This window comes from Dromaius novaehollandiae, chromosome 27 (genome assembly GCF_036370855.1).
Source record: "Dromaius novaehollandiae isolate bDroNov1 chromosome 27, bDroNov1.hap1, whole genome shotgun sequence".
Classification (NCBI taxonomy): Eukaryota; Metazoa; Chordata; class Aves; order Casuariiformes; family Dromaiidae; genus Dromaius; species Dromaius novaehollandiae.
This window is the reverse complement of record NC_088124.1, coordinates 2,248,590-2,373,832: the sequence shown is the minus strand read 5'-3', so window position 1 is coordinate 2,373,832 and position 125,243 is coordinate 2,248,590. Positions and strand designations below refer to the sequence as shown.

Genomic DNA, 125,243 nt, shown 5'->3' with positions numbered 1-125,243 from the left:
CCCCCCCGCAGCCCCGGGGGTCCCCCCCAAACTGGCGGCCCCCGGTGCCGGGAGGGGGGTTTCCCCCCCATCGGGGCCGGGGGAGCATCGCTCCGAGGCTGGGGGGGGCCGGGGACCCTGCCTCCCTCTCCCTCCCGGGCCGGTTTCCACCATGCCGCGGCATCCCCCCGGCCCCCCCCTCCCGCCCGGCAGGCCCGGGGCGGCGGTGAGGGGCGAGCGGCGGCCCCGGCGCCGCCTCCACCCCGGGGGGCGCCCCGTTCCCCACCGCGCCCCCCCTCCCCGGGTCCCGGCGGCGGAGGCGGGCACCTACCCTGGGGGGCTCCATGGGGGCGGCTCGGGGCCCCGGGGCCGGGCGGGGATGCTCGGGGCTGGGGCCGGCGCCGGTGCCCGGAGCCGCCGCAGCGAGGGATGAGCGGAGCCGGCAGCTCCCGCACCAGCCGCGCTGCTGGGTCCTAAACGCCTCCCGCCTCGCTGCCCGGCCCCGGGGCGAGCCGCCGGCCCGGGGGGGGGGTCCCGGGGGGGGGGGCGGCCACCCGGGGAGCCGCAGCCCGGGGGTGTCACCGCCACGCTGTGACCAGGCGGTGACCAGGCCCCCCGGGCCCCTGCTTCCCCGCTGGCAGGCCCTCGGTCGTGCCTCAGTTTCCCCATGCCAAGGATCATGGGGGGGGGCTGGGGAGGGGGTGGCGATGCCCCACGAGCGGGTCCCACTGGGGGAACCGGGGGGCGGGTGACAGGCGAGGGAAGCACCCAGGGGGTGGCGGGGACCCACACGCGTGGGGCGCGCAGCTGGGTGCAGGGGGTCGCACGCGGGGGGCACCCAGCTCTGCCCAGCCCGGCCCAGCACCCCTTCCCTCCGCTCGCAGGGCAGCACCTCCCCGCCGGCCCCGTGCCTCAGTTTCCCCAAACGCCCGACTGTTTCCTCGCGAGAGGTTTTGCATCATGTCCCCCAAAGCCCGCGGGGGGGGTGGCAGGCTGCAAACCCCCCCGGCAGCAGCACCAGGCCCAGCTCGGTGGGCGCCCGGGCTCGAGCGGCGGCCCAGCGGGTCCCGGCCCCACGGGCAGCGGGGCGGCGAGCGGGCGATGCCTACGCGTGCCGCAGGCCCCGGGCGTCACGTGCCCCATTGCTAGGTTACGAGGACCCAAAAATAAATCCTCACCGCCGAGATTAGAAACGCGGGGACCTCGGATGAACCGGGCCCGCCACGCTGGGGGGGAGCGGGCAGCGGATGCCGACGGCTCCCCGGCGTGTGCCGGCTCGGCTCCCCGGACCGCGGGAACGCCGGCAGCCTCCGGGCCTCCGCTGCCCCACGTTTCCCCCCCGCCTGCCCTGGTGCCGCAAAACCCGGGGATGGAGCCCTCTCCCGCTGCGGCATGAAGCAGCCAGGACCCCCCCGTCCCGCTAACCTGGGGCACCCCCTGAGCCGGGTGCACCCCACAGCCTGGGTGCATCCCCTAATCTGGATTTATAGCCTAACCCGGGTGCATCCCCTAACCCGGGTGCAAACCCTAATGCGGGTGCAAACCCTGACCCAGGTGCACCTGTAAACTGGGTGCAAGCTTTTATCTGAGTGCAAACCCTAACCCTGATGCACCCCCTAACCCGGGTGCAAACCCTAAGCCGGGTGCACCCCCTAAGCCGGGTGCACCCCCTAACCCGGGTACACCCCCTAATCAGGGTGCAAACCCTAATCCGGGTGCACAGCCTAACCTGGGTGCACCCCCTAATCCGGATACACCCCCTAACCCGGGTGCAAACCCTAATCCAGGTGCACCCTCTAACCAGGGTGCACGCCCTAACCTGGGTGGACCCCCTAACTAGGGTGCAAATCCTAACCCAGGTGCAAACCCTGACCCGGGTGCACCCCCCGACGTGGGTGCCCACCCCGACCCGGGTGCACGTCAGTCCCGCTGCCCCCTGCTTCCCCTCTCCATCAGGCCGGTGAAAAGCGGCGTGGGGCCGTGCCGAGCCGCCGCGTGCACCCCCTTTTTTCCGGGGGGTCCAGGGGGGTCTGCAGAGCCGGGACACGAGCAGCATCCGAGCCCTTTCCAGCGCTGGCATCGCTCCGAAACTGGGCCAGCACCGCTCACCCCCCCTCCTTTGCAACATCTCCGAGCAGGATCAGGCCCTGAAGGTTATTACCCCCCCCCGGGGAAACTGAGGCCCGAGCCGGGGCTGCCCGTGGGCCCCCGCGCGCTGGTCCTGCACCGTCACGGCGGCGACATCGCCAGCGCGACGGAGGCAGATTTATGGGCTCTGCTGCTTCCTGCCGCCGGAGCATCAATAATTGAGCGGGCGCTGGGCTGAGCCGCCGGAGCACAGCCTCGCCGCCGCCCCTCGCGACGCCCCGGTCTATATGTATATACTGGTCTATACTGGTGTATACTGGGCAGAGGGGGGGAGTAGCTGGCTGCTGGCTGGGCTGATGGGAGGGTGCCGGGGGCTGGAGGGTGGACGGGCAAGTGGGTGACAGACAGACGGCTGCATGGCCAGAGGGGCATCCCGGTGCCCCAGCACCCTGGCACCCCAGCACCCTAACACCCTGGCACCCTGGCACCCTAACAACCCAGCACCCTGACATGCTGGCACCTGGCACCCCAGTGCCCCAGCACCCGGGGACCCTGCACTCAGGCACCCTGGCAGCCCATCACCCTGCATCCAGCCACCCCAGCACCCCAGCACCCTGACACCCTGACACCCAGGCACCCCAGCACCCTGCACCCCAGTGCCCCAGCATCCTGACACCCGGGCACCCTGACACCCCAGCACCCCAACACCCAGCACCCCAGTACCCTGGCACCCAGCACCCCGGCACCCAGCAGGGTGGCAGGTGCCCTTTCGCGGGCCAGGGGAGGGGGGGACGCCCGTGTTCCCCCCCCGCCTTCAAAGAAAAAGCTGCTTCATCTCGGCGCTCGTCGGCTCCGGTTCCTTTTCCTCTAATTTTGGACCCAAAAAAACCGCACTAATGTTTGCGTCTAAAAATACGCGCGGGAGCCAGAGACACAACTCACTTACGTAAGCGGGGAGGGGGGAGCGGGGCCGGCCGGAGCTGCACGCCGGGGCGCAGCACCCCAGGGTGCCCCGGGGCGACCCGGCCTCGCCCCCCCTTCCCCCCCCCCCCCAGCCCGGGGCCTGGATGCGGCTGCCCCCCCCGCGTGCCGCCCCCGCTCACGGCGTGGAAAGCCGGACCGGTGCTGCCGGTGCAGCCGGTGCCATGGGATTTGGGCCGGTGCCATGGGATTTGGGCCGGTGATGCAGGATTTGGGCCGGTGCCATGGGATTTGGGCCGGTGCTGCCAGATGCAGCCGGTGCCGCGGGATTTGGGCTGGTGCTGCCGGATACAGCCGGTGCTGTGGGATTTGGGCTGGTGCCCTGGGATTTGGGCTGGTGCCATGGGATTTGGGCCGGTACTGCCGGATGCAGCTGGTGCTGTGGGATTTGGGCTGATGCTGCCAGATGCGGCCAGTGCTGCAGGATTTGGGCCAGTGCCATGGGATTTGGGCCGGTGCTGCGGGATGCAGCCGGTGCTGTGGGATTTGAGCTGGTGCCGTGAGATTTGGGCCGGTGCAGTGGGATTCGGACCGGTGCTGCCCGATTGGGGTTGCCGGCCCAGCCGGAGCCGTGTATTAGGCAGCTGGCTGGGGGGATTAGATGGGGGGGGATCTGGGGAAGGGGTAAAGCAGAGGGGGGGGCAATGGATTGGAAGGGGGGGGAGGATAAACCCAGAGACAGATAAAGCTGGAGAGGGAGGGGTGAAAGGAGCTGGGGGGGGGGATAGATGGATGGGGGGGGTGGACAGATGCAGGGAGGGGGATGGATGCAGCCAGGGGGGATGCACCGGGGGGGGGGCAGTTGCACCGGGGGGGGGGGTTGCATCTCGGGGGGTTGGTTGTATCGCGGGGGGGGGGGATGCAGCCGGCGAGGATGCAGCCGGGGGGGGGGGGGATGCAGCCGGCGGGGGGGGGGATGCAGCCGGGGGGGGGGGATGCAGCCGGGGGGGGGGGATGCAGCCGGGGGGGGCGGCGGCGGCGCGCGGCCCACGAGGGGTTAAGCGGACGCGGCCCCCATTGGTCGAGGCCGGCGCGGCCGCAGCCAATGAGAGGCCGCCGTGCGCGGGGGCCGCGGCGCGCCGGGGCCGCCCCGAGCCCGCTGCCCCGGGGCCGCGGGCGCGCGCTGCATCGCGCCGGGGCCGCACCGGAGCCGCACCGGAGCGGCGGGGACGCTTCGCCTCGCCTCGGCGCCTGCACCGCCTCCCCCCGCCGCACCGGCACCGTCCCTGGCCGCTCCGCCGGTAACAGGCCCCCGTAACGCCACCGGGAAGCGGAGCCGGGGGGAGGGCGAGCATCCTTCCTCCGCCCGCGCCGCTGCCGGCACCGGCCCCGCTTCCATCTTGCAGCAGCGCCGCGGTGGGGGGGAACCGGCGGAGGGGGGCGGCGGGAGCCCGGTGCGCCGGAGCCGCCGCCCCCGCAGCGGCGGGGGCTGGGCCGCGCTGCCCGGCGGACGAGCGGGGGGGCCTGGCCGCCGGCCCCGGTGCGGAGACGGGCCCGGAGCGGCGCGGCTGCGGCAGAGCCGGGAGCCGCGGGAGCGGCCCGGCAGGCCCGGCCCGGTGCCGGCCGTGACAGCGGCAGGATGGGGCCGCCCCGGCGGCAGCCGTGACAGCGCAGGAGCCTGGCGGCGCCGCTGCGGCACCGTGGGAGCGGGGCCGCGCCGCACCGTGACACCGCAGGAGCCTGGCTGGGACGCCGCGGGAACGGGAACCGGACCGCGCTGTGCCGTGACACCGCGGGAACCGAACCGGACCACGCCGTGACGCCGCGGGAACCGGGCTGTGCTGCACTGTGGCGCTGCGGGAACCGGACCACACCGTGCCGTGACATCGCGGGAACTGAACCGGACCACGCCGTGATGCCGCGGGAACCGGACCGCGTCGTGCTATGACATCGCGGGAACCGGGCCGTGCTGCACCGTGACACCGCGGGAACTGGATCCCGCTGTGCCGTGACACTGCAGGAGCCTGGCTGCGCCACCGTGACGCCGCGGGAACCGGACCGCGCCGTGCTGTGACACCGTGGGAACAGGATCACATCGCGCTGTGACACCTCAGGAGCCTGGCTGTGCCACCGTGATGCTGCTGGAACGGGACCACACCGCACCGTGACACTGCAGGAGCCTGGCTGCGCCACCGTGACGCCGCGGGAACTGGACCGCGTCGTGCCGTGACACCGCGGGAACTCGACCGCGTCGTGCCGTGACACTGTGGGAACCAAACTGCGTCGTGCTGTGACACCGTGGGAACTGGACCGTGGCATGTTGTGACACCGTGGGAGCAGGGCCGCACTGTGCCGTGCCACCGGGCAAGTGCCACCACGCCGTGACCCCCCCGGGGGTGCCGCATCGCCCCGCCAGCGCGGGGGCACCACCATGCCGGCGCCGCCCCGGTCACCCCCCGCGTGAGGCCGGCGGCCGGACCATGGCGGGGTCCCGGGGGCTGCCGGTGCCGGCGGCGTCCCTGCTGCTGCTGGTGGCCCTGGTGGCCCCGGGGAGCCGGGGGGCGGCGGGGTGCCCGCCGCGCTGCGTCTGCGCCTCCGACATCCTGAGCTGCTCGCAGGCGGTGCTGAGCGGCGTGCCGGCGCCGCTGCCCCGCTTCACCGCCGTCCTCGACCTGAGCCACAACAACGTGAGCCGTCTGCGGGCCGACTGGGCGCCGGGGCGCCTGGCCCACCTGCACTCGCTGCTGCTCAGCCACAACGGCCTCACCTTCGTCTCCAGCGAGGCCTTCGCCCACGTGCCCCACCTGCGTCACCTGGACCTCTCCTCCAACCGCCTGCGCGCCCTCGAGGAGAACCTCTTCAGCGACCTGGCCGAGCTGGAGGTGCTGCTGCTCTACAACAACGAGATCGCCGCCGTGGACCGCACGGCCTTCGAGAGCCTGGCGCGCCTGCGCAAGCTCTACCTGGGCCGCAACCACATCGCCCGCTTCCCGCTGGAGCTGCTGCGCGAGGGCAGCCGGCCGCCCCGCCTGGCGCTGCTCGACCTCTCCGCCAACCGCCTGCAGAGCCTGCCCGCGGGCGAGCTGCAGGCGCTGCCGGCCTGGCTGCGCGACGGCCTCTACCTGCACGGCAACCCGCTGGCCTGCGACTGCGCCCTCTTCGAGCTGTTCGCCCGCGGGCGCCGGCGGCGCCTGGCCGCCGTGCTGCGCTTCCAGGAGGAGCTGCGCTGCCTGCTGCCGCCGGCCAAGCGGCCCGTGGGCATCCTGGCGCTGGGCGGCGCGGAGCTGCTCAACTGCAGCGAGGCCCGGGAGGCCGTGCTGGAGGCCCACCTGGGCGACAGCGTCACGCTGGGCTGCGACAGCCGCCTGCGAGCCGCCGGCGCCCGCGAGTGGGTGACGCCGGCCGGCGAGCGGCTGCCGCCGGGGACGGGCAACGGCAGCGCGGCGCTGCTGGCCGACGGCAGCCTGCGGCTGCGGGCGCTGCGGCCCGAGGACGGCGGCACCTACGCCTGCTCGGTGCTCAACGAGACGCTCTACGTGGAGCTGCTGGTGCACAACTTCACGGCGCGCGGCGGCCCCGACACCCTCAACACCGCCTACACCACGCTGGTGGGCTGCGTGCTCAGCGTGGTGCTGGTGCTCATCTACCTGTACCTGACGCCCTGCCGCTGCTGCCGCTGCCGCGCCAAGGCCACCGCCGCCGCCGCCGCCGCCCCGCGCGACGCCAGCGCCGCCTCCTCCGTGCTCAGCGCCACCCCCGAGGCCGGGCCGCCCCGCGCCGCCCGCCGCCGCGACGCCGCCTCCGCAGCCGCCGGGGACCCGCCGCCGCCCGCCCGCCGGGGACCCCCGGGCCGCAGGAAGGTGTCCGATCCCGAGTCGGTGAGCTCGGTGTTTTCCGACACCCCCATCGTGGTGTAGGCGGCGGGGCGTTCCCGAGCGGCGCGTGCCGGCGGAGCGTTCCCGGCCGGAGCTGGCGGTGCCCATGGGTGCGTGTTGGCGGGGGCGGGCGGCTGCGTCCCGGCGTTCCCGGAGCGGCTCGGCGGAGGGCATCCGCGCCCGGGGCGGCGGGGAAGGAGGATGAGCCGGACTCTGGGACAGCCACCGGCACCATGGGGAAGGATGGGCTGGACTCTGGGAAAGCTGTCCAGGATGACGGGAAAGGAGGATGAGCCAGACTGCGGGAAAGCTGCTGGGACCATGGGGAAGGACGATGGGCCGGACCACGGGAAAGCCACCGGGATTGCGGGAAAGAACGATGGGCCGGACTCCAGGAAAGCCGCGGGGCCCACGGGGAAGGAGGATGAGCTGGGCTCCGGGAAAGCTGCAGGGACCACGGGGAAGGAGGATGAGCCGGACCACGGGAAAGCCACCGGGACCACAGGGAAGCTGCTGGGACCGTGGGGAAGGAGGACGGACCGGACTGCGGGAAAGCCGCTGGGACCACAGGGAAGGACGATGGGCCGGACTGCGGGAAAGCCACCGGGATTGCAGGAAAGGACGATGGGCCGGACTCCGGGAAAGTCGCGGGGACCACGGGGAAGGAGGATGAGCCGGACTGCGGGAAAGGAGGATGGGTCGGACCGCGGGAAAGCCACCGGGACCGTGGGGAAGCTGCTGGGACCGTGGGGAAGGAGGACGGGCCGGACTGCGGGAAAGCTGCCGGGCACCGGGAGGGGGGACACGGCGGCGGTGCGGAGGGACAGACCCAGCTGGCGGCTCTGCCCGTGTTTTCCCCGGCACGTTCATCCCCGAGCACGAATCCTCCCGGAGAAGCACGCGGCCCCGTCGCCTCCCGCGCAAGCCGTGAGCCCCATCCTGTCCCCTGCCCCGGGGGGGGCGGCAGGGCTCGGTGTGGGAGCTGGGCGCTGTCCCGCTGTCCCCGTGCCCCCGCTGTCCCCGTCCCCCCGTGTCGCCTCTCCGCTCCCGCGTCCTCGGTGCAAATAAACACAGTTTAAGGTCTGACGTGTGCAGCCTCGGTGCTGGATTTGGGGGCCTCACCCACCCCCGACCCCCCCCAGCCCCTCTCCCCAATCCCCATCCTCCCCCCAGCACCCACTGACCCCCCCCATGGTCCCCAGCACCCATCTCCCACCCCACTGCCCCCCCCCCATAGCCTCCCTCCTCCGGGGCGGGGCCAACTGAGCGGTGGGCGGGGCTTCAGCGGCTGGGGGCGGGGCTTCAGCGGCTGGGGGCGGGTAGGGGCGTGGCCAGGGAGGTGGGCGGGGCTTGGCTGCCCCCAGGATTGGGGGGGGGAGGCCACCCGGTCCCTTGCCCTGTCCCCGCGGGGAGCCGGGGCACCCTCCTCCCCTCCCTGTCACCGCAGGGCTCCCGGGGACCTGGGGCCACCCCTGTCCCCCCGGGGCTCCTGGGGACACCCCTGTCCCTGCCCCATCCCCTGCACCAGCAGGCAGCCAGGGCCCCCCCATCCCTGCGGGGCTCCTGGGGACACCCCCATTCCCCCCCCCCCCCCCGCGGGGCTCCTGGGGCCACCCCCATCCCCCTCCCCCGCGGGGCTCCTGGGGACCTGGTGGCCTTCTTGGGGACACCCACACCTGCGTCCTCTTCCCTGTGCCAGGGACAGGGGAGCCATCCCCCGTCCCCTCCCTACAGGGCTCCAGGGACACCCCTGTCCCCTGCTGTCCCTGCAGGGCACCTGGGGCGGTGGGGACATCCCCAGGCCCTGGGGAAACTCTTGGGGACACTGGGACCATCCTCAGCGTCACGGCACGGTCCCCAAACGCTGCAGGGAGCAAGGGGACGAGACTGCCATCCTGCCACCGCCCGGGGCCAGGGGACATCCCTCCTTGTCCCACCGGAGCCCGGTGCCACCCCGCACCGCCCCCTCGGCCCCCCCTTCTCACTCCTGGGGTGGGTTTTTTTCTTTTCTTTCTTTTTTCTTAAAAAAGAAACAAAAAACAGCAATAGTAATTCTTATAAATATCCCAGCCCGGCCCCGCGGCTGCCTCCTGCGGCCAGTCCTCCGCCCCCGGCCCGCGCTCGCGGGGTGCTGCCGGCTCCCGGGCCGGGCTCCCGCGCCGGCTGCGGCTCCTCTCCCGGGGGGGGGGCTCGTGTAGCAGCAACAGAACAGGAAAAATAAGAGTCTTGAGGTATTTTTACGGAGTTTTTTCCTTTTTTCCTCGTGTCGGCCTTTGCGTGGTGTCGGGTTTGTCTGGCGGCTTTTTGCGCTCGCTTTAGAAAAAATGATAGAAAGTTATAAAAAGGAAAGCGGCGGCTCCGAGGGCGCCGGGGGGGTCGCGGGCGCGGGCCGGCGGCGGGCTCCTCCGTTAATGTGCTTTCGACTGCAAGGAGAGAAGAGAGCGGAGGGTGAGGCGTGGGGGGCCACCAGCTTTGTCCCCACCGTGTCCCCCCCCCAACCAGGGAACCCCCCCCAACCAACGCCGGGGCAATGCCACCACCGTCCCCCCACGGGAATTCGGCCGCCCAGATTCCCACGGTGCCACCCCAGGGGGTCCCGTGGGAATTCGGCCACCCAGATTCCCATGGTGCCACCCCAGGGGGTCCCGTGGGAATTCGGCCACCCAGATTCCCATAGTGCCACCCCGGGGTGTCCCGTGGGAATTCGGCCACCCAGATTCCCATAGTGCCACCCCAGGGCGTCCCGTGGGAATTCAGCCACCCAGATTCCCATAGTGCCACCCCAGGGTGTCCCGTGGGAATTCGGCCACCCAGATTCCCACGGTGCCACCCCAGGGCGTCCCGTGGGAATTCGGCCACCCAGATTCCCACGGTGCCACCCCAGGGCATCCCGTGGGAATTCAGCCACCCAGATTCCCATACTGCCACCCCAGGGTGTCCCGTGGGAATTCAGCCACCCAGATTCCCACAGTGCCACCCCAGGGGGTCCCGTGGGAATTCGGCCACCCAGATTCCCACGATGCCACCCCAGGGCGTCCCGTGGGAATTCGGCCACCCAGATTCCCATAGTGCCACCCCAGGGGGTCCCGTGGGAATTCAGCCACCCAGATTCCCATAGTGCCACCCCAGGGTGTCCCGTGGGAATTCGGCCGCCCAGATTCCCATAGTGCCACCCCAGGGCGTCCCGTGGGAATTCGGCCACCCAGATTCCCATAGTGCCACCCCAGGGCGTCCCGTGGGAATTCAGCCACCCAGATTCCCACGGTGCCACCCCGGGGCGCCCCGGCCCGAGCGCAGCGGCGTCCCCCGCGTCCCCCCTCACCTTCAGGGCGCTGCGCTTCTCCTCGAAGCCCGGCGGGACCCCCGGCTTCTTCCTGCGCGCGGAGCAGCCCGAGTCGGCGGGGGCCGGCGGGGGGGCGGGGGGCTTGGGCTTGCCGGGCCGGCAGTACGTGGCGGCGTTCTTGCGCTTCTTGGCCTCGGCGAGGCAGCTCGCCGCCAGCGCCTTGGGCCCGTGGAGCGGCGAGGCGCGGTTTTCCAGCTGCGAGGCCTTCACCGGCGGCGCCGGCGGCGGAGGAAGAGGAGGAGGAGGGTGGCCAGCGGCCCTGCAGTCCAGCAAGCCGGCCCGTTTCACCCGGGAGCCCGGAGCCACCGAACCGTTGAGGGAGGACGACGACGACGACGACGGGCAGCCCGGCGAGGGTTTCGTCTTGCCGGGCGGGTGGGAGACCTGGCAGCCGGGGGCTTTGCCCTTGGCCGTGTCCGCCAGGCAGGTCCGTTTGTAGGGGGGGCCGGCGGCGGCCCCCGGGGGCTGCTTGCGCTTGCGGGCGACGGCGTCGGGCTCCTTGGCTTTGGAGGATTTGCTGGCCTTGGTGGAAGGCAACTTGCTGAAGGAGGGCGAGGGGATGTTGGCGGGCAGCGGCGACGTGATGGACTGGCTGCCGCCGCCGGGGCACTCGGGCTGGCTGCAGGCGGCCGCCGCGGGCGGTGACCCCCCCGCGTAGGCCAGGCTGGCGGGAGGCCGGGCGTCGCGGGCACCCGCCGCCGCCAGGCAGGGTGCCGAGGGGCGCGCGGGGCCGGCGGGCGCCGGGGCGCCGGGGCCGCAGCTCGGGCCGGCGGGCGCCGGGGCGGCGGGGAGCTGCGGGTCGGCGGCCGGCGGGATCTTCCTGCGGGACGGCGCGGGGTGAGCCGGGACCCCCCCAAATCCCCGCTCCCTCCCCACCGCGCGTTATTGCAAAGCCCCAAAGCCGAAGCTGCTCTCTAAACGCAGCGAGGCCGCGGGGACCCCCCCAAAACAGCCCTCCCCGCCGGTGCTTGGGGTTTTGGGGGGCTCCTCCAAGCTGGTGGAGCTCCCCACGGCGGATTCACGTCGCTCCCTGGGAGATTCGGGCGCATTTTGCCCGTGGGATGCTGGTGTTCAGCGCTCGTCCCCGGGACGGCGAACCCCAAGGTTCCCCAGCCCTCGCCGAGCACCCGCCGCCCCCCGCCCCGAGCCGGGCGCCCGGGGGGGCCGCGCCGGCAGCCGACTTACTTCCACATGTGCGAGCTGAGGTGCCTCTCCAGCATGGAGCCCAGCGCCGAGCAGAAGCGGTCGAGCCGCCGGTTGAAGACGTAGCAGCCCGGGCTGAGCAAGCGGCTCCCGAAGGTGCAGAACTGCACGGAGGCGGGGCGGGGGGGGGACGGAGAGGGACGGGGGGGTCCGGTCAGGGCGGCCGTGCCGAGCCCAGGCGGGTGATGGGGAAGGGGGGGAGCGATGCTGGTCCTACGGCCGCGGGACCGGGAGGGGCTGGCGGCGGGCGCCCGCGCCGCGGCCCCGCACTCACCGCTTGCGGCCGCGGCGGGCGCGAGGCGTACTGGCAGTCGGGGCGGCGAGCGTCCTCGGCCTCCTCCTCGCTCTCGTCGCTCGAGCCCCGGCTGCCGCCCTTGGGCAGGGCGAAGGGGTAGAGGCCGGCGTCTCCCTCGCCCGAGGCCGCCGCCGGCGGCTCCTCGGCGTCGCTCGCGGAGGAAAGCCGGGACCTAGGCGCAACGGGGGCCGACGGGTGAGAGCCGCGCCGGGGGCGGGGGGGCATCCCGCCAGGGCAAGGTCCCACGCGCCCCGCGGCATCTCCCACCTCGGTGCCCCACGGGTGCTCACCTGGGCGGCGGGTGGGTGGGGGGCGGCTTGGCGCGGCAGGGGGGGGCGCCGGGCAGGCCGGCGGGGGGCTGCGGCGGCGAGGCGGCGTCCTGGCAGAGGCGCTCGGGCGGGGGCTCCTTGCGCGGCGGGCTCTTCTCCTTGGGGCACTCGCCCCTGCGCGAGCTGGCTTTCAGCTCGGCCACCAAGACGTCGAAGTCCTTGGCGCGGCCTCGCACCTCGCGGCGCTGGTGCACCGAGTGGATCTGCGGCGGGGCGCAGCGGCCGAGGGGTCAGATCCCCGACCCCCCCGGCAGCGGCCGGCCCCCCCGCGCCCCCCTCCGCCCCGCGCTACCTTGCAGGTCAGCAAGCGGGTGCAGATCTTCTTGGTTTCGGGGTTGAGCACGCCGCACTGCCTGTTCAAGTCGCACTCCTTGCCTGCGGGGCAGAGCAAAGAAAGCCGAGCTGCACGGGGCGCCCGGGCCCCCGCGGTGCAAAGCCGGGCGGGAGCAGAGGGCCTGTCGGGGCGCCCGGGCTCTCCGCCACCTCCGTCCAGCCCCGGCGCACGTTTCCACGCCGCCGGTGCGCCCCTCGGGCCGAGACGGGCTCTCGCCGCGGCGTCGAGGGGACGCTGTCGCCGTGGGGCGGCCGCGCGCCGGCGGGCCCAGGCGTCCCCGGCGAGCCATGGGGCAGAGCTCGCTTCGGCTGCAGGAGGCACCGCCTCACCGAGGCCACCGCGGGCCGGGGGCCGCCCAGCGAGGCCACCGACGTCCCCTCGGCGGGAGCGGGCCGGCGGGACGACGGCGTTTAACCAGCCCCAACCCACCCCGGCCAGGGCGGGAGGCGGACGCGAAAGCGGAGCCCGCTCCGGGCGAGAGAGCCGCGCTTCCCCCGCGCGGGGCGAGGGGAAACGTCCCGGATAGCCGTACGCTCGGTGCCGAATTCAAGGTCCTGCGGTGACCCCGCTGCGCCTGTCCCTCCTCCTGGGGGGGGGCTGCAAGCTCCTGGCCCCCTTCGCCCCCTCCCCGGGCAACCGCTCCAGCCGGGCGAGCCCCCCCCGGTCCCAGCCTCTGCCTAAGTTCTGCTATGGCATCGCTCACTGTAGCCTGAGAGTGCCCGCAAACACCGCAGCGTCTGTCCGATTCCCATTTCTGGGTTTCAGCCCTGGCTCACGCTGCGTCTCATGGTGCAGGGCTCACAGCTCCTGAGCTGCATGCGCTTCTTCCGGGCTATACCGCCCCGCGGGCAGAGGCCCTAGACCTGCTGGGTGAACGGAGCTGCGGTCAGGGCGATGCCGGGCGGCGAGCGCGGCTCCTCTGCATGCAGGAGGAGAGGTGGGAGCTGCCCAGGTACCTACCCGACCGCGGCAGGCGGGAGCCGGGCCGCGCTGAACCGCAGCGCGGAGCGACGGGGCGGCCCGAGCCCGGCCGGGCCCCCCCACCCCGGCTACGCGGCGCCGCCGCCCCCCCCCCCGCCCCCTTTCCCCGCGGCGAGCACGGAAACGGGACTCACGCGCCGTCTTCTTGTGGGACTTGGGGGGCGGCTTGGAGGCGGCCGGCTCCTGCTCCCCGGGCGCGGGCGCGCTCTCCGGCCTCCTCGCCGGGCCGGCGGCGGGTGCCAGCGAGTCGCCTCCCGCCTTGGCCGCCGGCTCTTTGGGTGCCGCCGCCAGTGAGGGTTTCGCCGGCGGCTCTTTGGAGCCGCACGCCGGCTGCCCGGGCCCGGCGGGGGGTTTGGGGGGCACTTTGATCCCTTGCCCGTCCGCTTTGGGAAGGCTGGAAATCTTCTCCAGGTTCACCACGGGCACAAAGAGGCTGCGGGGAGAAGGGGTGAGGTGAGAGGCGCCCCGTGGCCCCCGTGCCGCCGCCGCTGCCGCCACCGTCCCTCGCCGGCTGCTCACCAGAGATTGTCCTTCTGGGCCTTGTCGGGCAGCGGCTGGGCTCGGCCGCGGGCGCCCGGGACCTTCTCCCGCGGGGCCTTGGTGGCGCCGGGGACGCCGCAGGCCGGCGGCTGCCCGTTGACGGCGGGGCACTTGGGGGGACCGGAGCCGGCCCGGGCGTACAGCTTGCTCAGCGGGCCGTGGCGCCGTTCTGCCGGGATAACGGAGGGAGGGGGGAAGCCCATGGTTATCCCGCTCCGCGGGGACCCCCCTGTCCTGCCGAGCCCCCCCCCCGGCCCCGCTCCGGAAGCCCCCCCGGCTCACCGCAGTGCTTCTGGAAGGCTTGGGGCTTCACCACCTGGCTGCAGTGGTTGCACACCACCAGGTAAAACTCGTCGTGCGCCGGGCAGTGGCCGAAGATCGACATGTCTGCGAGGGCAAAAAGGGCCGGTGAGAGACCCCGTCGCGTCCCGCCGTCCCTCGGCACCCGCCGGCGGGCAAACGCAGCCCCGAAACACCGCGTTTTCTCCCCAAAGCAGCCGGCGCGGAGCGGAGGGCGCTCACCTTCCTTAATCAGCGTCATCGCATCCAGCTTCTTGCTGCCGCTTTTACCGCTCTCCTCCTGCTCCGACCCTGCCGGGGACAAAACGTGGCGTCAGCAGCGCCAGGCACCGCGGGTGACGTCCCCATCCGAGCCAGGCCCCCTCGGTCGGCCCCGAAACGTCGTGCGGCACGGCTAAGCCCGCACGCTCTCGGGACAAGTCCCATCCGTGTCACGAAGTGCGCCGGCCTCGAGGAACCGCGCGCCGGCCCCACGGCAGCTCCGGCTTCTCCCGTCGGCAGCGCGACATGTCTCCGCGCTCCCGAAGCCGGGGACGAAGCCCCGAACGGCGTAGGGAGAAGCCGGAGCTGGGGGAGAGCGAAACCCGGTGCCGACCGGTGCCACCGGGCCGGAGCAAACCCGCCGCCGAGGAGATCCTGCACTGCAGCCCACCGGGAGCCTGGATTAGACCGAAGCGAGCAGCGCCCGCGCCAGCTATCAGCGCCGCCGCGTTTTCAATCCGGGAGGAGGAGAGGGAAAAACAACCCACCTTCGCCGACAGCGCCAAAGGGAATTTGCTTTGCAGCCCTGGCTACGAAACGCTGAAAATCCCGGCGCTTTTTGGGAGAGCACCCGAGGGACCCTGCCGCCGCGCGCCGGGGTCTCGGCAGTGACCTGGGCATCCGGGCTGCCAGTGCGGCCCCCCCGCGCGGGGACGCCCCCGTCCCCGTCCCCGTGTCCTGGCTGGCTGAGCCGGGGGGGTCCCGGCCCCGGGCGGCTGCACCCAGCCGTGCTGCGTGGGCACCCGTGGCCCAGCCGGCTGTGCCAGCAGGGCCCAGGCCCATCTGGCCGTGCCGTACTGGTGCCCAGTCCCATCTGGCCGTGCCGTACTGGTGCCCAGGCCCATCCGGCTATGCCATGCTGGTGCCCAGTCCTGTCCGGCATCATGCCCAGTCCCATCTGGCCGTGTCGGTGGTGCCCGTGCCCAGTCCGGCTGTGCCGTACTGGCTGCCCAGTCCCATCCAACCGTGCCGTACTGGCTGCCCAGTCCAGCTGTGCCATACTGGACACCCGGTCCCATCTGGCCAGGCCATACTGGATGCCAAGCTCAATCCAGCTGTGCCATACGGGATGCCCTGTTCCATATGGCCATGCCAGCGGTGCCTGCGCCCTGTCCGGCCACGCCATACTGGTTGCCCAGTCCCACCTATACGGGTTGTCCAGTCCCACCTGGCCGTGCCACACTGGTTGCCCAGTCCCATCCAGTCGTGCCATACTGGTTACCCAGTCCCGTCCGGCTGTGCCGTACTGGTTGCCCAGTCCCATCCAGTCGTGCCATACTGGTTGCCCAGTCCTGTCCATACTGGTTGCCCAGTCCCGTCTGGCCGTGCCGTACTGGTTGCCCAGTCCCGTCCATACTGGTTGCCCAGTCCCGTCCGGCCGTGCCAGGAGGCACCCGCGCCCCCTCCCTGCCCGTCCGGCCGTGGTGCCCGGTGCCGGTGCGGCAGCGCCCGGGGGGCCCCGGTGCCCCGCAGCTCCCGGGGCGGCAACCGGAGCGGGGCGCCCGCCGGGGCAGCGCCGGTGCCCACCGCCCGCTCCGGGCTGCCCGCTGCCCGCTGCCCGGCGCGGGGCTCCTAGTTCCCGGCACTCGGCGCCGGCTGCCCGCTGCCCGGCCGCCGCGGGGCGGCGCTAGGACCGGGGGGCGGCGGGCGCGGCTCCGTTTGGCGGCGGCCCCCCCGCCCGTCCCCCGCCGCCGCCGCCGCCGCCGCCGCCCCTCACCCGGCTCGGCCGGCGGCCCGGCCCGCTCCACCCAGGCGCTCCAGCTCTGCCCCGCGAAGTCGTCGAGGCTCGGCAGCCGCCGCTCCGCCGCCGCCGCCATCGCCGCCGCCGCCGCGCGCCCACGCACCGCCATCGCCGCCGCCGCCGCCGCCGCCGCCGCGGGAGCGCGCCCCCCCGGCCCGCGCCGCCGCCCCCGCCCCCCGCCGCCCGCGCATGCGCCGCGCGCCCCCGCCCGCCGCGCGGCACCATGGGGGATGTAGGCCGCCCGCCGCCTCGCCTCCCCCCGCCTCGCCTCCCCCCGCGGCCTGGGCCCGGCGCGGCCTCGGCCTCGGCCTCCTCCCGCCCCCCCGGCGCGAAGAAACCGGCCGCAGGCGACTGTCCTGCCGGCGAGCCCCGGCGCCCGCCTTTATTCAGCGCCCGGCCGCCGCGCAGCGCCCGGGCCCGCCGCCCCCCCCACCCCCCCCCTCCCCGGCAGCACCGGGGGCTGCACCGGGCCGGCGCCCCGGGGCCCGTATAGCTCCGGGACCGTGAGCACCCACCCCCCCCCGCAGCTCGGGGCACTCGGGGCTGTGCGTACGGCCCCTATGGAGAGCCGGGTGCCCAGGGGCTCTGCATACCCCTATATACCGGGTGTTTGGGGTTATATAGGGCCCCTATAGAGAGCTGGGTGCCCAGAGGCTGTGCCTACCCCTATACACTGGGCATTCAGGGGTTATATACAGCCCCTATGGAGAGCTGGGTGCCCAGGGGCTACACATACCCCTATACACTGGGTGTTTGGGGTTATATAGGGCCCCTATAGAGAGCTGGGTGCCCAGGAGCTATGCCTACCCCTATACTCTGGGCATTCAGGGGCTGTATACAGCCCCTATGGAGAGCTGGGTGCCCAGGGGCTACACATACCCCTATACACTGGGTGTTTGGGGTTATATAGGGACCCCTATAGAGAGCTGGGTGCCCAGAGGCTGTGCCTACCGCTATACACTGGGCATTCAGGGGTTATATACAGCCCCTATAGAGAGCTGGGTGCCCAGGGGCTCTGCATGCCCCTATACACGAGGCATTCAGGGGTTATATACATCCCCTAGGAGAGCTGGGTGCCCAAGGGCTATGCATACCCCTATATACTGGATGTTCGGAGTTACATATGGCCCCTATAGAGCTGGGTGCCCAGAGGCTACGCAGTCCCCTATACGCCAGGTGTTCAGGGGTTATATACAGCCCCTATAGAGAGCTGGACACCTGGGGTTACCCGTTACACAGAACCGCGCTCCCAGGGGTTATATATAACCCCTATATGGCGCCAGGCACCCAGGAGTTATATATATACCCCATCCACAGTGCTGGATACCCAGGGCTTATACATACTCCCTATGTATAGCACGTAGGGCTTACGTCTATCCCCATACAGAGCTGGGCACCCAGGGGTTAGAGCTATCCCTATATAGAGTTGGATGGTAGGGGTTGTATATACCCTTATATAGAGCTGGCACTCAGGTGTGATATACCCGTATACGGCGCTGGTGACCCAGGGGTTACATATAGCCCCTACACAGAGCCGGACACCCAGGAGTTTGACGTGCCTCCTATAGAGAAGCAGACACCCGGGGCTATACGTGCGCCCCGTACAGAGCCGCAGAGCAGCACCCCGTGCCCAGCGTCCCCTATAGCAGCCGTGCCCCGCCGCCGCGGCCGGCCCCGGGGGGCACGGGGGGGGGGGGGCGGGGGGGCTACTGCTTGTCGATGGCGCCCTGCTCGACAGCGCTGTCGCGGGGGGCGCCCGGCGTGTGCCACGTCGTCTCCTTGAAGACGAACCAGCTGTTCCCGGCCCACAGGAGGAAGTTGATGAAGCCGAAGAGCTGCAAGGGAGGGCGAAGAGCGGGGCTGGGGGGGGCTCTGCGCGGGGGGGGCGAGGCAGGCAGCGGGGCGCCCGGTGCCGGAGCTGGCAGTGCGGATGCAGCGCGAGCGGGTGGGTGCGTGCGCTGCCACTGCCCTCTCCCGGCTGCGGTCAGAAATAGCGGGGGCGGCTGTGCGCACGAGGGCAGCTGTGTATGCGTGTGTGTGCATGCGTGTGCATGCGTGTGTGCATGTCTGTATGTGTGTGCATATGTGTGTGCGCATGTATGTGTGCATGAGTGCACGTGCACGTCTGTGTGCATGTGCATGCATGTATGCGTTTCCATGCGTGCCTGCGTGTCTATATGCGTGTGCATGCTTGCATGTGCATGTCTGCGTGCACGTGTGTATTCATGCATGCACGTGCATGTCTGCATGTGTGTATATGTGTGTGCGTGCATGCACATGCATGTCTGCATGTGTGTGCAGGCATTTAGGCATTTGCATGCATGTCGGTATGCGTGTGCATGCATGTATGCGTAGGCATGCGTGCATGCATGTGTGCACGCGTGCATGCATGTCTATGCTTGTGCATACATGTATGTGTGCGTGCATGCGCGTGTATGTGTGCATGCACGCGCATGTCTGCATGCGTATGCCAGTGCATATGTGTGCATGCACGCCTGCATGTGTGCATGCATGTATATGCATGACTGCATGTGTGCGTGCATGCATATGCACGCATGTGTGCATGTGCACGCATGTGTGCATGTGTGCACCTGCACATACGTGTGTGTACATGCATGTGCATGCCTGTATGCATGTGTGCGCATGTCTGTTTGCATGCACGTGCATGGCTGCATGCGTGTGCACGTGCATTTGTGTGCGTGTGCATGCAGAAGCATGTCTGCATGTGTGTGCATGAAAGTTCCTATGTGTGTGCATGCGTGTGTGCATGCACATGCATGTCTGCATGTGTGTGCGCGTGCGTATGAGTATGCAGTATGCAGGCACGTCTGTAGGCATGCACGTGCATGGCTGCATCCGTGTGTGTGTGCCTGTGTGCATGCATGTCTGCATGCATGGGCATATATGTGCACGCACGCACACGCATGCATAGTGTGTGCACATGCATGTGCATACTCGCGTGCATGCGCGTGCATGCTTGCTTGTGCATTCACGTGCATCCATGCACCCGCGAATATGCACGTACGCATGCACGTCCATGCATGGGTTCGCCCCCCCGTGCAGCTCCCCAGCCCCCCCTTCAGCCCCCCCGGGGACACACACGCACGCACGCACCCCCCTCCCCGTGCCCCCCGCCGGGGGGGCGCCGGGGGGCGGCTCTCACCACGGAGATGTTGGCCAGCCCCATGGCCGGCGTGGCGCCCGCGTTGCACACCACGTCCTCGCCCTGGCACACGCTCATGGCGCCGATGAGGCTGGCGGGCCGCGTGGCCCCCTTCACGTCGCTGAGCCCCTTGCCCCACGCCGCCGCCGCCACCAGCCACAGGAAGGCGAAGGCCACCGTGGCGCAGAAATCCTGCCGGCGGACCCAGGCGCCCGGCTGAGCCCCCTGCCCGGGCCGGGGGACGGGGCCCGCCGGCGGCGCGCGGCCCTTACCGCGCACGGCAGCCGCTGCTTCTCGCCGTAGAGGACGTGGAAGCGCAGGTAGAGCACCAGGGCCGCCATGGCGTAGAGGAAGGAGAAGACCCCCAGGGTCACGAAGAACTCGGCGGGCGCCGAGAAGTCCCCGACGAGGTGCAGCGTGTGGCCCTCGGCGGCCTCCTCGCAGCTCGGCATCTCGAAGGGCACCTGGTACAACCTGGGCGCAGGGACGGGGCACGGCCGTGGCGGGCCAACGCGCCGGGGCTGCCGGCGCGGAGGCGAACGGCGCCGCCGCGTCCTGCCCGCGGTCCAACGTCGGCCGCCCGGCAAGGCGGGGAGGTGGGGGGAACCCGCGGCCACCCAAAATGCACCAAATCCCACATCCACCCAAAGTGCACCAGAGCCCGGAGGCACCCAAATTGCTCCAAACCCTGCAGCCACCCAAAATGCACCAAATCCCACATCCAGCCAAATTGTACCAAAGCGCAGAGGGACCCAACTTGCATCAAGCCCTGGAGGCACCCAACGTGCTCCAAACCCTGCGGCCACCCAACTGGCACCGAACCCTGGAGGCACCCAACTTGCTCCAAAGCCCGGAAGCACCCAAAATGCACCAGACCGCAGAGGCACCCAACGTGCACCAGACCCCGGGGGCACCCAAATTCCTCCAAAGTCTGGAGGCACCCAAATTGCACCAGACCCCAGAGGCACCCAACTTCCACCAGACCCCAGAGGCACCCAAAATGCTCCAAACCCCCATATCCACCCAAAATGCACCAAGTGCACCGGACCCCACAGCCACCCAAAGTGCTCCAAAGCCCGGAGGCACCCAACATGCACTAGACCCCGGAGACACCCAAAGTGCACCAGACCCCCATATCCACCCAAAAGGCACCAAACCCTGCAGCCACCCAACTTGCTCCAGACCCCAGGGGCACCCAAAGTGCATCAGACCCCGGAGGCACCCAAATTGCACTGAACCCCAGAGGCACCCAAATTGCTCCAAAGCCCGGAGGCACCCAAAATGCACCTGACCCTGGAGGCACCCAACATGCACCAGACCCCCATATCCACCCAACTTGCACCAGACCCCAGAGGCACCCAACTTGCACCAGACCCTGCAGCCACCCAACTTGCACCCGACCCCGGAGGCACCCAAAACGTGCCGCGTGCCCCCGAGGGGGGGTTTCGCCGCCCCCTCACCTGAAGGGGTACCCGAACTGCACCGAAATGACGCTCATCTCTTTGCTCTCGCCGTTGCACTTCACCGTGGCGCCCGTCTCGCCACTGAAGGAGCCGCAGGTGCCGAAGGCGAAGATGGCGAAGAGCTGGGAGAGAGCGACGGGGTGTCGGGGTCGCCGGCGGGCGGGTGGCACCCCGGGAGGGCGGGTGGCACCCGGGGTGGGTGCAGGATCCGGCCGCCGGCGCTGAGTCACGGCTGCGGCGAGCTGCCACCCCGCAGCTGTCGGCCGCGGCGCGCCAGCTCGCCGGGGGGGGACGGGACGGGACGGGACGGGGCACGGGGGGGGCATCTGCGCACCCTGCTCCCCGCCGGCGCCCCGGGACCCCCATGGCACCCGTTGCCCCCCCCCGGCACCCGCTGAGCCCCGTGGTGGTGCCCCGACGTCACCGTCGCCTCCGGGCAAAGCCACCTGCTCAAGGTCACCGCGTGGCCGGACCCAGGCGTCCGGGTGGCTCCGTGCTCGGGGGGGGGATCCCCCCCACCCATGGGTGCTGGCACCCGAGGGGGCCCCCTGGTCCCTGGGGGCTGCTTTGGGTCTTCGAAAAGGGACGGGGGGACCCCGAAAGCGCGCAAGCCCGGAGGCTGGGGGGGGGGGTGCCGGCACCCCGGGGTGCTGGGGAAGGAGGGGCTCCCGGTGCCCTGGGGTGGGGGGCACGGGGGGGGGACACTCACCCACTGCAGCACCTTGATGAAGCCCAGGGGCTCCTGGAGGCGGCCCCAGCGCATCCCGCCCAGGACGCGCTCCTGCGGGAGAGAGATGCCGTGAGCCCCCGGCCCCCCCCTGCCCCGGGGGGGGCTGCACCGGAGGGGGGGCTGCACTGGGGGGGTTGCACCGGGGGGGGGGGTCTGCCCCACGGGTTGCACAGGCAGGTTGCACCGGGGGGGCTGCCCCATGGGTTGCCCCACGAGTTGCACTGGGGGGGGGGGGTGGTGCACCGGGGGGGGGGTTGCATTGCTGGGTTGCACCAGGGGTTGCACCGGGGGGGGGTTGCATGGGGGCTGCCCCGGGGGGTTGCACTGGGGCACCGGGGGGCTGCACCGGGGGCTGCCCCGGGCACCGCACCGGGAGGTCGCGCGGAGGTGGCGGGGCGCAGCGGGACCTACCTGGAGCCGGGGCGTCTTGTCGCCGGCCGCGGGGGCGCCGGGCTCCGACATGGCCGGGCCGGGGCCGTGGGCGCTGCCTCCTCCGCCGCCCGCTGCGGCCGCGCCGCTGTCCGAGCCGCCGCCGGGAGCCCCCGCGGCCGCGGCCAGGGCCGCCCCGGCCCCCGCCCCGCCCCCCCCGCGGGGACCCCGGCCCCGCCCCCGCCCGCCCCGCGCCCGCCCATTGGTCGGCCCGGCTGTCCGTCAGCCCGCCCGGCTGCCCGCCCTGCCGCCCCCCCGCCCGTCCGTCCGTCCGTCCAGCCGTTTCTCGGTCCGTCGGTCCGGCCGCACACCCACCCGTCCGGCCATCACCCGTCCGTGCCTCAGCCCGCCGGGCCGTCCGTCTGTCCGCCCGCCCTGACCCCTGACCCCGCACCCTGACCTCTGACCTCTGACCCCACAGCCTGACCCCGACTCTAGCGCCCTGCCCCCACACTCTGACCCCTTACCGCACAGCCTGACCCTGGACCCCATACCCTGACCCCAACCCCACACCCTGACCCCGACCCCAGAGCCTGACCCCTGACCCCACTCTCTGACCCCACGCCCTGACCCCTGACCCGAGCCTGACCCCTGACCCCACGCCCTGACCCCACGCCCTGACCCCTGACCCCATACCTTGACCCCAACCCCACACCCTGACCCCTGACCCCACACCCTGACCCCACGCCCTGACCCCTGACCCCATACTCTGACCCCAACCCCACACCCTGACCCCTGACCCCATGCCCTGACCCCTGACCCCTAACCCTACAGCCTGACCCCTGACCCCACACCCTGACCCCTGTCCCCTGCCTGCGTCCCCTCCCCCGTGTCCCCAGGCTGCCCGTCTCCCCCGTGGGGACACAGTGGCTCCCCGGGACACACACGCACCTTGAGGTGGGTGACACTGAGGGGCGACACCGGCAGGGCTGGGTGGCCGCGTGCGCCAGCGCCCGGGGCAGGAAGCGCGGCGGGGGGGGGGGGGAAGCGGAAGAGCGGGGGGGGGGAGGAGGGCACCCTGCCCCTCCCCCACCGCGCCGTGCCACCCCTCCCCCACCGCGCCAGCCCCTCCCCCGCCGGCCCTGCCCCTCCCCCTTGCCGCACTGGCCCCGCCCCCATTCTGCCCCCGCCCCGCCCCCGCCGGCCTGTCCCGCTGGACGGGCCCCGCCCCCCGGGACTGGCCCCGCCCCCTCCCTCCGCGCGGCCCACGCCGAGCAGCGCCCCGCCCCTCCCCGCCCGCCCCTCGGGAGCGCCTCGGCCAATCGCCGCTGACGGCCGCTCTTGCCCCGCCCCTGCGCGAGGCGCGGGGCCCGCCCTCCCCGCCGGCCCATTGGCCGTGTTCCGCAGCGGGCGGCCCAATGGGAAGGCGGCGCGGGCGGAAGCGGGCCGGCTGGGCGGGGCGGCGCCTGCGCAGTGGCGGGCGCTGGCAGGAAGTGGTGGGCAGCCCGGCGAGGGGAGAGCGGCGCTCCGGCCTGCGCCCGCACCAGCCGCCCGCCGCGCCCGCGCCGCCGCCGCCCCGCTGTCGCCAGCATGTTCCTCACGCGCTCCGAGTACGACCGGTGAGTGCCCGCCGCCGCCCTGCGCCGCCCACCGCCTTCCCGGGCGGCCGCGGCCTGTGGCTGAGTCACCGGCCTGCTCCCGCCCGCCGTCTCCATGGCGACGGGCCGGGTCGGGCCCCCTCCCCGCCGCTGCCGCCTCGCTCCCCTGCGGCCTGGCGGGGGCCGGGGCCGCCCAGAGCCCGGCAGCGGCGGGACGAGCGCGGCGGCGGCCGTACGGGGCAGGCGGATGAGGCCCGGCCCTGCTGGGTCATGCCTGGGCCGCGCTGCCCCGGGGCCGGTCCCTCGGGGCCCTTCTCGTGTCCTTCCCCCCCGCTCCGTGCTCCCTCCACTCCCTTCTTCCCCTCGCACTTTCTTTCCTTTTTATGTTAACTTTTCTGCGTTTTCAGAGAGCCCTGTTCCACCGTGCTCCAGGGCGGCCCTTTGGTCATCGCACCCTGTGGGGGTCTCCCGGCTTCCCGCGGCTAAGGCGCGGGCAGAAGGGATTCTAGGCCACCAGTGTGGGAAGGGGCGGCCGTGCTCTGGCTGCACCAGGATCAGGGCCAACCAGCAGCAGTTCTGACTTGATCTGCGTTAACTAAAGACAGCAATTTCACAAGGCTGTACCTTGTCTTACCAAATTGCTTGTGAGGCGAGGAGGGGACTGAACATTAGGCAATCCTTGGAAATGTTCTGCATGCAGACAGCCTCGCTGGCCGCAGCAAAATCTCTCCGATGGAAGCCTGCTGGTGCTCACATGGCAGCATCATCTCCATCTTTATCCAGTGTAACAGGAGGAGCATTAAGAGTCAGGCTGGGTTAGCAGCTGGGGACGGTGTAGCAACGGGATGCATGAAGAAGGGATGGAGCTTTGTTTTGGCTAAGCAGGACCTTAGTGTCTCCAGGAGCCAAAAGAAGGCACGCTGCTCAGAGTCCAAACTCAGTTTACTTCCAGCTTCTGTGACATAAAGTATCACTAGAATGAACTTCCTTCTGACCTGTGATTAGATCTGCTAGAATTTCTCTTCTGTTTCTCTACAAGTATCCTGAATCCAGATCCTGCTAATCAGCCTCTGCCATCGGGGTGACGGGATGCTGGGTGAGGAGTACGGAGTGATAAAGTGTTCCAGCTGCTGGTTGGCCTGACTTGTACCCTTATCGCTCGTGAACAAGGAACTGCATTTTCTGGGGCAGTTTTCTGCCTCTTAACGCCCTCTCTGATGTTGTTCTTGCAGGGGTGTGAACACTTTTTCGCCAGAGGGGAGGCTCTTCCAAGTGGAGTATGCCATCGAGGCCATTAAGGTATTGTGCGCGCTCTCCTGCTCTATCAACTCTACCTGGGTGCCAGACTGTGCTCTTGAGGACTGCTCCAAACAAGAAGCCTAAATTTGGTCAGGAACACTGAAATGAGGAGCAAACCACCCCCCAAAAACCAGAAACCAAACAAAAATCCAGCAGAGGCAGAGTCTGTTAATCTGGGCTCTGGTCCTTCTCTGTAGCAGAGCAGGATTTGGCCAGCTTCCAAGGGTGATACGCAGCACTGAGCGTTGGGAGACGCTGCCTGTTCTGATGGGTGCTGTTCTCCTATGTGACTTTTGGCAGCTCTTTGCCAGCGTTTTCTATACAATCTTTAGCACAAGAGTTGAGTTTAATCTTTCATACAGCTGCACTTCCTGCAGCTCTATTTTATTTTACCATTCCTGAGGAATTAAAAAAAACACTGCAGCTCGGGAGGGGGAGGCAGGGGAATGTTGCCCCCACCAATCTGCTCCTAAAACAAACGCAATCCAAAAACACTAATCTCAAAATCGGAACTACTAAAAACTAGAGTTGAAGCTAGAGGTTCTTAGAGTTTGTGTGTCGTGAGTCTTTAACAACAAAAGTTGGCATCAGCAGGGTGACACTTAAATGCCCACAAATACGTCCCTGACAGCAGACAAGCGCTATGCTTTCTCTTAACTCCCCTGAGCTAGTGGAGTGCTGCTTTCTGGCCCACGTGCTTTATGAACATGGAGTCCCTTAAGAAAACAGAGCAACTTTTCCCTCATTATTAGCAATGTGACATTCCTTTTCTTAGCTTGCTGCTGTTGTAGCTTGGAGTTGGTCACATTTAGCTCAGGTGGATTTTAAACCCTGATGCTGAAGGTGGGAGGTAGTGCGCCTGTGAGCGAGCTAACCTACATCTGCAGAACCAACGGGCCCTTTTGGGGCATTAAGTGTTGTGGTGTTCTTGTCCCTGAGAACTTGAGAATAGACTGGGAACAAGTTTAAACTTGGGGGAAAGTGGTCTAGAGGCTTTTAATGCAAATGATGAAGCAAAGAAGCTTTAAGTGGGCTTGTTCGGACTGGGAGGAGGGTTGTTAGCTTTATCTTCCTTGTACTCATTAAGTTCATTGAAGCGCTGCCTAAATGAGGAGGCACAAAGTAATAATTCATGTTTATTCAGGAATTGTGACGTGAGAGCTCCTAAATGGATACCAGTCATGATGCCATTGTGTTATAAAACACATCTACTAGAGCAGAAATCTGGGCTCTTTCTGGCTTTGCTCTTTTCCCAGATCAGTAGATAAGCTTACAAAGGAAACTGCTGCAGCTCAAGTGGCTCCACTGACATCCTAGGTGCGGTGTCTGTGTGTTAGGGTCTTAGGAGGAGCTTTTATTCACATGTGATAGTTTTATTAATAAAGAGACATCTGGAGTGACAGCAAGCATCCCTGCTCCACCTGAGGCTTGTGCTCAGCTGCGTGCTTGAAGGGCGGCAGCCGTCGGGCGACGTCTAGAAACCGCGTGTACCTGCACTTGGGAGGTTCTTCTCTGCCTCTGACAGAGACAGGGTTGTGGTGTATCTACGCTGGGAAGCTTGCTGCTAAAATTATGCCCGGGTAACCTGATCTGGGTATTCCAGAGTGAGCATCTCCCTGCCGCCTCTGGTATAGTTACACCAGCAAATTCCCCAGCGTGGAAAAGCTGCTGGTGCTTGGTGCAAGGCATTGGCTGCCAAGAACCCTCACGATCTGATCCCCTCTCTGATGCACTCGCAGCATAGCTGGTTTGTGATGGTGTCTTAGTTTTTTCCACACCTGTAAGATGAGGATGAAACTTACTGCAGCCTCAGCTCCCTTCTGAAGTAGTTAACTGCTGCCTAGAAAGTGGTATGTGTGCAAAATACTTATTTCACCTGTGAATTTTGCAGATGGGAAGAGGCTTAGAAGAAAAGGAGCTAAGTGAAAGAAAGTGGCTAATCCAGAAGTTTAGATACAGTCAGAGTTATGGCCGTTGTGTGAAGTCCATGTCTCTGGCTTTAAAATTTAATTGCTGTCTTGCGAAGTAGATTCACGAGGTCTTTTAAATTCATAAGACTTTAAGCTGTAAAAATTGATGTTTCTTGGGGAAGAGATTAATTATTTGCAGCAGCATTGCTGGGTTTTGATGAACTAATCAGGAAAAGAGGCATGGTTTGACCTTTCCAGTTTCGTAGTTCAAGTTCTAACATTTTTTAGTTTGGTTTGCAAAGCTACATAGTTCTGTACTCAGTGGGTTTGAATGGATGATGCTCTAATGTCCAAGTCCAAAACAAAACACTTACAAATAAATGGTGTGATGCTGAACTTCTGTTTCTGCTAGGTGCCATGGGGAGGCCTGTACCAATGCTCTAGATCGGATGTGGTGGTAACTGTGTGGTTGTTCTTAGCTTGGTTCCACAGCCATCGGGATCCAGACCTCGGAGGGCGTTTGCCTGGCTGTGGAGAAGAGAATCACCTCCCCGCTTATGGAGCCCAGCAGCATTGAGAAAATTGTAGAAATCGATTCCCACATAGGTAAGAAGTGCGCTTCTCTTGCCCTTCTGGCAGTGCCCCGGGGGAGTCCCTCAGGTTTCGGATATAGGGAATAAAACTCTGTGCCCTAAAAGTTTCAGAAATTGTATTTCAGGACGAGTCTTTCCTGTAGGCAGCCCTGCCGAAATAAGTGGGAACACTCGACGCTCCTACTGAGCACCAGGTTCTGGTCGCTGGTTTTCCAGGCCCCAGGCCAGCAGGACATAGCTACAGAAGCAGGAAGAGGCAGCTGAAGCACAACTCCCCCCCCCGCCTTGTATGACCTCCCTCATGCAAGCTCATCCCAAATTTAGATCCAGGAGGGCAGGGAATTACTGCAATGTAAAGGCTTGACTCCAGGCCAGTTTCTGTCGGAGCAGTAATGTTAGCCCGTACCCCTGCACTGTGTGGGGGCCCGGGACGGGCCCCGTTACCAAATATGTCAGCTTGAAAAGCAGGAGACCTCCAAGATACTCATAGGTCATGGAAGCCTAGGAGCTCTTGAAGAGTCTAATTTCCTCCTCCTGTGTGCTTTTGATACAGCCCTTCTCTTCCTGCAGCAGGTGAACAGATCCATCCGTGTGTGTGTAGCAGGCTGAAATAACACTTCTGCTTGTGTTGGAGGTAGCATCTAGGTACAGCACTGCCTGCTTGCAGCCAATGGCCCTTAAGTATCGCTGCTCTCTAAACTTGGGTGTAGCCACAACTTAAATGTTGGGCAGCTGGTTCAACCCGGCTCTTGGCACCTCACTTTGTTAGGTCACCTCTGTTCTGGAGGCTTCTGCAAGGCCTTTCTCAAACCTCCTCCTGCATCGCCCCTAGCTAAGAGTTAGCTGGCCCTCTCCACGGGATGGGATGAGTCAGTTCCCCTTCCAGCAGGCTGTGAGTCTGTCCGTTAGCTTCTCCTGGAAGGCTTCAGATGTGTCTCCTTCAACTGACTCGGATTTGGAGCGGGTGGGAGGTGCGACTGGAAAAACTCGGTCTGTATCTGTCCTTCGGCTGTGTGTCCACCTCAGTGGGTTCAGCTCAAGCTAGTGAAGCCTCTTGCTCTTCAGTAAACCCATTTTGTTCCCATGCTCCTTGCTTTCTAGCAAGCTGTGTTACTGTGCACTCCCACATAGGGACCCACTTTGCTTTAGAGCCTTCTGTGTTTCACCGTGGATTTCGGGAAGTCTGGGGGAGGGCAGTGCAAGCAAAGTCAATTAGATGACTCGTGATTTCCCTCTTTGTGTTCCAGGGTGTGCCATGAGTGGCTTAATAGCTGATGCAAAGACTTTAATTGATAAAGCAAGAGTGGAGACTCAGGTAAGACTTGGCATTTCTGTTCTCAAAACGATAGCACTAGAGTTGCGGGGGCATCTCAGAAGTCCCTGACAGGGCAAGATCTTCAGGGCAAAGGAACCAGTGTGGAGTGGGAAGTGCACTGGGAGCCTGGCTTCCCTTACGGGGCTTTTACAGAACAAACAGGTGGATTCTCCCTATATTTTTCTCTCTTTGGTAGCAAACATTTGGTGGGAATCTTGCGTCAGGTTCTCCAGCGCTGGCGTAGTCTCTTAAGACTGGCAGATGTGTGCCAGCAAACGCGTGAGGCTGCGTGTGTCCAACTTCATTTTGACAAAAGATTGGCTTGGTAATATTTTCGTCCCCTTAAAATTACTCTGTGCCTCAGGCACTCAAAGGTCTCAGGTACAAATCACTGCCTTGTAGTAAAGGCTTTTCCTGTGGGGTTTTCCTGTATGTTGGCACCTTTTCCAGCTCTGGAGAATCAAATAATTCCATTCCTTTGGAAATGAATACTAGGGCATTGGGATAAAGTGCTCTGGCCTTGTGCTGTCCTTGTTGGTATCCCAAGGCTTAGAAGTCTCAGTTGTTTTTCTGGGCATCTCTGCCCAAGTTTCTTAGCTCGTTCTGCACTTCTCTCTTTCTAGTGCTTTCATCTTGTGGCTGAGCCCTGTCAGAGGAGGGGGCTGGAATGAAGTTGTCTTTGTGGCTACGTGGGGCGTCGTTCTAGACTGCCACGTGGATGTCTGATCCGCGACTGTCGGCTTCTGGGAAAGGAGCAATAATTCCAATCTTTATTTTTCTGCAGAATCACTGGTTCACCTACAATGAAACCATGACAGTGGAGAGCGTGACGCAGGCTGTGTCCAACCTTGCCCTGCAGTTCGGGGAGGAGGATGCAGACCCCGGCGCGATGGTGCGTAGCGGCGGAGCTGGGGATGCTCCAGGCATGTGCTGCTGTCTCTCCTCTTGACTTCGCCGTCGGTCTTGCCTAACCTCTTGGCTGGTTTCTGTTGCAGTCTCGTCCGTTTGGTGTCGCGCTGCTTTTTGGAGGAGTTGATGAGAAAGGACCCCAGCTGTAAGTTCAACTCTCTAACTCAGGCCAGCTCTGGAAAGGGGCAAGACCTCTGACTGAAACTTCCCAAGAGTTTTTAATAACTTGATTCAGGGATTTTTTTTAATTATTTTTATTTATTTTTTACATAAACCAAATACTTGGGGTTTATGCCATTATGTACCTGACATGGCTGTTAATGCTTTTAAACCCTTCCTGTCAAGCTGCAGATTGCTGTGCCGTGAGCACTGACTGCTTGTTCAGGATTGAACACAATGTCACATCCTCAGTGAATCCTTGCTTCTTTTTCTTATGTGGTTTCCTAGGCAGGAGAGAGGAGTCCAAGCTCTGGTTCTCCCTAGTTTATTCTTACCTTTCTCCAAAGGACTAGCAGAGCCCCGGGTAACATAATATCTGGAGTCTGCTGTGACATTCCTTGGGGAGGTGGTAGAGTGCTTGTAACCTGAACTCCTGTGCTTCAAACACTCAGCCTCTCCTGGAGATGGAAACAGCTCGGCAGAGCCAGCCCAATAAGGTCTCCCTCCCAAGAATAGTAGTGTCAACTTGCTGGGTTTTTTAAAAAGGAAAAAAAAGAAGAAAATGCTGCTGCTAGGAGTATGGAGGGCAGCGTCAGGAGCGTACAGCGCTCTAGCTTACAGGCTCAGTTTGGGCAGGTGCCTTTTAATGTCTTGGCTCTCTTCAAGTCTCGATCTCCTCCTCTAAATGCCAGGAGGCGAGACCTGCTGCCGCTGCGCTAGTCACAGCGGTCCCTTGAGGCCACTGCGTGTACTGAGGGAGGCTAAAGGCAGCGAGCAGCTGCTCCGAGCTCTGCTCTGCGTTGGCCGACAAGCTGTCGCTCCTCAGGAGTCCTTGTTCTTCCCCAGCTTCGAGCTGTGTAGCGAGCTCTGCGGGGACTGCTGTGGATCTTTCGGAAAAGCCCTTGTGCTATCCCAGCAGGAGATGGGGGTGCTATTCATTCTGTCGCCTGTGTTCCCGGCAGGTTTCACATGGACCCATCAGGGACGTTTGTTCAGTGTGATGCCAGAGCAATCGGGTCCGCCTCGGAAGGCGCACAGAGCTCCCTGCAAGAGGTTTACCATAAGGTAAAAGTTGGAATGGGCTCGACATCCCGCGAGTCGCAGAGCACTGACTACGGGCATCCGCTATTTCCTTACTGAAAAACGATTCATAAGATTTTTCTTGAGCTTGTTGGGATCGGATCCGGCCCTTGGCACTTGATCCAGTGATTAGATGTCAGTGTTTAGCTGTTTGGTCAAGGATCTTTACAATACGGAGTACTACTAGCAGCTTCCCACGAGGCTGCAACTGCTGAGATGGTCTCATGGAATATGAGACTGGTGCCTGAGATGCCAGTATCTGCCTCTGGCGGGTGATAATTAAGTCCATGTCAGGAAGTACTCTATAAATAAAAGAATCGCTATATGGACACTGCCATTTAGCATCAGCACTCGGTATGGATGAAGCCTGAAGCATATGGAGCTGAAGCAGGTGGCTTTGTTTCCCCATGCTTGCAGACCTGTGAAGTCAGTGAAGTTAATCACTTTTGTGCTGCAAGTAGCTGTCCTATTTGATGTTCAATGAAAGAACTTTCTTCCTGCCACAAGAGGGAGGAAACTGTCTGTTTTGTGTCATAGGAAGTCAAATACTGTAATGAAAAGCATAATTAATGGTGTTGATTCTCTTGAAGAGTTCCAGCCTAAGACTCAATAACCTAATTTATTAAGCAGCAGAATTGTCTAACCATCTTCCAAGTGCAAAGTTATTGCAAACACAGCAGTTGCCACTCTTTGAATGTTGCACAGCCTTCTGGCTTTAGTTCCCCCTCATGCAGGGATTTACATTATTAAAACATGAAGACTTTTGCCTGGAGGAGTCCAGCTTTCCAGAGCTTTTAGTGGACTTTGTTGGGGGACTGCTTGATAGACAGTAACTGGTGAAGGGAAATAGACCCTCATGTCCTGGTCCTGGCAGTAAGGTTTATGCGGTCAAGATTAACAGGTCTTAAGCTTTGTAGAAAGTTACACAGAAGCAGAAAGTCACCATCCTTGCAATTGTCACTGTCCGGCCTGAATAGCGTGCTTTGATCTCCTGTTGATACTGTAGAGAACTTGATAAGCTTTTAAATTTGCTGCCAATGACAGCTTAAAGGATTTGAGAAAAGCAGGAGGGAGAGCAGCACGCTTCTAGAGTCAAAGGAGTAACAACAAAACAAGTATTTGTGTGAGCATTAACAATAAAACTAATGAGTTATTTGTTTTACAGTCAATGACGCTGAAAGAAGCAATCAAATCTTCCCTTGTCATCCTAAAACAAGTTATGGAGGAGAAACTGAATGCAACCAACATTGAGGTAACTGACTTTGTTACAGCGTGCCTGATAGATAGCGGCTTGGGCATTTGGCTCGCAGATGTCTGCACCGCACGTATTCTTTGCTTCCTCAGCGCAAGTCTCGCTGGCTGCCCAGCAAGTGTCTCAGTGAGAACTTTGCGTTTTAAACAGCAGAAGTCGCCTGCATTCTTTTTGGAGAGAAGAGCTGCATGTGCTTCTACAACGAGGAATTAGTTGGTGGATTAGTTCAGGACTTCCCAAGCCGCGGTGACTGGCTGGCTGCAGACGTTCTTGCGGTTTTAAGCTGCCTGTTGGTAATATGTCGTGTGTGGCATACTGGAAAAATTGAAGTTCTTGCTTTTGCCTTGCCCTAGAGTTGCACACCTGGGCCCGTTTGCTTAGCTAATCCAGGAGCACTGGCGTGACCACCTCTCGCAGGGCTCCCTGGACAGAGATCGGTGGGAGTAGGGCCTCTGCTGGCCTCACTTGGGCCCAGTCAACCAGCGGGAACCTGTTGTGCCAGCAGGGTCGCCTTCACACCCCCCCCCCCCCCCCATGTTTAGCCATTCTTTTTTTCCCTGGTACTTGTAATATTAGAAGGAATGAAAATTATACAGCTTCAGGGCTTGCTATATTCAGTCTTGGATCAGTGCCAAAAATCTGCTGGGCAGAAGGACGGAAGAGGTAAAGCCTGCTGAAGCTTCCAGGAATGAATGTGTTTCGCTAACCTCCAGCTCTCGCCCGCAAGCGGCAAGGCTTGCCGAGCTCGCCTTGGCCCGAGCGTGCGGTGCTCTGAGAGATTCCCGTGAGCGCACAGCTGTACCTGTCCCCTTAAACCCTGATCCTGAGATTCTGACTCTTCTTTGTAGGTAGTAAAGGTAGAAACCCTTCCAGATTATTAGTGATAATGGACAGAAGAGGAGCAAGCTGGCATGTAGTGTTTGCTTCTATTTCTGGCAGGTTATGAGACACTAGACCTTTCAAATCATGTCATTCTGACTCCTGAGCCACTCTTCTCCCCCTGTTCTCTTCCCATTCCTTTCCTCTGAGACCTGGGAACCCTTTTCCTGAACAGTCTAAAAGTCCACACACACACACACACCCCCCTTTTTTAATTAAATACTGCTGCTGAAAATCCTCTTTGACATGACAAACTGGCTCCGTTTGCGGGGAAAGAAGCAACAAGCTAGGAACAGCACGCTGAAAACCCAAGACGCTCCCCCCAGAAACGATGCCAGTCTGCTGAAATCTGCTTCCACAGATCAGTTCTCTCTTGATCAGCTTAAGGTCTCTTCTGGAAGATTTGTAGTACAGTGTGAAGAAATTGAGGCAGAGTAACATGTACAGTATCCTTATGTCATGTCCCCATTTAACTGGGCTTAACTGTGCTTGGCAAAGGTCTGAACGTATTGAGGAATCGTATCAGGGTTAAGTATGAGAAGAATGTGCTGAGGATTAAAAGGTCTCTATTGACTCAAGTCACCCTACTAGTAGAAAATGTTCTACCTGAAGTAGTCACTTTTGCTTTTGAGCCTTTTAGAAGTACGTAGTGCTCCGGTTTATTTACTTGGTCACTTCTCTCTCTTGTATGGGTTTTTCCATTTAGCAGCAAAGAGAAGGGAGGAAATGCAGTCACGGAAGACTTAAATAATTTGGCAGCAAACTTCAGGAGCCTTAAACAACATTACGCTTTTAATTAACTGCTTCCCCATTAAGCCTGGCCTGTAAGGGAATAATTGAGTAAAGCTTAAGTATATGGGAGAAGGTAATGCACAGGATTGAGCAGACCTGGTTGCATAGGTAGGGTCTCCAATATTTGTTTTGGATGGCTTGATGCTGGTGTGTATACACGTGTTAAAGGCCATCAAGTCCATTTGGGCCTAGTATCTTAGGCCAAGACTCACACAAATGATGTGAGGTGTCTAAACTGGCATCTCAATGTGTCTGACTTTTCTGAAAGTGCCAGCTACTGCCAGCTAAAGCCTGGGCTTCTAAGGCGTTTCAGGCTGTGGGTGTTCAGGATGTCTCTCCTTGAAAAAGGCTTACTGTTGCCCTCTCCTCTGGCCCCAAACACGTTTCCTACCATCTCCTGCTATTTTGTGGATCACCCTGCAAGCTGAGGGCTAGGAAGAGCTCTAGCATCTGCCAGGACCACGTGCAGCTTTGTTCAGCTTATTGCAACAAAACACTTTGATCCTTGCCTTGTAAGAGATCTTCTTTATAGCCCCTGGCCCACTTGCATGGGACACCAGGTAGCTGCAAGGTACATCGTGGTGGCTGACTTGCTTATTGTCAGTATTTGGTGATCAAAATAGCCACATGCATTCTTTTTTTGCCCCTGCCTCAGTTTCCCAAAGCTAATCCACAGTCCCCTGCTGAGTATTATGCTTTGTCCTCTTAAAGCATGGAACAGGCCAGGACTCTTCTTCTCCAATAACGAAGGGCATGAGGTCCTTCTGGTCCTCAGCGTTGCCTCCTGAATCTGAGCACGGATATTTCCACCAAGGACCGCAGACGTGGGAGCTAGTATTAACAGGGTCTCTCCTCGCAGCAAGCAGAAGCGGCGCCTGAGCCCAGTAGATGTTCCCTGCTGCTGCTACTATGAGGAGATTGAGTCAATTAAAAGCTATTTGTGTGGCAGCCAGCTATTTTGGGGAATCAAAGAGCATGTTACAGGGTGGAATGATCTTGCTGGGCTGGCAGATCACGCAGCTGAGGAGGAACAGCTGCTCTGTCTGCTGTGGCTTCTCTCTGTTCCCTGCCCCATGCTGTCACTTCACACATGCAGGCACGCTTAACCCCTTGCTCTTTCCCTTTCAGCTTGCCACGGTGGAGCCGGGGATGAAGTTCCACATGTACACGAAAGAGGAGCTTGAAGAGGTCATCAAGGATATTTGAGAAAGAGAGAGACTCCCTCCAAGGCTCATTCCCCAATCAAAGTGAACTGACTCTCGGTTCCTTCCAGTACCTGTGATTTTATTTCCAGCAGCATCTGTACTTGCTCTTCTTAGAAGGCTCTTAAGGTTTTTTTACAGTTTCTGTACATAACTGATCTCTACAATAAGAGGAAATGAGAATAAATCATTTTGTTACTCTATCTTGGGTTCCTCATAATGGAGGTCTGAGGTGGGGAAGTGCTCACCCCTTTAGAGCAGAACCAAGCAGCAGCTGAGGACAACATCTGCTGCTGAAATCACTGCAGGGCCAAACCGCGTGCGCTGGGCTTGCTGCATTCCCTGGGAATCGCTCTCTGGACGGCGCTGTTCCCAGCAGCCTTCCAGACGCGGCGGTCGCTCCAGGAGCGCTTGCTGGCTCTGCCAGTAGCAGGTCTCCCTCTCGTGGAGAACGTGGCTATATCACACCAGGACAATCCTGCCTGTAATTTTACAGGAGTCTTGAAATGCAGGAGATTTCTAGGTCTGCTCGTACCTAAAGCAGGCTTAGCGTTTGTGTTCCCTTCTGAATGGGAGCTTGGAAGTTTGTGCAATGACTATGTGACAGAGCAGAGTCCACCAAATGTGGAACAGCTCTGAGGTTAAGAGGACAACCCCTGACCTGTTGACCTGGGCAGGTGTCATTTAATTTTGAGAGTACTCTCGTTGTGACCAGTGAACTTTTGCTCATCTACTTAACAGGGCTTGTTGCTTTTGTTTCCAGTTACCTGCTCTTTATGCTTGAAATAGCATCTGAGTATTAAAGATTGGTACTGAGATGAGAATAGTCTGACCTAAGCAGAGGTTAGCAAAGTCCTTTCCTGCAAAATCATGACTGTGTGATCAGTGCAGCTTCTGAGACTGGAAAACCAGCTCTGCCGCGGTCCCTGCTGTTAGGAGGCTCCTGGTAATGTGTTGACTGTGCAGCTCTCTGAATATTTGTAGGCAGCAGAGGCTGCGTCCGCGTGAGGCTGCTCTGCTCTCTTCCCTATTTGGAGAAGTTACAGTTTCCTCCTGAACAAAACAGCGCTGTCTTCTGTGAAAGAAACAGATCCTGCTCCGCTGCCGGGAGCGGGGATCACCTGATAAGTGGGGATGCTTCCAGCATTGCATTTGACTGAAATGACTAACTTTCCCCTCGATTCGGAGGGAGGGAGCGACTGCCAGCCTCCAGCAGGCATTTCACTGCAAAGCCAACCAGTTGCAAACGGACACGCCTGATCTCATCTTGCAGAATGGAAAATGCCAATGCTATGAATTTTTTTTCCTCTTTCGCTGTTGCTGAATGCCTTCAGACACTGGAAGGGCAGCCAGATCTGCACGGCTGGAAGATCTGTCCTCACACAACATCTGTTTCCAGAACAGCAGAGCGCTCTCCTCCTATGAGTTTCGGCTGCGAGGTTTTCCTCGTGTTGGATAAGAGTTCAAATGAAACCAGCTGGACGGCCTGGTGATGCCTGAGGTCTTGCGATACTACTTGAATACAGCACCTATATCTGCAAGTGGAAGAACAAACACAAGTGGCTGGTGGACCTTGCCCCTCGGTGAAACTTCTGGTAGCCTTGAGGTGGGGAAACAAGTCCTTCAACTTTGACTCTGCTTGCGTGGCTTTTGAAGCGCCGTCCTCGTCTCTCTGCGCCACTCTTCATCCCGGGATGAACTTGGGAAGCGATGAGAGACACGCCAGGGTGGAGCTCGCTTGCCTTGAGTGTTTGGCATGCCAGAGATGATATCTGGGCTGCTGCCCCAAGTCTTGCCCTAATAAACCCATCCAGTAAATGCAGCTCACGCTGGTATCAGCTCCTGTGTACGTGGAAGAAATAAACACCCTTTATCTTCAGTACTTTAAACCTTTACGTTAACTCAAAGCTAGGTCACGTTCTCTTGCTTCTCCTTCAGAGACGAAGCTGAGGAGCGTTCCAGCTGTTCGGCAAACCCTGCCCCATGAAGAAACCTGCTGTTCCCGGAGGTAGGGCTCTTTCTAGGTTTGTTTATGTCCTGGAAAACACAAAAAGCGAATTCTTCCCCGCGTGGCACTCCAGCAGAAAATGGTCCTTTATGTCTCTCCCTAATCACATGGTTTACTGGTGGCAGCATCACATGGTAGCTGGTTCCTCTGAAAATCAAGGCTTTGTGCTCCTTATATCTGATCCGTCTTGGCTCCGTTGAGGGAAAGTAAAAAGCTGGAGCCTTCTGCAGGCGGTCTGAATGCAAGAGAGGATCTGAGCGTAACAGCCGTGGCACACGCATCCCACCCGGGCGTTCGATGTCTGCCTCTGCCCTCTGGGTGCTCCGCATCGCTTGGATGCCACCCAAGAGGCTCGCCACGAAGGTGTATTTCCTTAGGTCTTTCACACGTCAGACTCGCAGATTTTCTGTTTTCAGGGCAAAAAAAAAAAAAAAAGAGGCAAAAGGCTGATGTGGCAGTAAGAGGAAAATCCCTTTTTGCAAATAGAGGATGAAGGAGGGTGAGTACCAGAGAAGTCAGGAACTTCTCTGAGCGTGTTTTTTCATCAGCTTTGGCCCTAGGTGTCGAGGTTTAAGCGCTGAGAAGCTGAAGAGCTCGGGCGTGGGGGAAGAGGGCTCCTCGCCCGCTTCTCCGGCGTCCTCCTCGCCTGCACGGCCCTGCGAGACCTTTCCCGTGGCCGCGCTCCAGCCCGCTGGTGCAACGCAGAAGTGCCACCGGGAGCGACACCGGGGCCGGGCCAAGGCCTCCCGGGCCCTCGAGAGCAGCCGCTCCTGCCGGGGGTGCGAGAGATCGCTGCTCGCCGCCGAAGCCGCTCGTTAGAGTCTCCCTCGGAGCCGGCTGCTTCTCGGGCCTGGCAGCCGCCGGGCCCTGCCCTCCCTCACCCAGTTTGTTTTTCTCGTTCCTCCTGTTGGCTCGGCGCCACCGCGGCGCCCGGTTTCCTGGAGCTGGCCCGGTCCCCGGGGTCCTGCCTCGGCCCGCCGGGACGCGGGTTGTTTCCGTGCAACCGTGCGGCCTCCAAAAGCCGCCAACCAGGCCCGAAACGGGGCTGGGAGAGGCCCGGCCTGAGCATCCCCCTGCGGGGCTGCCTTGTGAGGGGGTCCCCCTGCCCCCCTCTCGGTGCTGGGGGGTTTCCCCGAGGCCTGGGCGCCTCTGGGAGCGGGGGGCGCCTGCTCTCCCTGCCAGGCCGCGCTGGGGCAGGGGAGGGGGCTGGGCTGCCCGCCGGACGCCTGGGCTCCTTCCCCCTCCCCCCCCCGGTGGGCCAGCCCCCACTTTGTGAATGGGCGGGGGCGGAGGGCTTTCCCAGGGTGCCCGTCGCCTCGGCCAATCAGAAAATCGCTCCGCGGTTACGGTCGCCGCCAATCAGAGGGCTGTCGCTAGGCAGATTAGAATCGGGTAGGAAGCGAGAGGGCGGGGCAGCGGGCAGTCGTGCAAGGGATATCGTGGGGAGTCAGCCAGTCACGGGAGGAGGAGAGAGGTGGCTCGGCCATGATTGACAAGTGAAGCGGCAAATCAGAAGGAGGGGTGGGGCGGGGGCGGGCCGCCCGGTTGCCATGGCGGGGAGCGACAGCTCCCGCGGCCAACCACGGCGGCGAGGCGGGGCGCGGGGGCGGGCCGAGGGGCGGCGGCCTCCAATGGGGCTTCGGGGGCGGGCGCCGGGGGCGGGGCGCGTCGGGCCCGGCGCGGGGCGGCGGGCGGCGGCCGGAGTCGCCATGGGGCCGCGCGGGGCAGCGGCGCGCGCGCTGGGGCTGGCGCTGGCGCTGGGGCTGGGGTTGGGGCTGGCGCCGCCGCCCCGCGCCCCCCCGCGCCCCCCCCGCGCCGGTGGCGGCGGCCTGGCGGCGGCGGCGGCGGGCGGCGAGGCCTGCGGCGGCCTGCGCGGCGTCCCGGCCGCCCTCGGCAACAACACGCACCAGGTGAGCGGGCGGGCCGCGGGGCGGGCCCGGCACCGGGGGGGGCGGGACGGGACGGGACGGACCGAGCCCCCGGCAGACCCTCCCCCGGGCAGCTCCCGGGCGGGCGGACAGACACCCCCTCCCCCGCCCCGGACAGCTCCCGGGACAGACGGACACTCCCCCCCCGGGAGAGGGACGGACGGACACTCCGCCCCCCCCCCGGACAGCTCCCGGGACGGACAGACGGACACTTCCCCCCCCCCAATAGAGACCGGGACGGACAGACCCGCCCTCCCCCCCGGACAGCTCCCGGGACAGACGGACGGATCCAAACACCCCCAACAGAGACCGGGACAGACAGACAGACACCCCCTCGCCCCTGCCAGTAGAGCCCCGCATGGGCAGACCCCCCCGGCTACCGGGGTGGATGGACAGACAGAGGGACAGACCCCCCCCCGGACAGGTACCGGAGCAGACCGAGCTCCCCACCGCCATGGGTCTCCGGAGGGACAGACAGACAGACAGAGCCTGCCCTGCGCAGCTATGGGGAGGGACACGCAGACCCCGTCCCCCACAGCTACCACGACGGACAGACAGACAGGCAGACGGTGTGTCCCCCTCCCACCCCCCAGCAGCCACTGGGAGGGATGGGCAGACAGGACAGACAGATCCCCCCAGGGAGGGATGGACAGACCGACAGACCCCCCCCACCATCCACCATAGTCCCAGTGCACACAAGCGATCTCCAGCGGCAACGGGCCGGACGGACAGACGTCCTCCCACGCGCACCGGGGCGGACAGACGGACACCCCGGGCCCCGTACCCGCTGGGACGGGGCAGGGTGGCCTGACAGACGGACGCTCGCTCCGGCTCCTCCGCTCGGCCGCCCGGATTACGATCGCTTTTATTCCTCTAATCTCGCTCCCGCGGCCTGGCTGGCGCAAAAGCGGCCGATTCCCATCCCTTCCCTCTCCTTTTCTCTCTGTTTTCTTTAATGAGATGCTAAGAAGGGTCTTTCCGGAGATGGATGCGGTGCCGCCGCCGGGCCGGGCTCCGGGGCGCCGCGCGACGTGGCCTGGCCCGGTTGCCTGGGCCCGGCTCACCTGGCCCCGGCCCAAGCGCCTGCGGCGCGCGAGCCTTTCTCCCGGGCGGCCTCGTTTCCTTCCCTTCCCGGGCAGGGCCTCGTCGTTCCGGACCCCCTTCCCAGCTCCCGCGGCCGGCGCTCCGCACTGCCTCCCTGCTTCCCCCGATGCCGTTGTTCCCGGGCTTGCGCCCGGTGCTGCTCCAGTCCAAACCAGTCCGCCCCAGTGCCCCGAAGGCGCTCTCTGACCCCCCTCCCCAGCCGCCTGGGTCCTTGGGGGCCGTCGGAGTCGGGACGGACGCACGGACAGGCCGGGGGGGCGGCTCCTGGCTGAGCCCAGCTCGATGCCCAGGCGAAGGAGGGAGCGGGGAGCGAGCTGCCCCGCTTAACCCCCCGCGGTCCGTCCTCCTCCTCTCCGGCTGCGTTAGGGAGACGAGCTGGGCCGGGGGGGGCGGATTTGGGCTTGCCGGGAAGGGACGGGAGCTTCCCCCACCGGGAAAATGCTGGCTGGGAGCTCTGGGATGCGGGTGGACACGGGGTTCGGGAGCTTTGCCGAGGAGCATCCGAGCGGGGAAGGGAGGCCCCGCGGGGGCAGGATGCCAGGATCGGGGTGTCCCCCGGGGTTGGGGCGTCCCCGGGGCCGGGAGCTGCTCGGTGGCACTTCGCCCCGGGTCGGAGCGAGCTGAGTCACGGCGAGCGCCGGGTGCCAAGCCCCAGCCGCTGGCCCGGCTCCTCTCCCCGCGCGCCTCTGCGGACGGGCCGCGCGGATCGCTTTACCTTCCTGGCCGCCGTCCCGGGCCGAGAGGAGGGGGAAGGCGGCCGACGGGCCGCGCGTAGCCGGCGTCACCGCGTGCCCCGCGCGGGCGGCGCTTGGGGACGGGGCGCGTGGCGTCCCTGCACGGTGCCTGACCGCTCCGCCCGGCTCTCTCCCCGCAGTGCATCTTCGACGACCTCAGCGGCTCCGTGTCGCTCTCCTGGGTGGGGGACAGCACAGGGGTGAGTAACGCGGCGAGGAGAAGGCTTGCCGGAGCGGCTGCCTTTCCCTCCGGGAATGCCGTGGCGGGGACGAGCCTGTCGCAGCACCATCCCGTCCCGCGGGGCTGCGCGGCGATGACTCAACCCAGGGCGGTGCAGCAACCCCGGACGAGGGGCAGCACCCTTCTTTCTGGAAGAGGGTGGGGAAGGGGATGCAGGGGGGCTCTCGAACCTTTAGGAAAGCTAAAAATCGCATGAGATATGTGATTCTGTGCGTAACGCTCTGCTCTTTCCGCCCAGGTTATCCTTGTCCTGACCACGTTCCAGGTGCCCCTGGTGATCATGAGCTTCGGGCAGTCCAAACTCTACCGGAGGTGAGTCCCGGGGCGTCGCGGCAAGGCCGGGTGCTGGATCGCGCCTCCCCGCCGGCTGCCACGGGGTCGGGTGGTGTGTTTGGCCCGCCGGATCCCCTGCGTGCCGCGTCCCGCGCTGACTCGCAGCTGGGCTGTTTTCTCCCTCGCAGCGAGGACTACGGGAAGACTTTCAAGGACATCACCGACCTCATCAATAACACGTTCATCCGGACCGAGTTCGGCATGGCTATCGGCCCGGAGAACTCAGGAAAGGTAGGAGTGGGTGGGGAGGCCACATGTCCACGCAGGTGGCCTCGCTGTGCCAGGATCCGCGTGTGCCCCTGCCCTGCGGTGGGACGCAGAGCTGCGTGGCAGCGTTTCTGGAGCTCCGGGTGGGCATCCCGCTGGGGACCCTGCGTCGCCCGCGGGCTGAGCTCCCGCCTCGCCCGCACCCAGGTCATCCTGACGGGCGACGTGTCCGGAGGGAGCCGCGGCGGCAGGATCTTCCGCTCGTCCGACTTCGCCAAGAACTTCGTGCAGACGGACCTGCCCTTCCACCCCTTGGTGCAGATCCTGTACCACCCCCAAAACTCCGACTACCTGCTGGCCCTCAGCACCGACGTAAGAGATGGGATGGGACCCTGCCGCAGCCGGGAACGACCCGGTCATCCCAGGCTCAGGGCTGCTGCTTCCCCGAGGAAGAGCTGGCTTGTGGCCGCTTGTCCTAGGGAACGGGCTCTGTCCCCATGCCGGAGGATGCGTTTGGCCCTCGGGGGAGGTTGGGGACCGGCTGTTTGCAGCCCTGATGGGCGGGGGAGAGGCTGTTGAGGGGTGGCAGGCAGTGACCGGCGAGCGTGGTGGGCAGCGAGCGCGTCTTGGCTCTTGCAGAACGGCCTCTGGGTGTCCAGGGACTTCGGGGAGAAGTGGGAGGAGATCCACAAAGCTGTCTGCCTGGCCAAGTGGTGAGTGGCTGCGCAGCGGCCGGCGACAATTTGGGGACGGGGGAATTGTGGCTGTCCTCCGCGGGGCTCCACGGAGGCGGCTGCTAGCTGCTGAGGTTGCAAGAGCCATCGGCTGCCCCGCGCGTCCCCCCGGCTGGGGCTTCCCTGGGGTTTGAGCTTCCCCTGTGGCACCCGGGATCCCTTCTGGAGCGTCGTGTGATCCGGCAGCGGATCTGTGGAGCTCTCTGGGTAGCAGGGAGAGCGCAGGCAGGGTGATGTGAGTGCGGTAGGGCAGGACAACCCATCCCAGGTCTTAGGGTTAAATCCGTGCGAATGGTAGCTCCCCCCGCACTGGAAAACAGGTCACAGAACTGGCTCCATATGAGGGTCCCTCCCGTGATCCGGACCCCCCTGGTGCATCGTACCCTGCGTGTCTCTCTGATTCCCCCCTCTCTTCACAGGGGCGCTAACAACACCATCTTCTTCACCACCTACCTGAACAGCTCCTGCAGTAAGTACGTCCCCGTCGCAGGCCGCAGTCGTCTGCCACCTCTCTGCGCTCTCCGCGAGCACTGCAGAGACCCGCGAGCCCCTCTGCCCCCTACGCGGTCCCTCAGGCTGCAGAGTGTGGGGCAGCGGGTGAAGTGGCCTGAGCAGCAACGCTCCTGACATGGCCATCTGCCTGCTGCCCGCAGCCTGCCCGGCCCTGCCCAAAGGGACCGAGCCGACGGGTCCAGGCGTCCGATCGCCCGGTGTAGACAGTTCCTCTTAAAAGGGAGAAATTCTGTAAGCTGGGGCGGGTAGGAGACAGGAACGGTGTCACACAAGGCAGCTAGCGGGATGGGACCTGGGTAGAGGAGACCGAGGAGTGGTGGTGGGTCATCCGTGTTTCTAGGTGTCCAGACAAGGGAGCAGAGACCCACGTGGAGGGCAGCGCGGGTTCCCGCAGGCTTTGGGGCTGCTTGCGGCCAGCGTTTGAGGTTTGTGGAAGGATCCCAGGCATGTTTGGGCCCACAGCAGGTTTTAGGTAGGGACTGATGGGCAGGAGGCCTTAGTGACAACGAATATCAGCTGGGAACCCCCAAAGCTGGGACACAGTCGTGGCGATGAGCGATGAGGCCAGGTCCCCAACCGGGCTGCGGAGCTCAGCTAGAGGCAGCGTCCTGCGCGTCCACTCTAGCCGCCTTAATCCACCTTCCCTTCTTCTTAAGAAGCTGATCTCGGGTTACTGGAGCTAAAGAAAACCTCCGACTTCGGCAAAGCCTTCAAGGTCATCGGCACCAAGATCTACTCCTTCGGCCTGGGCGGACGCTTCCTTTTTGCCTCCGTCATGACAGAGAAGGTACTTGTCCCCTTCCCTCCTCCCCGGGAGCGCCGGTCGCGTGGGGAGCAGGCACCCTGGGCTCCAGCAGCTCTCCCCGCGTCCCCTCTTCCCCTGCTCTCCTTCACCTTGCGAGGAGGAGCGGAGGCTGACGGACGCTCTTGCTCTCCAGGGCAACACGAGGCGCATTCACGTCTCGCTCGACCAAGGCGAAACGTGGAACATGGCCCAGCTCCCCTCCGTGGGCCACGAGCAGTTTTACTCCATCCTGGCCGCCAACGAGGACCTGGTGTTCATGCACGTGGATGAGCCGGGAGGTGAGAGCCCGGGATAAGCCGGGCTGGGTGGGACAGAGATAGGGACAGGGACAGGGACGCATCCTGGGGCAGGGATGATGCTGGTGACAACTGGAATCGTCTCTGCATGGGGGACACGCTCTGCAGCAGGCTCTCCACACAGCGTGGCTGATGGCTCCACGCTGGCTGCTGATCTGCCCAGGCAGGGCTATGCCTTTGAGGAAGGACTTTCTCATTAAGACCTTCCTAATTAGCGGACAGTAACTTGTTCCTCTTTGTGGTGTGTGGAAAGCGGGACCGTGCTGGATCCGTTCTGAGGCAATGGGGGTTTCTCCTCTTCCCTCAGTTCCTCTTTCTAAGCTGAACTCATGCACTTCTCCATTCAAACAGCCAGTGTCTCCTCGCTTCTCCTTCCCTCTGCAGCCGCCTTGACCCCATTCCCAGGGCCAGGCCACGGCTGTGTAGGTCTTGGGAAGAGCCAGGGAAATACAAGCCTGTGGCCGAGGTGGGCAGAGTTAAGGGGACACGGTCACCCCTGCTGGGAGTGTCCTACTCCACCCTGCGATGGAGGGTGTCCCCCCGGGTGTCCCTGCAGGGATTTCCTGCAGACGGCAGATATTTGCAACCTCAGGGGACAAGAACCGGTTGGTTGCAGGTGGAGACGGCACCTTCAAGACACCCCTGGGCATTCACGGGCATTTCTAGCGCTGTCCCCAGCCCTGCTGTGGGGACCCAAGCGGCACAGTCCCTTCGCCGCCCTCTGCCTTCCCCGTGGGGCTGTGCCCGTCACGGGGAGGCACTGTGACCCTTTCGGTTCTGTCATCGGTCCCTCCCCGGAGATGGCAGGAGATGCGAGCAGGCTGCCTGCTCCCTGACCCCACGGCTATTTCTGTCCCGTTGTCTGTCTTGCAGATACGGGTTTTGGCACCATCTACACCTCCGATGACCGAGGCATCGTGTACTCCAAGTCCTTGGAGCGGCACCTCTACACCACCACCGGCGGGGAAACCGACTTCACCAACGTCACCTCGCTGCGGGGCATCTACATCACCAGCGTCCTCTCGGAAGGTGAGCGACCGCGCGGGCGGCCGGGCTGCGACGGCCGGGCTCCGTCCCCCGTGGGGCCCACGGGTGACGCAGGGTGCGAGGACGTGCTCGGCGTCCTCCCAAAGCCTGCGGCCTCCTGTCTGCTCTTCCCTTCTCCCGCCAGACAACTCCATCCAGTCGGTGATCACCTTCGACCGCGGCGGCGAGTGGGTGCCGCTGAGGAAGCCGAAAAACACCACGTGCGACTCCACGGCGAAGAACAAGGACGAGGTGGGTCTGTCTGGCGACCCCCTTCCCCCAGGGCTGTCCTGAGGACCGGGGTCACCCCACGGGGACCACCCCCGTGGCGCCAGGCCGAAACGCTGGTCACCCCGAGGCCCTGTGCAGACAGCAGTATCTTGGCTCCGTGTTGCAGGGCTGGTTTCTCCCCGCCATGGGTGGGATTTGGCCACAGACCTTTGGGCTCTGCTCTGGGTTGGGGGCCACGAGGATGCTGGAGGGCGAGTGGGTTTGTCCTGCAGCCCCAGCAAGGGGTGCTGAGGGGACAGGGCCAGCTGTGCGTGACCCAGGGGTGGCACCATGAGGGGCGTGCGGGAAGCCCTGAGCAGGCTGAGGGTGCTGGGGACAAGCCAGCACCCACCAGGTGTTAAGAGGCCAAGGATGAGTCCTGGAGAGAGTGTCTGGCTCCTTGGCTTTGCGTTAGGCTGTAGAGCGGCTGCATGGGGCTGAGCGAGCTGGCGAGGTTGTGCCAGCCCCCCACCTCGCCCGCGCGCGTCTGCTCTCGCTCCGGGACGGGCTCTTCTCTTGCGTTTGCAGTGCAGCCTCCACATCCACGCGTCCTACAGCATCTCCCAGAAGCTGAACGTGCCCATGGTGCCGCTGTCCGAGCCCAACGCCGTCGGCATCATCATCGCCCACGGTACCGAATGTCCCTGGCCGGGGGGAGCGGGGCTCACTGGGGCTGGTGGGTCACAGCCAGGCCCTACCGGGGGACACTGCTTGCCGCTGGCACCCACGGGTGGGAGGTGAGGGTGAAGGACCCGGGTTCGCGTCCCTCCGGCTAACGCTGTCCCCACCTTCCAGGGAGCGTCGGGGGGGCCATCTCGGTGATGAGCCCGGACGTCTACATCTCGGACGACGGGGGCTACACGTGGGCGCGGATGCTGGAGGGGCCCCATTACTACGCCATCCTGGACTCCGGCGGCCTCATCGTAGCCATCGAACACACCAGCCAGCCCGTCAACGTGATCGAGTACGCGCAAACTCGCTCCGCTCTGGCGTGAGGCAGCGAGGGTCCTTGCTGGTGTGGGGGGCCCCGAAGCCGAAGGGGAGATGGGGAATGTTCTGGGGGGTCTCGCAGACAGCGCAGGTATTTGTCCCTCTCAGTCCCTGGGGAGGAGTGTTGCGTCCCCGTGGCCTGGGGGTGTCTGATGTGTCTGCAGGTCTCGTCCCAGCCTGTGCGTGAAGGAGGGGTGGTTTCTGGGCAGCAATCGCCCCTTGTTGTCTCCGGTCCCCAACCGAACCCTTTCCTGGCAGGTTCTCCACAGACGAAGGCCAGTGCTGGTATAAGTACACTTTCTCCAAGGATCCCATCTTCTTCACCGGCCTGGCGTCCGAGCCCGGAGCCAGGTCCATGAACGTCAGCATCTGGGGCTTTCGGGGCAACTTCCTGTCCCGCAAGTGGGTCTCGTACACCATCGACTTCAGCGAGCTGCTCAGCAGGACCTGTGAGTGCCCCCGGGGGCTGCCGTTGGGCTGGGGGACGCTTCTGCACCGAGACGCGGGGTCAGGAGATGTTAGCGGAGTCTCTCCTCCGCTTTCCGTGCGTGGGAAGGGGTGAGCTAGGGATGCGGAGCGATGGGGGACACTTCTCTGATGCTCCTGTGCCCTGGTTCGGCGTGGCTCGGTCACCCGTGGTCACCACGGGGACGGCGTGAACCAGGGTGAGCCGTCGAGGTTTCTGCACCCGGCGGTTGCTGGTGTCACCCTGGGGTGACGCTGTCACCCCGGCGCGGGCGGGCAGGCTGCTGGCGTGCCGCGTGGCTGAGCCCTCTCCGTCCTAGGCGAGGACAAGGACTACACCATCTGGCTGGCTCACTCCAGTGATCCCAGTGACCCCAGTGACGGCTGCATCCTGGGCTACAAGGAGCAGTACCGGCGCCTCCGCAAGTCCTCGGTGTGCCAGAACGGCCGGGACTACGTGGTGACCAAGCAGCCGTCCATCTGCCCCTGCACCCTGGAAGACTTTCTCTGGTAGCCTCTGACTGTGCATCTTGCGCTGTCCCTCCCCAGCTCATGCCAGTAACAACCCCCTTGGTCCAACTGGGACCGCCCGTCTCTTGGGGGTCGGGCTCTGACCTCTCGCTCTGCCCTTCCGCCTGCAGCGATTTCGGCTACTATCGCCCGGAGAACCAGTCTGTGTGCGTGGAGCAGCCGGAGCTGAAGGGACACGACCTGGAGTTTTGCCTCTACGGCAGGCAGGAGCTGCTCAAGACCAGCGGGTAAAGCGTGTTAGCATCCCTTTCTCCTCCTGGGCTGGCCGGGTTTGGCCAGGGCTGGTGCCACCGGTGGGTGAACCCGGCTCGGCGTCGCTGGGGACGTGGAGGAACGTCAGAGTCAGCGCGGGGCGGTCGCCGAATCCCTGGGGAGCTCTTCGCGCCTGCCTGATCCAGCACCCTGGATCGGGGCTGATCTTGCTGGAAACAGCTGGGAAAATTCCTGCGTGAGCTGCCGGCTCATCAGGCATCGTCTCAATTCCAGGTACCGGAAGATCCCAGGAGACAAATGTTCAGGAGGGGAAAGTCCGAGCCGGGAAGAGACCGACATGAAGAAGAAATGCACCAGCAACTTCCTGAGCCCCAGCCAGCTGGTAGGTGACAGCGGTGCACGATGGCAGAGGTGACAGCAGTGAGCTGCCCACGGCCGTGCAGCCGATACACTTCCCACGGTCACTGCTAAACTACGGGACTGTCACCTAAATCTGCCCGGGGCTTCTTACAAGTAATCTGCCCAAGGCTGGCTTCGGGCTGCAGAAAGGCTTTTCGTCCCCTGGGACCCGGGGGCTGCACGGGCACGTTTCGGTGGGGGAACACTGAAACCTCGCGGCTGTAGCAGCTCTGCAGCGGTTCCCGTCTCCTCCGCAGGCCGCGTCCTCCAGCTCCACTCCCATCATCCTGGCTGTCGTCGCCCTGCTGCTCGTCACCGCCGTGGCCGGGGTGCTCCTCGTCAAGAAATACGTGTGCGGGGGCAGGTGAGGCTCCTCAACACGGAGGTGAAGTTGAGTTGAAATAATCCCTTTTCCTTGAAGAACGGGAGCCGGTTCCTAAATCCTCCCTGCGCTCCCTGCTTCTGCTGTGCCGCCGGTTGGGTGTCCACCTTCTCCCTGGCCTGACTCTGTCAGGCTGTTGGCAAAAGGAGCGCGGGCGGCTGTGGGTGACGCCGTGGGGCCGAGACGGGGCTCGCCGGAGGAGCGGGGGCCATCCGGGCGCCTCCCTCACCCGCCTCTGCTCCCGCCAGGTTCCTGGTTCACCGCTACTCCGTCCTCCGGCAGCACGCCGAGGCCAACGGCGCGGAGGGCATCGACGCACCAGACCCCGTCGCGCCGGCGAGCAAAGGAGGTTACCACGATGACTCGGACGAGGTGAGCGTGGCCACCGGAATGAATCCAGCACGGCGCGGGGCGAGTTTCAGGACCCCCCGCCCCGGGTGACGCTGCCTTCTCTCCCCCAGGACCTCCTGGAGTAGCGGCACGGCTGCCCCGGGGATGCCGCAGGGCTGCCCGGTGCCTCCAGCCTCGCGGGAAGGCCCCTCCGCGCCGCCGCTGCCCCGGCTCGGGCCTCGCTCGCCCGCTTCCGGCCCGGCCGCCCCGGGCAGCACCGGCTCTGCCGCCCCGGGGGAGGCTTCGCTGGGGTGGGCAGGGAAGCACGCAGGATTTTAACTTAACTTTATTTTAATATTTCTTTCCAGCCGTTGGGGGCGGGGGTTTGGTCTTTTTTTCTTTCGGCCGTCTGTTTTTTTTAAGGACAACTAAGTAGGAATGTGAAAGGACCCTTCACTAAGTGCTAGCGTTACTAGATGCAGCTCCCCCGCGGGGAGCAGCCCCCCGACCCCGCGCTCACGGGACGCTCGTGGCGGCACGGCGGCAGTGAGGCTTTCCCGCGGCTCCTTCCCCGCCGCTGCCCCGTTTCTCCTCCGAAGCAATACGAGCTGGGCCGCCGGCTCCGTGCCCGCCAGCCGGAGCCCCGCGCCGGGACGGCAATGCCTGGCTCTCGGCCCCCCCCTCCCGGGCTGGCCTTGGCCAAGGGAAATGCAGCAATAACGACTTCAAGCTTGAAGATACCTTAACGAGAGGCCGGCGGGGCTCGGTCCTGCGCGGGAGCGGAGGCAGCCACGGAGGAGCTGCAGTGAGCGGCTGAGAGCAGCACGCCCACGTCGCGGGTAGGTCCCTGCCGCTCCCCCCCTTCTCGCCACTGCTTCAAAACTGCCAGGTTTTGGTCCCAGCACTGGTACAGTCTCCTTACACTGGAAATCGCCGCTGGGGAGGCTGCTGCACCCGCCGCGCGCCCTGCGCCCCGCTGCCAGCTGCGACGGGCGCGATGCTCTGCGCCGGGACGCGGGCGCAGCCTCCCTCGGCGCCTCCCCGGCGCGGTGCTGCGGATACCGCCGCAGCCTCGTGCTGCGCGTGGGTCGTCGCCACGGGGCTTTCGCTATCGCGATTCCTCGTGCTCGGCACAACCGGCCGGCGTTGGAGGGGGTCTGGGGGCCCGTGCAGAGCTGCCTGCCCCTCCGCGGCTGTGCAAAACCTGCTTCCTTGCCAGCACGGCACGGCACAGCGTGGCACAGCGTGGCATGGCATTGCAAAGCATTGCACGGCGTGGCACGGCCTTGCACGGTGCGGCACGGCATTGCAAAACATTGCACAGCACGGCACGGCCTTGCACGGCACTGCATGGCATTGCACGGCCTTGCACGGTGCAGCGCGGCATTGCACATCGCACCACCCGCCCCATGGCTCAGCCAGGGGCCCCACGGTGCTGCCACGTGCGTGTGCTTCGATGGCACCGACTCTGCGCGCCGCACAAGACCCATCGGGCCCTGGGAACGTAGGGGACGTAGCGTGACCCCCCCACCTAAAAGCCATAGCCCTTGGGGCTGCCCACGGCCAGGTCTGGCCCGGGGCAGGGGGACCGCGGCCTGTGTAGAGTCCTGTAAATAAACCTGGATGTGTTATAACTTTGTACTGGTATTTTTCTGTATATTTGCAATATTTGGGTTAGAAATAAAGCCAAAATGGACTTTGTGTGACCTGATCTGTGCGGGCAGCTGGGGCGGGGGGGAGCCAGCCGCTCGCAGAGCCGATGCCGGAGGGGGAGCAGCGGGGAAGGATGCTTTGCAGCGGGGGAGAAAAACGGTAGTAAAAAGACTAAATTTATTCCAGTTTAAGGCAACTCAATACAAACCAGCTCACAGCAGACAGGCACGCGAATACCAGGGCAGAGGGACTGTCCATGCAAGTAAAAACCTGATTTGGGGGGGGGAGGAAAGGCCCCGAGACCCTGGGGACATCGTGGCTCACCCCAGCGCAGGCTCCTCCATCCCCAACCCCTCCAGGGCCGCGGGAAAGCTGGTTTTTGGGGATGCGGGAAGGGATCAACACCGCAGGGCAGCGGGAGAGGACTCGGAGCCAAGCCGGCCACGGCCAAGGTCTCCCCCCGGCCGGGGCACGGAGGCACCTGGCAGTGACCTGCTGTGATTTATTCCTTATAAAAGCGGGGAGGGGGCTTGGAAAACTTCCCGGCTCAGCGTCTGCGGCTGGAGCAGGGACGGAGCCAGTGGGAGGAGAAGCCCCGGCCGAGGTCCCCGTCAGGGCTGGGCGGGCACCGGGGGCTCGGCGGGGTCGGGGGCCGGGGGCGCTGGCTGCGGCTTGATGCCGCGGCCCTTCATGTAGGAGACGAACTGGTCGGGGATCTCGGCCAGGACGTCCTTGGCCAGGCGGGCCATGCTGAGCACGTGGTTGCCCGTGCGGTCGATGTAGTCGCGGAAGGGGACGAACTGGCAGGGGACAGCAGGGTCACCAAGGGGGCTGGAGCCCGGCCTGGCCCTGGGGCCGGGTGTCTTCCCATGTCCTGGCGTGTCCCCATGTCTTGGTGTGTCCCCAGGTCTTGGTGCAGCCCCAGGTTACAATGTGTCTCTATGCCCTGGTGTGTCCCTGTTCCTCGGTGCCTCCCTGTATCCCCATGTCCCAGTGTCCTGGTGCATCCCTGTGTCCCCATGTCTTGGTGCATCCCCATAGCCCAGCCTGTTCCTCTGTCACCATGTCCCAGCTTGTCCCCACGGCCTAGTGCAGCCCCATGTCCCTTGGTCCCGGTGCATCCCAGTGCGGCGCCATGGCTTCATCCATCCCCATGTCCTGGTGCAGCCGTGTTGCAGCATGTCCCTATTTCCCTATGCCCTGGTGTGTCACTCTGCCCTGGTGCATCCCCAGGGCCCAAGTCCTGGTGCAGCCCCGTGTCCTGGCCTGGCCCCAGGTCTTGGAGCATCCCCAGGTCCTGGAGCATCCCCGTGTCCCCATGCCTTGGTGCATCCCCCATGTCCCGCCTGTCCCTACTTCCTGGTGTGTCCCTGGGCCCTGCCTGTCCCCATGTCCCAGCCTATCCTGGTGGGTCCCCATGTCCTTGTCCATCCCCATGTCCTGGTGCAGCCCAGTGTGTCTCCGTGTCTTCATCCCTCCCTGTGCCCCGGCGTGTCCCTGTGTCCCCAGGCCCTGGTGCAGCCTCCACGCTGAGGCAGGCCAGCAGAACCGAGAGGGCTGGGGCAGATTGGGGACATCAGGGCACCCCGACATGCTGCCCACACCTGTCCCCAGGCCAGGCCACCGTCGGGGGGGGGGGGGGGGGGGACATGCACCCCACGAGGTCGGCGGTACCTGCACGATGTCACGCTCGGCCACCTTGCCCCGGGAGGAGATGCGGATGTCGTCGCCGTCCAGCTCCACCATGGCTGCGAGGGGAGAGATGCACATGGCTTAGCGGGGCACCAGCTCCTCTTCCTCCCCTCCTTCATCCCCGGGCTGACGCCATCGTCCCCCGGGGCTGAGCCGGCCCCACAAAGCCGCCCAGGCCAGCGGTTTTGCTGCAAAGTGGCCAGGCAATAAGTGCGGCGGCAGCAGGAAAGCAAAGCCGGGGGGTGATTTGCCGGTGGCAATTACTCCGGGAGCTTTAATTAGCTTTTTCGGTGCGTGCCCCACCGCCGGCCCGCGGAGGCTAATTTGGACTTAATGAACGCCTTAACTCATAATCACATATTCCAGGTCACGGCGCAGCAAATTAAACTCATATTTTCCCCTGAACCAAAGCCAGCTGCAGCCTCCCCGCCAGCAGCACCGGCCTCTTCCCCAGCCTCTTCCCCATCGCTCCAGCCCCACGGCGGCTTTGCACCCACGCTAGGGCAATGCCCCCCCCCCCCCCGGCCCCCCACATACACACACATTTTAGGACCGGCAAAGCTGAGCCGTCCCAGTCTTACCGTCGAACTCAGCCTGGCCGACCCCGACGATGATGATGGACATGGGGAGCTTGGCAGCCTGCAGTGGGAGCCGGGGGGGGGGGGGGGGGAGGCACCAGATAAGAGCTGAGCACAGAGGGCTGGGGGGCAGCAGCTTGACGCCGGTCGGTGCCACCCCACAGGGACCCCGGCATCGCTTGCTCCCGCACTGTCTTCCATTGCCTCCCCCCCCCCCGCTGTGCCACCCCCCCCCAGCCTGCACCGAGCGCTGCTGCTGTTTAATGCGGGCGCGTTGATAATCGCAGCGCTTTGTCTGGGCTGATTCCTGGCCTCCTGGCTGCCACCGCCCGCGCTCGGGGCCGCGATGTGCGGCCTGTGCTTGCCGATGCAACGCGCATCCTGCGCTCAGCAATGCAACGTGCATCTGTGCTCAGCGCTGCAACATGCATCCGTGCTCGGCAATGCAACGCGCATCCGTGCTCGGCAATGCAACGCGCATCCTGCGCTCCACGGTGCAATGTACAGCTATGCTCAGTGCTGCAACGCGCATCCTGTGCTCAGCAATGCAACGTGCATCCGTGCTCAGCGCTGCAACGTGCATCCCGCACTCCATGCTGCAATGTGCAGCTGTGCTCAGCAACGCAACGTGCATCCGTGCTCAGCAACGCAACGTGCATCTGTGCTCAGCAACGCAACGTGCGTCCCGCGCTGGTGCCCCAATGCACATTGCACACTCAGGGCTGCAGCGTGCACCCCGTGCTCAGCGCCGGGACGGGCACCCCGTGCTTGGTGCCGCTGGGTGCATCCTGCGCTCAGCGCCGGGCTGGGCACCCTCGTTCACCGCCTCGGGCCCCGAGCACCCGCCCCGGCTCGGTGCTTTGGGCTGCTGGGGTTGATCCTGCACCAGCCTCCGAAAGCAAAGCCAGAGCGTGCGGGGTGGCAGCTCCCCACGTCCCCGAGCCCAGCGAAAGCTCGTCCCAACCCTCCCACCGCTCCTTCCCTTGTGGGGAGGCACATGCAAGAGGCTGGTGGCACTTGGGGACAGCAAGGGACAGCAGCGAGGGTGCAAGGCGCAGCGCCGCAGCCGCCCACGCGCTTTGCGCTGCCTCTCTGCAATTCAAATCGCCGGGCGAGCGGCTCCGCCGCGGCCCGGGCAGCCGGCGAGGGAGCTGGAAAAGCAGCAAACCGAATATTACAGCTGCGTCGCTGCCGCCTCCGTCCCGGCCGGGCGCTGCATCACGTGGCAGCGCGGCGCCCGCGGCCGCCCCGCCGTCCCCCGCTTGGCAATATTTGGGGTGAAAAGGGCCGCTTTTGTCTCCCGTCGAAGCGGTTCACTGGGGCGCGCGAGGGCAGATGCCGCCCGGTCGCTTCGCCAGCTCCGAAACCGCCTTCGCTTCCAGGTGAGGTGGGGGGAGAGCGGGACGTGGTGCCCACTTGGCACGGCGGGGCCCGGGGCAGCCCCTGCCGCCCCCAGCACCCCCGGCTGGGCCTGGCACCCCGGATGGCTCGGGGCACCCTGTGTCCCTAGATGGTCATTGTACCCTGCCCAGTTGGGGACACCCCATGTCCCCAGCTGGTCCTTCCACCCCAGACAGCTCAGGGCACCCTGTGTCCCTAGATGGTCATTGCACCCCAGACAGCTTGGGGCACCCATGTCCCCAGCTGGTCTTTGCACCCTGGATGGCTCAGGGCACCCCGTGTCCCCAGCTGGTCCTGGCACCCCAGACAGCTCCGGGTACCCCATGTCCCCAGCTAGTTTTCGCACCCCAGATGGCTCAGGGCATCCCGTATCCCCAACTGGTCCTTGCACCCTGGACAGCTCGGGGCACCCATGTCCCCAGCTGGGCCTTGCACCCTGCACAGCTCGGGGCACCCCCCATCCCCGCCCGGTCACTGCGCCCCGCGCCCCCGCCGCACGGGACTCACGTTGACGATGGCCTCCTTGGTCTGCGCCATGTCGGAGATGACGCCGTCGGTGATGATGAGCAGCACGAAGTACTGGGAGCCGTCGGGCACCGCCGCGGCCGCGCTGCAAGAGAGGCCATGAGCCGGCGGCCCGGCGGGGACGGGGACAGGGACGGGGACGGGCCACGCTTACCGGGCCACGTGGTTGACCACGGGGGCGAAGTTGGTGGGACCGTAGAGCTGGACGCTCTTGAGGCTCTCGTGATAGGCCTCCAGGATGCCCTCGATGCCGCTGCACGAGGGGTTGGATGCGTCGCCGTTCTGCGGGACGGGGGACGGGTGAGGGGACACCGCCGCGGCCGGGGGGGTGACAGCGGCAGCCCCCACCACGGCCTCACCAGCGGGAACTCGTGGGACACGCGCCCGTCCGGCGGGATCTTGGCGCCGAAGCCGAGCGCCGGGAACATCTTGTCGCTGTCGTAGTCCTGGATGATCTCGCCCACCGCCTTGAGGGCCATGGCGTAGGCGTTGAGCTGGTAGGGGTTCATGTAGTGCAGCGACGTCGACTGCGACGGGTTGCCTGGCCGGGGAGGGGGCGTCACCGGGGACCCCCCCGCGCCGGGCCCCCCCCCGCCGCCGGCACAGCCCGGCGCTCACCGTTGGACGCCGTGAAGTCGATGGCCACCGTGAAGTTGAGCTGGGTGCTGGGGAAAGGGGAAGGCCCTGGAAACGGCCCTGGGGGGCGGCACGGAGCCGCCCGCCCCAGCACCGTGGCCCCGAGCTCCGGCTCCCGCATCCCTGGCGGAGCCCGTTTCCCAGACGGGGAAACCGAGGCCCGGCCCCGCATCGCTCACCCGCCCTTGATGTAGTCCAGGAAGGTGTGGTCGGCCTCCACGGCGAAGGACAGCAGCGTCACCTGCGAGGCGGGGGGGGGGCTCAGCGCCGCACGGCCACGCGCAGCCCCCCCGGGCCGCCCCCAGCCCTCACCGTCCCCGAATTCAGGTACTTCTTCTTCTTCATCCTCTTCTTGGGGTTCACCACCTGGTGAGGAGGAGGAGGAGGAGGATGGGGAGGTATCACCGCTGCTTTTAGCACGTCCTCCGGGCCTGAGCGCCCGGATCGCCGGGGCCCCGGGGGGGGGACACTCCCGGCCATTCCTGGCCCCCCCGGGCGCTTGTCCGCTCCCGCCTCACCTCGTAGACGTTGAACTGGCTCTGCCCTCGCGCCAGCTCCCGGTAGCTGGTGGTGAACTCGCCGATGAAGTCGTGGCTGCGGGGCGAGGGGGGCCGCCCTGAGTCGCGGTGATGGGCGTCCCCCCCCCCCGCCCTGCCAGGGCTGCCGGGCTCACCTGCCGTCACGGTCCCAGTCGTACACCTCCGCCTTGATGGGCCTGCAAGGCAAACGGGGGGGTCACGGCCACCCCCAGCACCCCCACGACACCCCCACGGCGGGGCCCCCACCCCGGGGGGGGGCGGCACCCATCCGGGTCCCCCCCGTCCCGCCAGCGGCTCCCCGCAGCCCGGCCCCGGGGCTGCTCCGCCTCCCCCGCCGGCTTGTTTTGACGCCTCCGGGGGCCTTTCTCCTCCTTCCTCCTCCTCCTCCTCCTCCTCCTCCTCTCCCCTGCCCAGGTTTTTTCGGTGGGATATTTTTATCCGCCGTTGCCACAGCAACGTCCGACACGACACGGGGCCAAGCCAGCCGACGGCACGGCGGCGCGACGCGAGCCACCGCCCGGCTTTGTTCGCCCCCGCGGCGCCCGGGCGGACCCCCTCCCTCGGCCGCTGCCCCGGGGCGGCGGGGGGCCGGGGGCGGTTGAGCCCCCGCCGGCAGTGTCACACTGGTTGCCATCGAGCCGGCCGGCCGGGGTCCCCTCGGGACGGGTCTTCGCCGGGAAGCGGGCCCATTGCTCAGATGGGTAAACTGAGGCAGCAAGTGCGCACGGGAAGGAGCCCGTGAGCTGCTGGGGGAAATATGGCCGCCAGCAGCCCCGAACCACGGTGGCTTTCGAAAAGCAAGACGACCCCACCCCGTGCCTCAGTTTACCCATCTCTGAGCCTCCCCAGGCAGCAGCAGCGCGGGCAAAGACGGGGCCCTGCAGCTCGCCGAGCTGAGCCTGGCGCCGAGCAACCACAAAGACTAAAGGAAGAGGGTGCAGAGCGGCGCCGCTGCCTGCCGCCGTGGCGGGGAGGACCGTGGTGCCGGGGGGCCTCACCGGTCGTAGTCGCCGTTGCAGAGGGCGCGCACGGGGATGGCGAAGGCTTGCCACACCGGGTTCAGCGTGTTCCTCACCACCTCCGTCTTGTGGCAGATGGTGAAGCTGCCGGGACAGGGAGGGGACGGGGGGGTCACCTCCGATGGGAAAACCCACCCCACCCCCCAAAAATAGCTCATATCCCGGGAAGCGGGATGGAGAGGCACCCGGGGGACATGGGGACGGGCGAGCTGCTGGTGGGGCTCCCCACGGGGAGGTGACCACAAAGCCACCGAGGTTTGGGGGCCAGGGACACCACCGGGTTCGGGGGTGACTTTGGGGAACGCGTTGACTTGGCCCCTCCATGGGGTGTCCCCAGCCCCACGAGGGTCCCCAGGGCGGGGGGCGAGGGGGAGCGGCCGCGGGTGGCTCACGTCCCGTCTTCGTTGCTCCGGTAGAAGACCATGAAGGGGTCGGACTTGCCGAAGAAATCCTTCTTGTCCAGCTTGTTGGCGCAGAACTGCAGCGTGGCCACGTCCTGGGGCGGGCGGACGGGGTCACGGCGCGGCGGCAGCCCCCGCTGGCACCGACACCGGCGAGGGCTGGCCCTCCTCTTCCTCGCCCCGCTGCAAAGGCGGAGGAAGGCGCCTTGGGGCCGGCAAGCGAAGGTCCCCAAACTTGTCCCCGCAGCCAGCCGCGACTCACCCGGCAGTTGCCCAGCTCTTCGGCCAGGAGGATGATGATGCCGCACTTCTTCCCGGGGATGCCCCTGCCGGGACGGGCGGTGGGTCCAGGGTGGCTGTGTCCCACCCCCCCCCCGGTGTCCCCCGCCGCCGGCACCGCCGGGACTCACCCGTTGGAGACGGCCGGAGCGGGTTTCCTGCCCCGCGAGTGCGCGGTGACCGTCCCCATCCTGCCGGGACGCGGACGGGTGACGGATGGGACACGGCTCCGGGCGGCCACCGCGGGGAAACCGGGGGGGGCAAACACACCGGGGCAGAGGGGCGCGGCGAGGAGGGACGGGAGAGACCCCCACCTCCGCCGCGCGACCCCAAAGGCCCCCCCCCCCCGGTTTGGCTCCCCCCCAAGGATGAGGGGCCGGGTGACGCCAGGAAAGCGGTACCCGGAGCCGAGCTGTCTGCGCGGGGCTCTGCTCTCCGTCCGAGACACCCGCCGAGATAAGGGGCCCAGGCGCCGGCGCCGCAGCCCCCCTCGGCCCCCCCCTCGGTGGCACCGGGCCAGGGCGCCGGCATCGCCCCGCCGGCCGGGGAAACTGAGGCAGGGAGCAGCCCCCCCCCCCCCCCCACACCCCCCCCGGCGCCGCACTCACGTCAGGGGCTTCTCCAGGCGGCTGCCAGCCGAGCCCACGATCTCGCCCAGGGTGCAGAAGGCCTGGCCCAGGAAGTCCTGCGGCAGGGGCGGCGTCAGGGGGCCCCGGCGTCCCCACGGCACGGCCACCCCCGCCGGGCGCCCGGCTTACGTGCTTGGAGAGGTCGGGGCTCTTGGAGTCCACATCGTACCTGCGGGGACAGAGGGACACGGTGGCGCCTCGCAGAGGGGACAGGGATGGGGATGGGGACAAGGATGGGATACAAGTGGGGATGGGGCTGGTCCAAGGATGGGGACAGGGACAGAGATGGAGCTGGAGATGGGACAGAGCTGTGACAGGGACACGGACAAGACAGGGATGGGGCTGAGAACGGGACAAGGGTGGGGATGGGACAGGGATGGAGATGGGACAGCAGTGGGGATGGGGCCAGGAGTGGGGATGGGGACATGGATGGGACACGGGAGGGGACACAGATGGCGATGGAGATGGGACCTGGATGAGATGGAGCTGGGATGAGGATGGGAATAGGCATGGAGACGGGGATGAGGATGGAGACGGGGACATGGATGAAACAGATGGGACAGTGATGAGGCAGGAATGGCCATGGGGATAGGGATGCGGACAGGGATGGCCATGGGGATAGGACAGGGATGGCCATGGGGACAGGTAGAGGGACGGGGACAGGGACGGGGCGCCCAGCGGTGCCCGGCGGCACTCACAGGTCGAAGCGCAGGTTCTGCTTCTCCTCGAAGAAGTAGTCGAGGACGAACTTGCGCACGAAGTCGGGGTTCAGGGTGTTGTCGATGACCTCGGTGCGGCCGAACTGCGGGGCAGGGCCGTGAGCGGGGACGGGGACAGAGGGGGGACACGAAGGCTGGAGGGCTGCGGGGGGGCGGGAGCCGGCGCGGGACAGGCTGCGGCTGGGGACAGGGCTGGGGACAGGGCTGGGGACATGTTTACGGGGCAGAGGGAAGGAGGGGGACGGGAGAGGAGGGAGGGATCCGTGGCTGGAGGAGGCAGAGTGGAGGGAGGGAGGATGGAGGGAGGGAGGGGGACACCAGGGGACACCGGGGGGGGGGGACGCAGGTGGCAGGAGGGGACACGAGGGGACGCGGGGGCGGGCGCAGGGGCCAGGTGCCCCTTTGTGCCCCCCAGCACGCGCTGCCCCCCCCGCCCCCCGCCTGCTGATTAAGCCCCAGAACCCGGCAATTAAGCGGCTGCTAATTAAGAGGGCGGCTGGTGCAAGGAGCCCCCTCCCCGCCTGGCTGGCTGCACACTACGTGCTCATTGGCTGGCTGCCCAGCACCCCAACGTGCTGATTGGCCAGCTCATCAGCACCCCAACATGCTGATTGGCCAGTTGGTGTGCTGACTGGCTGGCTCCCCAGCACCCTGCCGTGCTGATTGGCTGGCCACTTGGCACCCCAACATGCTGATTGGCTGCCTATCTGGTACCCCAACATGCTGATTGGCTGGCTGGCCAGCACCCCGATACGCTGATTGGCTGGCTGGCACCCAGACATGCTGATTGGCCAGCTGGTCAGCACCCCAACGTGCTGATTGGCTGCCCCCCCCCCCCCCAGTGGGGGCCACTCACCTCCCGCCACTGCTTGCTCTCGGTGCCCTGGGTGTAGAGGACGCAGACTGCGGGCGAGAGGGGGGTGAGCGGGGCCAGGGCCCCCCCTGCCCCCCCCCGGCACCCCCCCCGCACTCACGGGGGTCTGACTTGGAGAAGGTGTCCTTGTCCAGGAGGCGCCTGCGGGACACGCGGGGCGTCAGGCGCACGGGAAACCCAGGCACCGCCGGCGGCCGGCACCTACACCGCGTGCCGGTGTGCACCGCCGTGTGTGCACAGCCGTGGTGCCCTACACCGCGTGCCGGTGTGCACCGCCGTGTGTGCATGGCCGGGGGTGCCCTACACTGCGTGCCGGTGTGCATCGCCGTGTGTGCCCTACACTGTGTGTCAGTGCGTATGGCTGTGTGTCGGTGTGCACCACCGTGTGTGCACAGCCGTGGTGCCCTACACCGCGTGCCGGTGTGCACGGCTGTGTGTGCATGGCCGGGGGTGCCCTACACTGCGTGCCGGTGTGCATCGCCGTGTGTGCCCTACACTGTGTGTCAGTGCGTATGGCTGTGTGTCGGTGTGCACCACCGTGTGTGCACAGCCGTGGTGCCCTACACCGCGTGCCGGTGTGCACTGCCGTGTGTGCATGGCTGTGGGTGCCCTACACCGCGTGTCAGTGTGCACTGCCATGTGTGCACAGCCGTGGGTGCCCTACACCGTGGGTCAACACACATGGCCGTGGGTCGGGCACAGCCGCCCGAGCCGCAGCGCCGAGCAGCCACCGCGGAGTTTCCCCAATCCCCAACGGAGTGGGAGGAAAATAGGTCGGAGCGGGCAGGATCCGGCCGGGGGGGCTTCTCCCACGGGGGGGGTGAGGCCTTTCCCGGGGGGGTTCTGCATTTCGGAGGCGCCGGAGGGGGGGCGATGGCTGGGGGCTGCCGGGCTCCCGCGAGGGGAAACTGAGGCCACGAACGAGACGGCGCCCACGAGCCGCCGGCCCGGGAGCCGCGGAGGCGGCCGGTGCGGGGAAGGGGCCCAGGAGTCCGGGCGGGTGCTGCGAGGGGGCTGCCAGGAGACACGAGCCGCCTTCCCGGGGGCTGCGGCAGCGGCCGGGGGATGCTGGGCCCCCCCCGCGCATGGGGCTGCGGTGGGGGGGGGTCCCGGCCCCCCCCACACCCCAAATCCCCAGCGCCCCCCCCAGTGCCCCCCAGCGCCCTCGTTTTCCCAGTGCCCCCATATCTCCCAGTACCCTGCACCCCCCCACTGCTCCCTGCTCTTCCAGTGCCTCCCAGTACCCTACGCCCCAGCTCCCCCCGCTCTCCCAGTGCCTCCCAGTACCCTATGCCCCAGCTCCCCCCGCTCTCCCAGTGCCTCCCAGTACCCTACGCCCCAGCTCCTCTCGCTCTCCCAGTGCCCTCACCACAGCCCACCCTGCTCTCCCAGTGCTCCCAGTGCCTCCCAGTGCCCCTCCCCGCAGCCCACTCTGCTCTCCCAGTGCCTCCCAGTGCCCCTCCCCGCAGCCCACTCTGCTCTCCCAGTGCTCCCACTGCCTCCCAGTGCCCCTTACCGCAGCCCACTCTGCTCTCCCAGTGCTCCCAGTGCCCCTCACCACAGCCCACTCTGCTCTCCCAGTGCTCCCAGTGCCTCTCACCACAGCCCACTCTGCTCTCCCGGTGCCTCCCAGTGCTCCCAGTGCCCCTCACCGCAGCCCACTCTGCTCTCCCAGTGCTCCCAGTGCCCCTCGCATCCCCAGCACCCTGCACCCCCCGTGCCTCCCGCTCCCCCAGCGCCTCCCAGTGCCCTACCGCAGTGCCCCCCCCGCGCTCCCAGTGCTCCCCAGAGCCCCAGCGCCCCCGCTCCCAGCGCCCGCAGCACCCCGCACCCGCCGGTGTCTCCCAGTACTCCCAGTACCTCCCAGTGCCCCCAGTCCCGGGGGCCCCGATCCGCCCGGGCCGGGGCAGCGTCCCCCGACTCGGACGCCTGGGTCCCCGACTCGGACGCCTGGGCCCCCCGCCCGGACGCCTGGGCCCCCCGGCGCCTACCTGCAGGACACGGTGAGCTCCACCTTGGTGGCCGGGACGGTGCCGGGGCCGCTGGCCGGCTCCAGGGCGCCCAGCGCCGCCATGGACCGGCCCGGCCCGGGGGCTGCTCGCCGCCGCTCTGCCCCGCCGCGGCCCCGCTGCCCCGCGGCCGCCGGGCCGCAGGCTCCGCCCCGCGCTCCGGTACCGCCCGCGCCGGCCCGGGGGCGCGGGGCCCGGCACCGCCCCCGGCACCGCCCGCGGCCGCCCCCGGCATCGCCCCCGGGGCTCCCGGGACCGCCCCCGGGGCCGCCCCCGGTGTCGCTCCCCGTGTCACACGGGGCTCCCGCTGTCGCCCCCGGTTCCGCCCCCGCTGTCGCCCTCGGAACCGCCCAGAGCTCCCGCTGTCGCCCCCGGTGCCGCCTCCCTCGGGGGCTCCCGGTACCGCCCCCGGTTCTGCCCCTGCTGTCGCCCTCGCTACGGCCCGGGGGCTCCCGGTAGCACCCCCGGTACCGCCCCGGCACCACCCCCGGGCCGCCGGCACCGCCCCGGCACCGCCCCCGGCACCGCCCCGGCCCCGTCGGGGCTCCCGGCACCGTCCCGGGAGCCGTCGCGGCGCCTCCGACACCGCCCCCGGGGTCCCCGGGAGCCCTGGCGCTACCGCCCCGCTCCCCCGGCGTAGCCCCCCAGTGCTCCCAGTGCCTCCCAGTGCCCCGGGGTGCCCGTGCCTCCTCTTCCTCACCGGGGCCGAGGCCCGAGCCCGTCCCCCCGGGAGCCGCCGTCAGCGGCACCTTTGCACCCGGTGCCGAAATCAGCCTCGCTGAAGCCTAACGGGTTCGTTAGTGGGACAAGTTCGTTAGCGGGAGAAGTTAATTAGCGGGACAGCGGCTGGGCGTCACGGCAGCACGGTCACCCCGGCCAGGCTGGCAGGGGCCACCACGTACCGGCGTGGGGACACGGCACCCCGGCATGGCCCTCACTCGTCCCCCAGGGCAGCTGAAACGCAGGGTGACCCTGATGGGAGCGGGAGGCTCCGCGGCCAGGGGACAGCTCCCGGGGGTGCCACGACGCGTGGGGGGGACGTGGTGGGGGCCCCACCGTGGGATGAAGGCGCAGGTGGCTGCCTGGGGGACGTGGCACCGGGCCGGCTCCGGGCGGGCAGCCAAGGGCCGGCGGCAGCGGGGGGAGGCGAGCGAGGAAGGGCCTGGTGGCACCCAGCTGCGGCCCGGGGGCTGCCCCCCCTTGACGCCAGGCCAGCACCACCGCATGCTCAGTGGCAGGGACACGGCTGCGTCCCCCCCCCAAAAGTGAGCCAAGGGGGGGCTTCACCTCTCCCCGGGCCGCATCCCCCCTTCCCGGGGGGGTTTTAACCACCTTCCAGATCAGGCAGCCCGCCCAGACCAGCCCCCCTTCACCCCCGACTCGTTTTTATTTCATTTTATTTTATTATCAAACCCCAAATGTTACAAAACGCACCCAGAAGCTTTCCGCTGGCAACCCCCCCCCGCCACCGCGGGGATTTTCCTGCTGGAGGCCGAGCCCCCAGCACCGAGGACGGCGCCAACGGCAGCCGGGGCCGCTGCCAGGCTGCTGCTCCGGCCGGGAGGCTCCCGCTGGCCGTTGGCCAAGTCCCGGGAAAGAAGCCGAGAGCCCCCCCGGCTCCAAGAGCGCTTTTAACGGCAGAGAAAGCTCCAGGTGACAGCGGCATCTTCCCGTTCCCAGAAAAAGCCGGCTCCTGGCAGCATCCTCGCGGAGATCCTCCGAACCGGCCCAGCAGCAGGAGCTTCCCCTTTTGGGGAGGGAATTTGGCCCCTGATGCCCTCGGAGCGCTCTGCTCCCGGCACCCCCCGGCCCTCCTATCCCGAGGGAAAAGCCTTCAGGATCTTCACGTCGTCCACGGGGCGGTCCTGGGCATTGGTCTCCACCATGCCGACGCGGTTGACGATGCCGATGCCCTGGCACACGCGCCCGAAGATGGTGTGCTTCCCGTCCAGCCACTGCGTGGGCGCCAGCGTGACGAAGAACTGGCTGCCGTTGGTGTCCGGCCCGGCGTTGGCCATGGCGAGGATCCCGGCGCCTTCGGAGGAAGGAGCCGCCTGAGCGACGGTCCCGGCGGCGAGCGCCCCGAGCGCCCAAGGAGGAGCCAGCGAGGAAGAGGAGGGCAGCGAGCGCGGCGCTGGCACTGCCAGCCTGCCGGGGAGCTCCCCGCTGCCACTGCGCCTCGCCCGGCTGTAACCCCCGTTGTCTCCTTACGGGAAACACCAAAACCCCCCGAGCGCGCGGTGCCGAACAGCCGCTCAACCCGCCCCCGCGGTACCTGTGAACTTCAGCTCCGGGTGCAGCTCATCCTCAAACTGCTTCCCGTAGATGGAGGCGCCGCCTCTACCTGCCGGCAGGGAAGAGCAAGGACCCAGGTGAGGAACGTCCCAGGGCCACCAGGAGCCACCTGGGGCCCCGCCAGAGAGCCCCACAGTGGGACAGAGCCCCACCAGCTTGACCAGAGAGCCCCATGGTGGGACGGAGCCTCACCAGCCCCGCCGATGAGCCCCATGGTGGGGATGGACCCCCCCCGCCCCACCGATGAGCCCCGTGGTGGGGACGGAGCCCCACCAGCCCTGCCGGAGAGCACCGTGGTGGGACGGAACCCCACCAGCCCCACCGATGAGCCCCGTGGTGGGGAGGGAGCCCCACCAGCCCCGCTGATGAGCCCCATGGCGGGGACGGAGCCCCACCAGCCCCGCTGATGAGCCACACAGCTGGATGGAGCCCCACCAGCCCCACGGTGGGGATGGAGCCCCACCAGCCCCCCGTTTCGGAATGGCGGGCCGCGCCGGGGGCCTCACCGGTGCCGGTGGGGTCGCCGCCCTGCACCATGAAGTCCTTGATGACGCGGTGGAACTTGGTGCCGTTGTAGTAGCCGCGGCGCGCCAGCTCGGCGAAGTTCTTGCAGGTCTTGGGCGCGTGCTTCCAGTAGAGCTCCAGCACGATGGCGCCCATCCTGCGGCAGCCAGGCCGGGCTGGGCTGAGCGAAGCCCCGCGGGGGGCACTGCCCTGCCCTGCCCCGGGGTGGGGGGGGAGCGGGGACGGCTGGTACCGGGAGGCGGAGGGGAGATGGGCACCGGGGAGTCTCTGGTACCGGGGAGACACCGGGGGCTGCTCGGTACCGGGGTGAGGGGAATGAGATGGTGACTGCCCGTACCGGGGGGGAACCGGGGACCAGCTGGGACCGGGGGGTGGGGAACACAACGTAGCCGGTACCGGGGGAGGTGGGAAAGGGGGAGCGAGGGGCTGCCGGTGCCGGGAGGACCCGGGGGAGGAGGGAACCGAGGGACCGCCCAGTACCGGGGGAGCGGGAAACGGAAGGGCTGCGCGGTACCGGGACTGAGCCGCCCCCCGCCTCGGCGGGAGCCCCGCGCCCCGCTTACGTGGTCTCCAAGGAGACGGTGGGCGGCTGCCAGGAGTCGGGCGGGACGGCGGCCATGCTGCTCCCGCGCCGGAAGCGGCTCTTGGGGGACTCGCCGCGGCGGCGCACACTTCCGGCGCGGCAGCGCCAAAGGGGCCCCCGGCACGGCCCGCCCTCCGCCGGGGACCAATGGGCGCGCGCGGCTGCGGGGCGGGGCGGGGTAGGCGGGCCAATGAGCTCGGCGGGCGGTAACGCGGCTATTGTGACGCAAGGGAGGGAGAATTCGAATTGGGGCACGCCCCGGCGGCGGCCGCGCCCCCTGGCGGAGCGGCAGCGAGGCGGCACCGGGCGCCGCGCACCGGGCACCGGGCACCGGGCGCCGGGTACCGGGTACCGGGCACCGAGTACCGGGTACCGGGTACCGGGCGGTGAGCGGGCGCAGCACCCCGGGGGAAGCCGCCGCCACCGCCGTGGGCACCGGGACCTCGCGATCGGGGGGGACCGAGCCCGGGACCCCGGGGGGGGGGGCGGGAAGCAGCAACGAGGACCCCGGGAGCGGCGGGGGGAAACCGAGACCTCGAGATCGCGGAGAACCGGGGGGCACCGAGACCCGGGGTCAGGGGTCACCGGGAGCGGGGGGGCGGCGGGGGGCCGGGAGCGGGGGACGGTGACGCAAACCGGGACCCCGGCATGGGGGGAGGGACGGGGATGGGGGGGCCGGGAGGGCACCGGCACCGGGGGGGGGGGGAGGAAGGAAGCGGGACCCTCGGGTCGGGGGGGGGCACTGGGGACACGATGCGGGGCAGCGGGGTCTTCCGGGGTCCCCCTGGGCCGGGCTGCTGGTCCCCGGCGCCCCCGGGGGGGGGGGTCACCCCATGGGGGGGGGACAAAATGGCTACTTCAGCCCAAACTCCCCGGTTGGGGCCCCCCCCGACCTCCCCCCACGCCGTGCCACCGGGCAGTGCCAGGCGCGGTGGCACAAAGGCCCGATTGTGCCCGGCGCCAGCGGTGCCACCCGTCGCCCCCGCGCTGGGCCCGGCCTGTCCCCCCCCCGGGGCGCCGAGGCCCTGACCTGCCCCCCGCCCGCAGGTCGCCCATGGGTGGCGCGGCGGGGGCCGCTCGCTGAGACGGCGGCGATGACGGACGAGCGAGGTAGGGTGCCGCGGTGTCACTGCTGTCCCCCCCCACGGGCCCCCGCGCTGGCGCTCAGCCCCCTCGTCTCTCCCCAGATGTCGAGTTCATCACCGAGGAGAGGTTCGACTTCGGGGTCCTGTCCCCTTCCGACAGGTGAGACACCCCGGGGGGCGCGGGGGACGTGCCACCCTGCTTCTGGCACCATGGGGGACATGCCACCCCATGGCCAGCACCCTGGGGGGCTTGGGGGACGTGCCACCCTGCAGCTACCACAGGGGCATGCCACCCCATGGCCAGCAGCTTGGGGGCTTGGGGGACATGCCATCCTGCAGCCATCAAAGGGATGTGCCACCCTATGGCCAGCAGCTTGGGGGACATGCCACCCTGCATCTGGCATCACGGGGGACATGCCACCCCATGACCAGCACCCTGGGGAGCTTGGGGGATGTGCCACCCTGCAGCCACCACTGGGGAGGTGCCACCCCATGGCCATCTGGTATTATGGGGGATGTGCCACCCCATGGCCGCCACCCTGAAGGGCTTAGGGGACATGCCACCCTGCAGCCACCACTGGGGACGTTCCACCCCATGGCCGGCAGCTTGGGGGACATGCCACCCTGCCTCTGGCATCATGGGGGACATGCCACCCCATGGCCACCACCCTGAAGGGCTTAGGGGACATGCCACCCTGCAGCCACCATGGGGAACGTGCCACCCCATGGCCATCTGGCATCATGGGGGATGTGCCACCCCATGGCCACCACCCTCGGGGGGTTGGTGGACATGCCACCCCATGGCCACCACCCTGGGGGGCTTGGGAGACGTGCCAACCTGTGGCAACCACAAGGGACGTGCCACCCCATGGCTGAGGTCCCAGGGCCACCGGTCGCAGCTGCGCGGGCACAGAGGGACCCCGGCTGCCCGCGGGGACCGTGCCCCGACGCTGGCCCGGCGGGGGCGGGTGGCAGGGGCGGGGCGGGCTGACGCTCGGCTTCGCCCCGGCAGCCGGGAGGATTGCCTGGACGGGGAGGAAGAGGAGGAGGAAGGGGGGCCCGCCGGCGGCCCCCCGGCCCGCGACAGCGGCCGCTGGAGCCCGTTGAGCGGCGCCCGGCTGGAGGAGATGGTGCAGGAGGCGAATCGGCTGGCGGCGCAGCTGGAGCGGTGCCGGCTGCCCCGGCGGGACCCCCCCGGCAGCCCCCGCAGCCCCCGCAGCCCCCGCCGCGAGACCTTCGTGGTGAAGAACAGCCCCGTGCGGGCGCTGCTGCCCACGGTGGAGCCGGGCGCCCCGACACCCGCCCGGCCCCCGGCCAAGGCGCCCGCCCGGCCCGGCGCTGCCGACCCCCCCGCCAAGGCGGCCCCCAGCAGCAGGAAGGTAGGTGGCCCTCCAAGGACACGTCCCCACCAGGGCCGAAGTCCTACCGCCCCCAAACCTCCCCCGTGCTGCCCTGGGGGGGTACGTGACTGTTATGTCCCCCCATGGGGACGTCGTGGCCCCGGGGGTGGCACCTCCTGCCCTCCTCCGTGCCACCAGCGGGTGCAGGTAGGAAGGAGCCCGTCCCCCCCCCAGAAAGCTGAGCCCTTCATCCCCCCCCTCTCTGCTTGCAGGACTCCCCTGGCTGCCGCCCCGCACCAAAGGCACCCCCCGTCGCCCGGGTGCCCCCCGTCACCCGGGTGCCCCCCGCCAGGGTCCCCCCCACCAGGGTCCCCCCAACCAGGGTGCCCCCCAGCCAGCCGTGCCCCCCGCGGGGCCTGGGGGCCGCGGGCCGGGCCAAATCGGAGCCTCTCCGGGCAGGTAAGCGCTGTCGGGGGGGGGGGGGCGACTCGGGGGGGAGGTGGGTGCTCAAACGGTGCCCATCTCCCCCCCCCCCCGCAGGCCAGGCCAAGGCGAGCGGAGGCGCCGTCCCCTCTCCCCCCGCCAGGGCCACCACCGGGGCCACCAGCCGCGTCCCCGCGCCCAGCGCCATCCCCAAGCCGCCCGGCAGGACGGTGGCACCGGGTGCCAAGGGGCCGCCCCGGGCCAGCGCGGCCGCGCAGCGAGGTAAGGACACGACCCCCCCCCCCCCAGCTCGGTGGCCCCCAGGGCCACCCGCGTGCCTCAGTGCCCCATGTCTGCCCCCCCCCCCAGGCCCGGCGGCACAGCGGGCAGCACCCGCCGCGGGGTGCAAGCCGGGGCCCCCCGGCAGCCGCCTCCGCCCCCCCCGCAAGACGGCGGTGACCGGCAGCTCGAGGTAAAAGCCGCCATCATGCCGCCCCGGCAGCAGCGGGCACCGGGACCCCCCCCAGACGCCCCCGGGGCTCAGCGGGCACCGGACCCCCCCGGGGACGAGGCAGAGGCTCGGGTTGGCATTTTGCTTTAATTACAAAAACCTCACGTCAGCAGTAGGAAACCCCCCCCTCCATCCCCCCCCCCAGGGGTCCCTCGTCCCCCCCACCAAGTCCCCAAAACATCCTGCACCGGGTGCCACCCACCTCTGGGGGCCGCCGGGCACAGCCTGAGCCTCACCCCCCCCGGGGGGGGCACACAAAATACTGGAAGGGGGGGTAAGGCCCAGGCATCCCTGCGCCCACCCCGTGCCCCCCACCCGGGGGGGGTCCACACGTGTGGGGGGGTTATATATCTTTTTTTTGTATTTTTTCATGTATTTTTTAAATAAAAGCCTCCAGCAGGCACTGTGCCGTGGAAAATCCAGGGGTGTCTTTGCCCCCCCCGACCCCCCCTGCCTCTGGGACGGGGGCACCCTGATGGCGTGGGCACCCATGCCCCCCCCCCCCGAACAGCATGGGCATCTCATAGTGGGGGGGGGTCCTTCCTTTCCCACCCAGGCTGACACTGCCTCCGTGTGCCCACAGCGTGGGGGGCAACCTCCACGGTGCCCCCCCCGGCAGGAGGGCCTCCAAAGTGCAGTGGGGGGCAGCTGTGCCCCCCCATCCCGGTGTGTCCCCCCCATCCCGGAGCGGCGGCGGCGGGTGGCATCAGCAGCGCCCTGGGTGCCCGCCGGGCGCCCGCTCCCCGTTAGATGGAGGTCTCGTCGCTCCTGGGTTTTTTTTTGGGGGGGGGGGGGGACGGGCACGATGGGGGGGGACAAGACAGACGGATGCGTGTTCACGAGCGGGCCGGGAGCGGGCAGCGCCCCCCCCCAGCCCCAAACAGACAGTGATGGAGCGGATGTGGGGAGGGGGGGGAGGGCAGGAGGACCCCCCCCCCCGAGCCCCCCCCCCGTGTTAATGGAGGAAATTAAAAAACAGGAATCTGGGCGGGGGGAAAGGGGGGAGCGGGACGGAGAGGAGAGAAGAGGAAGGGTTAGCGCCCGGGCGCAGCGGGCCGAGGCGGGAGAGCGCGTGCGTGTGTCCCCCCCCCCCGCCCCGCCGCCATGTCGCGGTGCCGCCATGTCGCGGTGCCGCCATGTTGTGATGCCGCCATGTTGTGATGCCGCCATGTTGCCGCCATGGCGCGATGCCGCCATGGCGCCTACTCACTCGGAGCCGGAGGAGTCCTCGTCCACGGTGCCCGCCCTGATGCTCATGGCGATGGGCGTCGCGCCGCCGAGCTGCTGCCGCCGCCGGGGGGGCCGGGGGCCCTCGCTGCCCGAGGAGCCGCCGCGCGAGGCCTCGCCGCCGCCATGGGGCCCCGGCTTCTTCAGGATGCCGGCGGGGGCGGCGCGGGTGCCCCCCGCCATGGCGAGGCCGCCCGCGGGTGCCGGGCCTGCGTGGGGGCACGGCGGGGGCGCGGGGGGGCCCGGCCAGCAGCCCTCGGCGCCCTCGGCCTCGCTCTCGGAGGAGCGCGTGGAGGCACCCGAGCCGCTGCCCTCGTCCTCCGGCGACAGGTCGCTGTCCGAGTCGGTGTCGTGCTCTTGGGGGGGGGGGGGAACGGCGTGAGCCCGGCCCCTCCGAGCCCCCCCGCAACGTCCGAGGGGCCGGACGGACACGCGGCCGCGCCGCCTCGCCTCACCGTGTGCCCGCTCCGCCGCCGCCACGTCCAGGAAGAGCCCGCCGGGGCCGCCCGCCGCCGCCATGCCGCCGTCCGGGCCCGAGTCCTCCCTGCGCGAGATGGAGGGAGCGTGCGGGCCTGCTGCGTGCATCCCCCCCCCCCGCCCCAAAAACCGTGTCCCCTCCCCAAAACCGTGTCCCCCCCGTCCCCAAATCCGTGCCCCCCGGTACCTGAGCACGAAGGGGATGTAGCTGTGCTGGCTCTTGCCCGAGCGGCCCGTGCTGGGCAGGGAGCCGGTGGCAGCGCCCGGCGGTGCCCGGTACAGCCGCCCGGCCACGTAGGTGCTGTCGCAGCCGGAGGCCTGGCCGGGGGGGGGCGGGGGGACAGGGGGGTTGGTGGGGGTTTAGGTGCCCCCCCCCGGCCCCCCCGGCCCGCGGTGGCACTCACGGCGGTCAGGGTGGACTTGGTGGCCAGCGGCGGGGCGGCGCGGGGGCCGCGGGTGCAGCTGGCGCGCAGGCTGCTCCGTACCTCCTTGCTCAGCACCACGCAGAAGAGGAAGAAGAGGGGGCCCTGCGCGGCGATGGGCACCGGGGTGGCACCGGGGGGGGTGGCTGGACCCCCCCCCCAATGCCAGCACCCGCCTGCAGACCGTGGAGGGGTGCAGGGGGGTCCCCGGACGGGGTGAGGGACCCCCACGCCAGTGCCTGTGCCCAGGGTCCCGGCAGGGGATGCAGTATGGGGGGTGCAGGGAGGGCATGGAGCTACTTGGGGGGGGGGGGGACAGGGACACGCAGGAGGTGGGGGCACGGGGGGCTCAGGGGCTATAGGAGATGCGGGGGGGCACAGGGATGGGGCACATGGGGGATATGGGGTGCTGGGGGAGGCATGGGGGGGCGGCACAGGGGCACAGAGTGGAGGGGCATGGGATAAGGTGGGCACAGGGAGGTATAGGGACATGGTGTATAGGGAGAGGTATAGGGGGCACAGGGAGGTATAGGGACACAGGGCGTATAGGCAGCATGGGGGGTATAGGGCACACGGGGAGGTAGAGGGGGCACGGGGAGGTAGAGGGGACATGGAGGGGTACAGAGACAGGGAGCTATAGGGGCAAAGGCAGATATAGGGGCACAGGGGGGTATAGGGGAGTACAGGGACATGGGGATATAGGGGCACAGGGAGGTATACAAGGCACAGGGAGGTACAGGGGTATATAGGGACAGAGGAGGTACAGGGGGCACAGGGGGATATGGGGCACAGGGAGGTATATGAGGCACAGGCAAGTATAGGGGGATATAGCGGCACAGGGAGGCATAGGAGGCACAGGGAGGTATAGAGGGATATAGGGGCACAGGAAGGTATAGGGCTCACGGGGAGAAGGGACACAGGAGGATATGGGGACACAGGGAGGTATGGGGGCACAGGGAGGTATAGAGGGATATAGGGGCACAGGAAGGTATAGGGCTCACGGGGAGAAGAGACACAGGAGGATATGGGGACACAGGGAGGTATGGGGGCACAGGGAGGTATAGGGGGATATAGGGACACAGGAGGTACAGGGGGCACAGGGGGGTATAGGGGACCCGGGGAGGTATGGGCAGAGGGAGCTATAGGGGGTACAAGGAGGTATAGGGAGGCCTGGGAGCAGCAGGGTACAGGGGGGCACAACCAGGCGCAGGGGCCATAGGGGGCCATAGGGGGCAGGTACCTGGAGGCAGTTGGAGGCGGCGAAGAGGTAGTGGAAGAGGATGGCGTCGCTGTTGACGGAGAGCAGGGCCAGGAGCCAGGCCAGGCTGGGCAGCACCAGCAGCACCACCGCCGTCTGCAGCCCCGAGCTGCCGCCCCGGCGCCGCCGTCACCGCCGGCCCCCGTGCCCCCCCGCGCCCCCCCCGCGCCCACCACGGGGCCCCCGCCCGTGCCCCTGCCGCCTGCGGGCACCCCAGCACCCCGGGGCCACACACGGGCCTCCCGTGGGCACCCAATGTCCCCAGCACCCTGTGCCACCATGTGTGCCCATGCCACACGTGGGCACCCGATGTCCCTGGCACCCTGTGTCCCCATGTGTCCCCATGCCACCCACGGGCACCCCATGTCCCCACATGTGCCCATGTCACCTGTGAGCACCCCATGTCCCCATGTGTGCCTGTGCCACCTGTGGGCACCCCAGCACCCCGTGTCCCTGGTGCCCCATGTCCCCACGTGTGTCTGTGCCACCTGTGGGCACCCCATGTTCCCAGCACCACATGTCCCCGCGTGTCCCCATGCCACCCATGGGCATCCCATGTCCCCAGCACCCCGTGCCTTCACATGTCCCCATGCCACCCACGGACACCCCATGTCCCTGGTGCCCCATGCCCCTGTGTGTGTGCCCATGCCACCCACGGGCACCCCATGTCCCCAGCACCCCGCACCCCTGTGTGTCCCCGTGCCACCCCGTGCCCCCAGCACCCCCGCGCGTGCCACCCCGCGCCCCGGTGACTCACGCCGTGCCCTTCTTCTCGAAGCCCTGGGGGGCGGCGCAGGTGGCCCTGGCGGCCAGCACGAGGAAGAAGATGCTGGCCTGTGGGGGCAGCGGGGTGAGGGGGCGCGGGGGGCGCGGGGGGGGCGCGGGGGGCAGAGCCCGGCGCCCGCGGGGCCGCCCCGGGCCGTACGCACCGCCACGGCGCAGGCGATGGGCCCCGCCAGGCTCCACACCAGGCTGTCGTGGATGGAGAGCCAGCAGAAGTCGGGGTTGCCGTAGCCCTCGGGGTCCAGCCCCACCGCCAGCCCTGCGGAGCACAGGCGCGCTGGGGGCGGGGCCACGCCGCTGGGGGCGGGGCCAAGGAAGGGCGGGGCCAAGGAAGGGGGCGGGGCCAAGGAAGGGGGCGGGGCCAAGGGGGCATGGCATGACACTGGGGCAGGGCTGAGGAAGGGGCTATGCCTGTGGGGGCGGGGCTATGATCTTGGGGGCGGGGCTATGCCTCTAGGGGCGGGGCTATACTCTTGGGGGCGGGGCTATGCCTGTGGGGGCGGGGCTATGATCTTGGGGTGGGGCAATGCTCTTTGGGGCGGGGCTATGATCTTTGAGGTGGGTCTATAAACTTGGGGTGGGGATATCTGCTTGGGGGTGGGGCTATGCATGTGGGGGTGGGGCTAAACACTTGGGGGCGGGGCTAAGCACTTGGGGAGGGGCTATACTCGAGGGATGGGGCTAGGCTCTTGGGGCGGGGCTATGCTCTTTGGGGGGTGGGGTACACTCTTGGGGCGGGGCTATACTCGGGGGTGTGGCTATGCTCTTGGGGGCAGGGCTATGCTCTTGGGGGTGTGGCTATGCTCTTGGGGGTGGGGCTATGCTCTTGGGGGCGGGGCTAAAATAAAGGGCATTGGCCTGGGAAGCTGGGGAGAGGGGCAAGGGGGTGTGGCCATGCAGCATGGGCAGCGCCAATGCTGGGGACCGGGGGGTGTGGTCATTTGGGGGCGGGGCCACGGCCCTGCCAGGGAGACTGCTCTAGGGGAGGGGGCCATGCCCATGGGGGCGGGGTTATCAGCAGGGGGCGTGGCCATGCCTTGGGGGCGGGGCCATGCGGGGATAGGGCAGTAACCAAGGGGTGTGCGGCCACACCTGGGGCACAGCTGGAGCTGGGGGCGTGGCCACACCTGGGGTGTGGGCCAGGGCTAGGGGGTGTGGGCGGGGCTACAGGAGGGGGCGTGGCCACGCCGGGGGCGGAGCTCACCGGTGATGAAGGCGGGCAGCCCCCAGCCCAGGACGTGGTAGAAGCGCATGGGCCCGCGGTCGACGTGCCGGGGCTCGCTGCGGCGCCGGTAGAGGTGCAGCCCCTCCAGCAGCGCCCAGCCCACCGCGCTCATGTACAGGAACTGCAGCAGGATGGCCACCACCGTGCACGCCAGCTGCGCCCCGGCGCCCCGTCACCCCACTGCCACCGCTGCCGGGACGCCCCGCAGCGGGGTGACGCAGCCCCGGGGCCGCCCTGCACCATGGCCAGCCAGCACCGGGGACACCCCACACTGGGGACACCCAGCACTCGGGACAACTTGCACTGGAGCCACCCCACATTGGGGCCACCCATCACCTGGGACACCCTGCAATGGGGACACCCAGCACCAGGGCCACCCTACACTGGGAAGACCCCACACTGGGGACACCCTGCAATGGGGACATCCCCCAATGGAGCCACCCAGCACCTGTGGCACCCCACGCTGGGGCCACCCTGCACCACGGCCACCCAACACCTGGGACACCCTGCAATGGGGACACCCCTCAATGGGGCCACCCAGCACTGGGGCCACCCCACACTGGGGACACCCTGCAATGGGGACAGCCCCCAATGGGGCCACCCAGCACCTGGGACACCCTGCAATGAGGACATCCCACACCAGGGCCACCCCACACTGGGGACTCCTGCAATGGGGACACCCAGCACCAGGGACACCCAGCACCTGGGACACCCCACACTAGGGGCATCCCCCAATGGGGCCACCCAGCACCAGGGCCACCCTGCAATGGGGACAGCCCACACCACGGCCACCCTGCACCAGGGCCACCCCACACTGGGGTCACCCAGCACCTGGGACATCCCGCACTGGGGCCACCTTGCACCACAGCCACCCCACACTTGGGACACCCCTCAATGGGGCCACCCAGCACCCAGGACACCCTGCAATGGGGACATCCCACACCAGGGCCACCTCACACTGGGGCCACCCAGCACCAGGGCCACCCAGCACCAGGGCCACCCAGCACCGGGGCCACCCACCACCAGGGCCACCCCACACCGGGGCCACATTGCAGTGGGGCCACCCCACGCCACGACCCGTGCTGCACCCGCCACCGCATAGACCCGCCCCTGGCCCCCCCCCCCCCCGCCGGCCCCCGCGCGGGCGCACCGGCAGGTCGGCCTGGTTGATGCCGAGCAGGAAGACGAGCTGGGCGAGCAGCAGGGCGGTGGCGGCGTGCCGGCGGATGCTGTGGCGGTTGGAGCGCAGCCCCCGCAGCGTGGCCAGCACCAGCACGGCCAGCAGCAGCCCCGCCAGCGCCACTCCCAGCGAGGCGTAGGTCAGCGCCGCCAGCGGCAGGATCTCCCCGTTCTGCGGGAGCCCCGCGTCACGGCCCCGCCCCCCCCCGCCGGGGCCCCGCCCACGGCCCCGCCCACGGCCCCGCCCACACGGGGAGCCCCGCCCCCAGCATCCCCATGGGGAGCCCCGCCCACACCCCCAGCCCCGCCCACACCATCCCCACAGGGAGCCCCGCCCACACCCCCAGCCCCGCCCCCAGCATCTCCATGGGAAGCCCCGCCCACACTGCCCAGCCCTGCCCACACCACCCCCACAGGGAGCCCTGCCTACTCTGCATGGCCACACCCACATAGGGAGCCCCGCCCCTGCTGCCTGGCCCTGCCCACAATGCCCCGCCCCATCCACACCACCCCCATGGGGAGCCCCGCCCCCAGCCCTGCCCCCACCGCCCCCATGGGGAGTCCTGCCCCCAGCCCTGCCCCCACCGCCCCCATGGGGAGTCCTGCCTACTCTGCATGGCCACACCCACATAGGGAGCCCCGCCCCTGCTGCCTGGCCCCGCCCACAATGCCAAGCCCCGCCCACATTTCCCTGCTCTGCCCACAGCATCCCCACAGGGAGCCCCGCCTACTCTGCATGGCCACACCCACACAGGGAGCCCCGCCCACAATGCCCCGCCCCATCCACACCACTCCCATGGGGAGACCTGCCCACACCACCCAGCCCTGCCCACACCACCCCCATGGGGAGCCCTGCCTACTCTGCATGGCCACACCCACATAGGGAGCCCCGCCCCTGCTGCCTGGCCCCACCCACAATGCCAAGCCCCGCCCACATAGCCCCACCCCACCCACAGCATCCCCCCAGGGAGCCCCGCCTATTCTGCATGGCCACACCCACAGAGGGAGCCCCGCCCCTGCTGCCTGGCCCTGCCCACAATGCCAAGCCCCGCCCACATTTCCCTGCTCTGCCCACAGCATCCCCACAGGGAGCCCCGCCTACTCTGCATGGCCACACCCACTTAGGGAGCCCCGCCCCTGCTGCCTGGCCCTGCCCACAATGCCAAGCCCCGCCCACATTTCCCTGCTCTGCCCACAGCATCCCCACAGGGAGCCCCGCCTACTCTGCATGGCCACACCCACACAGGGAGCCCCGCCCACAATGCCCCGCCCCATCCACACCACTCCCATGGGGAGCCCCGCCCACACCACCCAGCCCTGCCCACACCACCCCCATGGGGAGCCCCGCCTACTCTGCATGGCCACACCCACATAGGGAGCCCCGCCCCTGCTGCCTGGCCCCACCCACAATGCCAAGCCCCGCCCACATAGCCCCACCCCACCCACAGCATCCCCCCAGGGAGCCCCACCTACTCTGCATGGCCACACCCACAGAGGGAGCCCCGCCCCTGCTGCCTGGCCCCGCCCACAATGCCCAGCCCCGCCCACGCTGCCTGGCCCCACCCACTGGGGGAGTCCCGCCCACGCAAGGAACCCCACATGCCCTGCCCAGCCCCGCCCATGAGGCCTGGCTCCGCCCACACGGTCTGATTGGGGGCCCACCCAGCCAGCTTGGCCCCGCCCCCTCGGGGGTGCCCCACCCCCGGAGGCCCCGCCCCCCGAGGCCCCGCCCGGCGCTCGCCTCCCGCCGCGAGATGTCCATGAGGACGGCGAAGCTGGTCAGGTGGTTGCACTGGCAGCTGACGTGGCTGCGGTTGCGGAAGACGACCTCGCAGCCCCGCGCCGACCAGCCGCCCGCGCCGCCCGCCCTGCCGGCACCGCGCCGCGTCACCCGGGGCACCGGGACGGGGCCGTGCCATCGCCCTGTCCCCATGCGACCCGGCCCAGGACATTGGGGACAGGGCCGTGCCATCACCCCGTCCGCATGCCACCCACCCCGGGGCACCAGGAATGGGGCCCACCATCACCCTGGCTCTGTGCCACCCACTCTGGGACATTGGGGACAGGGCTGTGCCACCCACCCCAGGACACCAGGGACAGGGCAGTGCCATCACCCCAGCCCCATGCCACCCACCCCAGGACATTGGGGACAGGTATGTGCCGTCACCCTGTCCACATGCCACCCACCCTGGGGCACCAGGAATGCGGCCCACCATCACCCTGGCCCTGCCACCACCCTGGGACATTGGGGACAGGGCCATGCCACCCACCTCAGGACACTGGGGACAGGGCCATGCCAAAAATCCCATCCCCATGCCACCCACCCTGGGACACCAGGGACAGGGCTGTGCCATCACCTCGTCCCCATGCCACCCCCCCCAGGACACCAGGGACAACGCCATGCCATCACCCTAGCCCTGTGCCACCCACTCCAGGACATTGGGGACAGGGCCATGCCATCACCCCAGGCCCCCGCCAGCCACCCCAGGACATTGGGGACAGGGCTGTGCCATCACCCTGGCCCCTGCCACCCACCTCAGGACACAGGGGACAAGGCCGTGCCACCACCCCATCCCCATGCCACCCACCCTGGGGACCAGGCTGCCCAGCATGGCCCCATCCCCATGCCACCCGCGTGTGACACCGGGGACCGGGCTGCCCAAGCCCCTGCACTGCTTAACGTGGGCGCAGGGGGGTCGGGGCACCCCCTGTCCCTGTCCCCGTCCCCGTCCCCGTCCCCGTCCCCGCGGTGCTCACAGCAGCGAGTGGTTCCAGAAGACGCAGATGGGCTTGGAGCGCTCCTGGGTCTCCAGCAGCCGGAACTGCAGGGTGATGGGCTTCTCCAGCGGCCGCGGCGCCCGCGCCGCCGCGTCGTGCACGCTGATGCTCACCACCGGCGTGTTGATGACGGGCCGCTTGGGCACCCTGGGGACCCGGGGGGGACGTCAGGCGCCCCGTCTCCCCCCCGGTCCCCGTGTCCCCCCCCGCCGCGGCGGCCGCTACCGGAGGCTGCGCTTGTCGCTGTCGTACTGCTCGGGCAGGAGCCCCGCCAGCGTGCGGTAGATGATGACGCTGGCGATGGCCTGGCCCTCGCTGAGCTCCGGGTGCCGCTTGTGCCGGGTCACCAGGGTCACCTCCTCCTCCTCCTCCTCCTCATCCTCCTCCTGGTTTTCCTCCTCCTCCTCCTGCTTCCCGTGCCCGGCGGAGGGGGCTGCGGGGCACAGGGCAGAGCGTGAAGCATGGCCAAGCCAGGGTTCCCATCGCTGTCCCCGTGTCCCCATTGCTGTCCCCCCAAAGCCATGCCCATGTCCTCACCACTGTGCCCCAAAGCCATGCCAGTGTGCCCACGACTGTCCCCCTGCAGTCATCCCAGTGTCCCCACCGCTATCCCGCCCAAGGCTGCATCATTGTCCCCACCGCTGTCCCCCTGTGGCCATACCAGTGTCCCCACTGCCCCCCCCACAGCTGCACCAGTGTCCCCACCGCCATTCTCCTGCAGCCGCACCAGGGTCCCCACCACTGTCCTCCGGCAGTTGTGCCAGGGTCCCCACCACTGTCTCCCCAAGGCTGTGCCAGTGTCCCCACAACTGTCCCCTCATGGCTGCACCACTGTTCCAAACACTGTCCCCCCCGCAGCTGTGCCAGTGTCCCCACCACTGTCCCCTGCAGCCGCACCAGTGTCCCCAGGACTGTCCCCCCGAGGGCCACACCAGTGTCCCCACCACTGTCCCCCCAAGGCCATGCCAGTGTCCCCACGACTGTCCCCCCACAGCCACACCAGTGTCCCCACCACTGTCCCCCCAAGGCCATGCCAATGTCCCCAGGACTGTCCCCTTGTGGCCACACCACTGTCCCCCCAAGGCCATGCCCGCGTCCCCAGGACTGTCCCCCTGCAGCCACACCAGTGTCCCCACAGCTGTCCCCCCAAGGCTCTGCCAGGGTCCCCATCACTGTCCCCCCGCATGCACCCCGGTGTCCCCAGGGCCGTCCCCCCGGCCGTCCCCGCTCACGCCTGCCCTCGGCGGGCCGGAAGACGCTCTCGGGCAGGATGACGGCGGTCTCCAGGTCGGGGGGCTTCTCCCCCCGCAGCGCCTCGTAGCGCGGCAGCCGGGCGCCCGCGAAGTTCGCCGTGTCCAGCCGCACCACCGACACCACTGCGGGGCAGGGGCCGCTCAGCGCCGCACCCCACCCCACGGCACCCGCCCCACGGCGCCCGCCCCACGGCACCCGCCCCACGGCGCCCGCCCCACGGCGCCCGCCGCCCTCACCGATGTTGGGCGTGACGATGGTGAAGGGGCGCAGGTAGGTCTGGCGCATGTTGCGTGCCAGGGCGCTGGCGTAGTCCTCGAAGCGCTTCAGCAGCCAGGCCGTGCCGCCCTCCGTCTGCTGGATCAGCTCCCAGTGGCGCTTGTTGCTGGCGTCGAGCAGGGCGCTGCCCACCCGCAGCAGGTTCTGCGGGGCCGGGCGGCGGTGGGCAGGGGGGTCTCGGGGGGGGGGGGATCACCCCTCCACCCCGGCCAGCGCCGCAGTGCCTGGCTCTGCCGCCGGGCTGCACGGCGTCCCCGAGACGGGGGCGGGCCGCTGGGAAAGCGGTGCCCGTCACCCTGGCGTCTGGGCGCCCCGCTGCAGGGCGTGGATTGGCCCTGGCCCTGCTTGCTAGCAAGGCTCTGCGGACCAGGGGCACTCCGGCACTGCCGGCTGATCCTGGGCATGGTGTAAACCCCCCCCCCCGCCCGCCATGAGGGTGCCCATCACCCTGGCGTCTGGGCACCCCACTGCAGGGCATGGATTCACCCTGGCCCTGCTTACTGGCAAGGCTTTGTGGATCAGGGGTACCCGGCACTGCTGGCTGATCCCGGGCACGGTGTAGCACTGCCGGCTGATCCCGGGCATGGTGTAACCCACCCCGGCCAAGAGGGTGCCCATCGCCCTGGCATCTGGGTGCCCCAGCACAGGGCATGGATTTGCCCTGGCCCCGCTTGCCGGCAAGGCTCTGCGGACCAAGGGCACCCTGGCACTGCTGGCTGATCCCAAGCACAGTGTAATCCACCTCAGCCAGGAGGGTGCCCGTCACCCTGGCATCTGGGCACCCCACTGCAGGGCATGGATTCATCCCAGCCCTGCTTACTGGCAAGGCTTTGTGGACCAGGGGTACCCCAGCACTGCCAGCTGATCCTGGGCACGGTGTAGCACTGCCGGCTGATCCTGGGCATGGTGTAACCCACCCCTGCCAAGAGGGTGCCCATCACCCTGGCATCTGGGCACCCCGCTGCAGGGCATGGATTCGCCCCAACCCCGCTTGCCGGCAAGGCTCTGCAGACCACGGGTACCCTGGCACTGCTGGCCGATCCCAGGCACAGTGTTAATCCCCCCCCACCATGAGGGTGCCCATCACCCTGGCATCTGGGCACCTCCAAGGGGGCACCAAATCCCCACGTGGCACAACCCTTCCATGTGGAGCAGGGCACAGGGGGGGGCACCCCAGCCCCGCCGCCAGCCCCAGGCCCGCCCCCCCCCCCACCCGCTGCGTGCCCGCAGCGCGACGCGTGCCCATCACCCCGGCGTCCGGGCGCCGGCGGGCGGCTCACCTCGGTGAAGTGGACGTCCTGGGTGGCGGCGAGGCGGAAGCCGCGCTGGGCGCTCTCGTGCTGCAGCAGGCGGGCCGAGAGCTGGTAGGCGAGGCGCACGTCGCTGCCGAAGTAGGCGGCCGTGTGGCGCGTGGCGTTGTGCAGCTGCAGGGCCACCCGCTGCGACTGCGCCGTGTCCAGCAGCGACGCGTTGCGCCCCAGCCGCTCCGCCTGGCGAGCGCCCCGCGCCGTCAGCGCCCGCCCTGGGCAGCCGCGCGCCGAGGCCCCGCGCCCGGGGAACCGGGGGGGCACTTACGAAGCCCTTGAGGGCGGCGAAGGCCAGCGAGGTGCAGTTGAAGAGGTTGGGGGGCAGCCAGCCCTTGTGCTCGTCGCAGTGGCGCACGGCCGTGCCTGCGGGCGGGCGGGCGTCAGGGGCGCTGCGGGCATCGCTCCCGCGGGCACCGTCCCCGTGGGCATCGCTCCCTGCGCGCATCGCTCCCGCGGGCACCAGTCCTGCATGCGTTGCTCCTGCGTGCATAGCCCCCCTGGGCACCGCTCCTGTGTGCATCGCTCCCGCAGGCCCCCCCTCCATGGGCATCGCCCCCCGTGGGCACTGCCACCCATGGGCATCGCCCCCCGTGGGCATTGCCCTCGCGGGCACCAGTCCCGCAGGTGTTGCTCGTTCACGCATTGCTCCTGCAGGCATCGCCCCCACAGGCACCGCTCCTGCATGCTTCGCTCCTGCGGGCACCAGCTCCGCAGGCATCACCCCTGCGGGCACCGCTCCTGCGGGCATCACCCCTGCGGGCATCACCCCTGCGGGCATTGCTCCTGCATGCATCGCCCCTGCAGGCATCATCCCCATGGGCACCGCTCCTGCATGCATCGCTCCTGCAGGCATCATCCTGCGGGCACTGCTCCCGCATGCATTGCCCCCATGGGCATCATCCTGCGGGCATCGCTCCTGCATGCATTGCTCCTGCGGGCATCACCCCTGCGGGCACTGCTCCTGCAGGCATTGCCCCCATGGGCATCATCCTGCGGGCATCGCTCCTGCATGCATTGCTCCTGCATGCATCGCCCCTGCAGGCATCATCCTGCGGGCATCACCCCTGCGGGCATCGCTCCTGCATGCATTGCTCCTGCATGCATCGCCCCTGCAGGCATCATCCCCGTGGGCACCGCTCCTGCATGCACTGCCCCCATGGGCATCGCCCCCGCAGGCATCACCCCCACGTGCATCCTCCCCTGCGGGCGCTGTCCCCCGCGGGCATCGCCCCATGGGCACCGCCCCCGCTGCCGTCGCCTTACCGATGGAGCCCTTGGGGCACGGCGCGGCGGCGGGCAGCCCGAAGCGGGTCCGGGGCCACCAGATGTTGGCCTCGATGGCGCGGGGACAGCTGTCGTAGTTGACTGCGAGGCGAAGCGGGCATCACAGCCGGGCACGGGGTGGGGGGCACGGGGACACCCGCCGCCCGGCAGCACCCAGCACCCACCTTCGCAGCCGCCGGCCGTCACCTCGGCGAAGGGGTTGTCGCAGCGGTCGCAGTGGCGCCCGATGACGCCGGCCTTGCAGGGGCACTGCCCGCTGGCGCCGTCGCAGACGCGGGACAGGGAGCCCGTGGGGTAGCAGTCGCAGAGCAGGCAGGCGTCGCTGCCCGCCGGCCGGTAGTGGTTCTCCTGCGGGTGACACGGTGCCGGTGGGCGGGGGGGGGTGGCACGGGTGGCATCGCCCGCCGCGGCCCCCCCCCAGACCCACCTTGCAGCGGCACTCGCCCGTCGTCTTGTTGCAGTCGGGGTCGAAGCCCTTGGCGCCGTCGCAGCTGCAGGGGCCGCACGTGGGGTGGCCCCACCACCCCCGCGGGCACGGCTGGTCGAACCTGGGCAAGGGCGGGGGGGACACGGGGCGCACGCCTGGCACGGCCGCCCGCATCCCCGCGCGGCCGGACCCTCGCGCCCCCGCGCCCGCCGCGGGCACCCACCTGTGCTCGCAGTAGGGCCCGAAGTAGCCGGGGGGGCACTCGCAGGCGTAGCCGCGGGGGGAGCCGGGCTTGCGGGCGCAGGCCGCCCGGTGCTCGCAGGGGTTGAGGGCGCAGGCGTTGACGCAGTTGTCACCGTAGTAGCCTGCGCCGCAGCACGGGCACGACTCGGGACGCGCGCCGGGCGGGCTGCACCCCCGGGTGTGGGGCACGGGGTGTGGCAGCGCCCCAAGGGTGGCAGTGCCAAGGGTGGCATTGCCCGAGGGGTGGCAGTGTCCCAGGTGGTGGCATTGCCAAGGGTGGCACTGCCAAGGGTAGCAGCACCTGCTGTAGCATTGCTTGAGGGGTGGCAGCACCCCAAGGTGGCATTGCCAAGGGTGGCAGTGCCCAAGGGGTGACAGCGCCCTAGGTGATGGCATTGCCAAGGGTGGCATTGCCAAGGGTGGCAGTGCCCAAGGGGTGACAGCGCCCTAGGTGATGGCATTGCCAAGGGTGGCAGGGCCTCCTACAGCATTGCCCGAGGGGTGGCAGTGGCACAGATGGTGGCATTGCCAGAGGTGGCATTGCCAGGGGTGGCAGTGCCTGCTGCAGCATTGCCCGAGGGGCAGCAGCACCCCAGGTGGTGGCATTGCCAAGGGTGACATTGTCAAGCATGGCATTGCCAAGGGTGGCATTGTCTCCTGCAGCATTGCCCGAGGGGTGGCAGCACCCCAAGGGTGACATTGCCAAGGGTGGCAGTGCCTGCTGCAGCATTGCCAGAGGGGTGGCAGCACCCCAGAAGGTGGCATTGCCCGAGGGGTGGCATTGCCTCCTGCAGCATTGCCTGAGGGGTGGCAGTGGCACAGATGGTGGCATTGCCAGAGGTGGCATTGCCAGGGGTGGCAGTGCCTGCTGCAGCATTGCCAGAGGGATTGCAGCACCCCAGATGGTGGCATTGGCAAGGGTGGCACTGCCAAAGGTGGCATTGTCTCCTGCACCATTGCCCAAGGGGTGGCAGCACCCCAGATGGTGGCATTGCCCGAGGGGTGGCAGCACCCCAAGGGTGGCAGTGCCAAGGGTGACATTGCCAAGGGTGGCAGTGCCTGCTGCAGCATTGCCCGAGGGGTGGCAGCACCCCAGATGGTGGCATTGCCCGAGGGGCGGCACTACCCGCGGGGGTGCCGGGGGGGGGGGGGGCAGCGCCGGGGCCCTCACCCGGGTCGCAGCTGCAGGAGAAGCTGTCCCAGTCGTCGCTGCAGTAGCTGTTGCCCGGGCAGGGGTTGGAGTCGCAGGGGTCGGGCACGGCGCAGCCCCGCTCCACGTTCACCCGCGCCGCCTGCTCCACGTCGAGTGCCACCGCGCTGGCCGCCGTCTCGCCCACGCGCACGCCCTGCCACGGGGCGCCCGTCACCGCCGCCACCCCCGCCCGGCCCCCTCCTCCCCCGATGCGAGTTTACGCCCCCGAGCCCCCCCTTGCCCATATGTGCCATGGCCCTGTGCCCATGTCCCACACCTGTGGCCCTGTGCTCGTACCCATGTCCCCATGCCCATGTCCCCACGTGCTCTTGCCCACCTGCCCGTGTCTCCGTGCCCCTGGGCCCATGCCAAGTCCCTGTGCCCATGTCCCATATGACCATGTACCCATGCCCTATGCCCATACCCATGTCCCCATGGCCATACCTGTGCCCTGTGACCATGTCCCCATGTGCTCTTGCCCATGTCTTCATACCCCTGTGCCCATGTCCCCTCACCCATACGACCACGTCCCCATGCACTATGCCCACACCCATGTCCCCATGTCCCCATACCCATGTCCCCTCACCTGTATGACCATGTACCCATGCCCTATGCCCATACCCATGTCCCCATGTCCCATGCCCATGCCTCGTGACCATGACCCCATGTGCTCTTGCCCATCTGCCCATGTCTCCATTGCCCTGTGCCCATGTCCCCTCACCCATATGACCATGTCCCCATGCCCTATGCCCATACCCACATCCCCATGGCCATACCCATGCCCTGTGACCACATGCCCATGTCCCGGCGCCCATGCCCTGTGCCCACACCCATGTCCCCATGCCCAGTGACCATATCCCCATGACCCTGTACCCATGTCCCATGCCCATGACCCCATGTGCTCTTGCCCATCTGCCCATGTCTCCATGTCCCCGTGCCCATGTCCCCTCACCCATATGACCACGTCCCCATGCATCATGCCCATAGCCTGTCCCCATGGCCATGCCCATGCCCTGTGCCCACGTGCCCAGGTCCCTGCACCCATGCCCTACGCCCACCCCATGTCCCCATGTACCATGCCCACACCCATGTCCCCATGGCCATGCCCATGCCCTGTGACCATGTCCCCATGTCCCTGTGCCCATGCTCTATGCCCACACCCATGTCCCCATGGCCATGCCCATGCCCTGTGACCATGTCCCCATGTCCCTGTGCCCATGCACCATGCCCACCCCATGTCCCCATGGCCATGCCCATGCCCCGTGACCATGTCCCCATGTCCCTGCGCCCATGCCCTACGCCCACCCCATGTCCCCATGGCCATGCCCATGCCCTGTGCCCACGTCCCTGCACCCACACCCCATGCCCACACCCATGTCCCCATGACTATGCCCATGCCCTGTGACCATGTCCCCATGTCCCTGTGCCCATGTACCATGCCCACCCCATGTCCCCATGGCCATGCCCATGCCCCGTGACCATGTCCCCATGTCCCTGTGCCCATGCCCTACGCCCACCCCATGTCCCCCTGGCCATGCCCATGCCCTGTGACCATGTCCCCATGTCCCTGTGCCCATGCACCATGCCCACACCCATGTCCCCATGGCCATGCCCATGCCCCGTGACCATGTCCCCATGTCCCTGTGCCCATGCACCATGCCCACACCCATGTCCCCATGGCCATGCCCATGTCCCGTGCCCACGTCCCTGCACCCATGCCCTACACCCATCCCGTGTCCCCATGGCCATGCCCATGCCCCGTGACCATGTCCCCATGTCCCTGCACCCATGCCCTACGCCCACCCCATGTCCCCCTGGCCATGGCCATGCCCCGTGCCCACCCCCCGTCCCCGCGCCGTGCCCACGCCCCCCGCCCCGCAGCGCCCGCCGGCACCTGGAGGCAGCCGCGGAAGCCCTGCTGCACCTCGCCGTCGTCGCCCGCCAGCCCGCCCACGCTCAGCGTCCGCAGCCGCAGCCCCTGCAGCTCCCCGGCCACGTCGGCCACCGCCTGCGGGCACAGCGCCCTGAGCGCCCGCGGGGGCCGCGCCGCCCCCCCACCCCCGGCCCCCCGCCCGCCCGCCCGCCCGCCGCGGGCACCTGGTGCCGGCCGTAGTCGAGGGCCAGGAGGAGCAGGGCGGCGGGCGGGGGGCGTCCGGGGGCCCCCCGCAGCTCCAGCTGCACGTGGTGCCAGGCGCCGTCGTCCACCTTGGCGTGGGGCAGCCGGAGCCAGGCCAGGCGGGCGCCCCCCCGCCACACGCCCGCCTCCGCCTGCCCCTCGCTCAGCTGCCGGGAGAGCCGTCAGGGCGCCCGCCCCCCCCCCCCCCCCCCAGGAAACCCCCCCCAAGGCTGGGCCCCCCCCCCCCCAGAGAAATCCCCCCCCCGGACTGCCCCCAGCCCCCCCAAGGGAAATCCCCCCCCCCAGGGCTGCCCCCAGCCCCCCCAAGGGAAATATCCCCCCCCAGGGTTGCCCTTGGACCCCCCCACGGGAAATATCCCCCCCAGGGCTGTCCCCAGCCCCCCCAAGGGAAATACCCCCCCCCAGGGCTGCCCCTGGACCCCCCCACGGGAAATATCCCCCCCAGGGCTGCCCACAGCTCCCCCCCCCCAGGGAACCCCCCCAGGGCTGCCCTTGGACCCCCCCTGGGGAAATACACCCCCCCCCAGAACTGCCCCCCAGACTCCCCCCCCGGGAAATACCCCCCCCCAAGACTGCTCCCAGTCCCCCCCCCAGGGAAACACCCCCCACCCTGGGCAATGCCCCTACCCCAAGGGCAATACCCCTGCCAGTGCCCCCCCCCGCCATGCCATTACCCTCCTTGGGCCCAGCCCCCACCCCAAGCAATGCCCCCCACCCTGGGCAATGCCCCCCCCTCCCCAGAACTGCCCCAGTCCCCCATGGACACTGCCCCTGCCCCATGCAATGCCCCCCACCCCGGGCAATGCTCCCCCACCCATGCAATGCCCCCCCCCCATGCAATGGCCCCTGCCCTGGGCAATGCCCCCCGCCCCAGGCAATGCCCCCCACCCCACGCAATGCCCCCCACCCTGGGCAATGCCCCCCCCTCCAGGCAATGCCCCCCACCCCGGGCAATGCCCCCCCACCCCATGCAATGCCCCTCCACCCCATGCAATGCCCCCCCGCCCCAGGCAATGCTCCTTGCTCCAAGCAATGCCCCCCCCTCCGGGCAATGCCCCCCACCCCATGCAACGCCCCCCACCCTGGGCAATGCCCCCCGCCCCGGGCAACGGTGCCCACCTTGGGCAATGCCCCCCCCCTCCGGGCAATGCCCCCCCACCCCATGCAACGCCCCCCACCCTGGGCAATGCCCCTTGCTCCAAGCAATGCCCCCCACCCCGGGAAATGCCCCCCACCCTGGGCAATGCCCCCTGCCCCACGCAACGCCCCCCGCCCTGAGCCACCCCCCCCCGGGCCCCGAGCCCACCTGGAGGGTGACGGTGGCCAGGCCACCGGCGGCGGCGCGCAGCAGCAGCCCGCGGGGCCGGCGCGTGCGGAACATGAGGGCCAGGTGCCAGGGCGGTGCCAGCGGCAGCCCCAGCCCGCTCCAGGCCGCCGCGCTGCTGCCCACGAAGCGCTGCGGGCTCGCCATCTCTGCGGGCAGCGCGGCGTGGGCCGGGTGCAAGGACCCCCCCCCAACCCCGGTAACCCCCCCCCCCCCCCGGCCCCGCGGTGCCCCCCGCTACCTTCCTCGCAGGTGGGGCCGCCGAAGCCCAGCGGGCAGCGGCACCCGGCGCGGTCCCACTCGTGCACGCAGGTGCCCCCGTTGCGGCAGGCGCCCCCGGCGCAGGCGTTCTTCTTGGCTGGGCAACCTGGGGGGCGGCGGGCTGGCTGCGGGCCCCCCCCGGCCCCCCCCCGGCCGGCCCCACGGCCCGGGAGCTCGCCCGGCCCCGGGTCCCCCGTGCCCGGGGTGCAGAGATCCCCCCCCACTCCCGGGCGCTGCCCTGGGCAAACACCCCCCGGTCCCCAGTGCAGCCCCATGACCCCCCCCCCAGACCCCTAACCAGCCCCATGGCCCAACACTCCCCCAGCCCCACATCCCCCAGCCCCACACCCCCATGCACAGGGGCACAGAGACCCCTGGGTGCTGCCCTGGCCCCACACCCTCCAGCCCCACACCCAGCCCCATGACTCCCCCAGACCCCTAACCAGCCCTATGGCTTGGCACTCCCCCAGCCCCACATCCCCCAGCCCCACACCCCCATGCACAGGGGCATGGAGACCTCCCCAGGTGCTGCCCTGGCCCCGCACCCCCCAGCCCCACACTCAGCCCCACAACCCCCAGACCCCTAACCAGCCCCATGGCCCAACACTCCCTCAGCCCCACATCCCCCAGCCCCACACCCCCATGCACAGGGGCACAGAGACCCCTGGGTGCTGCCCTGGCCCCACACCCTCCAGCCCCACACCCAGCCCCATGACACCCCCAGACCCCTAACCAGCCCTATGGCTTGGCACTCCCCCAGCCCCACATCCCCCAGCCCCACACCCAGCCCCATGACACCCCCAGACCCCTAACCAGCCCTATGGCTTGGCACTCCCCCAGCCCCACATCCCCCAGCCCCACACCCAGCCCCATGACACCCCCAGACCCCTAACCAGCCCCATGATCCCAACACCCCCCCAGTCTCATATCCCCCACCCCCACATCTCCATGCACAGGGGCCCTGGCCCTGCACCCCCCAGCCCCACACCCAGTGTTATGACCCCCCCCAGACCCCTAACCAGCCCCATGGCCCAACACTCCCCCAGCCCCACAACCCCCCCAGACCCCTAACCAGCCCCACGGCTCGGCATTCCACCAGCCCCATATTCCCCAGCCCCACACCCCCATGCACAGGGGTACGGAGGCCCTGGTCCTGCACCCCCCAGCCCCACACCCAGCCCCATGACCCCCCCAGAGCCCTAATCAGCCCCAGGGCTTGGTGCTCCCCCAGCCCCACATCCCCCAGCCCCACACCACCATGCACAGGGGCACAGAGACTCCTGCGCACTGCCCTGGCCCTGCACCTCCCAGCCCCACAACCCCCCCAGCCCCATAACCAGCCCCATGGCCCAAGACTCCCCCAGCCCCATATCCCCCAGCCCCACACCTCCATGCACAGGGGCACAGGGGCCCTGGCCCCGCATCCCCCTGCCCCAGACTGAGCCCCATGACCCCCCCCCAGACCCCTAACCAGCCCCATGGCCCAACACTCCCCCAGCCCCACATCCCCCAGCCCCACACCCCCATGCACGGGGGCACAGAGACCCCTGGGTGCTGCCCTGGCCCCACACCCTCCAGCCCCACACCCAGCCCCATGACCCCCCCAGACCCCTAACCAGCCCTATGGCTTGGCACTCCCCCAGCCCCACACCCTCCAGCCCCACACCCAGCCCCATGAGCCCCCAGACCCCTAACCAGCCCTATGGCTTGGCACTCCCCCAGCCCCACATCCCCCAGCCCCACACCCAGCCCCATGACACCCCCAGACCCCTAACCAGCCCTATGGCTTGGCACTCCCCCAGCCCCACATCCCCCAGCCCCACACCCAGCCCCATGACACCCCCAGACCCCTAACCAGCCCCATGATCCCAACACCCCCCCAGTCTCATATCCCCCACCCCCACATCTCCATGCACAGGGGCCCTGGCCCTGCACCCCCCAGCCCCACACCCAGTGTTATGACCCCCCCCAGACCCCTAACCAGCCCCATGGCCCAACACTCCCCCAGCCCCACAACCCCCCCAGACCCCTAACCAGCCCCACGGCTCGGCATTCCACCAGCCCCATATCCCCCAGCCCCACACCCCCATGCACAGGGGTACGGAGGCCCTGGTCCTGCACCCCCCAGCCCCACACCCAGCCCCATGACCCCCCCAGACCCCTAATCAGCCCCAGCGCTTGGTGCTCCCCCAGCCCCACATCCCCCAGCCCCACACCACCATGCACAGGGGCACAGAGACTCCTGCGCACTGCCGTGGCCCTGCACCTCCCAGCCCCACAACCCCCCCAGCCCCATAACCAGCCCCATGGCCCAACACTCCCCCAGCCCCATATCCCCCAGCCCCACACCTCCATGCACAGGGGCACAGGGGCCCTGGCCCCACATCCCCCTGCCCCACACTGAGCCCCATGACCCCCCCCCAGACCCCTAACCAGCCCCGTGGCCCAACACTCGCCCAGCCCCATATCCCCCTGCCCCACACCCAGCCCCATGACCCCCCCCAGACCCCTAACCACCCCCATGGCTCGGCACTCCCCCAGCCCCACAGCCCCATGCACAGGGGCACAGAGACCCCCGGGGAACTACCCCAGCCCCATATCCCGCCCCCCCACCCGGGGGGGGCCGCCCCCAACCTGGCACGGTGCCGTTGTTGGCCACGAAGGCGGCGAGGTCGACGGGGCGCTCGTCGACGCGCAGGTGCCGCATGCAGCCCACGAAGTGGCGGCTGCGGACGGGGAAGCTCTCGGGCAGGGCGGGCACGCCGCCCAGCAGCAGCGGCCCCGTCAGGTCCAGCGACCTGCGGGCGGGGGGCATCACGGCGGGCACCACCACGGGTGCCCCCCCCGCCGCCGCCCGCCTCCGCCCGGCCTCACTTCTTGGTGCCCGACTGGGTGCCCTGCGCCGCGCACGAGTAGTTGCCCAGGAGGGCGCCGAACTTGAGGGCCATGCCCGTGTCGCAGTCGTCCACCGTCACCACGGCCACCTTCTGCTCCGAGGGGCCCTGCGGCAGCCCCGAGCGCCCCAGCACGGGCTGCGGGTGCCGGCGGGCAGGGCTCAGCCTCCGGCCACCTCCCTCGACCCCCCCCGTCCGTCCGTCCGTCCAGCCCTCCAGTCCTCCTTCTACCCGTCCCTCATCCCTCCCACCCTCCGTTCCTCCCTCCATCCTCCCTCCGTCGGCCACCCGAACCTCCACCCTGATCCCCTCCATCGACCTGTCCCCCTTTCCTCCCTCCGATTCACTGCTCCATCCCTCCATCCACACACCCCTCCATTCCTCCATCTACCCCCTTATCCATCTTTCCATCCCTCCTTCCCTCCATCCCCCTTCCATTCATGCAGACCTCCATCCCTGCTGCCCTCCATCCTTCCTCCCCTCCATCCATGCATCTGTCCCCATTCCTCCCTCCTATTCACTTCTCCATCCCTCCATCTACCCCCTTCATCCATCCTTCCAGTCCTCCCTCCATTCCACATCCATTCATCCAGACCTCCATCCCCATCCATCCCTCCCTCTCTTTATCCACCTATCCTCTATCCATCCTCCCATCCCTCCCCCCATCCCACATCCTTCCATCCCTCCCTTCATCCCACATCCTTCCATCCCTCCCTTCATCCCTCATCCATCCATCCCTCCCTCCCTCTCTTCATCCACTTATCCTCCATCCATCCTCCCAGCCCTCCCTCCATCCCACATCCATTCATCCAGACCTCCATCCATCCTCCCAGCCCTCCCTCCACCCCACATCCATTCATCCAGACCTCCATCCCCATCCATCCTTCCCTCTCTTCATCCATCTGTTCTCCATCCGTCCTTCCAGCCCTTCTTCCCCATCCATCCAGACCTCCATCCCGCCTCCCCTCCATCCCTCCCTCTCTCCATCCCCATCCTCCCTCCATCCAAACCTCCATCCCTGCTCTCCATCCCTCCTTCCCTCCATCCACGCACTTGTCCTCCGTTCCAACCTCCTATTCACTTCTCCATCCCTCCATCCGCTCACCCCTCCATGCCTCCATCTCCCCCCATCCCTCCTTCCAGCCCCCCCCCCGCCCCCCCCACCTTGTTGTAGTAGTGCAGCTGCACCCGGTGCCACTGCCCGTCGCTGACGCCGCCCGGCACGAACGGCGACACCGTGGTCGTGGACTCGCCTGCGGGCACCGCGCGTGAGGCCGTGCGCCGGCCCCGGGGGGGGGGGGGGGTCCGGGGGGGGCTGCGGGGGGGTGGGGGGCAGGCGGTACCTGCCGAGAAGGTGAGCTGGATCTGCTCGCCCACGATCTCCAGCGCCACGAAGTCGTGCTTCTCGTTGAAGCGCCCGTTGTAGAGCAGCAGCCCGTCCCGCTCCTTGGTGGCGAAGCTGGGGGGGCCGGGGGGGGGGGTGAGGGCCAGCCCCACGGCGCGGCGCGTGCCCCGTTACCCCGTGCCCCCCAGGATGCCCCATCGTCCCATGCCCCCCGGGATGCCCTGTGTCCCATCACCCTGTGCCCCCCGGGATGCCCTGTGTGCCGTCACCCTGTGCCCCCCGGATGCCCCATGTGCCGTCACCCTGAGCCCCCCAGGAGGTCCCATGCCCCATCGCCCCCTGCCCCCTGGGACGCCCCGTGTCCCATCGCTCCGTGTCCCCTGGGACATCTCATATCCCATCACCCTGTGCCCCCCGGGATGCCCCATGCCCAATCACCCCAAGCCCCCCAGGATGACCTGTGCCCCACCGCCCTGAGCCCCCCAGGATGCCCCATCGCCCCATGCCCCCTGGGACGCCCCGTGTCCCATCACTCCATGTCCCCTGGGATACCTCATGCCCCATCACCCCAAGCCCCCCAGGATGCCCCATTGCCCCATTTCTCCATGTCCCCTGGGATGCCATGTGTCCCATCACCCTTTGCCCCCTGGGAGGTCCCATAGCCCATCGCCCTGAACCGCCTAGGACGGCCCATCACCCCGAGCCCCCCAGGATGCCCCATTGCTCCATGTCCCCTGGGATACCTCATGTCCCATCACCCCAAGCCCCCCAGGATGCCCCATTGCTCCATGTCCCCTGGGATGCCATGTGTCCCATCACCCTTTGCCCCCCGGGAGGTCCCATATCCCATCGCCCCAAGCCCCCCGGGATGCCCCATTGCTCCATGCCCTCTGGGATGCCCCATGTCCCATCGCTCCATGTCCCCTGGGATACCTCATGTCCCATCACCCCACGCCCCCCGGGATGCCCCATCGCCCCATCACCCCACGCCCCCTGGGATGCCCCATCGCCCCATCGCCCCATGCCCCCTGGGACGCCCTGTGTCCCATCACCCTTTGCCCCCCAGGACGCCCCATCGCCCCGAGCCCCCCGGGACCCCCCACGGCCCCGAGCCCCTCACGGCAGCCCCGGCTCACGTGAGGGCGAGGGTGAAGTGGAAGCGCTGGCGCAGGCCCCGGAAGGTGACGAAGGAGTGCGGGGGGAAGCTGCGGGTGCTCATGGCGCAGAAGGGCTTCTCGTAGTGCCCGGGGGGGCACTCGCAGCGGAAGCCCCCCACCAGCAGGTTGACGCAGGTGCCCCCGTTGCGGCAGACGCCCGGCACGCAGCGGCCCAGGCGGGTGTTCAGCTCGCAGCGCTCCCCTGCGCGAGGCACCGCCTGGCACCGGCCCCCGGGGATGGGGGGGGGGGGGGCCCAGGCGGACCCAGGCGTCCTGGCCCCCCCACGGGCTGCTCCCCCCCCACGTCGGCTCCAAAGCTGCTTTATCCCCAGCTCCATCGCCGTGGCAACTGCCTCCCATTGCCGTGGCAACCGAGACAACTGCCCCTCCCAAAATCTGGGTGCCCCCAGTGTCCCCGTCCCCCCACGTGGGGCACAACCCCCCCCCCCAGGGCATCTCAGCACCCCAGGGTGTCCCAAGCCCCACCGTGGGGTCCCCAGCCCCCCTGGGGTGTCCTCAACACCCCCCAGCATCCTTGGCCCCCCCAAGGTGCCCCCAAGCTCCCCCAGGCATCCATGACACTCCAGGGTGTCCCCAGCCCCCCCGGGGTGTCCCCAGCACCCCTGGGTGTCCCCAGCCCACCCCACGGCACCCTCGGCACCCCAGGGTGTCCCCAAGCTCTGCCCGCCCCGAGGTGCCCAGTGGTGCCCACCCCCACCCAGACCTCCTAGACCACTGGGATGGAGGGACGGGAGGAGACAGGGATGGAGGGATGGCGGAGCGGATGGAGAACCAAGGACGAGAAGGATGGGTAGATGGAGGGATGGGGAGAGAAAGGGATGGAGAGAGGAATGGATGGGATAAGCAGAGGGATGGAGGGAAGGACAGATGGAGGATGAGGGAGGGAGCAGGGAACAGACGGAGAAATAGCAGAGGGAAAGGGGGATGGTGAAGATTTGGATGAAGAGCTGACGGAAGAAGGCAGAGAGAAGGAAGAACGAGCGGAGGAAGATAAAGATGATGGAGAGAAAGAAGGGAATGGATGGAGGGAGGGATAGCAGAGGGACGGGCAGCGGAGGGCTGACGGGGAAGGATGACAGACAGATGGCAGAGAAGGGGAGAGATGACAGAGGGCTGAAGAGGAGATGGATGAAGGGATGCTGGGAGGGATGCTGGAGGGACAGCAAAGGGATGGAGAGATGACAGAGGGCCGAAGAGGAGCTGGATGAAGGGATGCTGGGAGGGATGCTGGAGGGACAGCAAAGGAATGGAGAGATGACGGAGAGCTGAAGAGGAGCTGGATGAAGGGATGATGGGACAGAAAACGGAGGGACAGCAAAGGGATGGAGAGATGACAGAGGGCTGAAGAGGAGCTGGACGAAGGGATGATGGGACAATGCTGGAGGGACAGCGAAGGGATGGAGAGATGACGGAGAGCTGAAGAGGAGCTGGATGAAGGGATGATGGGACAGAAAACGGAGGGACAGCAAAGGGATGGAGAGATGACAGAGGGCTGAAGAGGAGCTGGAGGAAGGGATGTCGGAGAAGGAGGACGGAGGGCCGGCCGGCGGCGGGCTCTCACCGGTGAAACCCTCGTGGCACTCGCAGGTGTAGCCGCCCTCGCGGCTCCGGCAGCGGCCGTTGCTGCCGCAGGGGCTGGAGTAGCAGAGGTCGATCTCGGTCTCGCAGTAGTCGCCGGTGAAGCCGGGCGGGCAGCGGCACCGCAGCCCCGTCACGGGGTGGATGGGCCGGAAGAGGATGGTGTCGGAGGCGAGGAAGGGCGCCGAGCTGTCGAACTTGAGCACGGAGACGCAGCGCAGGTAGTTCTCGCAGGGCTCGCGCAGGCAGACGTTGTCGTCGAAGGGCAGCACCCGCTGCGCCGCGACGGCGGCCAGCAGCGAGCGGTTGAGGTAGAGGCGCTCCTGCAGCTCCTCGGGGGAGAAGAAGCGGGCGCCGCGCGCCGAGGCCGGCAGCAGCACCGAGAGGCTCACGTTGAGGATGCGGGCGGCCCGCACGTCCGTGTCCGTCTGGATGTTGAAGAGGACGACGCGGTGGCGGGGGGCGGCCAGCACCGCCGCCACCCCCTCGAGGAAGAGGCTGAGCAGCGGCGAGAGGAAGCGCTCCTGCGACATGTCGGCCAGGCGCAGCGTGATGCTGTTGCTCAGCGTCTCGTCGGTGATGACCGTCACCCGCAGCGTGCACTGGGCCGTCGCGCTGTGGACGCCGTCTGCGGGCGCCGCAGGCCGTTGGGGGGGTGGGGACCGGGGATGCCCCCCCCCCCCCCGATGTGCCCCGCGGCGACGGCGCGGGTGGGTGCGGGTACGGGGGGTGCCGGGCGCCCGGCACGCTCCCCACCGCCGGGTGCTGCCACCGAGCCCCGGGTGCTGGGGACCCTCCTTGGTGCCCCCTCCCCGGGGCTGGTGCCCCCCCCTGGGACCAGGGTGGGGGGCACGGGATGGGGGGATGGAGGGAGGCCGGACAGATGGAGAACGGGCGGAGGGAGGGACGTTGCCGGACGGATGGATGGAGGGAGAGAGGGGTTGGCGGAGGGATGGAGGCAGCGGGACAGGATGGGGGGAGCAGGACGGGATGGAGGGGTTGGTGGAGGGATGGAGGGAGCGGGACAGGATGGGGGGAGCGGGACAGGATGGAGGGGTTGGTGGAGGGATGGAGGGAGCGGGACAGGATGGGGGGAGCAGGACGGGATGGGGGGGTTGGTGGAGCGATGGAAGGAGCGGGACGGGATGGGGGGGTTGGCAGAGGGATGGAGAGAGTGAAGGGATGGAGGGAGTGGGACAGGATGCAGGAGTTGGCGGAGGGATGGAGGGAGTGGGACGGGATGGAGGGGAGCAGGACAGGATGGAGGAAGCAGAGGGATGGGGGGAGTAGGACAGGATGGGGGGAGCGGGATGGGATGGAGGGGTTGGTGGAGGGATGGAGGGAGCGGGACAGGATGGGGGGAGCAGGACGGGATGGAGGGGTTGGCGGAGGGATGGAGTGAGCAGGACAGGATGGAGGGTTGGTGGAGGGATGGGGGGAGCAGAGGGATGGAGGGAGCAGGACATGATGGAGGGGTTGGCAGAGGGAATGGGATGGGATGGGGGGGAGCAGAGGGATGCAGGGGAGCGGGATGGGATGGGGGGGTTGGTGGAGGGATGGAGGGAGCAGAGGGATGGAGGGAGCGGGACAGGATGGAGGGGTTGGTGGAGGGATGGAGGGAGCAGAGGGATGGAGGGAGCGGGACAGGATGGAGGGGTTGGTGGAGGGATGGAGGGAGCGGGACATGACGGGGGGAGCGGGACAGGATGGGGGGGTTGGTGGAGGGATGGAGGGAGCGGGACGGGATGGGGGGGTTGGCAGAGGGATGGAGAGAGCGAAGGGATGGAGGGAGTGGGACAGGATGGAGGGGTTGGCGGAGGGATGGAGGGAGCGGGACGGGATGGAGGGGAGCAGGACAGGATGGAGGGAGCGGGACGGGATGGAGGGAGCAGAGGGATGGGGGGGAGTAGGACAGGATGGGGGGAGCGGGATGGGATGGAGGGGTTGGTGGAGGGATGGAGGGAGCGGGACAGGATGGAGGGAGCGGGACGGGACGGGGCAGGGGGAGCGGAGGGTACCACCGGGGAGAGGGCTGGAAGGCAGAAGGGAGCGCGAGGCCACGGAAGGAGGGATGGAGGGAGGCGACGGAGGGCGACGCCGGGGCAGGGAGGGGGGGACACACGATGCCGGGCTGGGGGACGGTGGCACAGGGGCCGGTGGCCCACGGCGGTGGCCGGGGCGGGGGGGGGGGGGAGGTTGCCATGGCTGCGGCGGCGGGGGCCCAGCTATGGCCGCAGCTTTTGTTTGCCCCCGGCTCCGGCTCCCTCCCGGCTGCCCCCGCGCTGGCGGGGGGCACAGCCCGCCTATGGCGGGGGGGCTGCTCCCTCCTGCCCTTTGTGCCCGGACGCCTGGGCTCCCGCCCCCCCACTGCCTGCTGGGGGGGGGGTGGGGAAGCCGCCCGCACCGCAGCGATGGAGGGGTCCGGGAGGGGAGGCCCCCCCCCCAGCGATGAATAAGGGGGCAAAGAGGGGGTCCGTGCCCCCCCCAATGCCCTCAGTGGGGGCAGTTAAGGGGGAAACTGAGGCAGAGCAGGGCTGGGGGGGGTCTCCCCGTGCCTCAGTTTCCCCCTGTGCGGCTGGGGGGGGCACCCCCCCCCCCGGCAGCACCCGTGGGACCAACCCCAAAATGCACCGCGCGCCGCCCCAGCCGCGGCCTCCTTCCCGCCCCCCCCAAAACACAGGCGCCGGGACCTGGGACCCCCCCGAACGGGCACATTGGGGTGCCAGGAGCCCCCCCACACACAGGGGGACCTGCCCCCCCCCCAAAAGCAAGTACTGGGTCCTGCCCCCCCCAGATGCATGCATTGCAGTGCCTGCCCCCCCCCAAACACACACACTGGGACCTGCCCCCCCCCCCATAGACGTACTGGGCCCTGGCCCCCCCCGGACACATGCATCGCTGTGCCAGGACCCCCCCCAAATACCCGCTGTGGGTCCTGGGCCCTCCTGAACACACCCCTGGGGGTGCCAGGCCCCCCCCAATGCACCGCAGTGGGTCCTGCCCCCCCCAACACATTCGGAGTCCTGGATCCCCCCCGAGAACATGCACTGGGGTCTTGCCCCCCCCATAAACACCCCTGACCCATGGATGGGGATGAGGAAAAGGGGGTGCTGGGGACCCCGACTGCCCCCACCTGGGATTTCCAGGCTGGGGGGGGGGCAAACGTCCCCATGGCCTTCCCAGACGGGCACCCACACGGGTGCACCAAGGGGCTCAGCCCCCCCTCCGCACCAGCACCCCCCTGTTGGGGTGCTGGGACCCCAAAACAAAGCACCCCCCCCACACCAGGCAGGAGGCAGCCCCCCGGGTGGGGAGCACCCCTACGGAGCCCCCCCATCCCCAAGCCTCGGGGGCAGCCCCCAACCCCCCCACCCCACCGCCGGGCCGCACCTGACACCGAGACCTTCATGACGGCCTCCAGCGGGCGGTTGTTGTCCAGGGCCCGGCTGAGGCGCAGCTCGCCCGTGCCGGGGTCCAGCAGCACCAGGTTGAGCTCGTTGCCCTGCTCGAAGGCGTAGGTGAGGCTGTCGGAGACGTCGGGGTCGTGGGCCGGGATGCGGCCGATGACGCCGCCGGGGAAGCTGCCCGAGTGGTTGGTGATGTAGTTGTTGAAGAGGATCTCGAAGTTCCTCAGCTGGGGGCTGTTGTCGTTGGTGTCCCGCAGGCGGACGTGCACGGTGGCCCGGCTCACCAGCGGCGCCGAGGTGGCCTGCACCACGATGACGTACTCCGCCTTGGTCTCGTAGTCCAGGTCGGCCAGCGCCGTGAGCTCGCCGGAGAAGATGTCCAGCTGGAAGACCTCGGGGATGTTGCCCTCCACAATCTGGTACATGATCTGGGCGTTGGTGCCCTCGTCGGGGTCAGTGGCCGTGATGCGGGCCACCACCAGCCCGATGGGGCTGTTCTCCTCCACAAAGATGTCGAACTCGTCCCGCTCGAAGACGGGCGGGTTGTCGTTGACGTCCAGCACCGTCACCTGGATTTCCACGGGCGTCCGCTTGGCCGGGACGCCCTTGTCCATGGCGTAGGCCCGCAGGGCGTAGAGCGGGACGTTCTCCCGGTCCAGGCGCCGCAGCGTGCGGACGATGCCTGAGGTGGACTCGATGATGAAGTCGCCCTCGCCGTCATCGCCGCCTTGGAAGGTGTAGAAGACCCGGCCATTGAGCCCCGAGTCGCGGTCGGTGGCAGAGACCTGGAGGACGCTGGTGAAGGCCGGCACGTCCTCGTACACGGAGCCCTGGTAGCCGTCCCGGAGGAACTGCGGGGCGTTGTCGTTGACATCGCTCACCAGGATCTCCAGGTAGGTGGTGTCGGACTTCTGCGGGATGCCGTTGTCGCGCGCCGTGATGGCCAGTGTGTAGGACACCTGGTCCTCGTAGTCCAGCTCCATCTGGGTGGTGACGGCCCCCGTGTCAGGGTCAATCCTGAACTGGGGGATGCTGTCCTCCATCAGGTAGGTGATGCGGGCGTTCTCGCCCGTGTCCTCGTCCGTGGCGCTGATGACCACCACCGTGGTGCCCACGGGCCGGTCCTCGTTGACGTTGACGGTGTAGTGGGAGCTCTGGAAGACGGGCCGGTGCGTGTTGGCGTCCGTGACGTTGACGACGACCTGGGCCGTGTCCTGGCGGGTGCCGTCGGAGGCGGCGATGGTGAGCAGGTACTGGCGCTCCAGCTTGTAGTCCAGGGGCAGGGCGAGGGAGATGAGGCCGCCGCCGCTCTGGCTGGTGATGGAGAAGCGGTTGCGGGTGTTGCCGCTGGAGATCTGGTAGGTGATGACGCTGTTGGCGTCGCGGTCGACGGCGGAGACGGTGAGCACGCTGGTGCCCACAGCCGCGTCCTCGTTGAGGCGGGCGCCGTACTCCCGCTGCGTGAACTGGGGGCTGTTGTCGTTGACGTCGAGGACGGTGATGCTGACGCTGGCGGAGGACGCCATGGGGGGGCTGCCCTGGTCCTGCGCCTCCACCCCGAAGCTGTAGAAATCCACGGCCTCCCGGTCCAGCTCGGAGGCCACCACGATCCACCCGGTGCCGTTGTTGATGGCGAAGGGGAAGCCGGCCCCGGTCCCCAGCAGGCTGTAGACCAGGCGGGCGTTATCGCCCGAGTCGGCGTCGATGGCTTGGACGTGGATGACGGAGTAGCCCACGGGCACGTTCTCCAGCACGGTGGCCTGGAAGGGCGTGCTGACGAAGATGGGCGCGTTGTCGTTGACGTCCAGCACCTGGACGGTCACCAGCCCGCTGACGTTGGAGAGGGGCGGGCGGCCGCCGTCCTGCGCCCGGATGCGCAGCGTGTACTCCTTGCTGGCCTCGTAGTCCAGGGGGCTGACGACGTCGAGGGCGCCCGTCTGCGCGTCGATGTAGAAGTGGCCCCGGCTGTTGCCGCTGACGATGCTGTAGTGCACCAGGGCGTTGCTGCCCTTGTCGCGGTCGGTGGCCGTCACCCGCAGCACGGCCGAGTTGGGCGCCACGTCCTCGGGCACCCGGGCCACGTAGCGCTTCTCGCTGAACTGCGGCGCGTTGTCGTTGTCGTCCTCCACGGCGATGCGCACCGTGGCCGTGGCGCTGCGGGGCCCCGGCTCCTGGCCCTGGTCGGCGGCCTCCACCAGCAGCTCGTAGGCCTCCACCGCCTCGCGGTCCACGGGGCCCCGGGTGCGGATGACGCCGGAGCGCGGGTCGATCTCGAAGACCTCGTTGGGGCCGCCGGCGTTGAGCAGGCGGTAGAGGAGGTCGGCGTTGGCGCCGGCGTCGCCGTCGGTGGCCCGCACCGTCAGCACCTCGTAGCCCACCTCCAGGTTCTCCCGCACGCTCTCCCGGTACTCGGCCTGCTCGAAGGCCGGGTCGTGGTCGTTGGCGTCGCTCACCGTCACCGTGAGCGTGGCCAGCGCCGTGCGCCGCGGCGCGCCGGGGTCCACCGCCGTCACCCGGAAGACGTGGGTGCTCTTGCTCTCGCGGTCCAGGGGGGCGGCGGTGGTGACGGCGCCGCTGGCCGGGTCCATGGCGAAGAGGGCGTCGGAGCGGCTGTCGAAGAGGGCGGCCATGGCGTAGCGCAGCCGCCCGGCCTCGCCGCCGTCCGGGTCCACCGCCGTCACCCGCGCCACCGCCGTGCCCGCCGGCCGGTTCTCCGCCACCGACGCCTGGTAGCTCGCCGCCTGGAACTGCGGCGCCGCGTTGGCGCCGCGCCGCCGCCGCGCCGGGGCCCCGCCGCTCCCGGTGCCGGTGCCGGTGCCGGTGCTGCCGGTAGCGATGCTCGTGGAGGCGCCGCCGCTGCTATTCGCGGTGGCGCCGCGGTGCAGGGGCTGGTGCGCTCCCCGCGGCGGCGCGGCCGGCGGGCAGGTGCCGGTGGTGGAACCGGTGCCGGTGGCGGTGGCGGAGCCGGTGCCGCGCTGCGCCAGCGCGGGCAGCAGGAGGGCGAGCAGGAGCGCGGCGCCGCGGGCGGGCGCAGCGCCCATGGCGGCCGGTGCGGCCCGGTGCCGCCGGTGCCGCCGGTGCGCGCCGCCGCCGCCGCCGCCGCCGCCGCCGCCGCCGCCGCCGCCGCCGCCGCCGCCGCCGCCGCCGCCGCCGCCCGCGCGCGCCCGCCGGGGCGGGGCGCCTCATTTGCATAGACCTGCTGCGCTCTTAAAGGGGCCGCGCCGCCTCCTCCCCCCCCCCCCCCCGCTCCCTGCCGCCGCTCCCCCCCAGCGCCCAGCACCTGGCGCGGCGCCCCCGCCCCGCGTGGGGGAGGCGGCGCGCGCACAGGCCCGGGCGCGCGCACAGCACCCACGCACCCACGCTGCACACAAAGCACGCGTAGGGCGGGCACGGGCACGCGCGTTGCACACGCATGGGGTGGGCACATGCACCCGCGTTGCACACGCACATGGCGTGCACGGGCACACGCGTTGCACACGCACCGGGTGGGCACACGCGCACACAAAGCACGCACCGGGCATGCACGCATGCACGCCTCGCACACGCAGGGCGTGCACACGCAGGCATGCGCGTGGCAGCACACACCACATGCACGGCCCTGCATAGGGCTTGCACGCACGTGCACGAAGCATGTGCACGGTGCAGCCACGCAGCCTGCACGGGGCACGCGCACGCACGTGTGAGCAGCACACGGCGTGCACGCAGCGGCGTGCATTTTGCACGTGGGCTGCAGGCACACCCAGCACGCACACCCAGTGCGTGCACAGCCCTGCGGAGGGTGTGCACAAACACACAGCGAGCTCGCACACGCACGTGCACGTTGTAACACCCCAGCGCACCAGTGGTCAGAAATGTGGTTCCCCCCTGCACCCCCCCAGCCAGGCAGCACCCCGAGGAGCTGCTCTTGGGGGCTCCGCGGGATGGGATGGACCCACTGCACCGGGGCTGGGGGCACTGGGGAGACTGGGATGAACTGGGGAGGGCCAGGAGGCAATGAGGACTGGAGGCACTGGAAGGACTGGGAGACAGTGGGACAGTTTGGAGGCAGAGGGATAGACTGGGGTGGACTGGTGACACTGTGGCTTGGTGCCCCGGGGTGGACTGGGGGGCACTGGAGGCACTGAGCTGGGTGCACAGGGGGTGCAGCAGGGCTAAGGGGGACAGGTTGGCACCAGCAGGGCTGGGTGGCCTCACGGGGCGGGGGGGAGGCACCCTGGGTGCCCCCCCCAGCAAGTCCCAGCTGCCCAAACCCCAAAGAAACGCCGTGATTTGGGGAGGGGGCGGCTGAGCGGGGGCCAGCCCTGCTGCACCCAGCGTTGCACCCAGCGTTGCACCGGCATCGGGCCCAGGGCGTGGGCGCGCGGCAGGAGGGTGCAGAGCCTGGCCCCGGGGAGCAGAACGAGTCGGACGGGTGCACGGGGGGGCTGGCAGCCGGGGCGGGTGCCAGGGAGCCAGGCCGGGACCCCCCAGCGCCGGCAAAGGGGCCCCGGAGCTGCGGCTGACTCAGCCGGGGCCTCTGCCCACCCGCCCTCGCCGGCGGCCCCGGCACCCTCCAAAGCGGAGCCGGGCTGGCACTGCCAGGCGGGAGCAGGGCGAGGGTGCGGAGAACCGGCTCGGCGGGGTGCTGCGCCGCGGCAGGCCCCAGGGGCGGGCGGGGGGGGCCCGGACGCCTGGGCTCCCTCCCCGGATCCCTGCAGGGCTTTGGGTGCAGCCCTGGGTTCCCACATGCAGCACCCAAGGACTGGGTGCAAGCAGCACCCCAGCTTGGGTGGGGGGGGGGGGCACGGCAGGCCAGATCCCTTGCGGGGGGGGGATGGACACCCCCCAAAACACCGAGCAGGGCCCCCGCTTGCAACATGCTGCATGAAGCCACCCCCGGGACCCCCTTTCATTGGGGGAAACTGAGGCACCCCCCCCCCCCGCCCCATAAGTACACGGCCCCCAGGCCGGGAGGTGCCGGGCCGCGGCGGCAGCTGGGCCGAGCAGAGGCCAGTGCGGGCAGGGGGGGCCCCGGGCACGCGGAGGGGCCCCCGGCCCCTCTTTGAATTACAAATGGGAGCCGCGGAGCGCGGCCTTTGTCTGGGCCATTGTGTGGGGCCGGCCGCGGCGCCGAGGCCCCCCGCCGCCCCCCGGGCCCAGCTGCTCCAGCAGGCACGAAGAAAGGGAAGAAAAGCGGGGGAAAACGTGCTAAAATCCCCCCCCTCTCCCCGCCTGGGCGGATAAAACCCTCCGTTCAGCAGCTTGGTGGGACCCGAGCAAGCGCTTCGCTGGCTCCCAGCACCCACGGAGGCCCCACGCTGCCCCGGGTGCTGCGGCAGAGGCACCAAGCCCGGGGGGGCCCAGCTGTCTCGCCCTCCCCGAGGCCAGGGCAACCCCGGGGAGCCCCGGCGTCCCGCGAGCGCAGCCCAGCGCCTCACCCAGGCTTCCTTTGCTTTATTGCACGGACACGGAGAGACTTTTCCGCCCGCGGGAAGAGCCGAGGGTACAGTAAACCCGCGGGGGACGGGGGAGCCCAGGTGCACGCTCCCCTCTCGCCCTCCCTGCACGGGGGGCGGACGGGGGGGGCCAGAGCCCAAATAGCATCAGTCCTTCGTCCCGTCGGAGCAGGATGGGGCGGCGCTGAGCCGAGCGGCAGCCCCCCGAGGCGAAGGCGATGGGCGCAGCCCGAGGCAGAGGGAGCCAGGGACGAAGCTGAGATGGTTCAGGAGGCCCCAAAGGTCTCTGGTGGCCCCGGACGCAGCCGGGCCGGGCTCTAGGCGCTGTTCACGCCCATGTTCTTCATCTGCTCCTCCAGCGCCCGCTCTCCTCCCGTCGACTTCTTCTTGCCGCCCTCCTGCTGCTTTTTCTGCTTCTTGGAAAGCTCCTGCTCGATGGGGGCCGGCTTCACGAACCGGATCATCTCTCGGAGGTCTGAGGGAAGGACAGGCAGGACGGATCACACCAGCTCTTGGGCCCCAGGGGGCCAGGACTGGCCACCCCCTCTCGCACCCCTGATCCCTCAGCTCCTTCCCCTGCCTGCAGCCACAGCCCAGCGGGAGGGACGAGCCAAGGGCAGAGCCTCCCGGCTCCCTGGGATCCAGGCTGCACCGGGAGACACTGGGAACGCAGGGAGCGTGAGCAGGGCACGGCGGCCAGGCGCTACCTGCAGGCATGAAGGGCTGGAGCCGCTCCGGTACGAGGACGCCTTCCTCCGTCTGGTAGTTCTCCAGGATGGCGCAGATGGTCCGGGTCGTGGCGCACATCGTGGCGTTGAGCATGTGCACGAACTCCACCTGCAGCGGGGCACAGGGGCGGTGAGGTGGCCGCAGGGACCAGCTTGCCCAAAAGGCGCATGAGGCTCCCGTCCCGCCGCTCCCCTCAGCACCCCGCAGAGTTTCAGGGTCTGTTTGGCACCAGAACGTCACTGGCTGTTCATATCCTTGTAAAAGCAGCCCAGAACTGTGGGAAAACCCCTCCCAAATTTCGGCAGAGGCAAGAGGGGAAAGCCAAGGGACCGTGCGGTGCAGGAGCTCGTCCCTCACCTTGTCCATCATCTTCTTGGTCTGCCCGTAGCGGATGCGCAGGCGGCGGGCCTGGTAGTCGGTGCAGTTGGAGCAGGACACGAGCTCGCGGAAAGCCCCCGAGCCGGGGAACCAAGCCTCCAGGTCCAGCTTCTTACTGGCAGCGTGGTTCAAGGAGCCTGGGAGAGAGGAGGGCAGCGGTTAGTGGGGCCTCTCCGAGGTTGTCCCAAGGGCACCCGTTTGGTCTCATCTTCGATCTCAGAGGCTTGAAGCCTTCAGACGACTTCAGTGGTGCCCTGCTGGTGTTTTGTGCTTGCCCCATGGGAAACCACGTTCCTGCTCTGCAGGAAAAGCAAACATTTCTTTCCCTTCTCCAAACCCGAGGCCGCGGCGTCTCCTCCCCCCTGCCAGGCCCGGGGACAGACACCGTGGGAACGCGAGCCGGGGATGCTCTCGGACAAAGGAAGCCAAGCCGGGAAGTGGGTCACCGCCATGGTGACACCCAAGGTGCGATTGTGCCTGGTGTCCTCGCAGGCTGCTGCGGTGCCAACGCACAGAGACGTGGGCCAGGTGCTGGTCACACCGTAAAAAAGCCCCGACCCCAAAGGTCTTCCCGGTCTAAACAGGCAGGAAGGGGGAACCCCGGGACGCCCCGCTCGGGGCCCAGCCGACCGCACGGGAGCTGAGCCCCTACCCGAGACGATGTTGACGATGTGGTAGGGGATGCCCAGGGACTGGTAGAAGTCCTCCGCCGTGGCGATCATCTCGTCAAACATCTCCCACGACTTGTTGTCGTGCGGCGAGGCGTAGACAAACTGCTCGATCTGCAGAGAAAAGCCCCGCGTCTGCTCGGGCTCTCGGAGAGACCCGAATGCCCCGGAGGGCCCGCGTGGACTCCCCGCTCCCGCCCTTCTCACCTTTTCGAACTGGTGCACGCGGAAGATGCCCCGGGTGTCCCGGCCGTGCGAGCCGACCTCCTGGCGGAAGCAGGTCGACAGCCCGGCGTACTTGATGGGTAGATCCTCCGGCTTCAGCCACTCGTCGCGGTGCAGGGCCGCGATGGGCTGCTCTGAGGTAGCGATGAGGTACTTCTCGTCGACGGAGCTGTCATCGGCCTTCTCGCTGCCCTTGCCGATCACCTGGGGGAGCGAGGAGGGAGCGTGGGGCCAGGGCGCCTGCGAGAGCGACTGTCCCTCATCTCTCCGGCTGTTTCTACACCATTAGGGGCAAAGACCGTTGGCCCCGGCAGATGCTAACGAGGAGGCAGTGCAGGCACCCGCACCCCGCGCGCAGACAGGCAGAGGACTTCTGGGGCCAGCACTCAGAGGGGCAGGAGGGAGAGGACGGCTCAGAAACGGGTCGCAGGAAGGGGAGCAGCTGCTGTTTGCTGCTTGTTTGGCCTCCTTAAGAGGCCCCAATGGCCTCCCGCCAGCTCCTGATGGCGAGGCTGGGGACGGAGCTGTCTCCCGTCACAGCATCGCCATGACAACCGGCCGCTGTTAGCAACCTCCCAGCAGGGACCGCACGTCCTTTCACGGCAAAAAGATGGACCCCAGAGATAGGAAGCAGAAGGGAGGCGACACAGAGGCATCCCCAGGCCAGAGGGGATTTCAGCCGGCTTCCTCCCCACGGTGCCTCCACACCGTGTCCTCGGCGGGAGGCCGCGTTGTCAAGGCTCGGTTGAAAGCCCGTTCCCAGAGGCGCCGGCCGGCGGGACGCAGAAACCCGGCGGCCGTTCGGCGCGCTCCCTCATCGCCGCTCACCTTGTACAGCTCCTCGTCGAACTGGCTCAGCTGGGCCACCTCCTGCATCACCTCCTTACGCATGAAGAAGGGGGTGTAGACAGGAGTGTAGCCCTTGGCGCGGAGGGTCTGTAGGGCGTACTGGATCAGGGCCTGCTCCAGGAACACCAGGGGACCCTGCGGGACAAGGGAAGCCACCACCGGTCACACACACCTCACTCCGCTGTCCCCACTCGCTCAGCGGGTCCGGGAACACACCAAGGATAGGAGAGGCCCCAGATGGCCCTGCCTCCTGCAGCAGCACGAGTCCAGCACCGCGAGCTGCTCTGGGCGTGCCATCGCCCTCCGACTGCGGCACGATGTTCGAGTGAGTCTCCAGTTCCTCAACGCTCCATCTCCCAGGTCACGCTCCTCATTTTCCAGGTCACGCTCAATTTTCCCTCCGGCTCCGGTTGCTTCCTTCCCCTGCGCCCTGCAGGGCCGGCATCCTGGGCTCTCACCTTAAGGAAGTAGCCTCGGCTTCCAGCGACGATGGCTCCCTTCTCTCCCTCGTAACCGTCCACCATCACCACAAGGTCCACGTGGGAATACTTCTTCCTGCACGTGCAGTCCCCCCAGATCCGCTCTACCTTGTTGTCCGCGTCCTGCGCAGAGGGAAGAGGAGGGGGAGCTCATCACCTCCTTCACGCAGGCCTTCAACACCACCAATCTGCTCCCCTCTGCCTCGCACTGGATCCAGTTAGGGAACGCCCCACTGCACCAAAGCGCCTGGCCTCCCCCCTCAACCTTCCCCAGCCCAGAGGAGCCTGTTCCCAGGCCTCCCCCAGCTCCCTCCCAGCCCCAAGCAGGTGCCCCCTCCTGGGCCAGGCTTTGCCATATGGGAGTGACCGAATCCAGGCCCAAGAGCCTGGACCCCCAATGCTGATCCCTGCTGGTCACGTATTCGGTGGCCACTTGGCTGCTGGCCCAGCCCAATTGTGTCCCCCCAGCAAAACATCCCCGCGGGATGAATGAAGGCGGCAGAGGGAGATCCCAGCCTTCGGCTTGAAGCGAGTTTCCCATGTATTCCCCGGACAACGGCTGCGCCCCGCGTTGTCTGAGCTGCTCTTTGTGCGCTCCCGGCAGGAAACGCTGTCTTGTCATGCAGATTTCATTCACCGCTCGGTGCCGACCTCCCTCCAACGAGCTCGGCAGCAGCAGGCATCTTGCTTTGATAAACCCGCGCGCTGCGGCCGGCGCGGAGCAACCCCGCGGCTCCCTGCACCTGCCCGGCGCACGGCCGGGGAGGGGGGCCTGCTCCACCCCTACCTCGTCGTTGCTGATGGGCACCGAGGGGTGGAGGAGGTTCCCGATCTCCCGGAGGCTCTTGAAGCGCTCGGCCTCCAGCCGCACGCGCTCGGCATCGCACTTAAGGATGGCTTCGTCGATGAGGACGCGGACTTTCTTGATCTGGGATACCTGGAGACCCTGTTACAGACAGCCGGGTTACGAGGGGAAGGAAAGGAAGCTGAAGCGGAGAGGAGGCTGCCAGCTGAGTGTAGTTAATCACAGACCCTCGCCCAACTGACACGGGCTCTGGAGCAAAACCATGAACTGAGCACGTCAAACAACAGCGAAAGAAGGCGAAGGGCCAACATAAGTCAGGCGCTGAAAGGCCCCGAGCGAGCTGAGGCGTCACACGGGGCCCGACAGCACCGGGGGGGAGCAGTCAGCTCCCACGGCAGCAAAAGCCAACCAGCTCCACGCTCATTAAACGCCTCAGCTGACGAACTGGGAAGCAGAACAGACGGGGAGGGAAAGACTCGCAGAGGATACACAATTACTAAGGCTAGTTGAATCCCCAAGGGAAGCGCAGGACGACCCCTGCGCGGGGGAACAGGCCAGGGAACTCGCTGCCACACACCGAGCCTAAAACAGTTTGCAGATGAACAACCCTGAGCAAAGTCTGATTATTGCTGGCTCAGGACTGGGAGAAATAACCTCCCGGCGTAGGGTTTCGGGCAGTCATTTATCACTTGGTTTTGGGGCTTTTAAACACCTTACGCTGCCAACTTGGGCAGTCGCTGCTGGAGCTCTGGGCAAGCTGGACGGGCTGGTGGCACCCCGAGGGGCAGACGGAGTCAGACTCACCCCTAGGATGTCGGCCGTGAGCTCGTCGAGGTTCTCCACGCTCTCCGGTACAGACTCATCAGTTCCCACCGGCTCTTTTTTCTGCAGAGGAGGGAAAAAAAAATCCAAACACCATCAGGGTCAAAGGGAAAAGCCACATGGTAAAAATGTTCTTGAATGGCGCTAGGGAGAGGTGCGGAGAGCGAGGGGAGCCCACGTGGTCCCCAGCAGAGGCTTGGGAGAAATATCCCGTTAGTAACGTCCCACTGGTGGCAAACCCCTGCCAGGGCCGTCTGCTTGTGTGAGGGAGGCTCCACCGAATTGGGCATTTTGGGAGCCTGCTGCAAGCGAAACCCTCCTCTCCTAGGCCAACCGCGCTGCGGTGGGGCAGCCCAGCGCCTCCTCCGGGCGAGGCACAGGCTCCCCGGCTCTCCCTCACCTTCATTTTGTCTCCGATCGTTTTGCTGCAGAGGTTCTTCAGCTTATTCAAGTTATCAGCACGAAACCTGCCTAGAAGCAAGAGCAGAGAAAGCCGTGAGCTGGCAGCGCAGGTGGGAGGACAGCGGGACACCCAGAGCCGCTGCCGGTGCCGACCCTCCCGCCCTCTCCATGCCGGTGCCCGTTCTGCGCTGTCGGGACTTGTGCGGAGGAAACCGTCCGCAGCAGGGAAGGACCACGAAGCCTCGCACAGCAGCAGGAGAGGCGAGAGCAGCTTTTCCCCACCACTGATTCACTGCACAAATCCAGGGAGGTGAAACTCTCCTTTCGGAGGGGCGCTGGGCACTCTCCGCGGACACCCGGTGCCACTGACTCCAGGAATTTCAGAAGGGCAGCTCAAGTGTCTGTGTGGGAGCGCGTTTTGGGCCCGGCTCTGATTCAGGGCAGCCACGCAGGGAGCAGAGAGCTCCCGTGCAGAGGTTTCGTTAAAAACCCTGGGGGTGACCCTGCAAAGGGACACGGAGACAAGGCACGAGGATGGCCAAGGGACCAGAGATGACCTCCTTAGTGACCCCAGGACATGTCTGTCCCCTCCCAAGCAGCCCCGAGGCGCTCGAGAGAGACAGGCAGGGGAGGAGCCTGGAAACAGCCCCAGGTGCGGGGACGTCTCTGCAAAGGGAAACCTGCAGGTGCCCTGACGCGAGAGGAGCGACGTCCCCATCTACGGGCAGCGCGAGACCCACAGCAGGGCGAGTTTGATCCAGAGAGGCAGAAACGAAGGGGTTAAACTCCAAGAGGGTTTAAGAGGTTAAACTCAGGCAGGGAACAGGGCACGGCAAACACAGCCCTGGAAGCGGCCCAGCGCCCTCCCCAAGGGCAGCGCGGACCCCAGCACCCGGCGGCAGACTTGCGCCAGGATTGCATCAGCCGGCTGCTCACCAGCGCGTGCTGCCAGCCCTGCGCCTCTCGGTTACGCGCCGGCGCTCCCCTCCGCAGCACCCACCACCGCAGGGACCAGAGACATCCCCGCGGGGACAGGGACGAGGCTGCGCCTGGCCCCCTCCGCCAGCCTTGACAGCCAGCTGGTCCTGCGGGATGAAAGGGCCTCTGCTAAAATTAACGCCGCGATGATGGCATGGCCAGAGCCGGGGAAACACCAGGCGTCATTAAGCTGGGCCGGGCTCTTTTGCATCAAGGCAACTGAATTAAAAGCGTGTTTAAAGCTCCCTTTCATCCCTCGGCCGGGGCTGCACCATGGGAACCGCGTCGCTGCCGATCTCCGGGGCACCAACCTCTCCTCCCACCGCATCTGCCCAAACCTGGGGCTCGACTGCAGCTCCCAGCCCGGCAGACTGGGACAGCTCCCGCTCTCCTGCCCGGGCCGAGGGGCTGCTGTGGGGGGCACGAGGCGGCTGGTTTGGCTCCTACCCCTCCAGATCACCAGGATGGGGTTTCACCCCACGACCTCAGAGGTGGCACCATGCAGGGAGCGGGTCCTGCCCCGCCAGATCCCACAGCAGCAAGGAAGGGAGCAGCTCCCCGGGGGATGGACCACCTGTGGGGATCCACACACAGGGCAAAGGGGGGGCTGCCTTGGTGGGGGGGCTGAGGGGGATCCACCTGGGAGCCCATGCCCAGTGTTAGGGTGGTGGGGGGAAGGATCCAGCTAGAGACAAACCCCCAACCTGAGGGGAGCAGGATCCACCTGGGGGGGGGGGGCAAGGGGTCCTCAGGACGGTGAGGGGGTCCTCAGGGTCCCTATCTCCGGGGAGGGGGTGAGGGGCTCCCAAAGGCCCCCATCCTCGGGAGGGGGGATGAGGAGGTCCCCATCCTGGGGGGGTTGAGGTGGTCCCCAGGGTCCCTATCCTGGGGGAGGTGAGGGGCTCCCCACGGTCCCCCTCTCCGCGGGGGGTGGTGGTGAGAGGCTTCCCACGTCCCCACCCCCAGGGCAGGTGAGGGGGTCGCCAGCCGGGGGGGGTGAGGGGGTCCCAAAGGCCCCTATTCCGGGGGGGGCAGATGAGGGGGTCCCCAGCTCGGGGGGGTGGGTGAGAGGCTCCTAAAGGCCCCCAGCCCGGGGCGGGTCCCCGGGTCCCCATCCCTGGGGGGGGGGTGAGGGGGTCCCAGCCCCGGGGAGGGGGAGGGTCCCCGCCCGCCCCGCAGGGAACGCTGCCGCCCGCGGGCAGAGCGGCCCCGCGCCCGCACGTACACCTGCGCCAGGCGCCGTCCGCCCGCACCAGCGCGTCCACCAGCGCCGGGTCCTTGAAGCGCTTCCGCTGCGTGTCGCGCACCACGGCGGGGTCGCCGCCCTTGTCCACGCGGAACAGGTCCAGGTCCAGCACCATGATGGCGGCGGCGGCGGCTCCTGTCAGCCCGCAGCAGGCGACGGCGCCCCCTCCGCACTGCGCATGCGCGGGCGGCGGCCTCTGCGGCGCCTGCGCGGAGCCGGCGCGCTGAGCAAGCGCAGGAGGCGGCGCCGCCTGCGGCCGCACGGAGCGCTCTGGGCATGCGCGGGAGCCGCTGCGGCAGCGCCCTCTGGTGGCACGGCGTCGCGCTGCAGGGCCGCGGCACCACCGGTACCCCCTGCATCCCTGGACCCCCTGCATCCCGGGACCCCCTGCATCCCAGTGCCCCCTGCATCCCGGGATCCCGGGACCCCCCTGCATCCCAGTGCCCCCTGCATCCCGGGATCCCGGGACCCCCCTGCATCCCAGTGCCCCCTGCATCCCGGTGACCCGGGCATGCCGGGAAAGCAGCATCACTGAGCGTCCGGCATCCTCCGGTACCCCAGCATCCTCTGGCATCCCTGCGTCCCTGAGCATCCCTGCGTCTCCTGTCATCCCTGTGCATCTCTGGACGTGCTGGTATCTCCCTTCATCCCTGGACATCCCATCATCCCCGGGCATCCCAGTATCCCGGGGCAACCCAGCATCCCTGAGCACCCCAGTATCCTGGGGCATCCGGGTATCCCTGGACATCCTGGCACCCCAAGCACCCTGCCATCCCCCTGCACCTCCTTGCATCCTGGTATCCCTGAGATCTCAGGATCTCCTTGCATCCCAGCATCCCTGGATTCCCCAGACATTCCTGCATCTTTGGGCTTCCCCATGTCTCCTGGGCATCCCTGGGCATCCGCAGGCATCCATCCCTGCATCCTCACATCTCCTGGGCATCCCAGCATCCTCCTGCCTCCCCATGTCTCCTGGGCATCCTGCGGGCATCCCTGCATCCCTGGGCATCCCCGGGCATCCGTGGACATCCATCCCTGCATCCTCCTGCATCCCCATGTCTCCTGGGCATCTCTGCATCCTCCTACATCCCCAGGTCTCCTGGGCATCCCCGGGCATCCGTGGACATCCATCCCTGCATCCTCCTGCATCCCCATGTCTCTTGGGCATCCCTGGGCATCTCTGCATCCTCCTACATCCCCAGGTCTCCTGGGCATCCCACGGGCATCCCTGCATCCGCACATCTCCTGGGCATCCCTGGGCATTCCTGGATCCTCCTGCATCCCTGAGCATCCCCCCCCCAGGGACCTGACCCAGCAGCTCCGTGCCCGCAGGGCACAGAGCCGGGCTCCCGGCTGCCCCCCGCCGTGTCCCTTCGGCCGGTGCCGCCCGCCCCACGCCGGCCCCCCAGACACCGAGCCGCCACCCGACACTCAGAAACGTTCGTCTTTATTGCCCTGCCGGGGACGTGCGGTTCCTCCCCGGCACAACCTAGAAAACGCTGAAAACCGTGTAAAAAGGGAGTTTGGCGGTGTCGGAAACCCGGCCGGGGCTCGGCGCCGAGCCGGGGGCTCGCACATGTGCCTGAGCGCCCGGGGCCACCCCTGCACCGGGGGGGGGGGGGCACACCGGGGGAGGCCTGCCCTCCCCAGCGGTGCCGGGGGACACTGCCACCCGGTCCAGGGACACGCAGATGGCTGAATGTGGCGTTTAAAAATAACCACACCTGTATTTGGCATTTCTTGGCTTTTCTCTCGCTGGGGCAGGGGGGCTTTCTGGGCTGGGGGGGGTGTATAAAAGCGATACGAAGCTCCAGTTCGCCGTGTATCCATAAGGCCACGTGGGAGGTTTGGGGTGGGTTGGGCCGGGGGGGCCGCTTGTGGCCCCCCCCTCACAGCTCCATGTCGGTGCCGCCGCACGACGGCTTCAGCGGGACCGAGTCGAAGCCGTCCGCCGTCCTCTGCGGAAAGCGCCGGGGAGAGTGGCGGATCCGCGTGGGGGAAACCGAGGCCGGGGAGGGGGGCGAGAACCACCAGCCCCCTCGCGCACCCGCGCCGGGAGCCGCAACCACCAGAGTGGCACCTGGCTGTGGCTTCTCTGGTGTCTACTATAGGGTTGTGCTCAGCCTCCAGCCCGGGTGAGCAGCTGGGTTGGGTGGGGACCTACCTTGGACGTGAACGACTTGATCTTGCCGAAAAGAGACTTCCTGCTGGCGAAGACGAGGTCGTCCTCGGCGTCTTCGCCCTCCATGATAGCGCAGCTATCCGGGGCCGGCAGCTCGCTGTCTTTGGCCGTGGAGTTCATCACCAGTTTGGAGTATTTGTACTCCAGCCTCGGGGACGGAGAGCGGAGCGGCGATGAGCCGCGGCGACCCGGGCGACGGGGACCGGCACGCGCGCGCGTGGTTTTTACTCACTTCTGGTTCTTCTTCCAGAAGTAGCAGGCGAGGACGGCGAGCAGCAGGGCGGCACAGGTGCCCGCCGAGATGCCCACCTTGAGCCAGAAGTCCGCGCTCCGGCAGACGCTCACTTGCTGCCGGGGCAGGGCGCTGCCGCCGCGGCACAGCCGGGGCTCGCGCCACACGTACGTGGTCCGCTGCGGGGCGGGGGGGGGGCTCAGCGGTGGCCGTCCCCGCTGGTCACAAGCCCCCCGCTGCCACCGCTGCCGTGGCCCTACCTGGAGGCCGCCGAGGCAGGCGCCGACGATGGCGCGGTAGTCGCCGGCGGAGCAGAGCGGGCAAGCCTCCGCCGTCTCCCAGAGGAAGTGGAAGGTGCAGCCGTCGCAGGTGCCGTCGGGGCATTTGCTGCGGGAAAAGGTGGCGGCGGGGGGGGCTTGGCCGGCCCCCGCGGTCCAGGGATGCTCCGGCTGCACGGAGCAGGCACATGGGGACCGTCCCCGGAGCAAGATGCCACCAGACCCATCCCAAAGGGATCTGGGCATCCGCAACGCCGCCGCGGGAAGCACCGGCTGGAGCCGAGTGGCACCGGGTGCAGCGACCCCGGGGTGGGGGGGGTTTGGGGGGGCACCAGGCGGCACGAGGATGCCACCACCTACCTGGGCACCGCCAGCGTCCCGGTGCCCGGCCGCAGCGGGTCGCAGCGCAGGCGGATGGCGGTGGCCCGGCCGGTGCTGCAGGACTGCGTCACCTCGTTGGACCTGCAAGAGGGGGGACACCGGGGGGGGGGACATGATGGATCAGCGCGGTGCCGGCAGCCCCCCCGCCCCGCGCGCCCACCGCGTCCCACCTGTAGAAGAAGATGACGTCGGGCAGCTCAGCGCTGGCAGGGGCAAAGTGCTCGGGGGGGGCGGCGATGCCGTCCAGCGCGGGACCCGCGGTGACACCTGCGGCGAGAGCAGGATGCGGCCACCGGGGCAGGTGGCCCAGCGAGAATCGGGGCAAAAACAGGGGTTTTAAAGCCATGGCGATGGCAGACTCACCGACGAGGCGGTCGGCCAGGCTGACGGGCTGCGAGGACACGGCGCTGCGGTAGCCCACCACGTCGGCGGGCACCACGATGGCCTGGCACGCGTAGGAGGTGACCGCGTGCGAGGAGCCCGGCTCGGCGGCGGGTGCCCGGGCCTCTGTCACGTTGTCGGCACACAACGCCAGCTTCCTCCCCTGCCGGAGGAGGGTGACGGCGGGCGGCGGCCGGTGTGCACGCGGGTGCACGGCGCTGCACGCGCGCTCGGGGACGTCCCCGTCGCGCCGAGCCCCGGACTCACGTGGTTGCCGCAGAGGCTGATGTTGAAGTGGTGGAAGTACTTGAGGCCTTTGGAGGTGAAGCTGGGCCCGCTGGAGAAGGCGGCCGGGGCGGCCAGCGCCGAGAAGTCGTAGCGCAGCGTGCGGCCCGCCAGCGCCAGGGAGAAGCTGCAGTTGTTGTAGCAGAGGGAGCGCGCCTGGGGACGGGGGACGCGGCCGTCGGCGCCGGCTGGCGTCGCCCCGCCGGGGCTGGAGACTGTCACCCACCCAGGGGAGCTGGTGTCACCCCCTCGGGGATGGCTGGGAGGGGCTGGCATCACCCCTAGGGAGCTGGATGGTGTCACCCGTTCAGCATGGCCAAAAGGGCTGGTGCCACTGCTCTGGGGCTGGATGGTGTCACCCACATGGGATGGCTGGTGTCAGCCCCTTGGGGACCACCAAGAGGAGCTGGCATCATCCCCCTGGGGCTGGATGGTGTCACCCCTTTGGGGACCACCAAGAGGAGCAGGTGTCATCCCCCTGGGGTTGGTGTCACCCACATGGGATGGCTGGTGGGGGCTGGTGTCACTCCCTTGGGGACCACCAAGAGGAGCTGGCATCACCCCTCTGGGGCTGGATGGTGTCACCCACATGGGATGGCTGGTGTCACCCCCTTGGGGACCACCATGAGCAGCTGGCATCACCCCTCTGAGGCTGGACGGTGTCACCCACATGGGATGGCTGGTGTCACCCCCTTGGGCACCACCAAGAGCAGCTGGCATCACCCCTCTGGGGCTGGATGGTGTCACCCCCTTGGGGACCACCACGAGGAGCTGGCATCACCCCTCTGGGGCTGGATGGTGTCACCCCCTTGGGGACCACCACGAGGAGCTGGCATCACCCCTCTGGGGCTGGATGGTGTCACCCATCCGGGATGGCTGAGGAAGGCTGGTGTCACCTCCTAGGGACGACTGGGAGAGATTGGCCTCCCCCGTTGGGGACCACTGGGGGGGGGTCCTGGCATCCCCCCGGGACAGAACAGTGTCACCCACATGGGACGGCCAGGTGACACCACCATCGCCCCTCGGGGCCCGCACCCGCATCCCACGGCCGGAGAGGCCACCGTCCCCCCTCGGGGACCCGCGCGGCACCACCCGGGGCGGGGCGGGGCGGGGGGGGGGGGCACCTTGTTGCTCTGGGTGCCGGGGCCGCAGGGCCCGCAGGCCCGGCTGCCGTGGGCCGGGCGGCCGCGCAGGTAGGTGCCGGGGCGGCAGGGCCGGCAGGCGCCCGAGGCCGCCTCCACGTAGTGACCGGGGGGGCAGGCGGCGCAGGACGGGCCCGCCGGCTCCCGGGCGCAGGGGCGGCAGGAGGAGGCCACGCCGCCCAGCACGTTGGTCACGTTGACCGAGTAGAGCTTGGCCACGTCGCCCGCGTACCGCCGGCCCTGGGGGGGGGGCACCTCCGGTGAGCGGCGGCCCCGGCGGCTCCCCCCCGGCCCCCCCGCCATCCCCCCGCTCACCGCCTCGCGGTAGGGCGTGCGCTGGAAGGCCCAGGTGAAGCTGGTGGTAGCGTTCCTCTCCACCACGTAGGTGTAGGACTGCTTCTCCTTGGGGCCCGTCCACGTCTCCACCGGCGTGTTGGTGCGCGAGTTGACGCCCTGCGGGCCGGGAGGGCGGCGGGCAGCGCGGGGGGGGGCGCCTCCGCCGTGTCCGTCCCCCCCCCTGCCCCGGCAGCCCACCGCTCACCACCATGAAGTAGAGCTCGCAGGCCACGCTGCAGACGGTCTCGAAGACGAAGGTGATCCTGGCCACCTCCTGCCTCTCCGCCTCCTCCGGCGGCGGCTGCGGCGGGCTGCGGGGGGGGGGCAGGCCATGGGGGGGCACCGCCGGGCACGGCTGCCCCGGAAGGAGGTGGGGGGGGACACCGGCCACCGCCTCACCTGAACCCCGGCACCACCAGCGTGAGGATCATGAAGTCGTTGTCGGAGGCCCCGGCCACCGTGTAGATGTAGTCGCCGGCCACCTCCCAGCCTGGGGGGGACACGGGCGCCCCGCTGAGCCGGGCCGGGCCGGGCCGGGCGGGATGGGGTCGGCCACCCTGGGGACACCCCGGGGACACCCCGGGGACGCCCGGCCGCTACCTGCCATGCCCTTGTACTCGAAGGTGACGCCGCTGAGCACCGTGGTCTCCATGGCCGGGGGCAGCACGTTCCACCAGCGGTACTCCAGGCCCAGCGCCGGCTCGGTGCCCGGCGGGCAGCTCGCGCAGCCTGACGGTGACGGTGACAGTGACAACCCTGCACGGTGGCACCCCGGCGGGGGGGGGGGGGAGAGGCTGCCGCGGCAGCCCCGAGGCCACGGTGAGGGCCGCGGCACCCTTACCGGAGCCGTTGGAGTAGGAGCCGTGGGGACAGGGCCGGCAGGCGCTGCCGTTGCTCTTGGAGAAGCCGGGGTTGCAGGGGGGGCACTTGCTTTTCGCCCCCGACGGCGGCAGCTTGGCCGCCTGCGGCAGCTCCTCGTTGCAGATTTTCGGCTCTGCCCACTTGAAGGTGAGCTGGGTCTGCGGGAGGGCGGCGGAGGAGCTGCGGGTGGCACGGCCCCGCGGGGGGGGGACACCCACCCGTCCCCCCCCGTCCCCTCCCCAAGCCCCTACCTCCTCGCTGCCGTCGCAGGCGGTGTGCGTGGAGAAGTAATCCTTGTCGGTGCAGGGCGGGCGCAGCTTGCAGGCGGCCGAGCCGGGCTCTGCGGGCGACGGGGGGGATGAGCGAGACCACCGGACCCCCCCCGGCCCCCGTTTCCCCCCCCCCCCGGCCGTTACCCGCGTAGGCGGCCGCCTCGCAGGGCTGGCAGGCAGCGGCCCCCTTGCCGGAGGAGGTGTCGGCGGGGCAGGGCTGGCAGGAGGACGAGCCGGCGGCGGCGGCGAAGGTGCCCGGTTTGCAGGGGAAGCACTCGGACGTGTAGGCGACGCCTGGGAGCGCGGCGGGGGGGTCAGGGCTGGGTGCCCCCCCCCGTGCTGACCCCCCCCCCGCCCCCCCGGCCGTGCTGCCCTACCTGTGATGGCCACGTTCCTCAGCAGCACGGGCTTGGGCGCCTTGGCCCACACGGAGAAGGCGGTGGTGCGCCAGTAGAGCACGTTGTTGCCGCGGCTCAGCTCCACCTGGGGACGGTGGCGGTGAGGGGGGGGCGGCCGGAGGGTCCCCCCCCCCCCCCCCCCCCCGCCCATGGGTGCTGCGCTCACGCTGTGAAACTCCCAGCCCTTGTCGGTGGTGCGCATCCAGCGCGACTCCTCCGCCGCCGGCTGGCACTGGTCGTTCTGCACCTGCGGGGACGGGGGGGGGACAAGGGGGGGACGGGGGCGCGTGCGACCCGCCGCACTCGGCCCCCCCCCTCCTCCGGTGCACCCCTGGCCCCTCCTGTTGTCCCCCCCGGCACAGCCACATCCCCCCCCCCTCATCCTCCTCTGGTCCCCATCGCTCCCCAGGACAGCCATGTCCCCCTGCCACCCTCACCCCTGTCACTCTGTCACCCCCCGGGATGGCCACGTCCCCCCACCACCCTTGTCTTCCTCCAGCCCTCATCACCCCCCCAAACGGCCACATCCCCCCCACCACCCTCCGGTCCCCGTCACCCCGCCGGACAGCCATGTCCCCCTGCCACCCTCGTCTTCCTCCAGCCCCCTTTGCCTCCAGGATGCCCATATCTCCCCCCCACCCTCACCCCTGTCACTCTGTAACCCCCCCCCCAGAAGGCCACAGCATCCTCATCCTCCTCCTGCCCCCATCACCCACCCTGGATGGCCACGTCCCCCTGCCACCCTCGTCCTCCTCCAGCCCTCATTGCCCCCCCAGACAGCCATGTCCCCCCGCCACCCTCAGCCTTCTGTCACCCCCTAGGACGGCCCCGTCCCCCTGCCACCCTCGTCCTCCTCCAGTCCCTGTCACCCCCCAGGACGGCCATGTCCCCCCACCACTCTCAGCCCCCCATCACCCCCCAGGGCAGCCACGTCCCCCCGCCACCCTCATCCTCCTCCAGCCCCTGGGATGGTCCCATCCCCCTGCCACCCTCGTCCTCCTCCAGCCCTCATCGCCCCCCCAGACAGCCATGTCCCCCCGCCACCCTCATCCTCCTCCAGCCCCTGGGATGGTCCCATCCCTCTGCCACCCTCGACCCCCATCACCCCTGTCACCCCCCGGGACGGCCACGTCCCCCCGCCACCCTCGTCCTCCTCCAGCCCCTGGGATGACCCCGTCCCCCTGCCACCCTCGACCCCCATCACCCCTGTCACCCCCCGGGACGGCCACGTCCCCCCGCCACCCTCGTCCTCCTCCAGCCCCTGGGATGACCCCGTCCCCCTGCCACCCTCGACCCCCATCACCCCTGTCACCCCCCGGGACGGCCACGTCCCCCCGCCACCCTCGTCCTCCTCCAGCCCCTGGGATGACCCCGTCCCCCTGCCACCCTCGACCCCCCTCACCCCTGTCACCCCCCGGGATGGCCACATCCCCCCGCCACCCTCGTCCTCCTCCAGCCCCTGGGATGGCCCCGTCCCCCTGCCACCCTCGACCCCCCTCACCCCTGTCACCCCCCGGGACGGCCACGTCCCCCCGCCACCCTCGTCCTCCTCCAGCCCCTGGGATGACCCCGTCCCCCTGCCACCCTTGACCCCCATCACCCCTGTCACCCCCCGGGACGGCCACATCCCCCCGCCACCCTCATCCTCCTCCAGCCCCTGGGATGACCCCGTCCCCCTGCCACCCTCAGCCCCTCATCATCCCCCAGGACAGCCACATCCCCCCCCACCCCCCGTCACAGCGGTGCCCCCCCGGGCGGGGTGGGGGTGGGGGTGGCAGGGACCCACGTACGAAGAACTCGAAGACGACGCTGCTGTCGGGGTAGATGTACTCGAAGGAGACGCTGCCCGGCTGCTTGAGGTCCACGGCGTACACGAGGGTGGCCGTGCACTCGTCCGTGTTGGAGGCGATGTACTCGCCCAGCGGCACCCACGTGGACCTGGGCGGGGGGGGCGGGGGGGGGGACAGCCGTCGGTGTCCCCAAGGCCAGCATCCCGCTCTGGGGGGGGGACACAACACGGGGCATGGGGGGCGGTTTTCCCCCCCGCAACGGGCGCACTCACGCCGTGCAGTTGCCCGCCGAGCCGCCCGGGCCGTCGCCGGGCTCCAGGTTGGCGGCGGCGGTGACGAAGCCGCGTGGCACCTCGTCCCACTCGTCGAAGCGGACGCCGGTGCCCAGCGAGTAGGTGCCGGCGGCGCAGGGCTCGCACACCTGCGCCGCCATGTCCAGGAACTCGCCCGCCTTGCAGGAGAAGGCTGCGGGGGGGGGGGGGGGGGACACGGGGGGGCCACTCAGCACCCCCACCGGCAACGCACCCCCCCGACACCCCCCCCCCCGGCGCCTTACAGCACTCGGTGCCCTTGACGGGGTCCGGCAGGCCGGTGCAGAGCCCCGGCGCGTGGGGCACGGCCACCCTCCAGCGCGAGCCCGAGCTGTCGCACGCCGTGTACTCGTAGTGGTACTCGGACTGCGAGGGAGAAAGGCCCCCGCGGGGCTTTTTCGCCGCTTATTTGCGGCTCCGGCAGGGATGCGCCCGCCGCGCGGGTGGGAAAACCGAGGCCCGAAGCGGCCGCGGCGCTTCCCTACGGCTTGCGGCTAAAACCTCCCGGTTTTATCATTTTTCCCACTTTAGGAGGGGGGAAACGGGCTCCCCCACCCCGGCTGCACCCGCCGAGACGGGGCCGCGACGGCCGCCCGGGATGTCTCGCCGGCTTCCCGGGCCGCGGCGCCCCAGGTCCGGCCTCGCCGGCGCTCGGCAAACAGGTTTCCCGGCGCTCCCGGATGCGCCGGCCGGCTCCCGGATCCCGGCGCTGGCTCCCGCCCCGGGTGGGGGGCGAGGTGCGAGGGGGGGGCTATTCCCCGCCGCGTATTAAGGAGCGGGAGGAGAAAGCGGAGCGTGGGGCCCCCCCGGCTGCGCCCTCGAAACCGGCACCCGCTCAAGGCCGGCGGCGAAGGCGACACCGCGGTTGATCCCCGCGCGCCGAGGCCGGGTGTCAGCGCCCGCTTTGGGGCCGGCTCCCCGCTGCCGAACTTTGCTCCGCAGCGACGGGCCGCCGGGCTGCACGGGAACGGGGGGGTCTCCGCGCCCGGTGCCGGCGGGAGAGGATGCGGCCGGATCCGGCCGCGGCCGAGCGTTTCGGTGCAACAAAAAATAATTGGATCGTGGCAAAAAAACCAAATCTATATATAAGGCCCCAGAGGCGAAGCGGCGCCAAGGCCCTGGGAACGGGCAGCGTGCCGGCAGCCGGCGCGGGAGGCAGAAATAACCCCCCCGAGCCGCGTGGTGAAATGGCACGGGGGGGGGGGGCAGCGCGGCCCCCATAGGGCCCCCCCACATGGCCTCCGGCCCTGCCCCACGCACCTTGCAGCCCCCCGCCCTGTCCATAGGGGAGCGGCCCTGTATCCCCTGTGCTGCGGGGGGGGCCTATGCCCCCCCCAGCCCCCTCGGGCACCCGCTCTGCTTCCCTCGTGCTATAGGGGCCCGTGGGAACCCCCCAGGGCCCTAAATCCCACTGGGGGTCCCCTGCCCCCACCATGGTATAGGACTCCCCCCCACACACTATAGGGACCAGCCCCCTCCTCGTACTCCCTTCCCTATAGGAGCCCCTCCACGCAGTGCTACCCCATATGGGATGTGCCGTGGTCCCGCCCGGCCCATAGGGCACTGGCCTGGGTCATGCAGTGCTATAGGGCCCCCCCCCACTATAGGGGATCCCCCCACACTACAGGGGTCCGCATGCTATAGGGCCCCTCCACACTATAGGGCACCCCCCCACGCTATAGGGGTCCACATGCTATAGGGCCCCCACACACTATAGGGCACTCTGCACACTATAGGGGCTCCCTGCATGCTATAGGGCACCCCCCCACTATAGGGGACCCTCCATGCTATAGGGACTCCCCCACGCTATAGGGCACCCCCCCACTATAGGGGCCCATGCTATAGGGCATCCCCATGCTATAGGGGCCCTCCACACTATAGGGTCCGCATGCTATAGGGCCCCCCACACTATAGGGGCCCCCCCACGCTATAGGAGACCCTCCCTGCTATAAGGGCCCCCCCTGCTATAGGGCATCCCTGCTACAGAGGCTCCCCACATGCTATAGGGGTTCCCACACTATAGGGCCCCCCCCGCTATAGGGCACCCCCCCGCTATAGGGGCTCCCCACACGCTATAGGGGTTCCCATGCTATAGGGGCCCTCCACGCTATAGGGTCCGCATGCTATAGGGCTCGCCACGCTATAGGGCACCCCCCCACGCTATAGGAGACCCTCCCTGCTATAAGGGCCCCCCCCCCCCCGCTATAGGGCATCCCCGCTACAAAGGCTCCCCGCTCGCTATAGGGGTTCCCACGCTATAGGGGCCCCCCCGCTATAGGGCACCCCCCCGCTATAGGGGCTCCCCGCACGCTATAGGGCCCCCCCCGCTATAGGGGCTCCCCGCACGCTATAGGCCCCCCCCGCTATAGGCCCCGTCGCCGGTACCTCCTTGCAGGCGTGTAGCCGCTCCTCGGCGCGGCGCGGCGGCACCGCGGCCGCCACCCACAGCGCCAGCAGCACCCGCCGCGCCCCGGCGGCCCCGGCCATGGCGAGCGGCGGCGGCGGCGGCAGCGCTCGGCCCCGCGCACCGGCGGCGGCGGCGGCCCAGCCCCGCCCGCAACGGCCGCGGCCCCGCGCGCGCACCTGCCGCCACCTGCCCGCCCCGCCCCGCCCCGCCCCCGGCACGGCCCCGCGCACCGCACCGGTACCGGTGCAGCGGCACCGAGCGGGGCTCCGCACCGGGCACGGGGCTCCGGTGCAATGGCATCGTGCACGGCACCGGGCCCCGGTGCAACGGCACCGTGCATGGCTCCGCAGCGGGCCCCGGGCCCCGGTGCAATGGCATCGTGCACGGCTCCGCACCGGGCACAGCACCAGGCACTGGGCTCCGGTGCAATGGCACCGTGCATCACTCCGCACCCGGCACCGTACCGGGCACCGGTGCAACGGCACGGTGCATGGCTCCGCAGCGGGCCCCGGTGCAATGGCACTGTGCATCGCTCTGCACCGGGCACGGCACCAGGCACGGGGCTCCGGTGCAACGGCACCGTGCATCGCTCCACACCCGGCACGGCACCGTGCCCAGGTCCCCGGTGCAACGGCACCGTGCACGCCCCCCCCCCGGTGCAATGGCACCGTCCCCCCCCCAGCCCTCCCCGCCCGCCCCGTTCCCCAGCAACGGCGGCACGAAGCAGCGCAGCGCCGAGCACCGGATGGCTCCCCCGAGAGCCCCGGCCGCAAGCAGCCCCCCCGGCGCGGCCCCCCCGCAGGTAGGAGGGTGGAAATGGGGGTGAAAGACGCCGGGAGGCCACCGGGCCCCCCCCGCGCCGCTGGCCGGGCGGCGGGTGCGATGAGCTGGCCGTGCTCAGCCCCGGCCGGGCGCGGGGCCCTGGAGCCGCCTGCACGCCGCCGCCACGCTGAGCAGCGCCGCCAAGGCCCCCCGCGGCCCCCCGCCGCCGCCCCGCCGGTGAGTGCGGCCGCCCCGCGTCCCCGTCCCCTGTCTGTCCCCTCCCCGCGGTGCTCAGCCCCCCGTCCCCCCCGCAGGGCGCCGCGCGGGACCCCCATGGCGGAGCGGCCCCCCCCGGCCCCCGCGCGCCGCTGGGTCAGCGCCACCAAGGCCTCCGTGCACAGCGTCCAGGGCGCCATCGGTAGGGCGCTGCGGCGGGGGACGGGGACGCGGCTGGGACCACGGGGGCGTGGGGACATGGCTGGGACCGTGGGGACGCAGCTGGGACCATGGTGACATGGGGACACGGCTGGGACCATGGGGACATGGGGACACGGCTGGGACCACGGGGGCGTGGGGACATGGCTGGGACCGTGGGGATGCAGCTGGGACCATGGTGGCATGGGGACACGGCTGGGACCATGGGGACATGGGGACACAGCTGGGACCGTGGGGACCGTGGGACCATGGTGGCATGGCTGGAACCATGGGGGTGCAGGGACATGGTTGGGGCTGTGGTGGCACGGGGACACAGCTAGGACCATGGTGGCATGGGGACATGGCTGGGGGACATGGTGCAGGGACACAGCTCCATCCAGGGTCATGTGGGGACATGGCTGGGACCATGGGGACAGGGCTGGGACCACAGGGGCAGGGGGACATGGCTCCATCCATGGTGGTGAGGGAACATGGCTGGGACCATGGGGGCACAGGGACATGACTGGGACCATGGGGACATGGCTAGGACCATGGGGACATGGGGACACAGCTGGGACCATGGGGGTACAGGGACACGGTTGGGGCTGTGGTGGCACGGGGACACAGCTAGGACCGTGGTGGCATGGGGACATGGCTGGGACCTTGGGGGCACAGGGACATGACTGGGACCGTGGGGACATGGCTAGGACCATGGGGACATGGGGACACAGCTGGGACCATGGGGGCATGGGGACATGGCTGGAACCATGGGGGTACAGGGACATGGTTGGGGCTGTGGTGGCACGGGGACACAGCTAGGACCATGGTGGCATGGGGACATGGCTGGGGGACATGGTGCAGGGACACAGCTCCATCCAGGGTGGGGTGGGGACATGGCTGGGACCATGGGGACAGGGCTGGGACCACAGGGGCAGGGGGACATAGCTCCATCCACGGTGGTGAGGGAACATGGCTGGGACTATGGGGGCACGGGGACAGGGCTGGGACTATGGGGACAGGGCTGGGACCATGGTGGCATGGAGGCATGACTCCATCCAGGGTGGTGTGGGGACATGGTTGGCACCATAGTGGCATGGGGACACAGCTGGGACCATGGGGACACGGCTGGGATCATGGGGGCACAGGGACATGGCTGGGGCCGTGGTGGCACGGGGACACAGCTAGGACCATGGTGGCATGGGGACATGGCTGTGGCCATGGTGCGGGGACACAGCTCCATCCACGGTGGTGCAGGGACACAGCTGGGACCATAGGGGCATGGGGAGGGACATGGCTCCATCCATGGTAGTGAGGGGACACAGCTTGCACCATAGTGGCATGGGGACACAGCTGGGACCATTGGGGCATGGCTGGGACCATGGGGACACGGCTGGGATCATGGGGGCACAGGAACATGGCTGGGGCCGTGGTGGCACGGGGACACAGCTAGGACCATGGTGGCATGGGGACATGGCTGGGGGACATGGTGCAGGGACACAGCTCCATCCAGGGCGGTGTGGGGACATGGCTGCGACTATGGGGACAGGGCTCCATCCATGGTGGTTAGGGGATACAGCTGGGACCATGGTGGCATGGGGGCACGGCTCCATCCAGGGTGGTGCGGGGACATGGCCAGCACCATAGTGGCATGAGGACACAGCTGGGACCATGGGGACACAGCTAGGACCATGGGGGCACAGGAACATGGCTGGGGCTGTGATGGCATGGGGACATGCTTGCGACCATGGTGGCATGGCTGGGGACATGGTGTGGGGACACAGCTCCATCCAGGGTGGTGTGGGGACACGGCTGGGACCATGGGGACAAGACTGGGACCACAGGGGCATGGGAACATGGCTCCAGCCACAGTGGTGAGGGGACATGGCTGGGACCATGGGGGCACGGCTCCATCCAGGGTGGTGTGGGGACACGCTTGGCACCACAGTGGCATGGGGACACAGCTGGGACCATGGGGACATGCCTGGGACCATGGGGACATGCTGCCATCCACGGTGGCCTGGGGACACGGCCATGACCGTTGACACGGGGGACATGGCCGCGGTGGCCTGGTGGCTGTGTCTTGTCACGCAGCTGGTCCCCCAGCCGACACCACGTCCCCCCCGGCAGAATGTCCCCACAACGCAGCCACCAACAGCGGCTACTCCCGCAAGGAGAACGGCGGCTTCTTCTCCTGCTAGGAGCTGCGGTGCC

The 125,243-nt window shown here is 68.0% G+C and overlaps 11 protein-coding genes across 18 annotated transcripts; 4 read left to right on the top strand and 7 right to left on the bottom strand.

Annotated features, from left to right (window-relative positions):
• Positions 1–4,103: 4,103 nt before the first annotated feature.
• AMIGO1 (adhesion molecule with Ig like domain 1) lies at positions 4,104–7,949 on the top strand. Its single transcript, XM_064497937.1, has one exon. The coding sequence runs from the start codon at positions 5,469–5,471 to the stop codon at positions 6,903–6,905; it is 1,437 nt and encodes a 478-aa protein (XP_064354007.1). The 5' UTR covers positions 4,104–5,468; the 3' UTR covers positions 6,906–7,949.
• A 1,177-nt stretch (positions 7,950–9,126) lies between these two features.
• ATXN7L2 (ataxin 7 like 2) lies at positions 9,127–16,377 on the bottom strand. Its single transcript, XM_064497936.1, has 11 exons — positions 16,167–16,377; positions 14,411–14,479; positions 14,171–14,275; positions 13,868–14,057; positions 13,483–13,781; positions 12,326–12,408; positions 11,995–12,236; positions 11,684–11,876; positions 11,392–11,513; positions 10,186–11,026; positions 9,127–9,286 (listed from the first exon to the last, which is right to left on the bottom strand). The coding sequence occupies exons 1-11, from the start codon at positions 16,297–16,299 to the stop codon at positions 9,272–9,274; spliced, it is 2,292 nt and encodes a 763-aa protein (XP_064354006.1). The 5' UTR covers positions 16,300–16,377; the 3' UTR covers positions 9,127–9,271.
• A 162-nt stretch (positions 16,378–16,539) lies between these two features.
• SYPL2 (synaptophysin like 2) lies at positions 16,540–22,911 on the bottom strand. The gene is made up of 7 exons (XM_064497938.1): positions 22,867–22,911; positions 21,958–22,049; positions 21,526–21,597; positions 20,814–20,938; positions 19,626–19,827; positions 19,354–19,545; positions 16,540–18,025 (listed from the first exon to the last, which is right to left on the bottom strand). Exons 2-7 carry the CDS (start codon positions 22,006–22,008, stop codon positions 17,897–17,899), a joined length of 771 nt encoding a protein of 256 aa, XP_064354008.1. The 5' UTR covers positions 22,009–22,049; positions 22,867–22,911; the 3' UTR covers positions 16,540–17,896.
• A 447-nt stretch (positions 22,912–23,358) lies between these two features.
• PSMA5 (proteasome 20S subunit alpha 5) lies at positions 23,359–35,106 on the top strand. Its single transcript, XM_064497942.1, has 9 exons — positions 23,359–23,534; positions 24,746–24,812; positions 27,202–27,328; positions 28,563–28,630; positions 29,415–29,522; positions 29,626–29,684; positions 30,661–30,763; positions 31,944–32,030; positions 34,830–35,106. Exons 1-9 carry the CDS (start codon positions 23,506–23,508, stop codon positions 34,905–34,907), a joined length of 726 nt encoding a protein of 241 aa, XP_064354012.1. The 5' UTR covers positions 23,359–23,505; the 3' UTR covers positions 34,908–35,106.
• Positions 35,107–38,561: 3,455 nt separating this feature from the next.
• On the top strand, positions 38,562–50,108 carry SORT1 (sortilin 1). Of its 2 annotated transcripts, none has more exons than XM_064498249.1 (20): positions 38,562–38,821; positions 40,818–40,877; positions 41,157–41,230; positions 41,380–41,482; positions 41,666–41,830; positions 42,098–42,171; positions 42,612–42,661; positions 43,365–43,492; positions 43,644–43,788; positions 44,680–44,835; positions 44,978–45,084; positions 45,631–45,733; positions 45,898–46,066; positions 46,351–46,541; positions 46,878–47,067; positions 47,199–47,315; positions 47,575–47,683; positions 47,958–48,064; positions 48,331–48,454; positions 48,544–50,108. In XM_064498249.1, exons 1-20 carry the CDS (start codon positions 38,621–38,623, stop codon positions 48,556–48,558), a joined length of 2,388 nt encoding a protein of 795 aa, XP_064354319.1. In that variant the 5' UTR covers positions 38,562–38,620; the 3' UTR covers positions 48,559–50,108. The 2 variants fall into 2 exon arrangements, with proteins under 2 accessions (XP_064354319.1, XP_064354318.1); XM_064498248.1 differs by having other exon boundaries at positions 43,362–43,492.
• Positions 50,109–50,223: 115 nt separating this feature from the next.
• CPNE5 (copine 5) lies at positions 50,224–61,495 on the bottom strand. Its single transcript, XM_064498250.1, has 21 exons — positions 61,349–61,495; positions 59,458–59,498; positions 59,340–59,386; positions 58,463–58,566; positions 57,894–57,933; positions 57,744–57,820; positions 57,267–57,326; positions 57,119–57,182; positions 56,848–56,951; positions 56,435–56,539; positions 55,571–55,612; positions 55,416–55,491; positions 55,210–55,263; positions 55,077–55,138; positions 54,880–54,926; positions 54,621–54,802; positions 54,416–54,543; positions 54,244–54,346; positions 52,339–52,396; positions 51,740–51,813; positions 50,224–50,865 (listed from the first exon to the last, which is right to left on the bottom strand). The coding sequence occupies exons 1-21, from the start codon at positions 61,429–61,431 to the stop codon at positions 50,677–50,679; spliced, it is 1,740 nt and encodes a 579-aa protein (XP_064354320.1). The 5' UTR covers positions 61,432–61,495; the 3' UTR covers positions 50,224–50,676.
• A 1,251-nt stretch (positions 61,496–62,746) lies between these two features.
• PPIL1 (peptidylprolyl isomerase like 1) lies at positions 62,747–64,895 on the bottom strand. The gene is made up of 4 exons (XM_026120468.2): positions 64,750–64,895; positions 64,168–64,322; positions 63,642–63,710; positions 62,747–63,401 (listed from the first exon to the last, which is right to left on the bottom strand). Exons 1-4 carry the CDS (start codon positions 64,803–64,805, stop codon positions 63,181–63,183), a joined length of 501 nt encoding a protein of 166 aa, XP_025976253.1. The 5' UTR covers positions 64,806–64,895; the 3' UTR covers positions 62,747–63,180.
• Positions 64,896–64,959: 64 nt separating this feature from the next.
• PSRC1 (proline and serine rich coiled-coil 1) lies at positions 64,960–68,546 on the top strand. Of its 5 annotated transcripts, none has more exons than XM_064498265.1 (7): positions 64,960–65,110; positions 65,817–65,879; positions 65,957–66,014; positions 66,867–67,233; positions 67,467–67,653; positions 67,735–67,899; positions 67,987–68,546. In XM_064498265.1, the coding sequence occupies exons 1-7, from the start codon at positions 64,960–64,962 to the stop codon at positions 68,091–68,093; spliced, it is 1,098 nt and encodes a 365-aa protein (XP_064354335.1). In that variant the 3' UTR covers positions 68,094–68,546. The 5 variants fall into 5 exon arrangements, with proteins under 5 accessions (XP_064354335.1, XP_064354334.1, XP_064354333.1 ...); XM_064498264.1 differs by having other exon boundaries at positions 64,960–65,155; XM_064498263.1 differs by having other exon boundaries at positions 64,987–65,197.
• On the bottom strand, positions 68,197–100,612 carry CELSR2 (cadherin EGF LAG seven-pass G-type receptor 2). The gene is made up of 33 exons (XM_064498260.1): positions 97,568–100,612; positions 94,161–94,805; positions 92,558–92,780; positions 91,420–91,535; positions 91,241–91,329; positions 90,057–90,214; positions 89,817–89,980; positions 87,163–87,288; positions 86,904–87,070; positions 85,558–85,743; positions 85,355–85,468; positions 83,440–83,614; positions 82,249–82,390; positions 82,026–82,146; positions 81,763–81,946; positions 81,578–81,679; positions 80,583–80,677; positions 80,288–80,497; positions 78,968–79,151; positions 78,710–78,853; positions 77,703–77,910; positions 77,457–77,624; positions 76,441–76,567; positions 74,671–74,871; positions 73,500–73,674; positions 72,442–72,554; positions 72,270–72,346; positions 71,495–71,621; positions 70,237–70,359; positions 70,020–70,150; positions 69,811–69,899; positions 69,339–69,711; positions 68,197–68,896 (listed from the first exon to the last, which is right to left on the bottom strand). Exons 1-33 carry the CDS (start codon positions 100,212–100,214, stop codon positions 68,875–68,877), a joined length of 7,926 nt encoding a protein of 2,641 aa, XP_064354330.1. The 5' UTR covers positions 100,215–100,612; the 3' UTR covers positions 68,197–68,874.
• A 2,390-nt stretch (positions 100,613–103,002) lies between these two features.
• SARS1 (seryl-tRNA synthetase 1) lies at positions 103,003–110,828 on the bottom strand. Of its 2 annotated transcripts, none has more exons than XM_064498261.1 (11): positions 110,580–110,828; positions 108,375–108,445; positions 107,957–108,037; positions 107,135–107,293; positions 106,327–106,470; positions 105,848–106,003; positions 105,002–105,223; positions 104,779–104,908; positions 104,106–104,263; positions 103,727–103,856; positions 103,003–103,494 (listed from the first exon to the last, which is right to left on the bottom strand). In XM_064498261.1, the coding sequence occupies exons 1-11, from the start codon at positions 110,713–110,715 to the stop codon at positions 103,337–103,339; spliced, it is 1,545 nt and encodes a 514-aa protein (XP_064354331.1). In that variant the 5' UTR covers positions 110,716–110,828; the 3' UTR covers positions 103,003–103,336. The 2 variants fall into 2 exon arrangements, with proteins under 2 accessions (XP_064354331.1, XP_064354332.1); XM_064498262.1 differs by lacking the exon at positions 110,580–110,828 and adding an exon at positions 109,313–109,441.
• Positions 110,829–112,030: 1,202 nt separating this feature from the next.
• On the bottom strand, positions 112,031–121,982 carry ELAPOR1 (endosome-lysosome associated apoptosis and autophagy regulator 1). 2 transcript variants are annotated; one of them, XM_064498062.1, is made up of 22 exons: positions 121,835–121,982; positions 119,695–119,815; positions 119,411–119,603; positions 119,139–119,286; positions 117,515–117,595; positions 117,328–117,433; positions 117,095–117,244; positions 116,930–117,018; positions 116,659–116,836; positions 116,418–116,546; positions 116,217–116,307; positions 116,023–116,128; positions 115,797–115,934; positions 115,464–115,721; positions 114,322–114,495; positions 114,037–114,217; positions 113,844–113,940; positions 113,653–113,754; positions 113,275–113,401; positions 113,015–113,193; positions 112,765–112,930; positions 112,031–112,558 (listed from the first exon to the last, which is right to left on the bottom strand). In XM_064498062.1, exons 1-22 carry the CDS (start codon positions 121,934–121,936, stop codon positions 112,490–112,492), a joined length of 2,985 nt encoding a protein of 994 aa, XP_064354132.1. In that variant the 5' UTR covers positions 121,937–121,982; the 3' UTR covers positions 112,031–112,489. The 2 variants fall into 2 exon arrangements, with proteins under 2 accessions (XP_064354132.1, XP_064354131.1); XM_064498061.1 differs by lacking the exon at positions 115,464–115,721 and having other exon boundaries at positions 121,835–121,961.
• Between the last annotated feature and the right edge of the window lie 3,261 nt (positions 121,983–125,243).

Excerpts from the sequence above, each read along its gene's own strand:
- AMIGO1 (XM_064497937.1), top strand. The coding sequence starts at position 5,469 with ATGGCGGGGTCCCGGGGGCTGCCGGTGCCGGCGGCGTCCCTGCTGCTG.
- ATXN7L2 (XM_064497936.1), bottom strand. The coding sequence starts at position 16,299 with ATGGCGGTGCGTGGGCGCGCGGCGGCGGCGGCGATGGCGGCGGCGGCG. Across the intron at positions 12,409-13,482 it reads GTCCCACAAGAAGACGGCGC|GCAAGGAGTGCGACTTGAAC; the intron begins GTGAGTCCCGTT and ends TCTGCCCCGCAG. Across the intron at positions 12,237-12,325 it reads CCCGCTTGCTGACCTGCAAG|ATCCACTCGGTGCACCAGCG; the intron begins GTAGCGCGGGGC and ends GCCCCGCCGCAG.
- SYPL2 (XM_064497938.1), bottom strand. The coding sequence starts at position 22,008 with ATGTCGGAGCCCGGCGCCCCCGCGGCCGGCGACAAGACGCCCCGGCTC. Across the intron at positions 19,546-19,625 it reads AGCAGCGGCTGCCGTGCGCG|GATTTCTGCGCCACGGTGGC; the intron begins GTAAGGGCCGCG and ends GTCCGCCGGCAG. Across the intron at positions 18,026-19,353 it reads GGCTGGCCAACATCTCCGTG|CTCTTCGGCTTCATCAACTT; the intron begins GTGAGAGCCGCC and ends CCTCCCTTGCAG.
- PSMA5 (XM_064497942.1), top strand. The coding sequence starts at position 23,506 with ATGTTCCTCACGCGCTCCGAGTACGACCG. Across the intron at positions 28,631-29,414 it reads AAGCAAGAGTGGAGACTCAG|AATCACTGGTTCACCTACAA; the intron begins GTAAGACTTGGC and ends ATTTTTCTGCAG. Across the intron at positions 29,685-30,660 it reads GATGAGAAAGGACCCCAGCT|GTTTCACATGGACCCATCAG; the intron begins GTAAGTTCAACT and ends TGTTCCCGGCAG.
- SORT1 (XM_064498248.1), top strand. The coding sequence starts at position 38,621 with ATGGGGCCGCGCGGGGCAGCGGCGCGCGCGCTGGGGCTGGCGCTGGCG. Across the intron at positions 43,493-43,643 it reads CCTCCGTCATGACAGAGAAG|GGCAACACGAGGCGCATTCA; the intron begins GTACTTGTCCCC and ends CTTGCTCTCCAG. Across the intron at positions 48,065-48,330 it reads AAATACGTGTGCGGGGGCAG|GTTCCTGGTTCACCGCTACT; the intron begins GTGAGGCTCCTC and ends TGCTCCCGCCAG.
- CPNE5 (XM_064498250.1), bottom strand. The coding sequence starts at position 61,431 with ATGGCGGCGCTGGGCGCCCTGGAGCCGGCCAGCGGCCCCGGCACCGTC. Across the intron at positions 59,499-61,348 it reads GAGCTCACCGTGTCCTGCAG|GCGCCTCCTGGACAAGGACA; the intron begins GTAGGCGCCGGG and ends CGTGTCCCGCAG. Across the intron at positions 55,139-55,209 it reads AGTACCTGAATTCGGGGACG|GTGACGCTGCTGTCCTTCGC; the intron begins GTGAGGGCTGGG and ends CCCGCCTCGCAG.
- PPIL1 (XM_026120468.2), bottom strand. The coding sequence starts at position 64,805 with ATGGCCGCCGTCCCGCCCGACTCCTGGCAGCCGCCCACCGTCTCCTTG. Across the intron at positions 64,323-64,749 it reads ACCGTCTCCTTGGAGACCAC|GATGGGCGCCATCGTGCTGG; the intron begins GTAAGCGGGGCG and ends TGGCTGCCGCAG. Across the intron at positions 63,711-64,167 it reads CGGCGACCCCACCGGCACCG|GTAGAGGCGGCGCCTCCATC; the intron begins GTGAGGCCCCCG and ends CCCTGCCGGCAG.
- PSRC1 (XM_064498264.1), top strand. The coding sequence starts at position 64,960 with ATGAGCTCGGCGGGCGGTAACGCGGCTATTGTGACGCAAGGGAGGGAG. Across the intron at positions 66,015-66,866 it reads GTCCTGTCCCCTTCCGACAG|CCGGGAGGATTGCCTGGACG; the intron begins GTGAGACACCCC and ends TCGCCCCGGCAG. Across the intron at positions 67,900-67,986 it reads CAGCGCGGCCGCGCAGCGAG|GCCCGGCGGCACAGCGGGCA; the intron begins GTAAGGACACGA and ends CCCCCCCCCCAG.
- CELSR2 (XM_064498260.1), bottom strand. The coding sequence starts at position 100,214 with ATGGCCGCCCTCTTCGACAGCCGCTCCGACGCCCTCTTCGCCATGGAC. Across the intron at positions 82,147-82,248 it reads GGGCCCTACTGCGAGCACAG|GTTCGACCAGCCGTGCCCGC; the intron begins GTGGGTGCCCGC and ends GCCCTTGCCCAG. Across the intron at positions 74,872-76,440 it reads TGGACATCTCGCGGCGGGAG|AACGGGGAGATCCTGCCGCT; the intron begins GCGAGCGCCGGG and ends GGGCTCCCGCAG.
- SARS1 (XM_064498261.1), bottom strand. The coding sequence starts at position 110,715 with ATGGTGCTGGACCTGGACCTGTTCCGCGTGGACAAGGGCGGCGACCCC. Across the intron at positions 106,004-106,326 it reads GCCGAGGCTACTTCCTTAAG|GGTCCCCTGGTGTTCCTGGA; the intron begins GTGAGAGCCCAG and ends CTTGTCCCGCAG. Across the intron at positions 103,857-104,105 it reads CCAAGAAGATGATGGACAAG|GTGGAGTTCGTGCACATGCT; the intron begins GTGAGGGACGAG and ends GCCCCGCTGCAG.
- ELAPOR1 (XM_064498062.1), bottom strand. The coding sequence starts at position 121,936 with ATGGCCGGGGCCGCCGGGGCGCGGCGGGTGCTGCTGGCGCTGTGGGTG. Across the intron at positions 117,245-117,327 it reads GAGGAACGTGGCCATCACAG|GCGTCGCCTACACGTCCGAG; the intron begins GTAGGGCAGCAC and ends CCGCGCTCCCAG. Across the intron at positions 115,722-115,796 it reads GCACGCCCTACCGCGAGGCG|GGCCGGCGGTACGCGGGCGA; the intron begins GTGAGCGGGGGG and ends CCCCCCCCCCAG.